Raw genomic sequence first — 143,807 nt, 5'->3', positions numbered from 1 at the left:
TAAGGAACTGGCCAAGAGGAAAACAATCCAGACTCCCAGATTTAAAAGGTCTTATTTTAATGCAACCAAAGCAACTTGAGGAACAAGGAAGCCCTTTGAACTTGAACCATATTAGAAGTGTGTTTACTCTCTTAACTTGGGCTTCCTGGGGAGTCTGTACACCAAGGACCTGGGCCCCAGGGCAAGAAACTAGGAAAGTTGTGGATTCTACCTTCCTCATTTGCACTTCTACAACTTCCACTGGCAATCTCTGGGGGAGGAGTAGTTTCCCCAAAAAGACCCTGGGGACTCGGCTATTGGTCTCCTAAATCTGAGCATTTCAACCTGGATGGGGGGAGGGGCTCTCCTCTTTGCAAAGCCCAAGCATTAATTATTTTTTAAAATACCAACAGGAAATAACCAAGCATTATGTTTTTTAGTGAAAAGGAAGGTGAAATGTTCATTGAGAAAGTTGGTGTCTCAAGAGAAACCATAAGCAGATGCCTTGAGAGTCCACTCTGGTGTTTTTAAAAACCACAGACACCAGAGACTAGAAGAAATTCATAAAAATTTAACCTGTGTCAAAAAAGTGGAACATTCCCTCTACCTCCCTCATTTTAAGGAAGGTACAAAAGCACACTACAGTTAGCAACGGAAAGGAAATGTGGGGTGTGTGTGTGTAGAGGTAGGAGATGAGGGAATGGAAGAGATGCTATATAAGCACAGAACTGTGGTGAAAAAACAGACAACCAAAAGATTGTTTCCTTTGTGACTCCGAGAAATAAAAACACATAAAGGTATCTGGTCTTGAAGTTAAACCCTCAGTAAATAGGTGCCAAAGCACCCATCATGACACCTGAGTTGTGATGCTGTGTGAGGGAAATGAACAACCTGGGTTTTCTCCCTTTATTCTGAACTAAATCTCCGTCCAAATAACCTAGGTACCTACCTGCTGCTTTGACATTTTCCCCAGGACCTTGCTGACATTCCCAAATTATCTTAGGGGGGATTTTCAAAAACAAAACCATCCCTGCTGCCCTGTCCAAACTGTCATTCAAGAATAAGATACCTTGTGTTTTCTGTGGATTTATATCTGAGATTTTCACTAATGAAACCCAGAGCAGTTGGAAATTCCATGAAAAGTTTGTCAACTTCCCCCAAAAGCCCATAGTCCCACTCCTTCCAAGCCTCATTCATCTTACCCTCGTGGCAATCAATCACATCAACCAATCCTCTCACACAGACCCTGGCCCAGAAACTAAAGGAATTTGAATTTCTCTACATCCATCACCTTCCTGTCAGGGATTCATTCCAAGGCATTACAGTGCCATTCAGATTCATTAGTTACCACCCTGCACCCCTTCCCTTTTGGTTCACCCTTAACAAGGGGGCTATCATTAAGGTGACAGAACAGTAAAACCCCAATGTTCAATAGGTTCAGCACCCAAGACAGGGAGATTGGCCACAATCTGCTGAAAAAGGAGTCAATTCAATGAGGGAAACATGCCCATGAGCCTATTCCCGCGTATTTTAGTAAACCCAGACACTGTGCTTCACATTGCCTAGAGAAAAAAGCCTGTGTTTTCTCAGTCTAGATTAAAAAGGAGAATATAATTATGCTTGCCGGGCCCCTACAAATGTTTTCCTTCTTCTCCTCTGCTTTCTTTTCACTTGACTTGCTGTGTGTGGAATTAGGACTCCTTTTCCTAGAGTTTCCGACGGCCCCCTGCAAATCTCTTCAGGGCTTGCTGGCGGGTTATCACACAGGTAAGGGTGGAAAGGAAAGGACTGAACTCCTAAGGGTCATGAACTTAATATATATTATCTCCTTTAATCCTCAAAACAATCTGATTAAAATGTTACAAATATCCCCCTCTTACTGCTATGGAAAGTGGCTCAGAGAAGGTAAGCATCCAACCTAAATTAAACGCAAGAGAGACGGATTTGAATTCAGGCCTGCTACCAAACTCTGTATGCACCACTTACACTAAGGGCACTCTGGGAGCCCGGGGATCTCCAGCCATAATCTTTACAGTACTGACAGCTTTGTAGAGTGACTACCATTCATATGCAGTGAAAGGTGTCCTCTTCCTCCCCCTTCTGTAAATAGGAGAGTCACATTTCTCAGCCCTTCTCTAGAATGAAGAAACCTAACTTTTGACTTGCAAAGGCCTTCCTTAGAATGATAAAGCAGATAGCCTGACTCCTGCTGACTTGGGAGGGCAGAATCCTGGTTCTGGGGGGTGCTCAATGAAAAAGGCTAACCATTATGGTCTATATTAGAGGTCAAAGTTTCAAAAGGAATGACAAAGGAGGGGTGTTTATTTTAGAGGACAAAGGAAGGAAAAACAGGATTCAGAGAAAGACAAATTTCCAGCCCCAGATCACAAAGTACTCACAATTCTTGATCACAAAAGACAGTGACTTAGAGTCTAGATGTTTGTATTGGGAGAAAATGAAATGAAAGCTAGGATCAGAGCAAAGAAGAGGTTAAAAATATTTGGTAGGACTAGAGCTCCAAACCACCTAATCCTGCAGCATTCCCTATACTGGAGGAAAGCTGGCATTAGAGGAGAAAACTATCCCACTCGGGATCGCCAAGCGAGACAGCTAAAGACGTAATACTAGGCTCTAAGGCCTTGAACACTGTCTATGACTGGTGCTCTGCTCACCCTGTCAGGCTGCCCTTTTCATCAGACAAGTGATGCACGATGACCAATTGGAAGCCTTAAGGAAATGAGGCCAGGGCTGTAGGAAGCTTCGGAATGAACTTGGCCAGGGAGGGAATAGGGAAGCTATGAGTAATGAAAATGGGGATATGGATGGATAGGAGGGTGGGTGGGATGTGGGTTAGGGAAAGGCCCAATGGTGCATCAGGTACCCAAATTTATTACCATGTTCTTCTCAGCTCCTCAGGTACCTCTGCAGACCTAAATCGAACTTGGTAATCCTGAGAAGATCCCTTGTTATTTCATCATCAAGAACTTCTTGCAGCCTATACCAGATAGATCACTTGATGCAACCACCTGCTTCTTAACAGGAGATCTCCCAATTCAAAGCTGAAGAAAGAAAAGTACATTGTACAGTGTTCTGAAATACCATTAGGAGAAGGAAGCCAGTCCTTCCCCACCTGGGAGTGCTTATTAGGACATTTGCTGCATGTCTAACCTGAATCAGCGCTGCTATATTTCAAGCCTACCAAATCTTCTAGGGCTTCTCATGGATTCAGGCCTTCAAACACATCTTTTCTCCAAGCTAAGAAACCCTAATTACTCCAGTTTTCCACTAGTTCTCTCTCACACTCTTCTTCAACTGTCTTCAAATGCACCTCCTTTGGGTTTCTATGAGGAATTTGTGGGGTGTGAATCCTTCTCAAGCCTCTCAACTGCCATCACCTCTTTGTCCTCAAGTATCTGAAGAATCTACCCATTCTTAGCTGTCACAGAACTCTGATGGTCCTATCGAGTTCCTCTTGCATTTTCTACTTGTCCAAGTTCATTTCTAACTCCCTCCATTTCAGCCAAGTAGTCTTGATTCTCAGCTTCATCATCTGGGACCTCAATCATCACAGTCCTCCTGTGCTAGGGACTTGTGGTGATGTGGGTGCAAGAATATGAACTTGACAATCAGGACACACTTGTTTCCCTGCTTTCACCTGAGAAAAAGTTACATACTCTAAAGTTCCAGTTTTACCCTGGCCAGGTAGCTCAACTGATCAGATCATCATCTAGTACCCCAAGGTTGTACCCCATTTCTCTGCTGATGACTCCTAAATCCCCATCTTTGTGCAAGCACTAAGCACCATGGCTCTGTTATTTCATGGGCCATTTCTACTTGAGTGACAGAATTGATTTTCTCTTCTGACTTCTCTGTTTCCATCAGTGGTTAATGATATTTTCAGTGCCTGAGGCTTACTTCTGGGTCATCCCTGATGCCTTCCTCTGCTGAACGTGTTGTATTTAGTCATCTTTCTTTGGTTTGTCCTCCTAAACTATTCCCTCCTCTCCATTACCTTTGCCTCCACACTGGGCTATCTACTGTATTTGTACCTGACTGTCACACAAATTCAGTAACTGGTATTTTGCCTCTCAACTCAACACCTAACACAGTGTTACCATATTATCTAACAAACCACATAATTCAATTCATCATGACCTGATTAAAAAAAAAAAAAAGTGCCCTGCCTGGTGTGGCTCAGTGGACTGAGTGCCAGCCTGGGAATCAAAGGGTCGCTCATTCAATTCCTGGTCAGAGCACATGCCTAGGTTGCAGGCCAGGTCCCCAGTACGGGGCGTGCAAGAAGCAACCACACATCAATATTTCTTCCCCTCTCTTTCTCCTTCCTTTCCCCTCTCTCTAAAAATAAATACAATTTTTAAAAAATATATGAAAATTGTTTTAAAAACTGTGCTCTACTGGTGTGGATTGGTAGATTGAGCGCTGGCCTGCAAACCAAAGGGTCACCAGTCTGATTCTCAATAAGGGCACATGCCTGGGTTGCAGGCCCGGGGGCATTTGAGAGGCAATCACACACTGATGTTTTTCTCCCTCTCTTCCTCGCTCTAAAAATTAATTAATTAATTAATTAATTGCAATCCTAGAAAATAAAATCCTAATTCTTTGAGTAGACATTAAAAAAATTATATTGTCTTTTTTAATAGATTTTATTTATGTTTAGAGAGAGAGGAAGGGAGGGAGAAAGAGGGGGAGAGAAACATCAATGTGTAGTTGCCTCTCACCTGCCCCCTATTGAGGACCTGGCCCACAATCTATGCATGTGCCCTGACTGGGAATGGAACCAATGACCCTTTGGTTCACTGGCACTCAATCCATTGAGCCATACTGGCCACGGCTGGCCAGACTCCACCCCACCCCCCCAACAATCAAAACTTTATTGAAAAACTGACACCAAAATAGAAAATCATTGTTGTATACTTACAAAATTAAATGTAATTACATTATCTTGGCAGATTAAGTAGAATTACCAAACTGATAAGGCTTTCTGTGATACAACACAAATTCAGGAAGCTGTGTTGCTTTCTTCTAAATGAACACCCTTCCGTGAGTCTAGCCTTTCCTCCCGTCAGCTGGCACAACACTGTCGAACAACTTACACAGAGAACCACTGTCTGAGCGTAGCTGAAAACTGTGGTGATCTTGTAGCGGCTTGGACATTTTACATCCAAAAAATAAGAATTTGGACTTTGAAATAGTTGTTTCTTTTTGTTTTTCTTTTCCTCTTCCAAGGACGGATGTAGTAAATCTCTAGTCAAAGGCATGTTGATCTGTTCTTGAGGCCAGCTGTCCAGCTCTCTGAGGGGACACCCTTGGCAGGCACCACGCGATCAGACACCGGGCATCCACTTCCAGGGTGGCTAGACATTTTAAGTCTCCTAAAGTTGATACTGTCCTACTGTAACATTAAAAAAAATTTTTTTGGAATGGGAGTAAAAGACAGAAAACTTTACTTGAACAATTAAAAAATAAATTAATTTTTAATGAAAAAAATTTGTTCTATGAATATATTATCATAAAATTTAAACAATTTAGAAACAGGCCAAAAATTAAATAATCATCTTCATTCCCTTCTTCCCCCAGCCCACTATCCTTCCCAGAGATAACTGCTCCTAACTTGCTTTTCCAATTTTACCCCTGGCTTCCTCAGTTCCAGGCAGGCCAGGTTATGACAATTCCTTGCATGTATTGTTCCTATGCAATGTCTGTATCCCAGTTGAGACCATTTCCTTCTCTGAAATATCTTTGCCCTACCTACAGCCTCTCCAACCCCAAACACTTCCTCCTTGAGGTTTATCTGCTCCTTGAGATTGCCTGACTTTTGTTTGATAGAATCCAAATATCACTGCCTTTGATATCTAGGCATTATATATTTTTCTATACCTCAACAATAGGGCTGACAACTCTCTTCAGAAGGAGGGTCATATCACCCCTCTCAGTGCCTCTGCAAGCCTCTTACAACACTCTGCGTGTGGTGGGTGATCAGTGCTCTCCTGACATCTTGCCCAAAGATGTTATGAAATATTAGAGGAAGAACCTGGCTGGTATAGCTCAGTGGATTTAGCACGGACCTGCAAACCAGACGATCACGGTTTGATTCCCAGTCAGGGCACATGCCTGGGTTGCAGGCTAGTTCCCAGCAGGGGACATGTGAGAGGCAACCATACATTGATATTTCTCTCCCTCTCTCCCCCCTTTCCCCTCTAAAAGATAAACAAATAAAATCTTAAAAAAAAAAAAAAGAAAAGGGAACCTTTAATTTAAAAAAAAAAAGAAATATTAGAGGAAGAGGAGGAGACCTTAGAAATAATCCCTTACAATCTTCTCACCTTTCAGAAGAGGGAAAACAATTCACCCAAGGTCATTTGGATACTTAAAGTTTAAGATAGATCTCAGGTCTTCTAATTCCAAGTTCAAGCAACCCCTAGATCCTCTACTTTGGGGGGCTCTATAGTATTCTTAGGACCAATCAAATGGGCAGTAACTCAGACAGGTACCTGATGGGGAAGAGCTTGGATGTGCTATATTTAAAAATGAGAGAGAGAGGGAGAGAGATAAAGAAGAAGGAGGAGGAGGAGGAGGGGGAGGGGAGGAAGAATGGAAGGGGAGGGGGAGGAGAGGGGAAGGGGAGGAAGAAGAAGAAAACAAAGGTAAAGAAGAAGGAGAAAGAGAGGGAGAAAGAGAGGGAGAAAGACATATGAGGTTCCCAAACTCACCATTACCATTTAAGCTCAAGGCAAATGAAAAGGTCAGCCCGTTCCCCCTACTACACTACCCTTCGCTGCATATACCCCTTCTTCCTTTCCTTGGTATTCATCTTAGCTTTGCATCACCTGAATAAAAATGTTGTAGGGTACAAAGTCAGAGTCACTTTGACTTCTGATATTTCTGAAAACCCAGTGCTTCTTCTATTCATGGTATATGCGTATTATCCCAAGTATACTTGTAGTTGTGCCTCCTTCCACTCTGAAAAGTTGATAATAATTATACTGTCCCCTATTTATAGCCCACATCATCTATCCATTTATTTAATAAATATGTATTGAGAACCTACTCAATAAGTAGGCCTAGGCCTACATAGGCACAGATAGAACTAATTCAATGGGTGAGGAAGTTCTTGACACAGACAAAGTCTCTGCCCTCATGAAGGACATATACAATGAACTAAAAAAACAAATTATTACAGACTTAGGTAAGTGTCATGACAAAATTAGTGGGGTTCTTACAATAAGTCAGCAATATCTTTAGAAAAAGTAGTCAGAGAAGGCTCTCTGTAAAGTTGACATTTAAGCTGATATGCAAAGGATTAACAGGAACCAGTTATAAGAGCTGCAGAACACCATATTCCAGAGAGAAGCATTAATGAGCAATAAGGCCCAAAGCAGAAAACAGCTTGGAAAATTCCAGGACATGATCCAAGTTTGGTTTTTTTGTTTGTTTGTTTGTTTTTTGTTTTTAATTTTTTAAGACTTTATTTATCTTTAGAGGGGAAGGGAAGGAGAGAGGGAGAGAATATCAATGTATGGTTGCCTCTCGTGGGTCCCCTGCTGGGAACTGGCCTGAAACCCAGACATGTGCCCTAACTGGGAATCCTCTGGTTCTCAGGCCCTCACTCAATCCACTGAGCTACACTGGCCAGAGCACACAATCCAAGTTTGCTATCACTGGAGCACAGTTTGCATATGGTGGCACGAGAGGAGCTTAGAAAAGTAAGCAGAGGTCAGATCATGCAAGATTCAGCAGGTTACAGTAAAATGTCAGAATTTTGTTGCAGAGAAATGAGAAGTAATTAAAAGATTTTAAGTAGTCCTGGCTGGTGTGGCTCAGTGGTTGATGAAAGGTTTTCTTAGGCTCCGCCAAGGAAGAAATGCCAATCAGCCACAAAGTTAGGCAGTATAGAGCTTTATTGGAGTTTGCAGACCGGGGCGAGGTTCTCCTGTCTGCAGAGTGGGGTCGGAGAAGTCACGCCCAAGCAGGGAATATGGCAGGGTTTTATTTTGGTTGGCTCTCTTCATGGGAGCTGGGGATTGGTCCCCTTTGAACAAAGCAGCAATATATCATTGGTGGTTCCCCTCAGGCTCAGGTTGCTATGCGGATATCCATTTTGGCAAAGCTGGCCCTTTCGGCTCTCTGGTTTGACGTCAGCCATCTTTCTGTGTTCAGCTGCCATTTTGTACTACCCCGCCCATCCTGACAGTTGAGTGCTGGCCTACGAATCAAAGGGAGGCTGGTTTGATTCCCAGTCAGGGCACATGCAGGCCAGTCAGGGCACATGGGTTGCAAGCCAGGTCCCCAGTAGGGGGCACTTGAGAGGCAACCACACACTGAAGTTTCTCTCCCTCTCTTTTCCCTCCTTTCCCCTCTCTACAAATAAATAAATAAAATCTGGCTTGCTGTAAGTGGCTCTTAGGTGGTACACAGGGAATAGGTGGAATAATTGGAGGGGCCGGCTGTGCATTCTCCACACCTCTTCGCCATGCCTTGAAAAACTGAGGAAATCAAGGACCTCCTGCTCACAGCCAGGCGAAAAGATGCCAAATCTGTCAACATCAAGAAAAACAAGGACAACGTGAAGTTTAAAGTTTGTTGCAGCAGGTACCTTTACACCTTGGTCATCACAGGCAAAGAGAAGGCTGAGAAGCTGAAGCAGTCCCTGCCCCCAGGTTTGGCTGTGAAGGAGACCAGACACTCTGATCTGTAATTAAAAGGTTAAAAAAATTTTTTAAATACATAAATAGATAGATAAATAAATAAAATCTTTAAAAAAAAGATTTTAGGCAGATAGGATCCTATTTACTTCATAAGAAAATTCATAGTACCTGCTTTATGGAAAGTGAACTGGAGAAAGGCAAGTGTAGAAGGTCTAAAGGCAAGGATGCAATTGTATTAAGCTGGGCAAGAGCTGATGGGGGCCTGGATTAAGGTAGAGACAGTGAATGGAGAGATGAGGGAAGATGAGCAGTATGTATAAAAGAGGTGGAACCAATAAAATTTGTTGATGGATTGAATGTGGGTAGGTGATATAAGATGATTTCCGGTTGTCTAGCTTTAGTGACTGAGTGGCAGGTGGTGTCATTTATGAACAAAGGCAATAAGAGAGAGAACCAGAGTGGGACTAATGGAAAGATGGGAATCAAGAGATCCATTTTAAGCATATTAACTTTGAAATTTTTCTGAGACACGCAAATAGAAATATTAAGCAGGCACTTACTTGGCTATTAAGTCTGGGAAAGCTGGATAACAAATTAGAGGAGAAATTTGAGATGGAGATGCAAATTTAAGAGTCACCAATATAGAGACAGTTTCTGAAGCCATGGGAATAAATGAAATTTCTTTATTTTTATAAAATATATTTATTTTTTATGTATATATATTTATATTTTTATTGATTATGCACACCCCCTCCCCCACCATTCCCCCTTTAGTTTATGACCACGTGTCTCAAGTTTTTTTTTTATGTATAGATCACAATTATTTTTTTAAATATTTTATTTATTTATTTTTCGAGATAGGGGAAGGGAAGGAGAAAGAGTGGGAGAGAAACATCAATGTATGGTTGCCTCTCATGCGTCCCCTGCTGGGAACTGGCTTGCAACCCAGGCATGTGCCCTGACTGGGAATCGAACCCCGATACTCTGGTTCGCAGGCCCGCGCTCAATCCACTGAGCTATGCCAGCCAAGGAAGTTCTTTAGATTCTGTATTTCCCCTACTATTCTTGCCCTCCCCCTATCTATTTTCTACCTACCATCTATGCTACTTATTTCCTGTAGCTTCTCCCCCCTTCTCCTTCTCCCACTCCCCTGTTGCTAACCCTCCATGAGTTCTTCATTTCTATGGTTCTGCCCCTGATCTAGCTGTCCTCTTAGTTTGCTTTTGTTTTAGGTGTGGTTATTAATAACTGTGAGTTTGCTGTCTTTCACTGTTCATCTTTTTTATCTTCTTTTTCTTAGGTAAATCCCTTTAACATTTCATATAGTAAGGGCTTGGTGATGATGAACTCCTTGAATTTGATCTTATCTGAGAAACACTTTATCTGTCCTTCTATTCTAAATGAAAACTTTGCTGGATAGAACAATCTTGGTTGTAGGTCTTTGGTTTTCATGACTTGGAATACTTCTTTCCAGCCCCTTCTTGCCTGTAAGGTCTCTTTTGAGAAATCAGCTGACAGTCTGATGGGAACTCCTCTGTAGGTGACTGTCCCCTTAGCTCTTGCTGCTTCTAGGATTCTCTCCTTCATTTTAATCCTGGGCAGTGTAATTATGATGTGCCTTGGTGTGTTCCTTCTTGGGTCCAACTTCTTTGGGACTCACTGAGCTTCCTGGATTTCCTGGAAGTCTATTTCCTTTGCCAGAACGAGGAAGTTCTCTTTTATTATTTGTTCAAATAAAGTTTCCACTCGTGGCTGTTCCTCTTCCCCTTCTGGTACCCCTGTAATTCGAATGTTGGAACGTTCAAAGATGCCCTGGAGGTTCCTAAGCCTCTCCTCATTTTTTTGAATTCTTGTTTCTTCATTCTTTTCTGTTTGGTCATTTTTTCCTTCCTTTTGGTCTACTCCCTTGATTTGAGTCCCAGTTTCCTTTCCATTACTATTGGTTTCCTGTGCATTACCGTTCATTTCAATTAGTTTAGCCTTCATATGTTCCTCTAATATGTTACTAAAATCAACCAGTTCTGTGAGGATCCTGATCACCAGTGTTTTGAACTGTGCATCTGAAAATTTGGCTATTTCTTCATCGCTTAGATTTATGGGCTCTGGGGCTCTGAGTTGTTCTTTAGCCATGTTTTTATCTGTTTGTGCTTTTTACGTATGAGGAGCAGAGTTGTTCACCAGGGTAGGGCCCCCAGGTCGCTGGTTTGTGACGCTGTATATGGGGGTGGGGTCAGAGAGGGACAATCGCGCTTCCCTCTGCCACTTCCCGCCACTGAGGCCTGCATGGTCTGTCTCACCACTAGCTCCTTCACCAATTTATCTGCTCGCGAATGTGTGACCGCAGTCAGCCCTCAGTGAGTCCCCTGCCTTGTGCCCTCAGTGGGTCCACCTGCTAGTCCACACCTAGGCTTCGCCCACGGCTGCCTGAGTGCCTGGGTTGCACGCCCAGGTCAGTCCAGTGGATCTTTCCTGACTGACCCCTCTCTGCTGCTGGCTCTGCCCCTCTTACCGGTTTGGCTGAAGGGTTTGTTATTGTCCGACTTCTGTATAGTTCAATTTTCTGTGGTTTGGTTGTGTTTTTGTTGCTAAAACTTTGTTGTTTTTAAACTTGGTTGTGTGAGAAGGTACAGTGCTTCCCCCTACACCTCCATCTTGGCGGAAGTCTAAATGAAATTTCTAAGAAGAGTAGGAAGTAAAAGGAAGAGGGCACAGGTCCAAGTCCTCAGAAATACCGCACCTTTCTTGTTAATATGCACAAGTGCCCAAAGAGGAAGCTGAGTAACTAAACCTCATTTTTATTCTGGAATAGGTAGGTACAGACTTCTGGCAGGTAGGGCAACAGATGAGCTAGCTAATCTTTGTGGGGGGCCTCTATCACTCTATTCATTCAATGAATGCCTGCTATGGGTCAGGGACTATGCTAGGTGCCTGCTGGGGATACAAAGATGAAGGGACATAGTCCCTTCTAATCAAGAAGGAAAGCACACCTGTGCCTCTAATAACGTGGTGTGATAAACATCCTAATGGAAGTGTATACAGGGGCAGTGGGAACACCTGTGTCAAAGCCCAGAACTGAAGCAAAGGAAGTAGTAAGAGGAGCTCTGAAGCCAGAATGGCTCTCCTCCACGTACACTCCTGTTTGTTTGTTTCTGTTTTGTCTTAAAACAAGTCTTGTGCTTCCTAGAATAAATGTAAAACCGTGACAGGTTGGTGAGGGTAAAAATGAAGGCTTTGGTTGACAATAGAGAACTGCCTTTTCCAATAAGCCTTAATCAGGGGTGGGATAGAAATGAGGGTCAGAGGAAAACATGGAAGAAGAGAGTGGTTTATTGGTGTTCACAAAAAAAGCAATAAAATACTTTGCCCTGAGCTGCATAGGGGTCAAAATCCATATGATAAACTACCATTGAACATGAGGAGGAAATTGAAGTTTCATTTCCTTGCTTTTGTGGCACCCCTTGAATTGGGTTGATGACACCATTCAGTCAATCAGCATGAGGTCTGCCTTACCAATTTCGTTTTGCAAAACAAAGACAGTCACGGTCAAACTCAGTTGGTCAACTCCATAGATTAACAGGAAAGCAAGTCAACTGGGAGAGCTCTGGCTGGGAACCGATGAGGTTAATCCCAGGCCAGTTTGGCAGGGAGCTTCATTAGATCTTTCAGGCCTGGCACCATGTCACTCCTCATGAGCTTCCCACACTTTCCAGTTTCCTGAGGTTGACTCTAAATTATTTCCAGGGTTTGAAGCACAGGGCTGGGCTGAGGATATGGATGCATTGCCCCATTGTGTCATATAATCTTCCTTCTCAGCCTGATTTCTTCAGACCCAGTAGTAAGGCATGATAGAAAAGTCTGGCTGGAATCTATAGAAAAACAAACTGGAAAAAACAAATTTTCTTTTAAAAATAACAGTAATTCAGCCTTGGCCAGGTGGCTCAGTTGGTTGGAGCATCAGCTCCTGATACCCCAAAGTTGTGGGTTAGATCACTGGTCAAGGCACAAACAAGAATCAACCAATGAATGCATAGATAAGTGGAACAACAAATCAAGATTGAGGTCTCTCTCTCTCTCTCTCTCTCCTCTTGCTAAAATCAACTTTAAAAAAAAGAAAAAAACATAGTCTGCCTTTAAAAAAAATAATACAAAACTTATTAATTCCTGGGCTCCAGTATGTGTACCTACACAATCTACAACCTAAAGAAAGCAGTGAAGATGAAAATATTGTTAAAATTCTACTGAATAGCCAGGAATTTTTGTTGCCACAATGACTAAGACATTAGAAAATAATTAGAGGATGATCCAAGTCCATTCTGATTCCTCTCCATGTCTGGAAGTTGCTAAAAGAACTGAGGGCACTTTAGAATAGATCAAAATCTGGAGTTTTCAAAGTTTCCATTAGCTAAGAAAATTTCATTTTTCTCTTTCTGAATTATTATGTTTCTGATGAAAAAACAATTCTACCAGTAACACATAAGGATGATCAAAGAGCCAAGAAAATCTGTACATGCAATAAATTTGCCTGAATAATTATGGGGTTCATGTTCCAAGAGAAATTAATGTTTAATTTTAGTTTCCTAAAGGTTGTCTTATATTTCCCCCCAAAAGGCTTTATTCCTGCAGTCTTCTGTGACAATCGACCCAATTTGATTTTTAGGTAATATAGGAAGGCAATTCAGTTTTGTGGGGAAAGTGATGCTGATTTCACTACAAATTTTGTTAAAACACTAGGCAATTACTTCCTGAGCTTCAGTCTCCTTGTTATAAAAAGTAATGGATTGGATTAGATTGCCTTAGATATTCACAAATTTTAAAAGCCTATTCTGAGCCTCTAAATTTCTCTGTCTTGACAGTTCTGGCTTTCAAATATGTCCTGTGCCAATTGCCATACAGAATAAATTAGAACTACTTTTGGTTTCTAGAAATGTGTAGCCTGTAAAGTAGCAACAGTCAGATGTTCCTCATATATATATAGTCGTATGATTAGGTTTCACTAATTTGAACTTTGTGCTGAAGGAAGCTTATTTGTATATTATATTTAAAAAGGGTTTACTATTACATTAGCCCCACAAATAAGACTATATAGTTTGAGGTTCTCAGCCGCTTATGACAACAATGCCTTCAAGTTCTGCTTCTCAAGGGGCTCCCTGATGTAATGAGTGGTGCTCTGAATGTGAGCCAGGAACCTGGACCATCAGCCATCAGCTTCCAGTGTGTCCTTGGGTGGGTCTCAGCTATCCTGAGTTTCATTTGCTTCAAGTATAAACAAAGGGGTTGAATTAGGTGATTTAAAATCAAATGGCCAAGTTTTTTTTTTTAAGCAGATGAGCAAGAGCAAGTAGTAGTTAAGTGTAAATAAAGGCATTAATACCTCTAGTAATATAGAGAATGAAGGGAATTTGGCGGTGCTTTCTAGTGGTGAAGGACAAGAACCTGTGGTTATCAACCATGAAAAAGCAATAGCACAAAGCAAGTAAAGCTCCAAGTTTCACTACCTTGATTTATACACAATAAATCCATGAAGTAAATAAACTTGATTTATACCCAACACTTAGCCCTATGAGGAAAATGAGAAGTTTCCCATGTCTGTGAAATAGCACCATAATGTAATGGAAAGGCTTTAGAAACAAGTATAATTAGTTCAAAACTCTGGCTCTAATAATGCCTAGTTATGGCCTCTACATCAAACCACTTTAACCTCAAGATTGTTTGAGAATTAAGTAAGATAATACAGGTGAAAGTGCCTAACATGGTACTTGGCACATAATAAGAACAGCAGATAGTAAGACTTCTACTAATGATGGGAACATAATCCATGTGCAAAGTTAAAAATACAAGAGGTAAACAATAAAAGCTAACATTGAGTGCTTACTCTCTGCCACCAGGCACTGTCAGTTACTTTTACATATATCATCACACTTAACCCTCCCAACAGCCCATGAGGTCTGCACTCTGACTAGTTATCCCAGCTTACAGAGAAGGAAACAGAAGAGTGAGAGTAAGCAACATTTCCCACAGTCGCAGAGCCAGGAAGTCATGGAGTTGTGATAAAAATTGCTTTGCTGTTTCCATTTCACCATATTGTCCACTATGTTATGTCAAAGGAGTTACTATTAAGCACCAAAGAAGTCAGAAATTAACCATGAGTAGTTCATAAGCACAAGAGATGAGCATGTATTAGAGCAAGAATATAGGATCTTATCTTCTAGGCTAGTGATAGCATAAAAGAGTAGGAAAAGCTGCCCTGGCTGGTGTGGCTCAACGGATCAAGTACCTGTGAACCAAAGGATTGCTAGTTGAATTCCCAGTTAGGGCACATGCCTGGGTTGTGAGTCAGGTCTTCAGTAGGGGGCGCTTGAGAGGCAACCACACATTGATGTTTCCCTCCCTCTCTTTCTCCTTTCCTTCCCCTCTCTCTCTAAAAAAAAAAAAGAGTAGGGCCCTGGTTGGTGTGGCTCAGTGGATTGAGTGCCAACCTGCACATCAAAGGGTTACTGGTTTGATTCCCAGTCAGGGCACATGCCTTGGTTGCAGGCTAGGTCCCCAGGAGGGGGCACACAAGAGGCAACCACACATTGATGTTTCTCTCTTTCTCTTTCCCTTCCCCTCTCTCTAAAAATAAATAAAATCTTTAAAAAACAAAAAAAGAGTAGGGAATGCTGCCAGCGTTTGTGATGTGAGGGAGAAGTAAGAAAAGAGAATGACTTTAGCAAGTATACAGAGGTAGAAATGAGCAAGGGGAGCAAATAGAACACTCTAGCTACAGCAGTGTCCTTAAAGGCAGGTTCTGGGGAGATAAGGTTGGAAAGATAAGCACTGGCCAGTCTGTAAGAACCCTAATTGCCAGGCTAATAAATATAAAATATTTTTTACCATATTAGGTATACACTATATACACTCAATAAGTATCTGTTGATTGTCACAAAATAGAATTAATTTCAAATCTAGCTGCCCAATGGAAATAGCAAACCTGTTTTCAATACAGCCATTATCCACTCAACCTGAGTCTCCTGGCCAACCAGAATAGGAAGAAAGCATGTTAGCACACTGTTTTTAACTCCATCACTCTATGATGTGTTTCATAGTTTCAAAATCGTTATAGTAGCCTATATCAAGGTCAGGAATGCCACACTCACTTGAAACTAACAGAATATTGTATAGGGTGGGGCAAAAGTAGGTTTACAGTTGTGAGTATGCAAAACACAGTTTATTCTTATATTTATTATTTTATTGTTTTCCATATGAACAACTGTAAACCTAACTTTGCCCCACTGTATATGTCAACTATACTTATTTTTATTTTTTAATCCTTACCCATGGATATGTTTTTTTTTAATTTTTTTTGAGAGAGAGAGAAAGGAAAAGGAAAAGAGGAAGAGAAACATCAGGGACTTCTGCCAAGATGGAGGCATAGGTGGAAACATTGTGCCTCTTCACACAACCAAGTTTAGAGACAACAAAGTTTTAGTAACAAAAAGACGCAGCCAAAACAGAAAATTGAACTATATGGAAGTCCAAAACAACGAACCACTCAGCCAGACTGGTAAGAGGAGTGGAGCCAGCAGTGAAGTCGGTATGGCAAAAAAGATCCCCTGACGTAGGCGTGGAGGCAGCCAAGGGCGAATCCCAGGTGTGGGGTAGTGACAGGGCCGATCCATTCAAGGCAGCAGGCTGACCGAGGTCACACATTCGAGAGCAGATAAACCAGTGAAGGAACGAGCAGTGAGACAGACCATGCAGGACCCAGCGTCGGGAAGCAGCAGAGGGGACCACTATTGCCCCTCTTTGACCCCACCCCCACATACAGCGTCACAACCCAGCAACTGAGTTGCCCCGCCCTGGTGAACACCTAGGGCCCCGCTCCTCATAGGTAACAGGTGTGAACAGATCAAAACATGGCTCAAGAAGATACAGAAAATAAGTAGAATAGACGGTAAGCAGAAAATAGATAGGGGGGAGGGCAAGAATAGTAGGGGAAATGTAGAATCTAAAGAACTTGAGACACATGGACATAAACTAAAGGGGGGGAATGGTGGGGGAGGGGGTGTGCAGGGTGGAGGGGAATGAAGGGGGGAAATAGAACAACTGTAATGGCATAATCAATAAAATATTTTTTTAAGACACAAATAAAAAAAGAAAAAGAAACATCAATTGGTTGCCTCCTATACACACCTCCACCAGGGTTTGAACCCACAACTAGGTATGTGCCCTGATCTGGGATTGAACCTACAACCTTTTGGTGCAAGGGACAATGCTCCAACCAACTGAGCCACCTCACCAGGGTTAACTATACTTAATTTTTTTAAAAAATGAATCAATATAGCTTACAATTAATAAATGTAAACAAAAATATAATGGTCTTAGAAAAAAGATAAAGGGAAATGATCAAGAAGAAGGCTGGGAAAAGGATGAAGGGACTTTCAAAATACTAGAACTATAAAGGGGAAGAAAAGTATTTATTATATTACGAAAAGACACAAGGGCTCAGAATCCAGTGAAAAGGATGGCTTCAGAGATAGATAACTACTGAGGAGTCGAGAGAGGAGGGCAGGTGGAAAGTAAAACAGAGGATTTGGCTTCCTACGTACAATGGTGTGTTCAGGCTGAGACCTAGCACATTAGCACCAGAAAGAGGGCTGTAACAATGTGATTTCACCACTGGATAATACCCTGACAATATTACATTTTTGCTTAGTTAGTATATTGTGTCTCACCACAAAGATTACAGTGGTTTCAAATATTACTGTTTCCACAAACTATCCATGAGATGCATGAAGGAATTCATAATGGCTTGCCATTTATGTTTTGAACCTGTATATCTGAAAAGGTGTGAACAAGGTAAAGTGGACTAGAACTTGGGAGTCCTCTTAAATATAGTGTTTTATTTTAGTTGAACTTTGAAAGAATGAAGCTTTAAAGTCAAATGTTTCACTGGGGTGTTTAGTCTGTAGCCAGTCATCAGATGGTTAGAAGTTTGGCATGACCAATTCTTCACAGTCCATTTGCTAAATGACACATTATAAAAACAAGCACCACTGAAAAGGATGTGCTTGTTTCCAAAGCTGCAATCTCATTGTAGGCTGATTGTTTTATATTGGTCCTTGTCTAACCATTTTATGGTGCAAAAGGCTCTAAACAACATATATATGTTAAAGATTCCTTGAAATGTTCTCACATTAGAAAGGACCAGAAACACTAGATAAAGTCCAGAGAGGTTGTCATTCTGGCCCCAACATAAAGGCCACCCAGATGGATCAGGATCTTACAGTCCTGATTAAGATTTATTAGCCTCTAAGATGCTTATTCTTATAAAACAGACTCTCTCCAACCCATAATTAGAAAACTTGTGCCCAGATCCTAGTAGAAGACTTGAGAATGCTACTGAAGCTCAGTAGAGCTGCTCCAAAAAAAAAAAATTAAATAAATAAAGAGTTATACACTAAAAGAGACCCACACTCTGATAACAATTTTAAAGGATCCAGAAATTGCAGTTTAGGTTGACCCATTGTTGGTAGTCTTTCAAGGGCTTTGTCTAGTCCAGCTAATTTGTCGTATTTATTGGCATAAAGTTGTTCATAACATTTCCTTATTATGCTTTTAATATCTGTAAAGTTTGTAATGACTTGACAATATTGGGCTGAATGAACAGAATTAGTTTGAAAAAAAAAAAAAAAGAGTGGGGAGTTTGAGGCTGCTTTGATACACCATATGAAGCCCTAATTTTCCAAAGTGCATTCCCCCTACCTCAGCCAAGAAATGCAGATGAGGCAAGAAAAGAAAGGATTTAAAAAAATTTCTTCTAGTGATGGGGCTTTTGGTCTGATCAGCTGCCCATTTGTCTGCAAGCTGCTTTCTCCCCTCAACCCATGCTCCCTGCCATCACAGTGCAGCTGCTGGCCAGGAAGCCTGAGGACAGGGCTCCCTCTGGAGCTGATGGCAGTGGCACTTTGGAAAGTGCTGGCAGGGGGTAGGCTATAAAAAACAATTTGGTCTGGGAACAAAAGGCATCAATCACAGCTGAGAGTGGGGGAGAGTATTTTCTGGGTCACCTTGGAAGAAGGAAAGAAATAGACAAGCATCATTTTACTTAGTCATCTCCCCTTTCCAATGGACTAAAGGGTCTCCCTAATTTAACAGGAAAGCTACATATGACTGCTTTACAAAGATCTTTTTCTTTAGTCATGTGCTTTGGTGAGGTGGGAGAAAGCCATCTCATTTGTAGTCTCTATGTAAAATTGCCAGAAATCACTGGACTCTACCTTTACTTAGTAAACTCTCTAAGCCTGGGAGTTTCTGGGATTTAATTAACTGTTGGGAAGCAATTATGGATCTTAAATGAAAGGTTCAAATTAGTATGAGGAATATTATTAGTGAGGTGACTAACAAAAATAAAGAACCCAAGGGAAGCACTTAAAGTCACAGAAATAGCAAAGAAGAGTTGAGCCATCTCTGAGTCAAAAACTAAAGGTTGATCTTAATATTTCTTAAAGTTAGCAGCATAAGAGAAATTGCAGTATTTCTGAGCTGAGAAAGTACTTCTCAAAAGTATTCATGACTCTTTCAAATCAAGCTAATATGTGGCACCCTTAGAAAACCAGGTAAATAAACTATTGCCCTGGGTTCTCCAAGTATAATTCTACTCTTCAGTCCTCTCCCCTTTCCCCACACAGAAGCTGAGGTAGGTATGCCCAGGTGAGACATACTCCATATTCCTTGGCTAAGTATAAGAATACTGGCAAGAGGCCTGGGAAGAGTGGGGCTTCACCCCAGATCTAAACTTCTAAAGAAGTGAGGAAAAATCTAAACTTCTACTTAGTTTTGAGTCATAAGACAGCTTGCATGCTTGCTTGCTTGCTTTAAGCTCTTTAAGACCTGGAGAAAGGAACTAAAAGAAGTGATACATCGGGATTAACTAGGATACAACACCGAGTGTGAAAGAAATGCATTAAAGCACCAGCATTTAATGATGACAAATGTGTGTACGGTACAGTTTATACCAGAAAGCAGTCTTCTTCTCTTTGTAGCTACCCAGGAAGTAAATAAGGAGCCTTCTCATTTTCCTATTCACCCTATGCTACACTTTCCAGTTCTTCACCATGAAATGATGACCTCAAATGTGTCCAAAAATAATCGTGTGGCTAAATATATTATTTTTCACTTGCATGTATTTTTGTCTATTATATCTCCAAAATATATCTCAAATTAGTCTTTTCCCCCTGTTTTTCCCTCCATAAAAAAAAAGTGGCAGAGATGACTTCCAGTATGGATTTTTTTTTTGCTATATACAGTGGAGCCTCTTTTTTCCACAAGAGGAGGCTCCTGTGGTGAAAATGATCTCCTGAAGCTGTTGCATGGAAATCTCATTGTAAAAGTGATTTGCTTTTTACTGTATGTTCTTGGTCATCACTCCAAATATAGCAATCTATTATTTATCTCTAAGATTTCAGTGCTGTATGAAAGGAGAGAAGGTTAGCACTCTCTGACAGAATTGGGCCTAACATGCGAACTGTGAAGGCATTGCCACATGCTTCTTGGTAACTAACCAAGCTACCAAGGTTTTGGGGAGGTTAAAATTTTATAGATCTTAAAGATCTATAAAGAGGACTTCACCAAGATGGAGGTGTAGGTGGAAACATTGTGCCTTCTCACACAACCAAGTCTAAAAACAATAAAGTTTTAGCAACAAAAAACACAGCCAAACCACAGAAAAATGAACAATACGGGAGTCCAACAACAACGAACCACTCAGCCAGGCCGGTAAGAGGGGCGGAGCCAGCAGTGAAGCGGGTCAGGCAAAAAATATCCCCTGACCCAGGCACGCAGGCAGCCAAGGGTGAATCCCAAGTGTGGGGTAGCGACGGGAAAGCAGTATGCCAAGTCATGAAAACCAAGGACCTACAACCAAGATTGCTCTATCCAGCAAAGCTTTCACTTAGAATGGAAGGATAGATAAAGTGCTTCTCAGATAAGATCAAATTCAAGGAGTTCATCATCACCAAGCCCTTATTATATGAAATGTTAAAGGGACTTATCTAAGAAAAAGAAGATAAAGAAAGATGAACAGTGAAAGGACAGCAAACTCGCAGTTATTAACAACCACACCTAAACCAAAAGCAAACTAAGAGGACAGCTAGATCAGGAGCAGAACCATAGAAATGAAGATCGCATGAAGGGTTAGCAACAGGGGAGTGGGAGGAGGAGAAGGGGGGAGAAGGTACAGAAAATAAGTAGCATAGATGGTAGATAGAAAATAGATGGGGGGAGAGTAAGAATAGTATGGGAAATATAGAATCTAAAGAACTTGAGACACGAGTTCATAAACTAAAGGGGGGGAATGGTGGGGGAGGGGTGTGCAGGGTGGAGGGAAGTGAAGGGGGGAAATAGAACAACTGTAATGGCATAATCAATAAAATATATATATATATGTATTTTAAATATTTTATTTATTTATCTTTAGAGAGGAAGAGAAGGAGAGAAATATCAATGTGTGGTTGCTTCTGGTGCATCCCCTGCTGGGAACTGGCCCCTGCTGGGAACTGGCCTGCAACCCAGGCATGTGCCCTGACTGGGAATTGAGCCACAATCGTTTGGTTCACAGGCCCGCGCTCAGTCCACTGAGCCACACCAGCCAGGGCAATAAAATATTTATTTTTTAAAAAGATCTATAAAGAGAGAAAGAGAGTGCTCTTTCTCTCTCTGAAACAGGCCTCTGCCTATACACTCCTCCTTCCCCCAGGTAAGTTTTCATTGCCTCTTTCTTTTTTTCTTTTCTTTTCTTTTCTTTTCTTTTCTTTTCTTTTCTTTTCTTTTCTTTTCTTCCTTCTTTTTTCTTTATTTTCTTTCTCTTTCTTTCCTTCCTTCCTCCCTCCTTCCCTCCCTTTCTTCTTTTTTTTTTTTAAATACCACTTTTGTTTTTAAACCCTCACCCAAGGATATGTTTTTATTGATTTTAGAGAGAGAGGAAAAAAGAGAGAGAAACATAAATATGAGAGAGAAATATCAATGTGAGAGAGAAACATCGATTGGCTGCCTCCTGTGCAGGCACCAACCAGGAATCAAACCTACAACCTATGTATGTGTCCAGACCAGGGATCCAACCCACAGCCTTTTGGTGTACTGGACGATGCTCCAACCAAGCCACCTGGCCAGGGCTTCTTTGCCTTTCTTTTTTCTAAGCTCCAATGGCCCTTATTTTGCCTCCGTAACTAGTTTCCTGAGCCAACATGGGCCACTTGGCTCACTTCTTCTAGGGTTTACTTCCAGGGCTCTGTGACTTTCTGAGTAAATTTTTGTCTGTAAAAAGAAAAAAAAATTGCTTTTCTAGCTTTTGGTTTCATTGATTTTTCTCTATGACAGTATTTGTTTTCATTTTTTGTCTTTATTACTTTCTTTCTTTGTCCTTGGCTTTAGGTTTGTTTAGTTTTCTCTTCTTTTTTCTAGTTTATTAAAGTGGATGCTAAGGACGTTTAAAAAAACCCAGACTTTAGTTTGTCTTCCCAGCACTGAAGCTAAAGGTGTTTTGAAATACAGCAGGCAGGCACATCAGTCTCATGAGTAATATATCCAAAAATTCAGATAAATGCCAGCACTGAAAACTCGACAAACATTTTGGTCATATATAGCTTAAAGACAGACTATTAATAAAATGTATATCCATTAAGATGTTTATCTTTTTTAAAAATATTTTATTTATTTATCTTTAGAGGGGAAGAGAAGGAGAGAAGGAGAGAAATATCAGTGTGTGGTTGCTTCTGGTGCATCCCCTACTGGAAACTGGCCCCTGCAGGGAACTGGCCTGCAACCCAGGCATGTGCCCTGACTGGGAATCGAACTGCGATTGTCTGGTTCGCAGGCCTGTGCTCAATCCACTGAGCTACACCAGCCAGGGCTATCTTTTTTAATTCTTAAAAAAAACTACAAAAGCAGTTACCATGAACACTATAGAAAAATTTAAAATACAGCTAAGTAAAAAATAAGAAAAAAAAACATATAAATGCCATCATCCAGAGATTATAGATGATAAGATTGAGTAGGGGTCCTTTTACATCTTATTAACCACCTGTACGCACTACACATATTTTATCAAAGTGAGAACACACTCTAAACATTCTTTGTGACATGCTTTTTTTAGTTAACACTCTTTACCTTCCAAATAAATTTTCATTTCATCTGAATTCAAATCTTCCCAGTTTTCTCAAAATATCCTTTGCAGCTTATCTGCCTAATTCAGGGTCCGATATAGAAACAAGTATTGATTCTCTCATCCAAGTACTAACCAGGCCCTACTCTGCTTAGCTTCCAAGATCAGATGAGATCAGGCATGTTCAGGGTGGTATGGCCATAGACTGATTCTGATTATGTATCTTAAATCTCTTTTAACCAAAACAGTCCCTTTTCTCATGATACAAATTTCTTGAAAAGATCAGGGCAGCTGTCCAAGAAAACATTCATCTTCTGAATTTTTCTGGTTGCTTCTTTATGGTGTCCCTCACATGTGGTCCCTATATCTTCTATGTTAATGTAAACTGTAAGTTTCACCTAAAGGTTTCATAACTGTAAGGTATCCATTTTTGGCTAGAGCACATCATAGATGATTTGTGTATTTCAGTTTGTATCAAATCAAGAGCTCTACAATATCTGAATATCTCCTATCAATGATATAAAAATTTGACCATTTAGTTATGGTAATGACAGTCAAATCTTTACTCTTTTTTCCCAACTTCGTTTATAAATAGTTCTAAAGTACAAGAAAGTTCAATGAAAAGTACAATGAGCCTTGGCTGTTTAGCTCAGTTGGTTGAGTATCATCCAGATACAACAAGGTTGTGGGTTCAATCCCTGGTCAGGGCACATACGAAAATCAACCAAGGAATGCATAAAAAAGTGGAACAACCAATGAGTGCTTCTCTCTCTCTCTTTCTCTCAAATCAATCAATTGTAAAAAAAGGAAGAATGTACAATGAACACTCAAGTACCCTAGAGTAAACAATTGTTGGGACGTCTGCCGAGATGTAGAATTGGTGGAGACGTCGTGCTTTCTCACACAACCAAGTTTAGAGACAACTGAATATGAGCAACAGAAAACAGCCAGAACACAGAAAATTGAATTTTTCGGAAGTCTGTTAACAACAAATTCTTCAGCCTGACTGCTAAGAGGGGCGAAGCCAGCAGCTGGCGGAGCTGGGTAGCACAGGAAAACTCGGTCAGACGGACGCAGGCGCACAGAATCCAGGCACAGTTGGACCTAGTGAGTGACCGAGCAAGCGGACGGGACCCAGCAGTCCCCGCGGCGAGCGGCAGCGGAGGGTGCCGCCATTTCCCCGCTGTGACCACGCCCCCACATACAGCGTCACAAACCAGCGACCTGGGAGTCCAAGGCTCCTCTCCTCATACTTAACAGGCGCGAACAGACAAAAATGGCTCAAGAAGATCTCAAAGCCCCAGAGCCTATAAATCTAAGCGATGAAGAAATAGCAAAACTCTCAGACACACAGTTTAAAACACTGGTGATCAGGATCCTCACAGAACTGGTTGATTATAGCCACAAATTAGAGAAACATATGAAGGCAAAACTAACTGAAATGAATGGAATTGCACAGGAAACCAATAGAGATGAAAAGGAAACTGGGACTCAACTCAATGGAGTGGACCAGAAGAAAGCAAACAATGGCCAAACAGAAAAGAGTCAAGAAGCAAGAATTCAAAGAAATGAGGAGAGTCTTAGGAACCTCCAGGACATCTTTAAACGCTCCAACATCCGAATTATAGGGGTGCCAGAAGGGGGAAAGGAACAGCCACCAGTGGAAAACTTATTTGAACAAATAATAAAGGAGAATTTCCCCAATCTGGCAAAGGAAATAGACTTCCAGGAAATCCAGGAAGCTCAGAGAGTCCCAAAGAAGTTGGACCCAAGAAGGAACACACCAAGGCACATCATCATTACATTAGCCAAGATTAAAATGAAGGAGAGAATCCTAGAAGCAGCAAGAGCTAAGGGGACAGTCACCTACAAAGGAGTCCCCATCAGACTGTCAGCAGATTTCTCAAAAGAGACCTTACAGGCAAGAGGGGCTGGAAAGAAGTATTCCAAGTCATGAAATCCAAAGACCTACATCCAAGATTGCTCTATCCAGCAAAACTTTCATTTAGAATGGAAGGGCAGATAAAGTGCTTCTCAGATAAGATCAAATTCAAGGAGTTCATCATTACCAAGCCCTTATTATATGAAATGTTAAAGGGACTTATCTAAGAAAAAGAAGATAAAAAAGATGAACAGTGAAAGGACAGCAAACTCACAGATATTAACAACCACACCTAAAACAAAAGCAAACTAGGAGGACAGCTAGATCAGGAGCAGAACCATAGAAATGAAGATCTCATGGAGGGTTAGCAACAGGGGAGTGGAAGAAGGAGAAGGGGGAAGAAGGTACAGAAAATAAGTAGCATAGATGATAGGTAGAAAATAGATGGGGGGCAAGAATAGTATGGGAAATATAGAATCTAAAGAACTTGAGACACATGGTCATAAACTAAAGGGGTGGTAATGGTGGGGAAGGGGGGATAGGGTGGAGGGGAATGAAGGGGGGAATAGAACAACTAATGGCATAATCAATTTAAAAAATAAATTTAAAAAACAATTGTTTTTTTTTGTTTTTAATGGTTGCAAAGTATTTTATTAGACAACTGTTTTTTACTATATAATTAACTGCACTAATATACAGTGTTGCATTCGGCATCCTTTTTCTTTTTTTTTAATTTTATTGATTATACTGTTACAGTTGTTCTATTCCCCCTTTCACTCCCCTCCACCCTACCCCCCATCCCCACCATTACCCCCCCCTTTAGTTTATGACCAAGTGTGTCAAGTCCTTTAGATTCTATATTTCCCATGCTATTCTTGCCCCCCCATCTATTTTCTATCTACTGTCTATGCTACTTATTTTCTGTACCTTCTCCCCCTTTCTCCTCCTCCCACTCCCCTGTTGCTAACCCTCCTTGAGATCTTCATTTCTATGTTTCGACTCCTGATCTAGCTATCCTTTTAGTTTGCTTTCATTTTAGGTGTGGTTGTTAATAACTGTGAGTTTGTTGTCCTTTCACTGTTCATGTTTCTTTAACTTCTTTTTCTTAGATAAGTCCCTTTAACATTTCATATAATAAGGGCTTGGTGATGATGAACTCCTTGAATTTGATCTTATCTGAGAAGCACCTTATCTGTCCTTCCATTCTAAATGAAAGTTTTGCTGGATAGAGCAATCTTGGTTGTAGGTCTTTGGATTTCATGACTTGGAATACCTCTTTCCAGCCCCTTCTTGCCTGTAAGGTCTTTTTGGAGAAATCCGCTGACAGTCTGATGGGAACTCCTTTGTAGGTGACTGTCCCCTTAGCTCTTGTTGCTTCTAGGATTCTCTCCTTCATTTTAATCTTGGCTAATGTAATGATCATGTGCCTTGGTGTGTTCCTTCTTGGGTCCAACTTCTTTGGGACTCTCTGAGCTTCCTGGATTTCCTGGAAGTCTATTTCCTTTGCCAGATTGGGGAAATTCTCCTTTATTATTTGTTCAAATAAGTTTTCCACTGGTGGCTGTGCCTTTCCCCCTTCTGGTACCCCTATAATTGGGATGTTGGAGCGTTTAAAGATGTCCTGGAGGTTCCTAAGACTCTCCTCATTTCTTTGAATTCTTACTTCTTGACTCTTTTCTGTTTGGCCATTATTTGCTTTCTTCTGGTCCACTCCATTGAGTTGAGTCCCAGTTTCCTTTTCATTGCTATTGGTGTCCTGTGCAATTCCATTCATTTCAATTAGTTTCGCCTTCATATATTTGTCTAATTTGTGGCTATAATCAACCAGTTCTATGAGGATCCTGATGACCAGTGTTTTAAACTGTGCATCTGAGAGTTTTGCTATTTCTTCATTGCTTAGGTCTATGGGCTCTGGGGCTTTGAGATCTTCTTGTGCCATTTTTGGTCTGTTCGCGCCCTTTAAGTGTGAGAAGCGGCGCCTTGGACTCCCAGGTCGCTGGTTTGTGACGCTGTATGTGGGGGCGTGGTCAGAGCGGGGAAATGGCGACCCCCTCTGCTGTTTCTCACAGCTGGGTGAGGAGCAGCGCCTTATGTGGTTCATCTGGGCTGGGCCACTCAGAGTCGCTGGGTTATGACGCTGTATGTGGAGGTGGGGTCAGAGCAGGGAAATGGTGGCGCCCTCCACTGCTGCTTGCTGCGGGGACCCGCTGGGCCCGGTCCAACCGCCCACTCCCTTGCCTGTCCACCGGCGCACAAATGTGCAACTACAGTCAACACTCAGCACCGCTCCCCTGCTGTCTCCCCCGCGGTCGCTCACCTGGTCGCTCACTAGGTCCAACCCTGCGCCGGGATTCCGCGCGTCTGGCTTCCTCGAGCCTGAGTCCGTCTGACCTAGTCCTCCTGTGCAACCCCGCTTCACCAGCCGCTGGTTTCGCCCCTTACTGCTCAGGCTGAAGAATTTGTTGTTAACGGACTTCCGAAAAGTTCAATTTTCCGTGTTCTGGCTGTTTTCTGTTGCTAATATTTAGTTGTCTCTAAACTTGGTTGTGTGAGAAGGCACGGCACATCCACCTATGCCTCCATCTTGGCGGAAGTCCCAAAAAAACAATTGTTAATATTTGCTAACTTTGCTTTATCTATACATTATAAAAATATTTCTTTCTCCAGCCCTGGCCAGGTAGTTCAGTTGGTTAGAGGATCATCCTGATAAATCAAGGTTGCAGGTTCAATCCTCAGGCAGGGCACATACAAGAATCAACTAAAGAATGCATAATTGAGTGGAACAACAAATCTATGTCTCTCTCTCCCCCCCACTTCCTATCTCTCTAAAATCAATAAATAAACATTTAAAAGTATTTCTTTCTTGTTGAACTATTTAAATATAAGTTGCAAATATCAGCTTTACCTCTAAATAGTGCAGACTGCATCACATTAATATAATGACATTCTCCTTTTATAGTCATATCATTTTGACCCTACAAAATTTAGTAATTATTCCATAATATCATATATTTAATCCATATATAAATTCCCTTAATTGTGCCTCAAAAATCTTTTATAGATTTTAAAAATTTATTTAATTATTGTTCAAGTACAGTTTTCTGTTTTTTACTCCCATCCCAGCCCACCCACCACTTTTATAGATTTTTAAAAACCAAGATCCAATTAAGATCTAAGCATTGCATTTAGTTGTCTCTTTAGTATCTTTCTTTAAAATTATTTAAAATTTTTCATTTACAGCCCTGGCTGGTGTAGCTCAGTGGATTGAGCACAGGCCTGCGAACCAGACAATCGAGGTTCGATTCCCAGTCAGGGCACATGCCTGGGTTGCAGGCCAGTTCTCTGCAGGAGACGCACAAAAAGGCAACCATACATTGATGTTTCTCTCCCTCTCTCCTTCCCTTCCCCTCTAAAGATAAATAAGTAAAATCTTTAAAAAAAATTTTTTTCATTTACAGTTGACATACTTTATCATATTAGTTTCAGGTGTACACCCCATTGATTAGACATTACATAATTTACTAGGTGATCAGCCTGATAAGTCTCGCACCCTTCTGACACTATACAGAATTATTAGAATATGATTGACCATACCCCTGTGTTGTACTTTACATCCCCTTGATGACTATTCTGTCACAACCAGTTTGTACTTATTCCCTTCATTTTTTTCACCTATTCCCCCAACTCTTATCTGGCAACCATCAAAATATTTTCTGTATCTATGAGTTTGTTTCTGTTCTGCTTGTTCATTTACTTTTTAAAAAAGTTTTTACTTATTTATCTTTAGAGGGGAAGGGAAGGAGAGAGGGAGAGACACATCAATGTATGGTTGGTTGCCTCTCGTGCATCCCCTGCTGGGAACTGGCCTGCAACCCAGGCATGTGCCCTGACTGGGAAATGAACTGCAATCCTTTGGTTTGCAGGCCTGTGCTCAATCCACTGAGCTACACCAGCCAGAGCTCATTTACTTTTTTAGATTTTTTGTTGTTATGTATTTTTTGCCATTTTGTTGTTCATATTTTTTAGTTTTATTTTTTCTTCTTCCTAAAGAAGACCCTTTAACAGTTCATATAATACTGGTTTTGGTGTTGAACTCTTTTAGCTTTTTCTTGCCTGGGAAGCTCTTTATCTGCCCATTGATTTTTAAATGATAGCTTTGCTGGGTAGAGTAATATTGGTTGTAGGCCCTTCCTTTTCATCACTTTGAATATTTCTTACCAACCCTTTCTGGCCAGCAAAGTTTCCGTTGAGAAGTCAACTGATAGTTGTATGGGAACTCCGTTGTAGGTAACTAACTGCTTTCTTTTGCTACTTTTAAGATTCTCCATCTTTCACCTTTTGCATTTTAACCACGATATTTTCATGTGGGTCTCTTTGGGTTTATCTTGTTTGGAACTCTCTGCACATCCTGGACTTATATCTCTATTATTTTCATCAAGTTAGGGAAGTTTTCTGTGGTTGTATTTTCAAATAGATTGTCAATTTCTTCCTATCTTCTCCTTCTGGCACCCCATGATGCAAATGTTGATATGCTTGAAGTTGTCCTAGAGGTTCCTTACACTACCCTCCTTTTTGGGGGATTCTTTTTCTTTTTGCTCTTCTGATTTGGTGTTTTTGCTTCCTTATATTCCAATTGCTAATTTTTTTTAGTTAAATTGATGCCCTGACATCAATTGGTTTTATTCATATTATAAAGAAACAATTGGGACAACTGTAATAGAATAACCAATAAATATGAAACCAAATTGCTGATTTGATTCTCAGCTTCGTCTACTCTGATTTTCCTATAAATTATTCATTTGTGATTGATCATTTTTCATGCTGAAGTTCTGAGTTCATTGAGCATCCTTAAAACCAGTGTTTTTAACTCTGCATCTATTTGCTTGTCTTCATTTTGTTTAGTTCTTTTTCTGGAGTTTTGTTCTGTTCCTTCATTTGGACACGTTTCCTTGTCTCCTCACTTGGCAGCCTCCCTGTGTTTGTTTCTGTGTATTAGGTTGAGCTGCTACATCTCCTGGGCTTGGTAAGGCCTAATGTAGTAGGTGTTTTGTAGGGTCCAGTGGCACAGCCTCCCCTGTTACCCAAGCTGGACTCTTGAGATGTGCCCCTTGTCAGCTGTGTACACCCTCCTCTTGTAGTTCAGCTTTGAGTGCTCTTGGCACATCAGTGGGAGAGATTTATGTCCAGGCGGATCAGCTATAGGGACTGGCTGTGACCACTGACCATTGACCTCTGACCACTATGGAGGATCAGCTGTGCAGGGGCCCCCTTAAAGTGCAGTACTTATTTCAACAGGGCTTTGGTGCCCAGTCCACCCCTGAGAGTGTCACTTGTGGAGGTGATTGGATGGTAGTACTTCAATGTGGTCTAAAGCTGTCCACTGGGTGTGCTGGCTCTGAGGCCTCCTAAGAGGTGCAAGCCAAGGTCAGCTGAGAGGGAAAGTGTGCACTAGGTCCTTTGTCTTGAGAGTTTCTAAGGGAGTTCTGAGGAGAAGATCTCAATAGAATGTTCATCAGCTTTATGCTGGTGCACCAAAATGAGATTTATCTCTTTGACTTGGTGTGTGGTTGGCACAAATGGCACTAATTGGATTTCTGTTATCTATCTCCCTGAGTAGACTGATTTAAGCTATTTACCCTTCAGTTGGGGAGGAGAAATATACGGGAGGAGAAGTATAAACCATTTACTCTTAGAAGTCCATAGTTAGGGGAGGTTTATGGCTGTAAACTGCTTGGCAGTTTAACTATGTGTTCAGTTTCCCTGTACCACTTGTTCTGGTTTACTAGCCTCTTTCAAAACCAGTCTTGAGGTAGCTTCTAGAATTCTCTAGTTGTAGGACTTCCATTCAGCCAGATTTTAGGTAGTTCTAAATAATGGTTGTTCTGTAGTTGAGTTATAATTTTGATGTGGTTTTAGGAGGAGGTAAATATCATTTACCTATGTTGCCATCTTGACCAGAAGCCTCTTTGATCTTTTTATCTTACAACAGTTCATTTTTTTTTTAAAGATTTTTATTTATTTATTTTTTAGAGGGGAAGGGAAGGGGAGACAGAGAGAAACATCAATGTATAGTTGCCTCTCGTGCATCCCCTGCTGGGAACTGGCCCGCAACCCAAGCATGTGCCCTGACTGGGAATTGAACTGGGAATTGAACTGCAATCCTTTGGTTCTCAGGCCCTCGCTCAATCCACTGAGCTACACCAGCCAGGGCATCATTTCTATTTGTTTTATAATGACGTCAACTTTTTGAAGAGATGAGGCCAGTTACAACCTGGATTTTTTTAGGGTAAATTATAATTTCTTCAATAAATAATTTTGTAACTTTTAAAAAACTAGTACCTTAGCACAAAAACATAATTGGGAACCACTAATCTAAGGACTATTTGATAGAGTGATCAATCATTCCATATTGCCCAGGACTGAGGTGGCTCCCAGAAAATGAAGGACTTTCAGTGATACAACCAGGAAAGCCCTAGGCAAACTAGGATCACTGACTGGTCACCCTTGGAGTGCTCTCATTAATGCTGAGGAAATAGTTATATATAAATGACTGATTAAAACCATAGCCTGGCTCTGCCCATTTTCATTATATCAAATAATTATTTATATACTTACACTTTTAAACTAAATAGTCTGAACTGTCCATTAATTGTGCACATAGATATAAGATACATTCTTGGGAAAATATTGTGACTAAAATTCCATTTCTTAGTCCTCAAACTTAAAAAAAGTAATAATATAGGAACATTGTGTATAAGCCTTCTATTACTTAATGTTACATAATGGTTAAAATCATACCCTAAACTGACAACCACGGCAGTATATGACTGCATAGAGACAACACCAGGGCAGGTGAGAGTCTGCCAGGCACTGGGTGACTTTGTGCCTCACTGTGGGAAGAAAAACTAAACATGGACAAAGAACACCCTAAGAAGCTGAGAAGCAGAATGTCATTGTATGCACTCTTTTTGCAAATGTGCTGGGATGAACACATTTGTGCTGGGAGGAACAAGGAAAAGTACCCAGATACTTCAGTCACTTTGTCAGAGTTTTCAAAAAAGAGCTGAGTGAAAGACTATGTCTGCTAGAGAAAGGAAGATGTATCAAAGAACATCCAGGTTATCCATTGGTGATGCTGCAAAGAAGCTGGGAGAGATGTGAAATAACACTGCAGCAGACCACAGCAATGTTCATCAGGTTGTTAAACTGAAGGAAAAATTTGAAAAATACATTCTTGCATAAAGCTATGTAGCAACAAAGGGAGTCATCAAGGCAAAAAAAAAAAAAGCAAGAAAAAGGAAAAGAAGATGAAGAGGAAATGAGAGATGATAATAAATAAGTTGGTTCTAGTTTTTTTGTTCTATATAAAGCATTTAACCTCTCTGTATACAACTCAGTCCTTCTAAAGAAAAAAACATGAAATGTAAGACTAAGCAAGACTTGTATTTAAACTGTATTCTTTTTTTTTTTTTTTTTTATAATTAACATACTACCAAATGTGTTAAATGCCAGCTAGTCCTGGTACACTACAGGGGTTGTAAATTGGCATAGAAGTTTAAAGTGAGTTCCCATTGGTACATAGTACAAATTAGTTACCTATATATAAGGTTGATTTTTCACCTTCCTTTGTCTCTGATGTACCATCTGTGAATTAATTGCTATTCTGTTAATTGGATACCACTTTGTAATCCCTCCAAAAAAGTTGCAGTTAGTTTGTTGACATTCTAAATGCCTCTGAATAAATACAATTTTCTTATTAGAAAAAAAAATCAGCCCTGGCAAATGACTCAATTGGTTGAAGCATTATCCTATACACCAAAATGTCATGGGTTTGATTCCAGGTCAGGGTGCATACCCAGTTTGTGGGTTGGAACCCTGGTCGGGTGCATTATGTGAGGCAACCAATCAATGTTTCTCTCTCTCCCTTCTTCTCTCTCTGAAATCAATGGACATATTCGCAGGTGAGAATTAAAAAAAAAAATCTAAACCTGTATTTTACCTTAGTGTTATCTGCTGCAAAAAATGCAATTATTCTTTTAAATATTATGTTTAAAATATAATTTATTTCACATGTAGTTACTTAAGCCCTTAGAAATTGTGATTTTTATTTTATTTTTATTTATTTGTTTGTTTGTTTATTTGGTAGAAGCATGCCTTTTCCAGTGAGATTGTGCATGATTTGTTCTTTGGAGGACTTTAATGAGGTTCTTCTGCAAATGGGTGGTGACAAAGTTTAGGTTTGTTGGGATTATTTTCCAGCAGCCAATTGGCTAGCCAAATCTATGGAAAAAAGAAAAAAAAACCCTTAACTTAATAAACATTTAAATATTTTCTTCAATATATAGTATCTCAATTTAAAACTTAAACAGTTTTCAAAATCACTTTAAGAATAATGAAAAAGTGACCATTAAAAATAGAGACACTAAGTTTTACAGTATATAAGACTGTCAAGTATAGGCCCTTACTGGAAAGCAATAAGTAAAACCATGTCCATTCACAGATGACACGATCCCACATATAAAAAATCCCAAAGAATCCACAAGCTACTAAAGCTAATAAATGAATTTTGCAAAGTTACAGGTTACAAAATCAACACAAAAAAATCAGTTACTTCTATTCATTGGCAATGAATCCAAACTGGAAATTAAGAACACACTTTTACCCTGGCTAGGTAGCTCAGTTGGTTGGAGTATCGTCCTGATATGCCAAGGTTGCAGGTTTGATCCCTGGTCAGGGCACGTAACAGGAATCAACCAATAAATGCAAAAATGAGTGGGACAACAAATCAATGTTTCTCTTGCTCTCTTTCTATAAATCAATGGATCAATTTTAAAAATTAAAAAATTTCAAAACAGAAATCACTTTTAATGGCACTAAAAAACAATTATCTAGGAATAGGCTTAACTAACTTGTATAACTGAAAACTATAAAACATTGCTGAAAGAAATTTAAAGACCGAAATAAATAAAAACATCCTGAGTTAATGTATAGTGAGACTTAGTACTGTTAAGATGTTAAGATATCAATACTACCCAAAGTAATATGCACATTGAACACAATTCCTATCAAATTTCCAACAGTCATTTTTGAAGAAATGAAAAAGTCAACCCTCAAATTAATAAAGAATTTCAAGGGGCTCTCAATAGCCAAAACAATTACAAAAAATAATAAAGTTGGAGGACCTTCTAACTTTTTTCTTCCCAATTTCAAAATTTTCTACAAAGCTATAGCAATCCAAAGAGTGTGGTTCTGGCATATAGACAGACCTACAGATTAATGGAATACAGATATACATATAGACAGACATACAGAACTGAGAGTCCAAAAATAAATGCTGTCAGGTATACAAAAATTAATTCAAAATGGATCAATGGAAATATAAGAGCTAAAACCATTAAAATCTTAAAACACAGGAATAATCCTTATGACCTTGGATTTGGCAATGGATTTTTTTTTTGTAGCCCAAGAAAAATATTTATTTTCCAATTTTTGGGGTCTCTACAAATTCCTTGTTAACAATGTTGAAGCAGTCTGCTTTTGTAATTTAAACAAACAAACAAAAAACCCTCAAAATTCTCTCCTAGGATAAATCTGATGACATAAGGATAATACTAAGTAAATGCACAAATGCCAAAAGATGCGAAATTAACTGAAATGTTCATCCTTCCTGAAATTTCTCTGAAAACAGCAGAGTAGAATCAATGCTGCCACCTAGTGACAAGCCAAACAAATCAGGTAGCATCCTGGAACAAAAAGGGGTCCTCTGGCCCAACATCTGGTTCCCCAACTATTATCAGGCTATTTATTACCTACCTTCCTAAAAAGAAAAAAAAAAAAAGAGAAAAATCACAGCAACATTTCCCAAGCAATCTCTCCTCCAGAGTACCAGTCCAATCATGGAAATACAGAAACCTAACCATGGCCTGTGACACAGACAACTTCACATGAAACTTCCCTCTGACAATTTTTAAGGTCATTTTGCCCAGTCATATAGCCTAGTAGGGATGATACAGGAAAATGCAGACACATCCAAAACGCTCATCTGTTCAGAGTGTATACAAGTGATTCTGATATCTGTTTCGTCAAACACCTCTTCAATTATTGCAGATACATTTTCCCATTTCAGACGATCAAGACCACACCCAATCCTGGGCATGGAAAGATCCGTGACTCCATTCTTCAGACAATGGGACTTCATGGCCTCTAAACTCTTCGGTAAGTTTTCATAAGTTGGCTTGTTGTGTGAAGCCCTTTTCTTTGTAATCAAGTAATATATATATCACCCATCTCTTTCCAGAACAGCCACTTCTCCAGATTTCTTTTGTTGATTTACCAGTTCCTGCACCCCTCCAAATTTCTTCTTAAAGAGTATAGCTATCCCAGCACCCATTCAACAATCCTCACTGATACAGTGGGCCAAAGAGTCTGTTCGTTACTTTACTGTTCATAATTTTGATCTTTTTTCTTAAATAAGTCCCTTTAACATTTGATATAACAAGGGCTTGGTGATGATGAACTCCTTGAACTTGACCTTATCTGAGAAGCACTTTATCTGCCCTTCCATTCTAAATGATAGCTTTGCTGGATACAGTAGTCTTAGATGTAGATCCTTGCCTTTCATGACTTGGAATACTTCTTTTAAGCCCCTTGTTGCCTGTAAGGTTTCTTTTGAGAAATCCACCAATAATCTTAGGGGAACTCCTTTATAGGTAACTGTCTCCTTTTCTCTTGCTACTTTAAGATTCTCTCCTCTTTAATGTTGGGTAATGTAATTATGATGTGCCATGCTGTGTGCTTCCTTGGGTCCAACTTCTTTGGGACTCTCTGAGTTTCCTAGACTTTCTGGAAGTCTATTTCCTTTGCCAAATTGGGGAAGTTCTCCATCATTATTATTTCGAAGAAGTTTTCAATTTCTTACCCTTTTTCTTCTCCTTCTGGCACCCCTATGATTTGGATGTTGGAATGTTTAAAGTTGTCCCAGAGGTTCCTAAGCCTCTCCTTGTTTTTTTGAAATTCTTGTTTCTTCACCCTGTTCTGGTTGAATGTTTATTTCTCCCTTCCACTCCAAATTGTTGATCTGTGTCAGCTTCCTTCCCTTCACTGTTGGTTCCTGGTATATCTTTCTTTATATCACTTCATATAGCCTTCACTTTTTTCCTCTCTTTTGTGGCCATACTCAACCATTTCTGTGAACATCCTGATTACCAGTATTTTGAACTATGCATCTGATAGGTTGACTAGCTCCTTGTCACTTAGTATTTTTCTGGAGTTTTGATTTGTCCTTTCTTTTGGGCCATATTTCTTTGTCTCAGCACACCTGTTACACTGTAAGGGGCGGAGCCTTAGGTATTCTCCAGGGCTGAGCAACCCACCTCCACATTATGGCGCTCTATGTGGAGGAGGGGTCCTACAGCCAAGAATGCTGCTTGTTCAGCTCTCCACCAGCTTTCAGTCACTTCCCCTGCTACCCACAAGCAAATTGGGCCCTTCTGGTGCTGATTCTTAGGTGGGTGGGTTTGTGTACATTCTAGGGCCCTGTAGGTCTCTCCAGCAAACTCTCCTATGAGGCTGGGAGTTTCTCCCACCACTGCAATCCCCACAGGTTTTTAAGCCAGAGGTTTTGAGGCTTTAGTTTCCTATGCTAGAACCCTGAGTTGCATGGTAATTTGAACAGACATTTCTCCAAAGAAAATATACATATAGCCAATAAACACATGAACAGATGCTCTACGTCATTAGTCATTAGAGAAATGCAAACCAAAACCACACTGATGCTCTGGTCAGATGATTTGGTTGGAATGTGGGACCATCCAACTATGGGAGGCAACTGATGATTGTCTCTCCCCATCTCTCTTTCCCACTTCCTCCCTCGCTCCCCCTGACTGGTGTGGCTCAGTGGATTGAGTGCTGGCCTGTGAACTGAGAGGTCATTGGCTCGATTCCCAGTCAGGGCATATGGCTGGGTTGCAGGCTGTTTCCCTAGCTGGGGCCATGCCAGAGGCAACTGATTGATGTATCTGTCACATACTGGATGTTTTTCTCCCTCACTTCCTCCCTCCTTTCCCCTCTCTCTAAAAATAAAGAAATAAAATCTTTAAAAAATTAAATTAGATTAAAAGACATACCCTCAAGTGAAGATTAAAAAAAAACAGGATGTGGAGAAATTGGAACTCTCATACATTGCTAGTAGGAATACAAAAAGCAGTCACTGTACAGAACTGTTTGGTGGTTCCTCGGAAAGCTACCACAGAACATGACCCAACAATTCCACTGTTAGGTATAGCCCACAGAACTGAAAACAGGTATTTATTTTATTTTTATTTATTTATTTTTTAGAGAGAAGGGAAGTAAAGGAGAAGGAGAGAGAGGAAAACATCAATATGTGGTCACCCTCATATGCCCCCAACTGGGGAACCCAGCCTGCAACCCAGGCGTGTGCCCTGACTGGGAATCAAACTGGCAACCCTTTGGTTCTTAGGCCCATGCTCAATCCACTGAGCTACACCAGCTAGGGCTGAAAATAGATTAGTTGTACACCAATGTTCACACAACATAAAGCACAACAGTCAAAAGGCAGAAGCAACACAAGTACCTATCAACAGATTAATGAACAAATATGATATATACATACATGGAATATTATTCAGTCATAAAAGAAATGAAATTCTAATACCTGCTACAACATGAGTGGACTTTGAAAACATTATGCTAAGTGAAATAAGCCAGATATAAAACAACAAATATTCTATAATTTCACTTACATGAAATATACAGCAATTAGATTACTAGGGCCTAGAGGAAGGAGGTAATGGGGAGTTATTGCTTAATGGTTACAGAGATTCTATTTGGGGTATGAAAAAATTCTGAAAATAGGTAGTGATGATGGTTGTACAACACTGTGATTATAATTAATGTCCCTGAACTATAATATACACTTAAAAATGATTAAAATGGCAAATTTTATGTCATATAGATTTCCTACAAAAAAAAAACTAGAAAAAAGATTGAGTATATACAAAAGTATTAAAATAACATTATTTTGCATAGTCAACATACAATTATTTATTGTGATACTGTTGTTAAACACACAGATCCATGTAACAGAATATATGCTCGGGTAGAGAATCTCATATTAGTAAGTAAGGCTTCATAAGTCAATATACAAGGAGAAATGGTCAGAAAAAAATCAATTTAGATCTTCATCTTGCATTATATACAAAAATAAATTCCAGATGCATGGGAATTTAAATATTTTTAAAATTTTTATTTATTTATTTTTAGACAGAGGGGAAGGGAGGGAGAAAGAGAGACACATCAATGTGTGGTTGCCTCTCACGCACCCTCTACTGGGGACCTGGTCTGCAACCCAGGCATGTGCCCTGACTGGGAATCAAACTGTTGACTCTGATTCACAGGCCGGTGCTCAATCCACTGAGCCATACCAGCCAGGGCCAGGGAAGTTAAATATTTTTAAAATCTAGGAAAAAAGTTATATTTAGCAAAACTTTCAATGGGATAGGACTTTCTTAACTTAGATGGTAAATGAAAACCAACAATAAGGAAAAAAAATCGAGGTTTGACTTATAGAATATTATTTAAAAGGCAAAATTAAAAGTTAAACAAAAAAATAATTGCAGCAAATATGATCAAAGGTTGATATAACTAATATATCATTGTTATTTCAATGATATACCATTGTTACAAAACTCCCAAGATAAGTGAACAAAAGATAAACAGATAATTCACAAAGGTGAAAATACAACCAAACATAAGGAAAAATAGTTTAACCTTACCAGTAATATACACGTGGAGGTTAACACTATTAAAATATCATCTTTCTTTGCCTATTTTGCCTGCTACCTAATCAGTCCCACTCCCACTCCAGTGTTTTGTTTTTTTCTTCCAACCAAATTCATAATAAAATTCTATATACAAAGTCAGCTGGACCTATATAGCTACAAAACAGGAACTTTTCTTACTAATATTTTGATAAGTCAGTCCCTAGGATGTCAAAAAAACTTACCCTAAAATTAATACAAAAGTGTCCAAAGCACCTTCAGTGAATACCTAACTATGGAAACTTTAATACTATGTGAGATAATCAACACGGATAAGCCTGAGTCCCTTAGACAGGCTGCTAGAGAACTGGGATGAGATGTCAAAAGGCCATTCTGTGCACTGACACTGATGCTATCATGTTTCCAGATTATAATATTCCTAGTACCTGATTCTAGACACACCATAAGAATATCAGTAGGGTCAATTTTGTTTGTGAGGCTATCTAATAACTTACTATATATTAAGTAAATAAGGTAAAAAATTTTAAATACAGTAGTGTGTTTAGGAGTTAGCATTTGAATAAATAAGTATTGTTGTTTCTTAAAGATTTTATTCATTTATTTTTAGAGAGAGAGGAAGGGAAGGAGGAAAAGGGGGAGAGAAACATCAATCTGTGGTCACCTGTAGCGTACCCCATACTGGGGACATGGCCTGCAACCCAGGCATGTTCCCTGACTGGGAATCAAACCACCAATACTTTGGTTTGCAGGCCCGCACTGAATCCACTGAGCCACACCAGCCAGGGCCTTGAATGTATATGTATTTTTAAGTACATACAGATAATGTGCTCATACAGGGGCCGGCAAAGGTAGGTTTACAGTTGTGAGTAAGTAAAACTTGGAATTTATTCTTGTATTCAATATGATGAATTTTTACATATGAACGACTATAAACCCACTTTTGCCCACCCTGTATATACATAAGGTTTTCTCATACACGTTGTACTAGAGGATGGTCACAGTGATTTATTCCAAAGAGTACAGTTGGGTGAATGGCAGGGAGAGTTGCTTTTCATTATACAGGATCTGGCACAAATAACAGCCCTTATTTATTACAAATAATAAACATGTAATTCTGTAACATAACAATATCACACTCAAGCACAACATATGACATTTTAGGTGAAATGTTCAAATTAAAGCTATAAATTATTACACCCACATTATTACCCTACCAACCACACTCAAGCAGGTATTATTTCTGCTGGACCCTGTATATTCTTTTGTGACTTTTGAATTATACTCTGTTTTGGTAGGGCTGTTACTAAAAGAATTTTCCCTGATTATCTCTGAGTCTTCAAATGGGTAAGAGAACCCGCAAAGAAGGGCCCAGGATAACATTTGGCCCTGGACAACCATCTTAGTTCCCACTACCCGATCATTCTCTCCATGACTAAGCAATGTTGAGGCATCTAGAGGTGCCAATAAATATAAGTTTTCAATTTTTAAAATTTCGGTATCATAAGAAACAAAAATATGAACAAAATTTAACTATATGTATATACACTTTTATCACTTGATTATATAAATTATACATGAAACAATACTAGCAACTGAAAGTATGCGAGTATTTAGGAATGATGTGCTTATAGAGTCAAAACAGCAAGAAAATAAGTAATCAAAAATTATACATACAGGGGACTTCCGCCAAGATGGAGACGTAGGTGGAGGAACCACCTTGCCTCTGTGCACAACCAAATCTAAGAACAACTATTTTTAACAACAATCACAACCAAGCCACACGGAAAATCGACAATACGGAGTCCAAAGACAATGAAATACTCAGCTAAACCGGTAAGAGAAGCGAAGCCAGCAGTGGAGCAGGTTAGCAAGAAAAAATTCCCGGGTGGTGCGCGGTGCCCAAACAGCCGAAGGCGCTGATCGCGAGCTAGCTTCGGGAGCGCACAGGGAAGAGGCGCGGCAGGCTGTCTCGGTTGGTTGCGCATCTGCGCATCTGCGTGGGGAGAAACCAGTGAGAAGGGAAGCCTGCGCGGGGCGGTAGGCTCGCACAATTCCGATTGGATAAACAAGCCCGGCGCGAGTGGTGTGACTGGACGGGCTGGGCTAGCGGAGAGGACCGCCATTGCTCCCTCTCTGACCACGCCCCCACACACAGTCACAAACCAGCGACCCAGGTTGCCCCGTCCTGGTGAACAACTAAGGCTTCGCTCCGCTTACTTAACAGCATGAATAGACCAAAAATGGCTCTAGGACAACTCAGAGCCCCAGAACCGATAGATCTAAGCGATGAAGAAATAGCCAGCCTTTCAGATGCACAGTTCAAAACACTGGTTATCAGGATCCTTACAGAACTGGTTGATTTTAGTCACAAATTAGAGAAACATATGGAAGCTAAACTAATTGAAATGAATGGTAATACAAAGGAAACCAATAGTAATGGAAAGAAAATTGGGACTCAAATCAAGGGAGTGGACCACAAGGAAGAAAAAAATGATCAAACAGAAAAGAATGAAGAAATAAGAATTCAGAAAAATGAGGAGAAGCTTAGGAACCTCCAGGACATCTTTAAACGTTCCAACATCCGAATTATAGGGGTACCAGAAGGGGGAAAGGCACAGCCACCAGTGGAAAACTTATTTGAACAAATAATAAAGGAAAATTTCCCCAATCTGGCAAAGGAAATAGACTTCCAGGAAATCCAGGAAGCTCAGAGAGTCCCAAAGAAGTTGGACCCAAGAAGGAACACACCAAGGCACATCATCATTACATTAGCCAAGATGAAAATGAAGGAGAGAATCCTAGAAGCAGCAAGAGATAAGGGGATAGTCACCTACAAAGGAGTTCCTATCAGACTGTCAGCTGATTTCTCAAAAGAGACCTTACAGGCAAGAAGGGGCTGGAAAGAGGTATTCCAAGTCATGAAATCCAAAGACCTACAACCAAGATTGCTCTACCCAGCAAAGTTTTCATTTAGAGTGGAAGGACAGATAAGGTGCTTCTCAGGTAAGATCAAATTCAAGGAGTTCATCATCACCAAGCCCTTATTATATGAAATGTTAAAGGGACTTACCTAAGAAAAAGAAGATAAAAAAGATGAATAGTGAAAGGACAGCAAACTCACAGTTATCAACAACCACACCTAAAACAAAAGCAAACTAAGAGGACAGCTAGATCAGGAGCAGAACCATAGAAATGAAGATCTCATGGAGGGTTAGCAACAGGGGAGTGGGAGGAGGAGAAGGGGGGAGAAGATACAGAAAATAAGTAGCATAGACAGTAGATAGAAAATAGATAGGGGGAAGGGTAAGAATAGTAGGGGAAATACAGAATCTAAAGAATTTGAGACACGTGTTCATGAACTAAAGGGGGAAATGGTGGGGGAGGGGTATGCAGGGTGGAGGGGAATGGAGGGGGGGAATAGAGCAAATGTAATGGCATAATCAATTTAAAAAATATAAAAATAAAAATGAAAAAAAATTATACATACAGAAGTATCTAAACTGTATATGAAAGTTTTTTTAAATTTTATTTAGTTATTTTTCAAGTACAGTTTTTTGTCTATTTGTATATGAAAGTTTTTAAACATGATTCTTGATACTTACAATGTTTCAAAGCATGCAGTGTTTTAGATATGAAAACTATAGTCAATATTCTTTAGGGTGAATAAAAAGATATCTTACACAAGGATCTGCTGGTTTTTGCTTACAAAGCTCTGTGAGTCCTTTAAGCAGAGTTGGTGTTACATATAAATTTAAATAGTCCTTAGCAGCTTGACCAACCGGAATGGGCTCAACAATCACTGAAAACACAAATGTATTTCCATTAAAGGTAACATAAATTATGAGATACTATACAGTCATTAAAAAAGATACCTTCAAAAAAATTTTAATGACATGAGAAATAATTACAAAGTTTTTTAACGGACCAGAACTAGGTACATAGCATAACAGTTGGTTCGAAAACACACAAGCATATACATAAAAATATAAATAAATAAAACTACATCCTGGCTAGTGTGGCTCAGTAGATTGAGTGCTAGCCTGTGAACCAAAAGGTCACAGTTCAATTCCCTGTCAGGGTACGTACCTGGGTTGTGGGCCAGGTCCCCAGCTGGGGACATGTGAGAAGCAACAGATTGATGTTTTTCTCACACATTAATGTTTCTCTCCTCTTTCTCCCTCCCTTCCCCTCCCTCTGAAAATAATAAAATCTTAGAATAAATTAAACTATACAAGACTGTCAAGAAACATCAAAATGCTAACAGTAATCATTTATAAGATTCTTTTCAAAAATTTAAAAGAACTTAGTGTTTTTTTATTCTCAACTGAAGACATGCTTATTGATTTTAGAGAGAGGGGAAAGGAGAGAGGGAGTGAAACATCAATGTGAGAAAAATCAATTGGTTGCCTTTTTGTATACACCCCAACCAGGGACCAAACTAGCAGCCTAGGCGTGTGCCCTGACAGGGAACTGAAACTGCAACCTTTAGCTTTGCAGAACAATGCCTAACCAACTGAGCCACACTAATCAGGGCTCAACAAATTTGTTCAGGTTTTTAAAAATATATATTTTATTCATTTATTTTTAGAAACAGGGAAGGGAAGGAGAAAGAGAGGGAGAGAAACATCAATGTGTGGTTGCCTCTCACACGCCCCCAACTGGGGACTTTGCCCACAACCCAGGCCTGTGTCCTGACTGAGAATTGAACCAGTGACCCTTTGGTTCGCAGGCCAGCACTCAATTCACTGAGCCACATGAGCCAGTGCAAATTTGTTGAATGAATGGAATATAGCAAGGCTTTACCAGCCATCCTATTAGAAGGGAAATGGAAGAGTACTACCTTTTTGAAGAGATAGAAACATTTTTTAATATCTTTATAATTTGCTTTAGTCATTCATCATATAGACTTGCACACAGTTTTTGAGTGACTGCTAAACAACATGGAGCTCATATCACAAACTCTGAGAACTTACTCCGAAGGACTTCATATTCCCACAGCAAAAGATCTGCTGCTTCCCAAATGACTAACTATCTCTCTTAAATTCATGTCTATAGGATTAATTAATGACTAATAGAAAAGGCAATCTAAAATAAGGGTTTAGGGATGTAACCCTATGAGTAAGAAAAGCTTCCGAATATATCTTCTACTTAAGATAAAGTGAGTTTTTATACTATTTTAGTGAAGAGCTAAAGAGAAAAAGTCTAATTTACAAGTAGGACTAATCCTAAAGTACTACCACATTAAAAAATAAAGTCTCATGTTTTAGACATATTTCAAAATAATACAAAGCAAAAGAAATACAAGCAGGGGTTATAGATGAAGTAAGATGAGCCACAACTGTTGAAATTGGGTGATGGGCCTATTAGAGGCTTATTATATTATTCTACTTTTGCGTATGATTGAAATTTTCCACAATAAACAGTTCTGAGGAAAAAGATAACTTAATGGAATGAATATGTGACAGAAATTACATCAGTAAGAATAAAATATGTAAGTAGGTAAATCCTTTTGTATATAAACATCTATAAAAGTTTTTGTTTAAAAATCACAGCTTTTGCCCTGGCTGGTATAAATTGAGCACTGGCCTGTGAACTTAAAGGTCACAGGTTCGATTCCTGGTTAGGGCACATGCCTGGGTTTTGGGCCAGGTCCCCAGTTGGAGGTTTGGGCCGGTACAAGAGGCAACAGTGTATCTTTTACATCATTGTTTCTCTTTCTCCCTTCCCCTCTCTCTAAAAATAGATAAAACCTTTAAAAATTTTAAAAAAAAATCACGACTTTTAAATAAACAAGACAGTTCTTAGTTTTCTTGTTATAAATCTTCAGTATAAAATACTGAGGAACAAATTTAAATAAGTTAGAAAAAAATAACATGCCAAAAACAAATTCAAAACACCCCGATGCTTTACATTTTTTTCTTCATAATGAAAATCACCAAATTTTCTTCCTGCTCTAACATTATTAAAAACAAACTAAAACCTCAGTGCTGTCTTTATTGTGCCAACTTCTAAAAGATTTATAACCTCCATAAAAAGGATAGAAACAAACAAAAAAAGCCTGACCATTATTAATTTCACAATTGCCTGTTTGTTAGGCACACGGTAAACTGTTAGAGAAAATGGCAAATCAGTCATAATTTACAAAGGAGATTCTTTTTTTCATGTGTAACAAACTTCACTGATGCACTGGGTGTAACTAAAAGGAATTAAAACACAGAAGGAGAAAAGAAACCCTAAATATGTCTAGTCCAAGAGAAAAGAAAGAAAAAAGTAAACTCTTCTCAAAAGATTTCCTAGAAGGCACAGTCTCGTTCTGAGGAAAAATGTTGCGTTTTCCATTATTAGCTTCAAGTTTTAAGCTAATAAAGTTCCAGTTGTAACTACAACTGGAAAATATGACTAAATATATTGAAGAGAAACTGTTATCTTTCTTCCCAGTTATGTCCCAAAATAAAAGAAAAAGCAAACAATAATGAGATCAATTGACTAATTACTCATCGGTAACTCACCTTCAGGAAACATGAATCGAATTTCTCTTTCTGCTGTGGCAAAATCAATACTCCCATGAAGGGCATTCCTTAGGTCATCTGTGCCATAAATTGCCCTTAGGCTGAAAGCAAATTAGAGATGATGACCATCCAATCTGACATCTTTTATCTTATTTTTTACATATGCATTCTACTTAGGTATTTTACAAAAGCTTTGGCCACTTCTTACATATGGAGGTTGTAAGCTTGAATTTAAGCTTCAATCTGTCTAGATGAGAGTCAAATATATTTAAATCTGCAGGAAGGATACACTGGGAAAATAGAAATTTTCTGGATGAAAAAGAGGTGTTTTGTGAAAAGTGAAAAAGCAATATATATTTCAAAGTGTAAGAATTCAATGTCCTCTGGTTTCCAGACATTAGTGAGAATGCCAAAAATCTGGATTTCTGGTCCTGTACTATCAATATTCTTTTTAAATGACACCCCAATTTTCCTATGAGAAATCCTACTTCAGTGGCAGTTTAATCCCAGGATGAGAGAGTAAGGTTAGTCAACCGTAAAGCAGACATTCCCTGAGGCCTTTTGTGGTATTTGGTATTAAGATAGACATTTAAATAGTTAAAGCATAAATTGGACTACTCTGCCACCAAAAAACAAAAAAACAGTTAAATTTAGGAAAATTTTCAAATGAAAGGAAATTCCTATTACAATGAAATCAGATTTATTTTCATTTTCATATTCGTATTGCATTATTCCCCTAGAAAAGTTACCTGTCTGGGTGTGTCTCCTTAGCTACTAAGCTATTACTTGGTCCCAAAAGTTCTTTCCAGTAGGAGATGGCTTTATGTCTAGCTAATATCATGGCAACAAGTGGTCCAGAACTCATGTAAGCCGTTAAATTGGGGAAAAACATTTTCCCATACTGTTCCACATAAAAGTTACTACATTGCTCAGGGCTGAAATGTAGTTTTCTTCTCTATAAGAGAAATAAAGTCAACAAAAACATTTAAAATGACAGTTCAATATCTCATTAAGTCATTAACAATTTGAAATTAATACCAATCTTGTTATACATGAGATTTACTCTTGTCTTATGAAGAAAGGGTGAGGTAAGAAAATTAAATATAGACTATAAATAAAATTGTAAGAATTAATTAATCTACTTAAGAAAAACTTCTCCTGTTTAGCAGCCTCCAACATAGGGTTTGTTAATGACAAATGCATCCTATATCTCCTTCTTAAAGTGAAAACACTCCAATCATCAGTATTTTTTGATGTATACTTTATATACATTAAAGTAATAAAATTGGATGTTAGAATATTGCAATTCATTTTTCTACATTATTTTAGGGAGCTGGCCCACTGTGGTACTTAGAAATAACATGCAGTATAATAATGCAGTAAACAAGTTTTTCACTTGAATGTGAAAGCTGTGTGTTCTTTATTATGTTTCTACCACAAATATGTTGATTCACTGTGACCTTAAGAAAAATTAGTTGTCATTGCTTATTAGTTTGAAAGAATATAAGATGTTTAGGATAATAAACGTTAGTTTCTTTACAAATGAAAGAGCATACAAATGAATCCTTAAATTTAAAAAACCATAGAAGCTGAGTCAGTCATTCTTCCAATTGGAAAGTATCATGGTTTCCCCAAAAGCAAGTATTTGTGAATTTATAAAAAATTATACATTACTGCCCTGGCTGGTGTAGCTCAGTGGATTGAGCACGGGCCTGCGAACCAGACAATCGCGGTTCGATTCCCAGTCAGGGCACATGCCTGGGTTGCAGACCAGTTCCCTGCAGGCCAGTTCCCAGTAGGGGACCCAGGAAGGGCAACCATACATTGATGTTTCTCTCCCTCTCTCCTTCCCTTCCCCTCTAAAGATAAATAAATAAAATCTTTAAAAAAAATCCTATGGCATAATTAATAAAAATATTTTTAAAAAAATTATACATTACTACTGTTTTTCAGTTCCACTAAAGATGGATCATGAGAAAAAAGGATCAAAATATCACAAGGGATTCAAAGAAAGACCTGCCTGGAGTAAGGATGATGACACATAGAGATAAGTCTCAAGATAAAGGCTAAAAATCTCTACGATCAAGATAAAAATCACCCTGGCTAGGTAGCTCAGTTGGTTAGGGCATTGTCCAGATCCATTAAGGTCGCAGGTTCAATTTCTCGTCAGGGCACATACAAGAAGCTAACAATGAATGCATAAACAAGTGGAACAAATACATGTTTCTCTCTCTCAAAAAAAAAAAGGCAGAAGTCCATCTTTATAAAATGGGTTATATTTTGCTGAGAGTACAGTGTGAATGCTACCGAGTGACCTACCTTTTAAAACTCCTTCCAAAACTATCATGTGTCTTCAGGTTTCAGAAACTTGGTAAAACTGCTTGGTTTGCAGCAAGAAACCTAAACTGCCCAGAACCAAAAAGCTTGGGAATATGCTTACTTACATTGGTCAGCACTGCATGAACAGGTTTGACTAGACAAGCATAACATTCTCATCAGTGAAGGACCAGTTACTATAAAAAAAAGTTTCAGCATCTGTTCTCATGTTGAAATTCATATAGTCAAGAAATACCAGAAATTTGAGAAGTTGCAAAAGCACTTGATTTAGTACAATCCTTGATTCTATTATTTAAAATTAAAACATGACAATATTTGTGATTCTTATACATATTGGTGTGGGCTTTTTGTTGTTGTTGCTGGCTTAAAAATTAAAAATCTCTTCTGTTACAATGTAAGTAAGCCCTTAACTGTCACCTGGCACCTTAAACAGAGGATGTTTCCTTCTGAGGTGTGCTAGCTAATGTGGCACAATTATAAAAACTAAAGGCTCTTCTTTTTTTTTTTATAATTTTAGTGGGTTTTTTAAAAAGATTTTATTTATTTATCTTTAGAGGGGAAGGAGAGAGGGAGAGAAATATCAATGTATGGTTGCTTTTCGTTCGTCCCCTGATGGGAACTAGCCTGCAGAGAACCAGCCTGCAACTCAGGCATGTGCCTGACTGGGAATCAAACCACGATCCTCTGGTTTGCAGGCCTGTGCTCAATCCACTGTGCTACACCAGCCAGGGCTAAAGGCTCTTCTTAAACTAATGTTGATACTGAATTAATTATTCCATTTGGTTACTTAAAAGTTAGATCTGGCAAAATTTTTTGGGATTTGGATGAATATTTTCACAAAGAGAAGCAATGATATTAAATGTCACAAAGGAATTATTAGCTTGTAGAAAAGGAAAGACTGCCACCTACTGAAAGGACAGATCATTTTTCAGATTTTCCCTAGATAGGACAATAAAGCCTCTAGTTAAATGAACCCCTAACTTCAATAAAGCCTACTTTGAAAGCCTACAGGTGGGGCAAAATAGGTTACAATCATAAAACTTAGACTTCCGCCAACATGGAGGCATAGGTGGAGATGCCGTGCTTTCTCACACAACCAAGTTGAGAGACAACAAAATATTAGCAACAGAAAACACAGCTGGAACACAGAAAATCGAACTTTTTGGAAGTCTGATAACAACAAATTCTTCAGCCTGACCGGTAAGAGGGGCGAAGCCAGCAGCTGGCAGAGCGGGGTTGCACAGGAAAACTCGGTCAGACGGATTCAGGTGCGCGGATCCCAGGCGTGCAGTTGCAAAGAGCGGACCCAGTGAGTGACTCAGTGAGCGACCAGTGTACCCAGCGATGGTGCAGGGCGGTGGGTTGACTGTGATCCCGCATTTGTGTGCAGATAGACCAACGAGAGAGTGGGTGGTGAGATGACGGGACCGAGCAGGCCCCAGCGGCGAGAGGCAACAGAGGGGGCCGCCATTTCCCCGCTCTGACCCCGCCCCCATATTTGGCGTCACAACCCAGCAACCTGGGCAGCCCCACCCTGGTAAACACCTAAGGCTCCGCTCCTCATAATTTACGGGCGCAAACAGACCAAAAATGGCTCAAGAAGATCTCAAAGCCCCAGAGCCCATAAATCTAAGCGACAAAGAAATAGCAAAACTTTCAGATGCACAGTTCAAAACACTGGTGATCAGGATGCTCACAGAACTGGTTGATTTTAGTCACAAACTAGAGGAACATATGAAGGCTAAACTCATTGAAATGAATGGTAATGCACAGGAAACCAATAGTAATGGAAAGGAAACTGGGATGCAAATCAAGGAAGTAGACCAAAAGGAAGGAAAAAATGACCAAACAGAAAAGAATGAAGAAACAAGAATTCAAAAAAATGAGGAGAGGCTTAGGAACCTCCAGGACATCTTTAAACATTCCAACATTCGAATTACAGGGGTACCAGAAGGGGAAGAGGAACAGCCACAAGTGGAAACCTTATTTGAACATATAATAAAAGAGAACTTCCCCATTCTGGCAAAGGAAATAGACTTCCAGGAAATCCAGGAAGCTCAGAGAGTCCCAAAGAAGTTGGACCCAAGAAGGAACACACCAACGCACATCATCATTATATTAGCCAAGATGAAAATGAAGGAGAGAATCCTAGAAGCAGCAAGAGATAAGGGGACAGTCACCTACAAAGGAGTTCCCATCAGACTGTCAGCGGATTTCTCAAAAGAGATCTTGCAGGCAAGAAGGGGCTGGAAAGAAGTATTCCAAGTCATGAAATCCAAAGACCTACAACCAAGATTGCTCTATCCAGCAAAACTTTCATTTAGAATGGAAGGACAGATAAAGTGCTTCTCAGATAAGATCAAATTCAAGGAGTTCATTATCGCCAAGCCCTTATTATATGAAATGTTAAAGGGACTTACCTAAGAAAAAGAAGATAAAAAAGATGAACACTGAAAGATCAGCAAAGTCACAGTTATCAACAACCACACCTAAAACAAAAGCAAATTAAGAGGACAGCTAGATCAGGAGTGAACCATAGAAATGAAGATCATGTGGAGGATTAGCAACAGGAGAATGGGAGAAGAAGGGGGGAGAAGGTACAGAAAATAAGTAGCATAGACAGTAGATAGAAAATAGATAGGGGGAGGGTAAGAATAGTAGGGGAAATACAGAATCTAAAGAACTTGAGACACGTGTTCATGAACTAAAGGGTGGAATGGTGGAGGAGGGGTATGCAGGGTGGAGGGGAATGGAGGGGGGAATAGAACAAATGTAATGGCATAATCAATTAAAAAAGAGAATGAAATTAAAGGGTAATATACTTACATGGTTAAAAATTCAAAATGGTATTAAAAGGTATATACTAAAATATCTTATTCCCAGCAAGTCCTGTCCTAATGCATGCTGAACTTGCCCTCAACAGGTAATAATTAAAAAAAAATTTTTAAGTGTATTGACTTGAGACACATTGATTTGTTGTTCTATTTATTAATGCATTCACTGGTTGCTTCTTGTATGTGCCCTGACAAGAAATCAAACCTGCAACTTTGGTGTATCAGGATGACACTCTACCTCCAGCCGGAACAACAGGCAACCATTTTTTAAATGTTTATCTCCTAGAGCTTCATTTTGCAAATACTGGCAAACATAAATATATATTACTTCTTCTCTATCACAAAAGGTTGCTTACATATTGTTCTATATTTGCTTTTTTCCACAACAAGACCTACAGAGTTTCCTTATTCTTTTTTTTTTCAAGATTTTATTTATTTATCTTTAGAGGGGAAGGGAAGGAGAAAGGGAGAAATTACAATGTATGGTTGCCTCTCGTGCCTCTCCCATCGGGAACTGGCCCGCAACCCAGGCATGTGCCCTGACTGGGAATTGAACCGTGATCCTCTGGTTTGCAGGCCTGCACTCAATCCACTGAGCTACACCAGCCAGGGCCCTTATTCTCTCTCTTTTTTTTTTTTTTTTTTTTTACAATTAGTTGCATAGTATTCAATTTGGTGGATTTGCCAGGATTTATTAAACCAATCTTCTAAAAGCTTAGTTGTTTTCAATCTTTTGCTGTTAAATAAACAATAATGCAAAAAATAATTGTATAGCCCTGGCTGGTCTGGCTCAGTGGGCTGAGTGCCGGCCTGTGAAGCAAAGGGTCACTGGTTCGATTCCCAGTCAGGGCACATGCCTGGGTTGCAGGCCAGGTCCCGCATTTGGGGGCATGCGAAAAGCAGCCACATGTTGATGTTTCTCTCCTTCTCTTTCTCCCTCCCTTCCATTCTCTAAAAATAAATAAAATCTTAAAAAAAAAAGAAAAATAATAACTGTATATATATCACTTCCTATTAAAGTATGTAGTACATGTACTAATATGACATAGGATTGCTGAGTAAAAGGGTAAATAAACGCATCTGTAATATCAATACTTGCCAGATCCTCTACCACCAGGGTCATGCCATTTACCTTTATATTTTTGCCAGATGCTTTCTCAGTGCTATTTTAATTTGCTTTTTTTTTCTACTTAGAGATCAAGAATTTTTTTCATAAGTTCAAGAAGAATCTGTGTTCTTCTCCTGTGATCATCTACATGTTGTGCCCATTTCAACTGAATTTTTATCTTTTTCTAGGAGCTTTTTATATATTAGGGAGATTAGTCCTTTGTGATATGAGTTGAAAACCCTTTTTTCAAGTTTATCGTTTGTGTTTTGGCTTTGTATATGGTGTTTATTTGGCCATGCAGTTTTTTATGTTTATAGCCCTACCTGTTTTTTCTTTCATGGTTCCTAGACTTTAAGTCATAGTTTTAAAAAAAGAAAGAACAGCCCTGGCTGGTGTAGCTCAGTGGATTGAGCACGAGCCTGTGAAGCAAATGGTTGCCGGTTCGGTTCCCAGTCAGGGCACATGCCTGGGTTGCAGGCCAGGTCCCCAGCAGGGGACACATGAGAGGTGGCCACACATTGATGTTTCTCTCCAGCTCTTTCTCCTTCTCTTCCCCTCTCTCTAAAAATAAATAAAATAGTCTAAAAAAAAAAAGAAAGAAAGAAAAAAAGGCTCTTCCAATCAAAGAATGAAGAGATTCATTCATTTTTTCTTCTAGAATATATATGGTTTATTTCTTAAATATTTAACTTTCGGATCCATTTGCTGTTTATTCTGGTGTATACAGTATAATACTTGAATCCACCTTTTTAAAAAATGGCTACTTGGTTTTCCTAACATTTATTAAAAAGTCCACCTTTACCCGTCTCTTAATTACTATATGAAAGTATACTTCCTTATATTTTCCTATATTATTTCCTTATATTTTCTTCTACCATCCCTACCCTCAGTCTCCACCTATCCTAAATTCGACCCAAATGCCATTTCTTCCCTGAAGATTGAAATTTCCTCTTATTGTTTTAAAAGATTTTATTTAGAGAGAGGAGAAGTGAGGGAGAGAGTGAGAGAAACATCCATTTATCACCTGTCACATGCCCCCAACTGGGGACCTAGTCTGCAGGCCAGGCATGTGCCCTGATCAGAAATTGAACCAGCCAGTTTTCTGTTTGCAGACCGGCACTCAATCCACTGAGCCACACAAGCCAGGGTTCTCATTTTATTTTTTAAAACACTAACTAAATAGGCAGTAAGACACTGCATAAAAGTAAAACTGGGATTTAAAATAAGAATGCTACAAAAAAAGGAAGATTAAATGTATCCAATTCTATTTTATAATCTTTTAAAGAAGATTTTATTTATTTATTTCTAGACAGAGGATAAGGGAGGGGGAGAAAGAGAGGGGGAGAAACATCAATGTGTGGTTGTCTCTCAGGCACTCCCCACTGGGGCCCTGGCCCGCAATCCAGGTATGTGCCTTGACTGGGAATTGAACCTGTGACCCTTTGGTTCACAGGCTGATGCTCAAGCCACTGAGCCACACCAGCCAGGGCTATTTTATAATCTTTAACAACGCTCTTTTTACATTTATTTTCAAACTTGTACTAACTGCAGAGTAAATATAAGGCTTAAAACATTAAATATTTGTAATAATTGAAAAAATACCAACAGTCTCAAAGTCCATCAATAGAAGACCAAGTAAATAAGTTGTGGTTCATCCATGCAGGGGATATTACACCAAAGTTATAAAGAATGAGCTTAGATTCAGATGTAATAATCTGGAATGCTGCCGAGGGACTTTATAAAGATGATCAAGGGAGAGGGACTCACTTATTTTATTTGGGGGTGGGGTGGGAATGCACAAAAAAGTCCTAGAAGAACAGAGAATTTTAAGTGGTTGCCTCTCTCTGGAGACTAGGACTTGGGATGGGAGAGGCAGTAAAAGAATTTTACTTCTCATTTTATATATGTGAAGTATGAAAAAAACTTTTTAAAGCTATCACATATAACTTTCATAGTCAGAAGAATAAACCTAAATTTAATGCTAAATAAATGCTATGGACCTAAATAGATTAACACATTTACATAAACAAAAAGAAAGGAACAGTGAGAGAAAAGAACACCATCATCTTGCCCAGGAATTACCTGAACAATGGTGAATCCAGATCTGATAATAATATCTTGTATCTCCTCCTCTTTGTCAACAATATCTGGTTTGATAATGGCCAGAGTTTTTTCTACATATATCTGAGGTGGGGTCATCGATATTTCCATTCTCGATTTCTGAGGTACAATTGAAGAGATTCTTGACAGGTATCAACTGCAATGACATGACGGTCATCCCCCCACCCCAATTAAGTGTAATTGTGATTAAGAACATCATTTATTAGGCGTTTAACTTTATTAATTCATAAAGTTAGAAAGTACTACCTTTTTCTGTAAGTAGTGTCTCAATACAGATATACTTGGGAGTATTGCAGGTTGTCTCGAGTGTTGCAATAAAGGGAGTAGTAATATTTTTGCTGGTGGAGGGCCTTGCCTTCAGTTTGTAAAACATGCAAAACCTGTGAAGCACGGAAAGCTAAGTGCAATAAAACGAGATATGCCTGTCATATGGTTTCCCCTTGACGTCTGTACCTTGGGATTTCCTAAACACTGTCAACGAGGTGGAGAGGATAGCGGGCTGTCCGATGGCCTGGGACCCACACACTCTCGGAACACCTGCCAAGAGACCAGGCGGGCAACTCTCTGCGGTACTCCGTGGCAGATGGGGCGGCCCCGGCCCACCTGCACTGAGCATAGGGCCAGGTCTGTTTGGAAAAGCAGGATCCCTAGGTCCCCTCAAGCCCTCCTGGGTGCACCGGAAGATTCCAAGTCCAAGGCTGGTCCAGCCACTCACCTTAGCACTCACTCCTCCGGTGCAACAGCAGCTTGTTGCTAGGAAACCCCAAACCCAGCTTAGAGACGGTGGCTGCAGAGGGCCAATCTCAGCAGCGCGCTTCACAGCCCCTGGTAGTCTCCTTGTAAGCGAGAAAAGGAGCCAGCCACAGGCATTATTTTCCTCTTATGAATCTTACTGCACTAGTCATCCTCTTCATCATTTATCTTATTTCATCCTCCTACTCATTTGAAGTACACTTCAAAATTATAATTTTATAAGTGATGAGATAAATCATAAACACTTCATCCCAACCCATCCCCCTTCCATGTCAAATACCTTCCTCATTTCACCAGATGATGCTGTCCCCTCTATTCCCAGCTTCTGCGATCAATAAACACCAATCTTCGACTTGTGAAGTAACATTTATTTATGGAACAGTAATAAGAGGTTTAGTCCAGTTACCTCTAAATTAAGCCTATGGAACAAAGACATGGGCAACATTTATGGCATTATCCCAATCTCGGTTTGCCCCTTTTTCTTTACATTACGTCCACAGGCACCTCTGACTCCTTGGTTGTGAGTCAGGTATTATGATTATCAGAAAACAGAACAGAGAAGTGGTAAACAAATACTGGGATCTTCTCTGGGTCAGAGTCTCAATGAGAGGTCCAAGTTCCAGAAAAGGCCAGGGCAGCAACTCCATGTTAACAAAACAGGCTTTCCACCATGCACTGGGTTGGCTGGTTCTCATTCCAGACTATTTAAGTTTCTTCTTTTGTGAAACCAAATACTCAGCACCTACAGGGTCAAGGCAGATAACAAGCTATGAATCTTAAAAGCTACTGAGGTTTGAATGCATTTTCATTTCTTTTTCCACAGTGATATTTGACTATCCTTTTTTCTTTAAAATACCATGTTACCCAGAAAATAAACCCTCGCATGTTTTCTTCTGGCTACCATATCTTATCCCCTGTAACATACATTACATGAGACAGTTGGCAACATACATTAAAATGTACAGTGACTCCAGCCTCTGGTTTGCATGGAGCCCTCTGGTTCGAGGCTCTGAAAGCAGGAGCCCCCATTACCATCGCAGCTCTCTTGAGAGCTCTTCAGTTCTGTCTGCCTTCCTAGACTACTTTCACCATTAAAACTGGTCCTACTGAGGCTCAGGGTTTTCCAAACCAGCAGGTGAAAAATATCAACCCTTGAATCACCTCTAAACATAAACTTTAGAAACACTTTCACATCACCCTTCTTCTCATAGCCTTTCTAAAATCATATGCCAGAAATTAACATCCCTTTTCTTGCAGCTTTCTACATACAGTACCTGAATCTGCTCCAGGACTTCTCGCTGCATCTCCACAGCCATGTGGTACACATGATGATCAGAGTCATTATACATCACAGCATTCTGAAACATCAGCATCAGGTCCCGCTGGAACTGTGCCACGGTGCAAATCCTTCCCTTAGACAGATTCCTTTTCAGGGTAGTTAAGTCCATGGGTCTACAAGTGGCCAAGAGAAACCAGAGGGAATCTAACCTTCATGTGGAACATGGGATAACATAACATGCTCTCTTGAAGAACTAACTAGCTCTTAATGAAAGTGGTGGTAAAGATAACAATCCCCATCCGATAGTAAAATAGCAACAGCAGTTAATATTTGACTGCCACTACTTAAAACAGGCCAAGACCTGTTAGGTACTTTCTGTATTAACTCAGTTAAATCTCCCAATAAACCTATAAGGTAGGTACCATTATTATCACCAATTGGCAATGAGCAAATTGAAATCTAAAGAGGTTAAGTACTTGCTCAAAGTCACACAGCTTGGATTCCAAATCAGAGGCAGCCTGACTTCTGAACCCACATGCCCAGCCACTATACTATGCATTGTAGGAGGTGTGCTGGCCCCGAGTACCAAAGTTGTAAAGAAGTCCAATGATCTGTTTGTCATATGTAGCTATTGGTTGACTGTTTACAATGTGTAGTCATATACTGGGTATTTAATCTACTTCTATTATTGCATAATCAAAAGCTAAGAATTTTTTTCTCCTTTCATAGAGATGAAAAGAATGAGAGTCAAGTGAATGTTAAAATGAATAAATTATTGAGACACTGAGAGTGGGTATATAAGAGAAGGCACAGCAGTGCAGAAAGAGGACTGAAGTGAGAGGTATAAATCTGGGGTTTAGTTCCAGCTCTGCTATTTACTGCTGACCACAGGCAAGTCAAGACTACCTCTGAGTCTTAGCTTCCTTATCTATAGAATGAAGGAGTTTGTCTCCAAAGGTCCTTTCCTGATCTTTTATTTTTTATACTCTATTAACACATTAGCTTATGACAGCATTTTAGGTGAAACATGCTATAAAAATAAAAAAATACTGCGCCCTGGATGAGTGGTTCAGTTGGTTGGAGCATTGTCCATACACCAAAAGGTTGCAGGTTCAATCCCTGTGGTCAGGGCACATACCTAGGTTACAGGTTAGATCCCTAGTCAGGATGTGAACGAGAGGCAACCGACTGATGTGTTCCCACACTGATGTGTCTCTTTCTCTCTCTCTCTTTTCCTCTCTCTAAAAATCAGTAAAAATATCCCTGGATGAAAACTTAAAAACAATCCAAAATATTGCAATCAACCAATGTGTGTAACATCATCTGGATTATTGTCTTTGCCTTAGTATATTTATACTGTCAGAATTAATACAGTGTTCCTTTTAAACTTTTGCTCCAAAAGAACAATGTAAAAAACTACTAAAGGCTAATGTAAGATCATAATAAATGGATCATATTACCTAAAACCTAACAATGAAAAAAGCCTATTTTATCCTTTTGCTCCCTTTAGTCATCCTCAAATAAAGACTGAGTTTACCATAATTTTACAAACTTGTTCAACTATAAAGTATACTTGAGTTTGTAAGTAAAATAAATGAAATAAATAATCTAACAGATGGGAAAGTATGAAAAGACAGATATAAAAGCAACCAACCTTTCTTGACCCCTTTTCCACTGACCTTTTCACCACATCCTTGTATCCTGGGGCCTGCCTTTCTGACACAGGCTTCAGAAATGGACTGCTGAACCTGTTAGGGGACAAATCCAGAAAGGATGAAGAAACTGTAGAAAGTCACTCTAAATGAGAAGAGTGGCTATGAATACCAAGAGTGGCTTGGAGACCTACCTGTGACTGGCAATCATCTTCCAGACTGGCAGGAGAGTCTTCTTAAATAATAAGTGATCCTGAACAGGGTCATTCTGGCTTAGATCAGACCTATGGTATAAAAAAGAACAGAAAAGAAACAGTAACTTCACAAATGGCATTCTATCTCCCCCAGGTGGTAATGAGATTTTCTCAAGACATAGTGGTCCTAGTTAATATCTGAAGGAATATAACACCGTAAGACTAAAACCATATTTAATGTTTCCATAAGGGACTCCAAACTCTATAAATATTCTCTTACTAATCACTATTAGTATCCCCATGAAGTCATTACCTTCTTATAAAGTATACTACAAACCTACAATTCCCTGTGCCTTTTGGTCTCTTGATGATTTGCTCTTCCGCACCTGTAACTCTAAAAAACTGGTCTCAGAACATAATCTGTTTACTGATGTTTCCCAAGTGCCTGGTACATAGTAAGTACTCAATTAAGAATCTGAGCCCGGCTGGTGTAGCTCAGTGGATTGAGTGCGGGCCTGCGAACCAGATATTCGCGGTTCGATTCCCAGTCAGGGCACATGCCTAGATTGCAGGCTGGTTCCCTGTAGGCCAGTTCCCAGCAGGGGATGCACGAAACGCAACCATACACTGATATTTCTCTCCCTCTCTCCTTCCCTTCCCCTCTAAAAGATAAATAAATAAAATCTTAAAAAAAAAAAAAGAATTTGATAAATGTGACAAATTTATCAAATTTGACCAATTTGATAAATTGGTCCTATTTTTATGTAGAAATATGCCACATTAATAAGTACCTCTCCCATGTTTCCAAAGAATATTTGGTTTCACATCCCAAAGAATTCTCACATTTTATTTGATTGCTATACAATTTAAATGTTTTTCCTTTTTGCTCCCCTCTATATAGTAATCCTTACAATACCTAAGAAAAATTAATTTTTTAGATAAAAATAAAGTTTATTTTTTAAAATAAAATGTATAGGTGAGATAAACTGTATAATTTATTTAGCTTTTCTTCAGAGATACAACTGTTCAATGTTTTATTTTTTTATAATGTTCCCGGTTAGCAAGCTTTCTATTTACTCCAAAGTTAAACATGTTACTCCAAATGAGTTCTCCTTACACCTAAGTTTTCACACCCTCATTTTACTTTATGTACCATATTGTTGTGCATCCATCTGAACCCAACTCATCTCATTTTATCTTTCTCCAATTTGAGCAGCTTCATGTTAACTATTCATTTTCATGATGCAATCAGTATCTCACCTGCATCTAAATTATATACCACAAAAATTAACTTATCCTTAAACAGAGAACCCTATTAGAAGAACAAGGCATTTAAAGCCCTGTAATATAAACCTCTTCCTGTTTCTTTTTTTCAATTTATTTATTTTTTATTGATTATGCCATTACAGTTGTTCTATTCCCCCTTCATTCCCCTCCACCCTACCCCCCCGTCCCCACCATTACCTCCCCTTTAGTTTATGACCATGTGTCTCAAGTTCTTTAGATTCTATATTTCCCATACTATTCTTGCCCCCCATCTATTTTTTATCTACTGTCTATGCTACTGCTTTTCTGTACCTTCTCCCCCCTTCTCCTCCTCTCACTCCCCTGTTGCTAACCCTCCTTGAGATCTTTATTTCTATGTTTCCACTCCTGATCTAGCTGTCCTTTTAGTTTGCTTTTGTTTTAGGTGTGGTTGTATGCTGTCCTTTCACTGTTCATGTTTTTTAAACTTCTTTTTCTTAGATAAGTCCCTTTAACATTTCATATAATAAGGGCTTGGTGATGATGAACTCCTTGAATTGGATCTTATCTGAGAAGCACTTTATCTGTCCTTCCATTCTAAATGAAAGTTTTGCTGGATAGAGTAATCTTGGTTGTAGGTCTTCGGATTTCATGATTTGGAATACCTCTTTCCAGCCCCTTCTTGCCTGTAAGGTCTCTTTTGAGAAATCTGCTGACAGTCTGATGGGAACTCCTTTGTAGGAGACTGTCCCCTTATCTCTTGCTGCTTCTAGGATTCTCTCCTTCATTTTCATCTTGGCTAATGTAATTATGATGTGCCTTGGTGTGTTCCTTCTTGGATCCAACTTCTTTGGGACTCTCTGAGCTTCCTGGATTTCCTGGAAGTCTATTTCCTTTGCCAGATTGGGGAAATTCTCCTTTATTATTTGTTCAAATAAGTTTTCCACTGGTGGCTGTGCCTTTCCCCCTTCTGGTACCCCTATAATTCGGATGTTGGAGCGTTTAAAGATATCCTGGAGGTTCCTAAGACTCTCCTCATTTTTTTGAATTCTTGCTTCTTGACTCTTTTCTGTTTGGCCATTATTTGCTTTCTTCTGGTCCACTCCATTGATTTGAGTCCAAGTTTCCTTTTCATCACTATTGGTTTCCTGTGCAATTCCATTCATTTCAATTAGTTTTACCTTCATATGTTTCTCTAATTTGTGGCTATAATCAACCAGTTCTGTGAGGATCCTAATCACCAGTGTTTTAAACTGTGCATCTGAGAGTTTTGCTATGTCTTCATTGCTTAGATTTATAGGCTCTGGGGCTTTGAGATCTTCTTGAACCATTTTTGGTCTGTTCGCGCCTGTTAAGTATGAGGAGAGGAGCCTTGGACTCCCAGGTCGCTGGGTTGTGACGCTGTTTGTGGGGGCGTGGTCAGAGCGGGGAAATGGCAACCCCCTTTGCTTTTTTCGCTGCTGGGTGAGGAGCAGAGCCTTAGGTGGTTCCCAAGGGCAGGGCTACTCAGGTTGCTGGCTTATGAGGCTGTATGTGGAGGCGGGGTCAGAGCGGGGAAATGGCCATGCCCTCCGCTGTCGCTCGCCACTGGGGCCTGCTGGGTCGCTTGCAATCTCCCACTCCCTCGCTGGTCTATCTGCACACAAATGTGCAACCACAGTCAACTGGCAGCTCTGCTCCCTCGCTGTTTCCCCGAGGTCAGTCGCTCAGTTGCTCACTAGGTCCAACCTTGCACCTGGGTTCCATGTGCCCAAGACCGTCTGACCAAGTTTTCCTGTGCAACCCGCTCCGCCAGCTGCTGACTTCGCCCCTCTTACCGGTCAGGCTGAAGAATTTGTTGTTATCAGACTTCCGAAAAGTTCAATTTTCTGTGCTCTGGCTGTGTTTTCTGTTGCTCATATTTAGTTGTCTCTAAACTTGGTTGTGTGAGAAAGCAAGGCGTATCCACCTATGCCTCCATCTTGGCGGAAGTCCTCACAAATTCCTCTTCCTGTTTCTGATCAGTCAACTAGAATGAATATAACTCCTTGGTACTGGTGTAATTTTGTTCACACATCCATGCAGCAGGTATGTAGTAAGTTTCTATTACATGAAAGGTACCGCACTAGGCACTACAAAATCAATAACCTTTATAATATGTTAAGAAACAACTCCTTGCTTATCTTTATTTCCACCTATTTGGAAATGCATGCCAAGCAACTGTAAATACAAGTGTAGGAGTGGAAAGGAGCTGAAGACTGGGAGTCATGCTCCAAAGGCTCTACTTCTCTTTACTCCTGAGAATCAGTACGGACTAAAGGTAAAGCCAGAAAAGAGGGGCCCGGAGAATGTCCATCCTTCAAAGTACTTTTAAGCTTTCCAATAGTAGCTCAAGAACTCAGCTTTCTAGCTTCCTTTAAGCTACCTGGCCAAATGAACTCAATTACTAATACCACTTTCTAATAAAGATTTCAATTTTAACCTAAATTCTAAGGTAAAGAGTGTGAAGTGTGTCATTCAAGAATTGAAATGTCATGAGATAAAATACCAAATTAGAGTTTTTCGGTTTTTTATTTTAATATTAAATTTTATTTAGTTACTTTTAAAGTACATTTTTTTTTATCTATTTCTCCCATCCCACCCCACCCCCCCCCGCCCGGTCTCCCCCCTCCCTCCCATTTCCCCCCCCCCCAGTCCTCATCTCTGTGTCTTTCATACTTGTTCCTGAGTTTTTCGTTTTTTAGATAGTCATCATATACCATCTGCTCATACTCACAGGGAGTTATAGAAAAGGAAAGGAAGCAATTCTTCAACAACCTAGGTGTTAAGCTACATTCTATTCGTATAACAAAAATCTGAAATCTGCTACTTAAATATATATGTATTGTTCAGTTGTATACATTAAATTTTTAAAAAGCTAAAATAATTATTGGTTTGCCTTTCCACAGATATGCAGGTAAATATGGGATGCAGTAAAAAACAAACACATACAGGAAGAAAAACAGTTCATGTATCTTCTCTTAAAAATTCTCTAAAAGACCAGGCCCATAGAATGAACTATTTATCTATTATCACAAAAAAAGTAACTTAGTCTTTCTGATTTTGAAAGAAATCTACTTTACTAAAAAGAAAAAAAATCCTAAAATATTCCCTTTAGTCCCATAATTATTAATAAAAAGATGATACAATTATATAAACAATTTCCTAAGATTTGTGAAAAAGGAATAAGGAAGATTATAACTTCAAAATAATTTTTCATTTAAAGTTAATAGAAACTGTCCTCGTATTTTTAAAAGAAGTATAGTGTGTATAACATTAGACATGAGGGACAATCTGACTTAGCAATGTTCCCTGAATAAAGGTAGTAATTAACCCTGGCCAGGTGGCTTGATTGGCTGAAGTGTCATCCCCATACACCAAAAGGTTGCAGGTTTGATCCCTGCTCAGGGCACATACTGGAGGCAACCAATGTTTCTCCCTCACACTGACGTTTCTCTTTCTTTCTCTCTCTCTCTCCTTCTCTCTCTCTCCTCCCCACCCCTAAAATCAATAAAAACATATCCTCAGTGAGGATTTTAAAAAGATAGTAATTAGAAGGGTTATTGATGAAAGAGATTGTTAATGTTGATAAAATAGTCTTGTTTTATTTAAGGAAAGCATATAAATTTTATTTATACAATAAAATTATATTTAATTCTGCCCTGGCTGGTGTAGCTCAGTAGATTGAGTGCTAGCCTGCAAACTGAAGGGTCACCAATTTGATTCCAAGTCAGAGCACATGCCTGAGTTGCGGGCCAGGTCCCCGGTGGGGGGCATGAAAGAGGTGACCACATATTGATGATTCCTTCCCTCTATTTCTCCCTCCCTTTCCTACTCTCTAAAATTAATAAATAAAATCTTTTAAAAAATTATACTTAATACTATTTCTAGTGTTTTCCAACTCTAACTTCTTTTTAATTTCCAAAAGTAACCAATGTTCGCCCTAACAAATTCAAATAGGCACAAACAGAAGTAAAAATTTAAATCTTAACAACCTCAGAAAAATATCTATACTTACAGCTTTGAGGAAGTAGCATGGCTAAAAAGGATGTCCACCAAAGGATCCTCCTGAATTCTACAGCCATCATTACACTCGCCTGAGGAGGGCTGGTCTTCCATCTCTGACACATACCCTTTACCCTGGTCCTCCTCTTCTTTGGATTCTTCCTGAACCTCTTCCTGGGAGTACCAGGAAACAAAGGAAACTTTAAAGAGAGATTTACTAACTGCAAGGTAATTTTATATGCATGTAGTAAATGAAAGCTGACCTTAGGTGAGAAGAGGCCAATTATATAGAGCTCTAAAAAATTCAAGAAATGTGACTTTAGATCTAAGTCAGTGAATTTTTGTTCATAATCTTGCTGGACAACTTTGACTCTCTACCCCAAGAAAAAATGAAAAAAGCAATATATTCAATTCTACATGGATGCTGTATCCTTTTGAGATTTTCATTATCATTTGTCACCCTGGAACTAACTAGTCTAGCTGATCAGATATTAATGATAATGACATTCTAAATTTTACTGATTGCTTACTATGAGGTAGGCCCTATGCTAAGTGCTTTACATGAATTCTCATTTAAACCTCACAGCAAAACTGTAAGGTAGACCACTGTTATTCCATTTACAGCACAGAAAACTGAGGTTCTAAAAATGTTTACTAATATGCCTAAGGTTACACAGCTAATTGGTGCTAAAAACCAGGATTATCCAGGTAGTTGGAACTTTCTAGAATTATCCTACATGCTCTAACCACTCTGCTCTACCTCCCTGTGCAGAGGACCAATAAGACAGCTGGTTTATGTTATTCACTTACCCCTTCACTCTCTGTGGGTAGTCCCTGAACTGCACAAATATCTGAGGGAGCCGGAGCCACCTCTGGACTTTTATTTTCTCCCACAGACTTCTCAGCTACCAAGTGTTCTACCTTAGCTGAAAGCTCTTCAGGATCCCCTTCTCCTTCAGTAGCTTCAATTTCCCTTTCTTCTTGTCTGGTATCAGATGAAAGGCAGCAGCCTTCACTTGATTCTTTGCTGCTAATGCACAATGGCTCCATTAAATAAGCTACCTGCAATCATAGTTTATTGTTAGATGCACAGGAACACCAATGGGAAGCATCATTTATGTATCAATAATGCCACATGATTACATTGCCACTGTGACTAAGCTTGAAATGGCTAACAGATTAATTCCTTCAAACATTTATTAAATATTTCATATACACAGGCACTGTACTAGTTACTAGGGACCTAACAGTAAACGATATAGATATTGTTCTTGCTTCTTCAAGCTTATGTTCTAAATTTTCATCTCAAGTGTCAACTCCAATCAACTGGGATTGACTGCAAACTGCTGAAAATTTTGTCTGCTGTAGACAGAAGTGCCATTTGAACTGGATACTTGCTGACCTTTTACCTAGGTTCTCCTGAACATGTGCAGTTGCTGCATAAAAATAAACTGTCCAATTCTTTTTCCTTCTAGTCCTCAGCCCTTAACCAAGGTAGTAAGAACACTGTAAAATATTGCCATGAAGTAGTAACATCACGAGCTTCAAGGAGTTTGGGCAAGTATCACCTCTAATGACTGAAAGAATGAATTGCAAGGATACTATTATAAGGTAGTCCCAAATGCAGAAATTTCACTTCCTTTGATTCAAGGTTCTAATGACTAGGATTTTATTTATTTTTCAATGACTAGGATTCTATTGTCAAAAAGTGCACATTTGAAGCACTTTTTTTGTTGTTGTGGGTCACAACCAATGTTTCGTGTTTTTAGAAAGATTTTATTTGTAGAGAGAGGGGAAGGGAGAGCACGAGAGATACATCAATCAGGTGCCTCTCACATACCCCCAGCTGGGGACCTGGCCTGCAACCCAGGCATGTGCCCTGACTGGGAACTGAATTAGCGACCTTTGGTTCACAGGCCAGCACTCAATTCACTGAGCCACACCAGCCAGGGCTAATGCATATTTTGTTAGCACCAAGTGCTTAAGACACATCAATGAATTTAGTCCCTGCCACTGTGGAGCTTTTATTTTAGTAAACAACATTGAGTGGTAAAAGAAAAAAGTATATAGGTAAGCATTCTCTATGGAGTTGACACTTCCAACTTTGGAAATAATGAATCCCCATTACCTCAGAGAGAAAGTGGAGGAGGTTCTGGTGGCTGACTTGTTCTGCCTCTTCCTGAGATTCCTCACTGCCTCCATCCCCCATAAGCAGCTCACTAGATTCTGTCCCTGGGCTGCTTTCCTCTAGTTCCTCAGCCCCTGGCTGCTCAGTTTCCCTCCAGCTGCCCATATCAAGATCCAGAATGGAGTCCCATGAGCTGAAGAGGGACCTGCAGTTGTTGCTCAACTCAGAGTCATTGGGATAGTCTTGTTCAGTATCCAACCAAACCCACTCACGCCCCATCTGTAAATACACAGAAAAAAATGCATTACATTCATTAAATTCAGTCATATTGATATTCCTAAGGCATCTGCAACTCCCAAGTTTGGTTAAGGGCCAGCAGTTTCTTTCTACTCATCATTAGGAACAGTAAAAGCCAGCGGAAGTGAACACCAGATGAAATGATCTGTCATTAAGAATAAAGGAAAAGCCCCATGTCAAACAGTGTAACAAAAGTATACCCAGTATTTTTTCTTGGACTTCCTCATACCCTACACAGTTCCAAAAGAGAAAAAACTGTAGAGTAAGTACAGCATAGTAAATACAGTCAATAACACTGTAATAACTGTATAACGTGCCAGGTGGATACTGGAAATATCAGGGGGAACACTTTGTCAAGTGATTGTCTAACCAGTATGCTATACACCTGAAACTAATACAAAATTAATATTGAATATAAACTGTAATTTAAAGATATTTTAAAATTTAAAAAACTAGATCATAGTTAGCTAAATAAAATTCCTCTATTCCAAATCTTAAAATCAACTGCAAGGCAATACATTTGAGGGACCAGCAATATCTTCCTGTGTATAGACATTATAATCAACCAACCATTAAATCCTCAAAATATACTTTAAAATTACCTGTGGTATCCTTCTGATCGTATCTAACACTCACTTCTCAGAATGAGAATTTCAATGTTGAGTTTAAAAGATAACTTTCCTTGCTTTCATTACAGTACATTATCCTGGTTTTCTTACCCCTTTGTCCTCTCCCTTTGCAACTTTCAATAAATCCTTGTTATCTATGTTCGTCCTTGGTCCTCTGCTTTCTCATTAATACTTCCTTTAAAAAAATGTATATACTTTGAGGTTTCAACTTTTTTTTTCCAGCTGGCTCCCAAATCACTCCACCTTTACTTCTTTTATTAATCCTAATCTCATTTCTCCATGTACCCAAAGGTCAATTTCCTTTTGGTACCCTACCACCTCCTTCAGCTCAACATTTCAAAAACTATAGTCACTTATCTTCCAGATCATCTTAAAAAATCATTTGATCTCCCCAATATCCTTATCTCCATCAACACTATTTTCTTAATGCTGTTTTGACTTGTATTTGGTAAACAACTCCACTTCCCAATTTTCTTCTGCCATTTTTAATGCCCATCCTTTGTTCCTGAATAAATGTTATAGCCTCCTGATATCTTTAATTTAATCTGCTCTTAACAGTCTCCCTGTTCAATGCTTTACAACAGGCATCTCAACATAAATTTCTCAACCTGCCAAAGTCCTCCACAAATTAAGCTCCATTTTGTTCCCTTGACTTGGTACCTGAACTTCACTATTCCTTAGGTAGATCCCTTTTCTAATTACGAGTCTCTTTAATGCACCCACCATAGATGCCTACACCTTCAACTTGGACTGCTAAACTCCTCCACTACCTCGATACCAAGCCAAATCTATGTTCCTTTTATGGACCTCCTCATCTACATACTTACCAACTTTTCAGGTTTTACTGCTTATCATATTCATGCACTGCTTTGCCAATATACTACAGCTATTTAATTTTCTAATCCCTGGATCAATTAAACTATCACTTCATAAAGACTATTCTTGTTAGCAACTTAACAAGCTTTAAGACATAAAATCATCTTTCTTAAATTCATTTTTCTCATTAAGACTCAAAGTACTAGGCAATAACCTATTGATCTCCATCTCTTTATAATAAAAGGCTCATACCTAGTTCATTTCACTGAGTTTGAGTTAGTTTTTATTAAGTAGAGATAAACCCAGCTGATGAATTTGATAATTCTGAGTTTGGCCTTCAAACAGCAAAGTTATGAATTCTAAAACATGTACAAACCCTACACATAGACATAGATAAGGAAACAGCAATATACTATCCTAGAAATACCATCTGCAAAGACAGCATTAAGTACAGATGTCTGAAATAAGCGTCAGCACTACCTGTGTCCATGCTCTAATCTTAGGGCAATGCCATTAACAAATCTTTGAAAACCTTTAAGTCTTTCCAATCAATAAAAGCTGAGAGTCCCTATTGAACAATTCAACACTTTAAAACATTAAAAATTCAATCTTGGTGATTTACCTTCTGAGCTATATTGAACAATTCATTTTATAAGACCACTTTCCCTAACAAATGACGGAAGTTATTCATGCAGAAGAAATCACGTTTTGTACACGCACACACACACAGAACACAACAAAGACTAGAGTTTTATTTCAGAATTTATTGTATATACACACACACTTCACAGATTCTTTTTTTTAAAAAAAGTCTATACACTTCACAAGACAGTACAAATTAGCTACAATCTGCTAGTTACACATTAGGACATTAACACAGCCCATGATTTTTGCCTTAAAACAGGCAATTGTGCTACTCCAACTCTCTGACAGAGATTTTTCCCAGCTCATGTCACATGGCCCAGGCGCCTCCTCTTCTGGAACTGGGCCCACAAGCCCAAGTTCTATCTTGTTTATTTCTTTTTCAGGTTCAGCTCAATGAGGGTATTCCGAGACTTCACTTTTTCATCTTCATATCAGCTTCAATGGCACAGCGGCGCCCCCTGGTGCCCCCATCCTAAATGACAGGCAGACAAAGAAAAGGAGCATGAGTGAGTCGATTAAAAGGTAAGAGAGGGTACAAAAATACTGGGGATTTGGTTTCTTGGGGGAGAGAGGAATCAGCAGAGAAATCCAGGAAATGAGGGACATATATCTGTCTTCCCATAGAATGTGGTAAAAATCACCTGGTAGTAGTTTGAGAAATAACATACAGTACAGATTATCTTGCTCCTGCCGACCACAGAGGTTGCTGGAGTTCACCTGGGGTCCCACAGAATGACTATTAGTGATCCCACCCAGCTCCCGAACTATGTGCAAAGGAACAGGAAGAGTAAAAAAAGGTGGGAGAATCAGAAAGGGCAGTGACAAGTGGATAGTGAGATTCTTGGCTAACATACCTGTCCAGCTGTTTGTTGGTCCCTATAAGAAAGGCCTTTCCTGCAGACTGACCCTGGCACTAGTTCCCTAGCACCTCCTGACAGTTGTTTTCCATGAGATCAGGATAATCAGAAGGCTTCTTTCCATGTGCTGCTCTCTCCCTGCAGCCCAGATCCTTCCTCTTGTGCAATATTTTGCTGTCTTCAATAGATAAAAGATCCTATTAACCAGCCTTGCAACAGCCAGCCAATTGCTTGGGGATCCAGAGTCACTGTTGCAGGCCAATAAAAAAGAATGAAGATTATAGTGTTCTGTTTGAAGTACAGGCTGAGGCCTGTAGACAAGATGAACTAGTGAACACTTTTATTGGGCCAGGTCATTTTTACATTTCTAACATGCAAGGACTCTAAAATTTTTAGAGCTCATGAACACAAGTTGCCTTTGAGGCAATAGTAAAAACAAATATACCACCTTGCATTTGTATAACACTTTAAATTTTTTTCAAGCCAGTTCCATACCTGTTACCGCATTTTATCCTCACAACATCCCTGTGAGGTAGGCTGGACAGGTACCTCATTATATTAGCTCCATCACACAGATAAGGAAACCAAGGCTCCAAGAAATAATCCAGTCAATTGAAGTTCATGTGGTTTTCTATCTAGCCTGATGCTCTTTCCAATTTTATCATGTCTCGGTGCTCCATAATGAATAACACAGAGTCAGAGAGTTGTTCAGTTCATGGAGGAAGGAATAAAAGTCTTTAGGCTAGCTTTACTAAGCATATCTCTAATTCCACCAACCACTACTGTCTGCAGTGGTCAATGTTATTGAGATCTTTATCTTAACTTTAGTGAGTGTTTCTGTATCAGGCATCAGTTTTAGCTGAGTGTTTCTGTATCAGGCATCAGTTTTGCAACTTAACATTAGGGAAAAAGATTAAAAACTATGTGCTGAGTATCCAGTACAAGGAACACTTTTTAAGAGCCAGCTAGCAGCTGCTGCTTTGAATAATCTTCTATTTGTGAGAAGAGAATTGGCAAAAGGTGGAGTCAAGAAATAGGGAGCAAGTGCATCCTAGGTTCTCACCAATACCTCATTTCAGCCCAGTGAACTCACACAAAGTCCCTAACCAGTCTGCACACACACACATGCAGAAAGACAGGAATGCAGCAGAAGAGACAGTTTCTTATTTAATGACCCAAATACATGAAGTTCAAGACATTGGTACAATCTGCGTGTTGGATTTCCCTCTGCCACCCGCCCCCAGCAGGAGCAGAGAATTTTTGTGGCAACACCATCCCTTGCAGCCATTCAATACTTACAAAGAGAGAGAGAAGGAAGGCAGGAGAGCCCATGGGGACACTGTCCTGTTAGAGGACAAACAAACACTGATCAGGTTCCATGGAAACTCTCAGCCATAAGCACCCCAAACCTCAGGACAAGGACATAAGCACCACACACACAAAGACAAAACTTAAAAACTCAAGAACAAGAGGAAAGAGATCCAAAAGCAATCTGGCCATTATGCCTCTGGAACAGGAATTGATGGTCCCCAACTGCTGCAAGCTAAGTCATTTCCCCCACCTTGCAAGCACTCTCCCTGAAGAATTAGTAATTTGCTCACATCTGACTTGCAATTTCTCCCATGTAACTGAGCCTTCCAGTCACAGCAAGTTTCTTCTATATACCTCTAGAATATCAAAGCTCAGCAATGCCAAATGGTAACATAAGGTTCTTTAGATGCTTCAGACTCCTAACACTGGAACAACAGCACACAAGCCCTTTTCTGGTCTCACCTTCTCTGAAGCATCCTGTTTGCGGGTAGAATCTCTCCCTCGAAGACTTTTAGCACTGATCCCAGACTCAGATGTTTGCATAATCAACTGTGTGGCCAGGAATTGCTGTAGGGAGAAGAAACATAGTTGGCCCCAGAAACCTGATCCAGTAGAGAGGAATTAAAGACACATTATGCTTTGTAAATAGGATTTCATATAGTATACTTTTGCAATTGGCATTCAAATACTTCTTGACTGATTACAAGTTTAGCATACTAAGTTTTAATTTTTGTTGTGCACTCTCAAGAATCTGAAAATGGCAGTTTTGTTTGTTATAACAAAGGATCAAAATTTCTCTGTTCTGAGACTGAGAAGAAGAATAAAACTAGATGAACCAGAGATCATCAAGCAACTTAGATAATTTGGTAGACTCAACAGAGATAGAAAACATCCCTTCAAGTTTAATATCCCTAAGGATGCCTAGTAATGGAAATATAGGATAGAAATCGGTTATCTGTAATGAAATGGAAGAGAGAAGAAACTATTTGTTGATTGTCTACTATGTATATACTTCACACAATAAAAAATATACACTCATCATTTTATAAGAATTTTATTTAAAAACTTCAGGAAATTTGCCCAAGAAAGATAGATGATTCTCTCACAACTCAGTTACCAAACCAACCTGAAAAAACTAACATGAATCTGGCAAGAACAAAAGTTTATGTTCCTGTGTCCCTGATGACTATTCCAAGTAAAAGCCACAGCACCCCTTCCTATCAATATAAATCATCCCCTTGAGTATTTTCATCCTTGCTAAAACACTGAGGATCCTCAAAGTACCTGGATCTGCTCCAGGACATCACGCTGCATCTCTACTGCCATGTGATAGACATCATGATCTGAGCTATTATACATTACAGCATTCTGGAACATCAACATGATGTCACGCTGAAATTCAGCTGTGCTGCGGATCAGTCCATTTTCAATGTTTTTCTTAATAGTTGATAAATCCATTGGCCTGAAAAAAAAAAAAAAAAAGAACAGGGATAAATGGCAGCACAGAGGAAAAGAAGATTCAACTGGATCCCTGAATATATCATTACCGCATAGACCTACTCACACATCCCTTCAGTCCCAGATGCCAGGACTTATATGCCAACCCCTCACCTTTGAAAAATGCACTGAACCCAAAAACCAAACTGTCTGTATAATAAGTGTTGAGGAAGGTAATAAAAGGAGTTAATTCTGTTAAGACTATCATTGGTTAATTCTATTAAGACTATCATTGGTGATATCATTGGTGAAACCATCAGTTTAGTGGTTGGTTACCTTTACTCATATCAAAAACATTTGCTTTAAACTTACTCTCTAAAGCAAAATTCACTGAGACTAGACAATTCACAATCCAGGGAAGTCAGCATGCTGAATGGATTATGGCTTACCTCTGCACAATGCTGTGGTAGCCAGGTGCTATGTCATCTGTAACAGGCTGCAGAAAGACATTGGCGTATCTACCAAAAAGAATAGGTGCAATTACTGGCTTATCCTCCAGAAGCATAGGTAAAAGAACTTAAGTGGCTGAAGGCTGTTGAAGGCAATGCCTCCAGTCCCAAATAAGCCTATTCAAACTTTTTTCTAGTCACCCACAAGGAGAAACAGGAGAAAATGTTCCTACTGATTGGGAAAGCCCCCACTTACCTATGATTGGCTGCAGCTCTCCACACAAGCATGATGGCTTTCTTCCAGATTTTCTGTGCCTGAATAGCTTCCTGATCCTCACTACAGACAGAGCTAAAATAAAAGAAATACAGAAGTTCCACTAGGCTTAAGTTAAAAAAAAACTAAAAAACTTGTCAACTACAGGCATACCTTGTTTTATTGTACTTTGCTTTACTGAGCTTCACAGATGTTACATTTTTTTTTTTTTTTTACAAACTCAAGGCAAAACCCTCCACCAGCAAAAAGATTATGACCCACTTCACTGCGATACTCAGTTTATTGTGGTGGTCTGGCACCAAAACCACAGTATCTCCAAAGTACGCCTGTATTTGTTCCAGGCCAAGAAAGGGAAGATGAAAAAGTAAGATTAAAGAAAAGATCCTCTCCTACTTCTCACCTTTACTTTCTTTTTTTTAAGGTTTTTAAAAATTTATTTATCTTTAGAGGGAAAGGAGAGAGGGAGAGAAACATCAATGTATGGTTGCCTCTAGTGCTTCCCCTGCTGGGAAATAGCCTGCAGGGACTGGCCTGCAACCCTGGCTTGTGCCCTGACTGGGAATCGAACCGCGATCCTCTGGTTCACAGGCCCGCGCTCAATCCACTGAGCTATACCAGCCAGGGCTCACCTTCACTTTCTTGACCTCAAAGAAAGAATCTCAGATACTCACAACTGTGAAGAAGCAGGGCTACTGGGAATGGAGTCTGCCAGTGTATGGGACTGCAGCGTGGCGTTGTGTATACTAAAGCCATCATCACTCTCGCTCACAGGAGGTTCATTATCCATTTCTGACAAATAGCCTTCTCCTTGATCTTCCTCCTTAGGCTCCTCTAGGCTGGCTGCTTCACTGACTCCATCTTCCTCCTCATCCTCACCTGCAGCATCCTTAGATACAGTGTGTTCCAGTTAACAAATGCAAGCAAAGCTATCCAGCAAATCATCATTAAAAATAATCTTTCGGGTTAGATCAGTTCTAGAAAACGACCTCACACTGTTTCCTGTCTAAGCCCTCAATCACTTACACTACCATCTACTTATAGAAACTGACTGATTAAGGAATTTAGAACCTGGACAAAGAATAAGACCCAGGATCATTTTAAAAGGAAGAAACAAAAAAGCTACTTACTTAAGACTAAGCTAAGAGGCGTTCCTTCTTTCCCCTTGCTCTTGAGAGGAACTCTGACCCTGGGTACAAAGTTATCAAAAATAGTTTTATTTTGTGTCTTATCTGATGGAACAAGCTCATATTGCTTTATTTATGTCTGTTTGTTACTACTGCTTTAGCTAAATCTAAAAAGGAAACTGAATGATTTTCTCTGGATAGTGTATTTAATAACCTGTTTTGTTATATGTTCTCCTTGGCTCTGATATTCCTATTCATTTCAAATCACTAGATATATCAAAGTTTCTTTGTGCATTATATGCACAGAAAGGTCTGTGTGATGTTCACAAACTCTTTCAGATGGGAAGCACAGGGTGCCATAGTACTCCCACTATACCTAACTTTCACTGCAGCTTTTCCCCATGCAACTCCCTCACCAGTCTCATCTTAGATAATAAAGATGCAAGTTTACTGAAATTCATTAAAAAGGTAGTGCTATAGGGAAATCTAGTCACACACCAAGAGGAATAAAGAAAAGTCTGAAATACCTTTATCTGGCTTCCAAAAATAGTCCCTGATTCTTCTTTCAATGAGTCTGCAGAGGAGAGAAAGACTACCTGAAGATTTTTTCACCTTAGCCTTCCCCTTCCTATGGACACTACCCTGCAGCTTTCCTTTCCACACTGACCTATTCTACCTCCTCTACTTTCCCACAACCCACAATCCCTCAGAAGCCAAAGCAATTGATTTCAAGTTAGTTACAGAATCAGATTTCCTGGCCTTATTATTTACCTGACATTTCAAATTTGTGCTGAGTCTCTGCCTCTAAAGGATCTTCAATGGGATTTGAGCCATGTGAAGGAGACAACATGCTTTCAGGGGATGCCTGAGGACCAAAAGAAAAACACACACTCTAAGTACTGGTAAATCATATAGCCTACACGATTTTATTCTCCAGTGATAATGGGACTATAGCAGCAATTCTAAGTCCTATCCATACAATTTGATTCTAATATATACCTTAACAGAAATAGGTTAAGTATGTATGTACAGAACTGATCGATCACACCTATACGCTTTACCATCGAACATGTCAGAACTCAGGAATGCAACAAAAAAATCAGAGGCTTGAACTTTCACTTCTTGCCTAAGGTATATAACCCTCCATTCTCCCAGGCCCCGATCTTAAATACCTCTGTCTTCACAGTTGTAAGTGGGGTCTCATCGCATTTCCCACTGGCTACATCTGCTTCAGCAATCTCTCCAGCTGCCATACTTCTGGGTTCCTCATCTGAGTCCTGACTCCTGAGTTCTGGTGGCTCCATACATGTGGCTGAAACAACTCCAGTGACTATTTCAGCCCCTGAAATGCCTTGTTCTGATTCTGTAGGTTCCATTTTGATCTCAACACTGGGTTCCCGCATGTCCACAAGTTCATGGATTCCTTTGTTTTCTGATTCCTCAAAATCCAGCCTCTCTTGCTTGACTGTCAACTCTGGTGCAGAGAGAGAAACTGGCTTGTCCCGCTCCTGCTGAATAGGGTGCTCCCAGGGGCCAGGCAGAGACTGAGGATCATCATTCTCTTCACAGAATGACAGTGCTGCTTCCACTGCTGCCACATCCAGCACTTCAGGATGGTCATCTACCTGTCCCATAACACACACACTGTTGAAATCACAGAAAGAAGCGCAATTACCTCAAATCTGTTAGCACCAAATAAGATGGCCAGAACCTGCAGCTTCTCTCTCCATATTCTCCATGTAGCAGAAGCAACCAATCAACAGGCACCTGTCCTGTGCAAACCAGTAACATAGGGATGGCTGGGAAGGTGACTAGTACATCAGCACCAAAGGGCTTTGGGACTATGGAGATGGGCAGAAGCAGGAAAAGTTGTTTATGTATGTAACTGTTACTGCAAGAAGCAAGGAGAGGCTAAGGAGAGAAGCCTATGTACGACCCATGAAAGATTCTTTTGGGCTTTACTAAATAGTTACCTTGTCCTCAATGATGGCAATGATGTCTCCAACAGTCTCAAAGTCCAGCTCTTCACCTGTGTAAGACACTGCAATATCCATCTTCTCAGCCAAATCTAAATCTTCCTTCCCATCTATGCTGGGAGCCTTTGATCCTCCAGAAGCCTCTGCTACCCCTGAACGAAAACACTCTTCTTTGATAGAATTGATGATCATCGATATTTCACTGCTATCCATGGAAACAGTCACAGTATGTGGATCTCCCACAGCCTCCATGGGAACACAGGTGTCAGGCTGACTCACTAAATAGAAAGAGAAAAGCATCTCAGAAGCTTATTTAGCACCAAGTGACAACCTGCACCACACTGAGGATGTGGATGGATGTCAAGTACCCACACACTAAAGCTCAGAAAGAGTTATCTTACATGGGTCTGTGTTTTCTTCTCCCCAGTTTTATCTAATAGAAAGTGAGGTAAGAACCCATTCTCAAGCCCACTCCTATGTGTACACTTAGCTTTCTTCCCCCTCAACAAATAAATGCCCACCCACCACTTCTCACATCTTTGTTTTTCTAAGGATAGATGGTAAATGTCCATGGATAACAGAACAGAAGCATCTGAATTACAGCTGATGGTCTTGATCAACTTTCTCTAACTGAGGTTCAAGATGAAATTTTGGACCTAGCGGCTGCTCAGGGCATGGGTCAGGGACGCACCTGGAGCTACACTCTCAGGAGTGGAGACAGCCGGAGCAGAGGATGGTGCTGGCAGCGCAGGCATCATGACAATGGTAGCCTGGGACACAGACTCTACAGGGGGTGGCACAAGTTTAACTGGAGGCTCACTGGCAACAGTAGTGAAGGAAGCAAGAGGTGTGGTGAACTGTGTAGGACCAGCTTCTAAAAGCCGGGAAAGAGTGGGAGCACCTAACAAAGAGGTATACAAAATGAGGTAAGAAGGAAGCACCTGAACAAGAAACAACAGCCACTTTAAGACTCAACCAAGAAAATTTCTAGTCTCAAAGAATGAAAGCAACTGCTCTATTGAATAAGCTCATTGCCTATATCCTTACTTTCCCCAACCTTACTTAAAATCTCCTGAGTTAGGAATGACCCAAAACACTAAAACATGCAACACATATGAAAAATGGGTGGCAATTTTTCCTCAGAAAAAATCAAACATAACAAAAAACTGGGATGAATAAATGTCACTTTTGATGAAATTAAGCATGCTGTACACCACCCAAATTCAACAACATTCAAATGCCAATATCTAATATTTGTTTGGTATCTTGTAAAGAGCTTCTTTTTTTTTGGCCTTATATTTTCTACTTCATTTAATTCTTAGTAGACATTTTTGTGAAGTACGTACCTCTTTTGGTACACATGTACCATGTGAAGTACATAAAATAAAAGAGGAACCTGAGGCTCAAGAGTTAAGTTAACCTAGCCAAAGTCACAAAACCAGAGTGTGGCAGACCTGAGACTCAAGCGCAGTTCCCTGGATCTAAATCTCACCCCCTACTCTATAAACGCAGGTCTCTGATTTGCAAGCCCTAGAGAAGTTGCTTCACTGTTACCTTGACTATCCCTCTCATTAATATCTATGCTGTGGTCATTCAGGACTATCAATATTTTGAAGATGAAATGAATTTAAAATCTGGGCACTAGGGTGTGAAATAGCTTCAAGGTTGGGCTTAAATCAAGGATTGACAACTTCTTAGTAACAAAGGCCAGAAACCAAGGATCATCAATGCCAAGTTCAACATCTCTGAAGTAAAATAGGTAATGGAAAAGTGATGACTTACCTGAGGCAGCAGGGGAGGCTGCAACGGTGTTGGGTGTTTGCTGCATCTCCCCACCATGTATCATGGGAAGGACCCCTCCTACCTCCAGGAGGACACCTGTACTGTTCAGGTGGCCAGAAGCCACAGCCATTTCACTTTCATTTACCTACCAGGGAAGAATAGAGGTGAAGGCTACACTCAAGTTTTCCTTTACTACCACTTCCCAAAAAAGCTCCAGCAGTTGACCAAACTTTACAAAACTAAAAGTTAATATCCAAAGAGAATATTTTCAGACCAAAGGGGAACTCTAGTTTTCAAAACTTACTTAACAAGAGTTCTCTGGAGAAGAGAACCAAAATAATTATGGTTTTAAATACCTCAGGACCCAAGGATACTATTAACTTACTGTGCTGGGTTTTTTTGTTTTGTTTTGTTTTCCCTTAAATAATGTTTAACTAGGAAATCTCTTCCTCTTTTGAACTTTTTTTCCATGTCACATTTTAGGTCCCAGGCACTCCCTTCCAAAGTACTAAATCACCACAGCTCTCAAACACCCACAGAAGTCTCCATACCAGTCTGGGGCTAGTAGGCAGGAGGCTGCCCTTCTTCAAGAGCTCTGACAGCAGAGGGGAGGGGGGTGGAGTTGCTTTCTGTCCAAGCATCTTTTTCTGGGGTGAATCATCTGTTACTGGGGTCATGGGGGCTTCTAAGGGTGCAGAGCCTGGAGGAAGGGTGTCAGGAATCCCAGGAAACGAGGTGACTGGGGTACTCGGCAAAGTCCCAGGGGTTACCTAAGAGACAACAGAGAACCTTTATCTGACTTCTCAAACTCTGAAAGGTTCCCTACTAATCTGGATGGGTTAGTGTATCTAACTATTATTTTATTAGTCCTGAGTGGAACTGCCCAGAAACCCTCTACCCTCCTGCTCTCGGCCACAACTTTTTCCCCAATTTTTTTTTCTTACACTTAACTCAAAATCACTAACCCAACCATTCCACCTAACTTACCTTTTATAAACTCCTTACCCACTACCAATATTATATTTACAAGGTAATTTGTCCCTTATTTCAGCATGAATTTCATAGGACTAACACACTTATGAATAATTCCTTAACATAGTCTCTTACCTATCTCTCAAAAGGTCAAAAGTCTCAATTTTTAGGTCCATCCTTATCTTGAAGCACAGAACAAGGTAAATTAAGTCTTTAGCATTAGACTGAGAGAGGAAGATGCCTGTAGGCCAAAAGTGGTTTCCTCATCACTCAGCTCTCTGCTGGCTTATTGCCCCTTTTGCTGACTGATTCCTGCAGATGGTAATACACTCACCCCAGAGGTGTTCTCTTCCATAGTGGTTGCAGTCAAGTCCCCAAGTGGATAATCACTTCCTGGGGAGGCAGAATCTATAGGAGATCGAACCATCACAGTAGGTAACCTCCGAGGTGGTGTTTTTACTGCTTGACGAGCTAGAAAATATTAACAGAAGAATCTCTAAGTTTTCAAGATTGAATAAACAAAACTATACATTACTTGGCTATTATATAATAAAGGACAGATAGGATATTGCAATACTAAAGCAGCATTATGAATTTGGGTTAGAAAGTTTTAACACTTTTGAGACATAGGAAAACTTATGTAAGAGAAATTCTCACATTAAGCAAGTTCATTTAAACCACTTGACTATCCCAAAGGTCCTGGGAGTAGTAAAGTGGTTTGAACACCCCCCCAATATCCTCAACAGCTTATTAAGATTCTGCTTTTAAAGAGGGCAAGACCTCATGGGGTCAAAGAGTTACAAATGTTTAAGTTCCTCCCCTTATCCAGTAACTGGGCTACTCTCCATCATTTTATAAGCCTTTAACTTCTAAACCCTTAATTGTGTTCAATGTCTTTTATTAAGCCTTTGTATCCTAAAAGGACACAAGTTCTAGTGAAATCTGAGTAGGGCTTATTCTCTAAAAGTTTCTTCCTGGATATAAAGAGATGTTTTATTCTGCTAAGAGAAAATGACAGAGAAAAAAGTATGAAAGTAAATTGGAATTAGTGAATTCTATATTATAAAATAGTTTTCAACTGTCATTAGCATGCAATACTGTATAGTCAATTGATAAACAGTCATTAGGCTCAGTTTACCCTGATATGCAGCATCTGTAGCCTTCCTCTTTATTTCAGCCTCCTCTTCCTCCAATTTCTTTTTCCTAAAGAAGAAGTGAAAGGTTAGATCCTAGCCAGCTCTAGCTCCTTTACAGTTTACAGTGCCTTACAAAGGAATTTTTAATCAGGCTAGTAGTTTTTGGAGGAAAGGGCTATATAACCCAAATCAGCAAAACAGGGAATATATTTTAAAGATTTTATTTATTTATTTTTAGAAGAAAAGGGAGGAAAAAAGAGAGGGAGAGAAACATCAACGTGAGAGATAAAAATGCATCAGTTACCTCTCACATGTCCCAACTGAGTACCTGACCTGCAACCCAGGCATGTGCCCTAGCTGGGAATCCAACCTATGACCTTTCAGTTTACGGGATAACACCCAACCCACTGAGCCAGAGCAAAATGGGGAATTTTAAGTGTAGTGTCTAACTACCACTTCTTCACTCACACAAACTGAAGCCACTTGTAAGTTTGAACTAAGTTATGTTCTCAGACTGAAATGTTCCACTACATTATATTCCTAGGACTCACTCCCCCTTCCCAGCTACCAGGACACTCTGCAGCTTTCCCCTTATAGAATCTTTGAAGTCTAAAGGAATGACAGGTGAAGGAAATAAGCAAGATTACTCTAAGGGTGGTAAACAGAGAGGAAGGAGTATGAATATAAGAACAATATAACCCACATCGCAATGTCATTACAAAGCTCATCCAGTCTGCTGTCCATGTGCCCAGCTTGAATTAGTTCTGCATCTCTTTTCAGTCGTCTGTAGGAAGAAAGAAAGGTAGTTAGACTGTTTTTTAAGATTGTTTATTTATTTTACAGAGAGAAGGAAAGGAGGGAGCAAGAGAGGGAGAGAAACATTGATGTGCAAGAGAAACATCGATGGGCTCTCTCTCACACATCCCAAACTGGGGAACTGGCCGGCAACCCAGGCATATGCCCTGACTGGGAATCAGACAAGTAACCTTTCACAGGCCTGCACTCAATTCACTGATCCACACCATTCAGGACTAGACTGGGTCTTTTAATCTGATACTTAAAAAAATTCTGACCGATATTAGAAATCAGTGCCTTTTGTCTCTCCCAACCACCTGACATCTCTGGTAAGTACCTATATTTTTCCTGGGTTTCCTTTATCACTTTCTTTAGTTCCTCAACTCGTTCAGCAGTCAGTTTTCGAACAATGACATCTTCAACAGTTTCCACCACTTCTCCCTTTTCACCCCGTTTCCGTCTGTGGGACATTAAAACACATATATATTTGAATAAGAAAACATATGTTTCCACTCCCACTTCCTTTCTTTTAGCCTTCTCCACCACCAAAACACAGATTACTTCTCCCATACTTTTATCACCCAGTAATATAAGTAAATATAAGCCAGACTTCCTCAATAAACACTCTCTGCTAAAGAGATTTAGCTTAAGTGCCTGGGTTTGTACTCACTTTGGGGTCTCAGTGGTTTCTAGAAGTTCTGAGTACTGTGAAGCACAATGCTATAAAAAAAAAGTGAAAATATGATGAGCAAGCTGGAAAAAAAATAATTTCAAAGTTTCAACATATTAAACTAAGGCTTAGATAGGGGAGAGATGACTGGTTTCTAAGAGAGCAAATTACTTAACATCAACTCAGTTCAAAGTAATCAAAACCAAGAAACAGAAAAGGGAGTCTTTTGGCCTGGAGTTTGAGTATTTCAAAAAAAAGACGACCTAATAGCCAGTATTTATAGCCACTATCTACTGAATAGTTACCATGTGCAAGGCACTATGTTAAATACTTTACAGGTATTACCTCAACTAAATCTTCACAACAATCCTGAAGCAATATTTATCTATTTTTACAAATAAGAAAACTAAGATCACTGTCCAAAGTTTTTAAGTGGAGTTGTAGTAAACCTAGATCTATTTAATTACCAAACTTGGGCTCTATTATGCCACAATGACTATAACAATTTGTAAAATGAGCATACATGGATGGATTAGTGAACAGCAGATAAGGAAAAAGGTGTGTACTACTCTCCCTCTTGATGGTATAAAAGCCTTGTGATTGAAAGGCAGTGAACCCATTTCACATCTCATCTTAAGACTGCTTTAAAAAAAAGCACTTGCTTGAGGACTTACTTTTTGAGAGAACCAGTCTGGAGGGCGGCCAGGTTCTGCAAAGGGTTTGATTGCTCTGCTAACTGATACCCTATAAAATGAGAAAAGCCTTATTACACACCAAATTGGGGGCAGGTAGGAGACAGAAAAAGTATGCCAAGAGTTCAATGTTTGGAGTACAAACCTTGGAATAAAAAACTGCCATTGGGAACTACACTACAGTATGTCATTATAGAAAATGACAAACTTGAAAGTCATTTAGAAACAAAGAGCCATTGCTAAACAGTTTTCCTAGGTAATGTATTTCCTGGGTAAAGGGAAGGTATTAGAACCAAGTTAATAAAATATTTCTGTTCATTTGGGAAAATATTTTTATGTTGATTGTGTTTTTTTAAGAACGGATCTACAGATCTGCCTTTTGAAAAGTAATCTGTAATATATTACACACCAAAAAAGTGGGTCTTTTGATCCACTAACAAAGGTCCTAGTAAGAGAATAATTTAATAAAAGAAAATGCACCCAGAAGAAAGTACCAGATAGACTTGATCAGACTGATGAACACTTAGATTTTTCCTAAATGCCTGCAAGAGTACATTTAACTTACGGCACATCAACTCTATGAAATATAAACAGACCATAAAAATAACTGTGAAATATGTGGTAATATAAATCTATAACATAATATTAACAAAAAAAAAAAAAGAGGACAATTTTCTTTACTGTGATACAATTATACAACCTTTTAAAAAGTTGTAGGTATAAAAACAAAGAAACACCCACAAATAAAAATAGCTGGACTGGAACGGGACCAAGGAAAATGTAAAGGGGCTTCAACTGTGTTTGTTATTTAAGAACACATGACAAAATATTAAGATTTGTTATGTCCAAGTACCAAGTACACGGGCAATCTATATTACTCTCCACACTTCTCTGTGAGATTAAAATATCTCATTACTTTAAACAGTTTTAAAATTTTGTGTAGGGATACTTTTAAAGAAAAAGCTTACTTTAACATAGTTATACCAATAGCTACAACCAAAAAAAATAAAGTTTGAGCCATAATTTACAACTTATACTGAGAAAAGTCCCAAACAGACCAAAAATTTAAATGTTAAAAAATTTTAACCACAAAAGGACTAGAAGAAATCATAAAACAATTACTTTATATCTCAGGTTAGAGAAAAACTTTCTGTGTATGACACAAAATCCTGAAAATGTAAAAGAGAATTATTAATACACTACATTTCGAAACCTTTTGAGTAAAAAGATCACCATTAGAAAGCCAAATGGCACACTGGCTTCAAAAACTGCATCTCATGCCTCAACTAGCTAATCTCCCCAATGTAAGGAGCCCCTAAAATTTAAAGGACTGATAATCAAATAGAAAAAGAAGTTTATAGAAAAAGAAATACAAGTGACTCTTTACCACATGAAAATATTCAACCTGAATCACTATAGAATGCAAATGAAAAATCAGAATTATTCTCACCTTTTATAATACTATCAAAGACCAAAAACACCTCACACAATCTACAAATCAGGGCACAGAGAAGATACTGAGATATTATCAATGGGAGTATAATCAAAACAATCTGAGTAGGGGCAACTTGAAATATGTATCATATTTTATAAATTCATATATTCTTTGATCCAATCATTCTACTTTTGGTTTATCTTGGCTATAATTTATAGATAACTATGCAAGATTTTATTAGTGTTTATCAAGAGAGTATCAGTTTAATGTATATCCAAAAACAATACAACAGCTGTTAAAAAGGAATGAGAGATCCTCATATACAGATATACAATGACTTGTAAGATATAATACTAAAATAATTTAGAGGTTTAAAAAAACCCACAATGTATAATAAATAACTGTATGTGTTTAAAAAGAATGGGGAAAACTCCTTTAGTTTTTTCTTGTCTGGGAAGCTCTTTATCTGTCCTTCAATTCTAAATGATAGCTTTGTTGGGTAATCTTAGTTGTATGTCCTTCTTTGTCATCACTTTGAATATTTCTTGCCAATCTCTTTTAGCCTGCAAAGTTTGAGAAATCGTCTGAGAGTCTTATGGGAGCTCCCTTGTAGGTAACTATCTGCTTTTCTCTTGCTGCTTTTAAGACTCTCTTTGTCTTGAACCTTTTGCATTTTAATTATGATGTGTCTTGGTGGGCCCTCTTTGGGTTCACCTTCTTTGGTACTCTCCATGCTTTGTGAACTAGTATGTCTACTTCCTTCACCAAGTTAGAGAAGTTTTCTGTCATCATTTTTTCAAATAGATTTCCAATTTCTCGCTCTCTTTCTTCTCCATCCAGCACCCCTATGATATGAACGTTAGGATGCTTGACGTTGTTCCAGAGTCTCCTTACACTCTCCTCATTTTGCTTCCTAATATTCTAAATTGCTGATTTGATTCCCAGTTTCATCTCAACTAAACCAGTATTATATGAAATGTTAAAAGGTATTCTTTAAGATCAAAAGTATAAATAAAATGGCAATACATATTTATCAACAAATGACTCCAAAAAAACAAATGAACAAACAGAACTGAAACAAAATCAGATATAGAGAATGTTTTGATGATTGACAGATGGGAGGAGGTTTGGGGGGATGCGCAAAAAAGGTGAAGGGATTAAGAAGCACAAATTGGTAGTTAAAGAAATCATGGTGAGGTAAAGTACAACATAAGGAACAGAGTAGCCAAAGAACGTATATTTGTGACCCATGAACACAGACAATGGTGTGGGAATTGCCTGAGGGAGTAGGGGACACTAGTTGTGGGGGAGGGACAAACTGGGACAACTGTGAAGGTATAAACAATAAAATGTAACTAAGAAAATATTTAGAAGGGAGGAGAAAAATATGTTTGCTCATATACATAAAATTCATGCTGGAGAAACACAAGAAACTGCTAACAATGGGAGATGAGGTACAGTGATGGGAAAAAGGCACTGTACCATTGTGAATTTTGAACTTTATGTATTAGTACTTCCTCAAAGAATACATACATTTAAAATTTCCAAGTGTTTTAATACTTTCTAATAAAAACATGAGAAAATATACAGATTGGATTGTATTCCAAACCACTTTACTTGGTGGTTTGTCTAAAATGAGACCTGGCCCAGGGCTTAGTTGGAGCATCTTCCCATACATCAAAAAGGTCATGGGGGTTCCATCCCTTAGTAATTTTCTCTTCCTCCCCACCAAAATCAATAAACATATCCTCATATCAGGATTTTAAAAAATAAGTTAAATTTATATTTAAGTTACTTTACACTTAGTGATTTTATTTATTTTTAGAGAGGGGGAGGAGAGGGAGAAACAGAGAGAAACATTGATGTGTGAGAGAAACATCAATCAGATGCCTCTCACATGTCCCTAATGGAGACCTGGCTTATAACCCAGGCATGTGCCCTCATCAGGAATCAAACTGGGGGACCTTTTGGTTTGCAGGATGACACGCAACCCATTGACCTACACCAGTCAGGGCTGAATTATATGTAAATTCAATATGACATTTATCAAATTAATGTGGCTCATTCTGCCTTGGGGTTTACCATATTTTGCTGAGTTTACTGCATACTTGTAGCCCAAATTATTGAGGGAAAAATGAAGATGCATATTATACACAGGTACACCCATTACCCAAAATACCTTGTTTCTGATCTTGTGGGTTTTCTTAAAAAAAAAAAAAAAAAAAAATTTTTTTTTTTTAACACAGAGGGGAAGAAAAGGAGAAAGGAGAGAAACATCAATGTATGACTGCCTCTTGTGAGTCCCCTACTGGGGACCTGGACCACAACTCAGGCATGTGCTACTACTGGGAATGAAACCAGCAACCCTTTGGTTTGTAGGCTGGTACTCAATCCACTGAGTCACACCAGCCAGGCTGTTCTTGTGTTTTTTAATTATTTGTTACATAAAATTTCTTGTACCATAACATGTCCAAAAATAAATGCTAAAGTTTCTTTATAACACAAAAGCAAATGCCTAAATATAAGTGAATAAAAAATTAAATTAAAAAATTAAAACGAAAGATTTTTTCCCCTGAAAGTTTGGGCCAAAGATGTGGGTGCACATTATATACAGCAAAATATGGGATTTGGTGCAAGAACAGCTGCTACACAGAATATCCCTTTGAAAAGTTATTTTCATATATAGCCTGGACAAATCAGTACCACGAGAGAGCACGTCATATATTCTAGTACAGCTATAATAAAAAAGACACTGCCCTGGCTAATGTGGCTCAGTGGATTGAGCACCAGCCTGCAAACTGAAAGGTCACAGGTTTCTTTCCCCATCAGGGCACATGCCTGGGTTGCAGGCCAGTGTTTCTCTCCCTCTATTTCCCCCTTTCTCTAGAAAAAAAGACAGCAAGTGTTACTGAACAAGCAGAGAAATTTGGGCTCATTTATTGCTGGTAGGATTATAAAATGGAGGGGTGACTGTTTAAAAATCATTTTGCAGTTCTTCAAAAAGTTAAAATAGTTACCATATGACCCAGCAATTTCACTCTTTGAAGAGAACTGAAAACAAATGTCAACACAAAACTCTGACTTCTGCCAAGATGGAGGCACAGGTGGAAACACTTTACCTTCTCGCACAACCAAATCTAAAAACAACAAAGTTTTAGAAACAATAAACACAGCCAAACCACAGAAAACTGAACAACAAGGGAGTCTGACAACAATGAACCACTCAGCTAGAAGGTAAGAGGGGCGGAGCCAGAAGCAGAGCCGGTAGGGCAAAAAAGATCCCCTGACCCAGGCAACCAAGGGTAAATCCCAGGTGTGAGATAGCGACAGGCAGACCCAGTGAGGGCGCAAGGCAGCTGGCTGACTGCAGCCACCCATTTGTGCGCAGATAAACCAGCGAAGGAGCGAGCAGTGAGACAGACTGCACAGGCCCCAGCCGCGGGAAGGAGTAGAGGGGACCGCCATTGCTCCCTCTCTGACCCCGCCCCCACATACAGCATCACAAACCAGCAACTGGGGTGACCCCACCCTGGTGAACAACTAAGGCTCCTCTCCTCATACATAATGGGCACGAACAGATCAAAATATGGCTCAAGAAGAACTCAACCCCCTGGGGCCGGTAACTCTAGGTGACCAAGAAATTGCCAACCTATCATATGCACAGTTCAAAACGCTGATGATCACGATGCTCACAGAACTCGTTGATTTTAGTCACAAATTAGAGGAACACATGAAGGCTAACCTAATTGAAATGAAGGGAAATACACAGGAAACCAATAGTGATGGAAACAAAACTGGGACTCAAATCAATGGAGTGGACCAGAAGGAAGAAAAAATGACCAAACAGGAAAATATGAAAAAACAAGAATTCCAAAAAAAAAAAAAAAAAAAAAACCATGAGGAGAGGCTCAGGAACCTCCAAGACATCTTTAAACATCCCAACATCTGAATTATAGGGGTACCAGAAGGGGAAGAGGAACAGCCACAAGTGGAAAATTTATTTGAACAAATAATAAAGGAGAACTTCCCCATTCTGGAGAAGGAAATAGACTTCTAGGAAATCCAGGAAGCTCAGAGAGTCCCAAAGAAGTTGGACCCAAGAAGGAACACACCAAGGCACATCATAATTACAGTGCCCAGGATTAAAATGAAGGAGAGAATCTTAGAAGCAGCAAGAGATAAGGAGACAGTCACCTACAAAGGAGTTCCCATCAGACTGTCAGTGGATTTCTCAAAAAGAGACCTCACAGGCAAGAAGGGGCTGGAAAGTATTCCAAGTCATGAAAACCAAAGACCTACAACCAAGATTGCTCTATGCAGCAAAACTTTCATTTAGAATGGAAGGACAGATAGTGCTTCTCAGATAAGATCAAGTTCAAGGAGTTCATCATCACCAAGCCATTATTATATGAAATGTTAAAGGAGCTTATCTAAGAAAAAGACAAAAAAGATGAATAGTGAGAGGACAGCAAACTCGAGGACAGCTAGATCAGGAGCAGAACCATAGAAATGAAGATCACATGGAGGGTTAGCAACAGGGGAGTGGGAGGAGGAGAAGGGGGGAGAAGCTACAGGAAATAAGTAGCATAGACCGTAGATAGGAAATAGGGGGGAGGGTAAGAATAGTATGGGAAATATAGAATCTAAAGAACTTGAGACACGTGGTCATAAACTAAAGGGCAGGGGAATGGTGGGAGAGGGTTGTGCAGAGTGGAGGGGAATGAAGGGGGGGAAATAGAACAACTGTAATGGCATAATCAATAAAATATATTTTAAAAACTCTGTACACAAATGGTCATAGAAGCATTAGTTACAGTAGTCCAAAAAAGTGGAAATGACCCAAATGTTTATCAGTTAATGAATAAACAAAATGTGGCATACCCATACATACTGTTAATCACAAAAAGGAATAAAGTACTGACACATGATACATTATGAACTTTAAAACTATGCTAAGTGACAAAACCCAGTCACAGAAAACCGTAAGTTAATATTATTTAATTTACATGAAATGTCGAGAAGAGAAACAAAGTAGAGGAGTTCTGGGGTGAGGTGGAGAGAAAAATCATAGAATAACTGATAGATGCACAGCTCTGTGAATATACTGAATTCTGTGAACACACTGCGTTAATTTAATGGTATATAAATTATATTTCAATAAAGCTTATTTAAAAAGAAATACCACATAGGTCACTATATTCCTATAATTAATTATAGGAATCACTAAAGTAAAAAAAAAGTTTCAAAGAACCAAGAAATCAGACATCCTAGATACCTTACCAATTTTGATCTCCACTCCTCATGACAGAAGACGCTAAACACAGTTTCTCTCTGATGGACCATGGTTCTGTGGGGCCAGTACTCAACAGCTTATGTTCTGAAATGAATGAAAGTTTAGAGCAACCAACCACTGAGTCACTAGTTCTAAGCCCCAAAAGGAGCTTTGTACTAAAAGCCTAATACAAAACATTCCAAATTGTAAGGACAAATTGAGCTCCTATCGCCAAATATTGATTTTCATCTAGACCGTAAAATACCACCTTTGGGTGGTTGGTTGGTATCTATTTACTGCGTGCAAATTGCACTGAGTATCCGGCAAAATATATTATTTCTCATAACTACTGCTTTATAAAATAAATAAATAAAAATGTCAGATTAAGATAAAGCAGTTCCCTTGAAAAGTCCAGTTACAAAAATACACACTTTCTCCCAATTTGAACTCCCGGGCTAATTTCCCAGGATTCCGAGCAGCAACCGCCCCCTACTGCCCCGCCTCCTCCTTAGCATAAACTTGTTTACTGCTTTCAGTAACCCCCTCCCCCCTTGAGTTGTCGGGCCTAAAACTTTTTCAGTCCAGGAAACAGAGATAAATGGCTGAGATGCAAGAAACGCAATTCCCCAGTGGCAAAAAAAAAAAAAAAAAGCTCCCGGTTAAAATACCCCATTTCTCTGTGAGAGGGAGTACGGGCCCACAAACGCTGGTCACAACGCGAATGGCATGAGAAGCGGGCTACTCGGCACGGCTCACAACAGGTCTTCGTCTGCATGCCGGAGTCTCTAAACCACCTTAATAGCTCACCCTACCCAGCTCTCAAACATACAAGGATTCGCTGAATGCCTTCTCTCAAATCTCCGTGGCCTCCCTGGGATACGAGACCCTACACTTCACGACCCGCACACGCTGGCCTTCAACAACTCCGTTGAGTGAAAGTCCCTCCTGACCCTGGGCTTTCAGTCAAATCATTGGTCCAACTCCCTAAACGTGTGGCAGAAATCTGGTGCTGCCACACGTTTAGGGTCTACAAAGACTTCCCACGCAAAGCAAACGCAAACACTTACTGCCAGTCCCGGTCGCCATCTTGCCCCCGGAGTCTTCAACCCGCCAGGAAAGACCGCTTGGTGGGGCCGAAACCCGGGGAACTCTGGGAAGTTGTCTGGTAGTTTGGACACGATGCCTGCTGGGAAATGTAGTGTTCCACCCCAAGACAAACAAGCGCCCTAAACCAGTTCTCTTTTCTGCTCTTGGAAAGGAACGTGCTAAAGGATAAGGATGGCCGCGGACGCCTAAGTATTTCCTTTAGGGTTCCTTGAAAAGAAAGGTTTAGGGTTCAAGAAAAAGGGATAAGCGGGGAAAATACCACAAAACTCAACTCTAAACTCGACAGTTGGTAACCCGGACCCACATTAGAGTGGGGAGGTCAAACCGGAACTAACCGTCTCCCCTTCTCCTTTCCTTGTGCTGATTGGTAACTGCAGGCTTCTCTATCTGATTGGCGGAACGAATGCAGCGCGTAGTTTAAAACATTGTATCAGTAAAAAGAAGTGCTCCTCGCGGGCGGAGTTGTGCTCTGTAAAAAGCCCGAGTCGGGGTTTGCCCGGGGGAATCTGAGTCGACCAGTACCAGAGGAGAAATAAGTGTCTCGTCTTCGGGTGAGTATATGGCTGTGCTGGAGCCCACTGGGGTACCAGCTCTTTCTTTCGCGGAATAGGCTGTCGGAAAGCGGAGCTTGCTGCCATCGCTTTTTCCTTAATACCTCTCTCCTCACTGTGGGCCTGGGGGTGAAGTTGGAGAAGGTTCCTAGGGCTATTGACACCACCTGTGGTGAGGCACCTTACTTCCAGCGATACCTTCTGGTTCGTTTGTTTGTTTGTTTGTTTGTTTGTTTGTTTTAAGTTGGATATCTGTTCATTCTAGTTAGCAGTCGGAAATGCCTCAAATTGATTTCAATGATTAACTCCTCTAAACCCCTTCCCCTCTGCTGGCCGTTGAAGGGAAAAGGGGAGTAGGAATTCAGGCAGCGAGCCCAGAGTGTCTTGGGATAAGGAAATTGTTTCTTACCTAGAATCTGCAGCCCATTCTGTCGTTAAGGTTCTCCTCCCTCCCCACTTTTGTGTCTTTTTTAGACCTAAGCTGCTTCGGCTGTTATGTCGCAAGGTATCCTTTCTCCACCAGCCGGTTTGCTGTCTGATGAGGAGGTTGTAGTCTCCCCCATGTTTGAGTCCACAGCTGCAGATTTGGGATCTGTGGTTCGTAAGGACCTGCTGTCAGATTGCTCTGTCATCTCCACTTCCCTGGAGGACAAGCAGCAGGTAAAGGAGTTGGAGAGTGGTGGGAGCGGAAAGTTGGTATCCTCAGCCTGCAGAGTAACAGGTCAGAGACCAGCAATCCTCAGATTCTAATAAATCAATTCAAAATTAAGTGCATGACAAGTGAAAAAAAAAACTGTAGAGCTGTGTGTTCATAAGACCTATAGTTTGTGTTGCATTAATGAAATATTGAGTGGTATGCATACTATCAGTTAATCCTATGAAGGAAGGATAATAGTTATCTCTCCTTCAGCTTGAGGCCCAGAGGCCTTAAAGAATTTGCACAAGATTATACTGCCATTAAGTAGGTCTAATGTACATTCAAGTTTTAATATCAACAGTAACTTCCATTTATGGAGCCTTTCTTCCTCTGAGGCTGGAATTTCTCATTGACATTTGGGACCAGACAATTCTTTGTTGTATGGGTCCATCCTGTGCATTATAAGGTGTTTAGCAGCATTTCTGGCCTTTACCCACTAAGGGTTAGTAGCACCTTCCCACTCGTGACAACCTAGAAACCTTTCCTGACACTGCTAACTGTTCCTTGGGAGGGCAGTGGTCCTGGCTGAGAACGACTCTACTCAGAAGTCTCTCTCTCTCTCTTTTTTTTTGAGAGTACATTTATTCAAGCTGGGGACAGTGAAACAAGGAAGGGCCTATGAAAGAAGAAGCAACACGAGAGACTAGGCAGGGCTGTCTGCTCACTGGAGAGTCAAGAAAAAAGGCGGCCTTGGAGACAGGTTCAGGGGATTAGCCCGAGATGAGCTGATGCCGCCCACTGCTCCCCTGGTTGCAAGTCACATGGGGTCCCTTAGAGTTTAGGAGATGTATGCCTGTGAGGGAAGTAGAGGGTGTAGGGAAAGGCACAGGTGTGCTTCCAGGAGGGATAGTGTGCCAGAAGTCTCCTCTTTTATACAGAAAATTTTATCAGAGCAGGAGGCTTGATAATTCCTTTTAGAGTTCTTGGGCCATAATAGGGAGACCTATAAATATCTGTTGAAAGAATGAGATGAGGAAAGTGAGGCAAAGAGAATTTAAAGAACTTGTTCAAGGTCTCATAGTTACTAAATGATGGAATTAGGACTCAGATTCAGGTGTGTCTGCCTCCAAGGTGCTTAACTAATGTGCTTTACTATAATATCACATGCTAATTTTTATATCAGTCAACCAGATCTAACCATGGGTCTGGCAAGCCAGGTTTACAGGATGCTGAAGAGACAGGGAAGGTGATAAAATATTGAAAAAGTCCATGTGGGTTGAAATGGTTACGGAACCAAAGAGTAGCTGCAGGGAGACATTTGAGGTAGAATGAGGGTATTGTTAGCATGATCCCCTGGAACTGTGTTATGCTTGCCCATCTGCTCAGATAACTGCTGAGATTAATCTTTATTACGGCCTGGAATTCCACCACAGGTTCCATCTGAGGATAGTACTGAGAAGGTGAAAGTATACCTGAGGGTTAGGCCCTTGTTGCCTTCAGAGTCGGAACGGCAGGAGGACCAGGTGAGTTTCTGAGGAAGGAGGATTCAAGGTGGGAATGATGCAGTACAGGAGAGGTTTTCAAGAATGTTTCTTCTGTGTCAACTGTTTTCCTCCCTCTCAGGGTTGTATCCGTATTGAGAATGTGGAGACGCTTGTTCTACAGGCACCCAAAGACTCCTTTGCCCAGAAGAGCAATGAGCGGGGAATTGGCCAAGCCACTCACAGGTTCACCTTTTCCCAGGTATGGAGGTACTTAACTGGTCTGTGAACAAGAGACCAATGTGTAGGGGCGACTTTATTTTCTCTTTAGAGGGAAAGCTTTTTACTTGACGGTGAGTTTCTTATACAGATGGGCAAAAGTACTTGCAGTTGTGAAGTACTTTTCAGTACATTTCAGTTGTGAGTAATGAAACACAGAGTTTACTCTTGTATTATTATTAATTAGTTAGTGTATTATTTTCCATATGAACAACTGGAAACCTACTTTTCCCCTCACCCTGTATGTGCATGTCTACAACTTTGGGTCCCTTATTATGAGCTAGTCAATGTGTCAAGTAGCTTATGTACATTAATTACCAGTAACTCTATTATAATTATCATAAATGTCTTCCTGTTTTCCTGATAAGGATACTGTGGCTCAGTGAAGCTATTATTCAGTGGTAGAGGTAGGATGACTCTAGACCCATCCATTTCCAAAGACCATGCTTGAGACCATTATGTTGCCCCACTGTGTGTGCAGCATTGGACTTAATGGATAGCATTCCTTAGAGATTTGTTAATCTGGATGAAAGATGGCCTGGCAGGGAGTGGCTGAGTCCTCAATGTTTAGGGAGCAGCTGGTAGCACTGAAGGAAGAAGTCGCTTTAATATTGTTCGTAGCCAACCACCCAGAGAGATGCATTGGCTAGCTCTGCACAGAAAGCAAGTGGGATCTCTGACAACTGGATCTGTCTCTAGATCTTTGGGCCAGAAGTGGGACAAGCATCCTTCTTCAATCTGACAGTGAAGGACATGGTAAAAGACGTACTCAAAGGACAGAACTGGCTTATCTATACATATGGAGTCACCAATTCAGGGAAAACCCACACGATTCAAGGTAAGCAGTAGGCCTCACAGGATTGCTGATGGGCCTGTAATGGTAGTATCTTTGCCTTTTGATGCTCTGGATTGGAGGAGAAAGGCACTTGCGTCAGGTATCCATCTTTCACATTCTTCCAGGTACTATCAAAGATGGAGGGATCCTGCCCCGGTCCCTAGCTCTGATCTTCAATAGCCTCCAAGGCCAACTTCATCCCTTACCTGATCTGAAGCCCTTACTCTCTAACGAGGTAATCTGGCTTGACAGCAAGCAGATCAGGCAGGAGGGAATGAAGAAACTGGCCCTGCTGAATGGAAGCCTCCAAGAGGTGAAGTGTTGGTGTCCACAGAGGTGGGGATAGAGGGACAAATCTCTGGGAAGTTTAATACTTATTTTCTCCCTGGGCCCCTCCAGGAGGAGCTGTCTACCTCCTTGAAGAGGAGTGTCTACATTGAAAATCGGATTGGTACCAGCACCAGCTTTGACAGTGGCATTGCTGGGCTCTCCTCCACCAGTCAGTTTACCAGCAGTAGCCAGCTAGATGGTGAGTATGATTGAGCTTAGTGTCAAGTAATAAATAGTAAGAACTCACTCTCTACTCCCAACAACTGCCAGGGGTAGAGACCAGAGGTTGTAAGCTGAGCTTTGACTTCCAAGGACCCCATAGGCCAAAGGGGAGATGGACTGCTCTAGGACTGATGCCCTGTACATTTGTTTCTTCCCCAGAAACAAATCACCGCTGGGCACAGCCAGACACTGCCCCCATCAGTGTCCCTGCGGACATTCGCTTCTCCATCTGGGTCTCCTTCTTTGAGATCTACAATGAACTGCTTTATGACCTGTTAGAACCACCTAGCCAGCAGCGCAAGAGGCAGGTTCTGCGACTGTGTGAGGATCAGAACGGCAATCCCTATGTGAAAGGTATGGGGAAGCGAGGAGGCTGACATGAAACCTAGAAGACTCGGGGAGAGACCGGGAAAAGTTAGGTATTCCCATCTTACGTATGCCCTTTTCTCGGCCTCAGATCTCAATTGGATTCATGTTCAGGATGCTGAGGAAGCCTGGAAACTCCTGAAAGTGGGTCGTAAAAACCAGAGCTTTGCTAGCACACACCTGAACCAGAACTCCAGCCGCAGGTGAGTGGATTGTGGGTTGCATTCTGGGAAATGTTAGTCCTCCATCTGGTCATGGAAGATGTACAATGACTCTTTTTTTTAACTTCTAGTCACAGCATCTTCTCCATTCGGATCCTCCACCTTCAAGGAGAAGGGGATATGGTCCCCAAGATCAGCGAGTAAGATTATCCATTTAGAAATCCAAACTTCTTGGCCATATATTGTAGTAAGGGGAGGGGAGTGAGGGAGGTCCTCAGACAAATAACTTGTTAGATTCTTATTCTCCTTCCTTGTGTAGATTCTTGATAGGCCTTGCTTTCCTCAAAACTATATGAAGAGCTGTAAGGTTCATAACATGTGGGATCCTTATGTCCAATCCTGTCCATCTTTCAAGGTTGTCACTCTGTGATCTGGCTGGCTCAGAACGCTGCAAAGATCAGAAGAGTGGTGAGCGGTTGAAGGAAGCCGGAAATATTAACACTTCTTTGCATGCCTTGGGCCGCTGTATTGCTGCCCTACGCCAAAACCAGCAGAACCGGTGAGCATTTGGCTGCAAGTCATGGGCTAGGATGACCTGGAGCTCTGCAATTTACTAAAAAACTTCAGGTCACCACTGGGGATTGTGCTACAACAGCCCAAGGGCTGGAGTTCTGCCCAAAGCTCTACTCTTCTGATTCCCTGGCAGGTCAAAGCAGAACCTGGTTCCATTCCGCGACAGCAAGTTGACTCGAGTATTCCAAGGCTTCTTCACAGGCCGAGGCCGCTCCTGCATGATTGTCAATGTGAATCCCTGTGCATCTACCTATGATGAAACCCTTCATGTGGCCAAATTCTCAGCTATTGCCAGCCAGGTGAGAAGCTGGTACCTTTGGAATGGTACCTAATTTAAGAAAGTTACTAGACTACTAATGGATTCCATTAAGATTTTTTTTCCCCTGCTAGCTTGTGCATGCACCACCTGTACAACTAGGGTTCCCATCACTACATTCATTCATCAAGGAACACAGTCGGCAGGCATCTCCCAGCTTAGAGACAGAAACTAAGACAGACCCAGGCCTTGATGATGACATTGAAAATGAAGTTGACATCTCCATGTATGGCAAAGAGGTGAGAATACAAGAAAGTTTTGATGCAAGAGCCTGATGGCTAACACATTTTCCATGCTGCCTTTTAGGGAGGCCTGTGCCTTTTAGGGGGCATAGCCATCTGATGACCTCTGACCTGTGTGTCCCCCGTAGGAGCTCCTACAGGTGGTAGAAGCCATGAAAGCTTTGCTTTTGAAAGAACGGCAGGAAAAGTTGCAGCTGGAGATGCAGCTCCGTGATGAAATTTGTAGTGAGATGGTGGAACAGATGCAACAGCGTGAACAGTGGTGCAGGTATCACCTCTTTGTCACCTGGACAAGTGGTGGGAAGTAGGGACTAGCAGAGCGTTATACCTCAAGATATCCTCCATGCTCACTACTCAGAATCTTCACTCCTTTTTTCTCCCCTTTCTGACAGTGAACATTTGGATACCCAAAAGGAACTATTAGAGGAAATGTATGAGGAGAAACTAAAGATCCTCCAGGACTCACTGACAAGTTTTTACCAAGAAGAGCTTCAGGTGAATTGCCCTGAACCAGCCACAACTGGTAGGGGCGGGAATACGTAACTCTTTTCTCTAATATCCTTAGTGCTATCCCAGCCTGATGAACTGATTAAAGATCTAGTTGGTCAGGAAATGGTATACATGCCAACAAACAGGCTTTTGAGGTTTAAGCATCAGGGAAGGTTTCGTTCATTATTCAGCTGTCTGTTCCTGAAGTATTTGTCTGACTGTGGATGGAACTGTGCTCTGCTTTCCTCTAAGGAGCGGGATGAGAAGATTCAAGAGCTAGAAGCTCTCTTGCAGGAAGCCAGACAACAGCCAATGGCCCATCAACCAGGGTCTGAATTGTCCTTACGGCGGTCCCAAAGGTTGGCAGCTTCTGCCTCCACCCAGCAGCTCCAGGAGGTTAAAGCTAAACTAGACCAGTGCAGAGCAGAGCTAAATGCCACCACTGAAGGTAAGGAAGGAGAGAGTACAAGACGCCTAACAGTGGCTCAAGGAAGAACTTTTCGAACTTCAACCTTCTGGTGCCAACTTGGAGCTGTCCCCCAGTCTTTCACTCTAAGATGCACAGGGACTTTTTATATTTGCTACGAGCTACTGTTAACTCAGAGATAAGTCCAAGATTAGAAAAGCTATGTATTGAAGTTTATTGTTTCTTTCCCTCAGAGCTGCACAAGTATCAGAAAATGTTAGAACCGCCACCCTCAGCCAAGCCCTTCACCACTGATGTGGACAGGAAGTTAGAGGAGGGCCAGAAGGTAATTACCTTTCTCTATTACCAAAGTTCTTACCTAAGGCAATTTCCAACATTATATCCCTGGTGCATGTAAGGATGAGATGTTTTGGGGTACTGAGCTGGAGAATGGCTCCTTTATTCAGCTGACTAGCCTTTCTAATTTTACTTCTCTTCAAATGGCTATCTCTCTCCTCCAGATCATTATCCTGGTAGATCTTGGCCACAATTTGTTACTGTTCCTCCTTTTTCAGAATATAAGGTTGCTAAGGACAGAGCTTCAGAAACTTGGCGAATCTCTCCAGTCAGCAGAAAGAGCCTGTTGCCACAGCACTGGGGCAGGAAAACTTCGCCAAGCCTTGACTGCTTGTGATGACATCTTAATCAAACAGGTTAGGACAGCCTAAATATCCCCTTTTCTCCCATCAGCCCACTCCAGAGTTAGGTGAGAAGAGAAATGAGGAGCCAAGGAGAAAGGTAAAGAATGTAAAGATTTTTAGGTTATTCTTATGGTGAGGAGAATTTCTTTTCCTTGCAAAATAAAAAGAACCAATCACTAAGTACAAATACTGTACTAATTTATGGAATTTTCTGAGTTGTAACAACCCTAAGGAGATAGATAGTACCACATTTCATCCAAGATGCTTAGATTGTAAGAAACCATTATTTTATGTACCACTAAGACAAAACAGTAATAATTAAGCTGACATTTGTCTTCAGAAAATGCATCCTGATTGTAATTAAAATATTTTTAAAAAATCTTAAACTAAACACAGCACTTAATTTTAATACCTAGGAACTGAAGAGGTGAAGGAACCTTATTCAAGCTTCTATCATCTTACGTGTTAGAAAATGGCCTTATATCCAGTGCTGTTTGAGTCTTAAAGAAAATACCTTCATTCACTTATAAGGTCTGACTCTAAAGGGATGATCTTTATAAGAACAATTGTAACTAGTAGTAGATGGCACATACTGCCTTGTCTTCTTGTTTCTCTAATATACATAACTGTAACTTTACTGATCTTCCTTAGGATCAGACCCTGGCTGAGCTGCAAAATAACATGATGTTAGTAAAACTGGATCTTCGGAAGAAGGCAGCATGCATCGCAGAGCAGTATCACACTGTTCTGAAACTCCAAGGCCAGGCTTCTACCAAAAAGCGTGTTGGGGCCAACCAGGAAAACCAGCAACCAAACCAGCAGCCCCCAGGAAAGAAACCATTTCTTCGAAACTTACTTCCCAGAACACCCACCTACCAAAGTTCAACAGACTGTAGCCCTTATGCTCGGATCCTGCGCTCCCGGCGCTCCCCTTTACTCAAATCTGGGCCTTTTGGCAAAAAATACTGAGGTGGTGAGACAGAAAGCAGCCTGTGTCCTGAATGGGTCAGCTGCTTAGCTTAAGAAATAGGTCTCTTTTAAGCTTCACCATATACCTGGAACTTGATACAAAGTGCAGTATTCTGACACTAGTTGGGTCCCCCTCCTTTTGTAATATAATCACCTATGTAATCTCATACTTTTTTACTTATATGGTTTCTATGCATACACAAAAACTGTATTAAATATATCGTTCACATTTGTTTTACATTTTTTAATTTGAATGCCAAATTTAGCAAAATCATTTAAATTACAAAAAGGCAGGAAAATTGAAAACCATCATTCGGGGCCATGGAAACCTTGCACAGAAATGGCAGCAGATACCTAAGAAAGCTTGGTAAGAAATGAATCCATGGGATATTAGATACTCTAAGCCTTCCTTAATATAAATGAAGTGTCGCGTGATAGAAGGTGAATGGGTAACAAACTTGTTATAAAAACATGAACATAGAAAGGTTGGGTCCTGAACTCTACCTATCACCTACTATACGAATTCATTACAGCATACATAGTCATGGCATATTACCCCTACTGAACACACATGCACAGGCTGGAAACCCTCTAGGAGCACACTAACAGTGCTTTCCCTCACCTTGTCTAATTATTGAAGTCTGAAAAAAAATTTGTTGTAGAGGGGGGAAAATGATAATTACATCAAAAATATTAAAACAGACCAGCTTGAAATGAGTTTATTCCCCAATGTCCACGAAATTATCTGTAATCTTGTCTCCTTACTTTGCTTTAGTTAAAGATATAGATAACTCTATAAGACTTCTTTTGTCCCTTCTTTTATTCAACTCTAAGTTCCTTCCAATTTGAAAGCTTCTAGGAGACTTCAAAAATTGTTTTGGAAGAATCACTCTAGAATAAGAACAAATGTACAGCTATATTCCATTTAGACCTAACATCTGACACCAGAATAGTCATGCTCAACAAATCCAAGGACCACAAGCTCATGTCTATTCGGTGCCCTGACCTTGCTAGGATATCCAGTGACCCTACTGTCAGCAGAGGGTAGAATCACAGACTTTTCTCCTTTCCTTACCTCTCACGAAACCATCCACTCCCAGCAGCATTAAAACTTTGTTCCTGTAGCCTTGCAGGGGCTAAAGTGCTATTAGAGAATTTGGGGGGTTGGGGTGGGATAAACTGGGAAGAAGGCCAAGATCTGTAGCTACTCTCTGAACATAAGGAAGATAGAAGTGCTTCTAACTGGCAAAAGACAACATCTTTTCCTGCCAGGATTCTTCTGTCTACTCTGAAGGTGATTCTGTAAACTCTGCCCAAGGAGTTTCCATCTGTACACATCAAAAGAACTAAGGTCCTTAGAAGAACAGACATGGATGTTTTTTACATGAAGGTAAGGCTTAATTTGAGTCTTTGCAATGTGCTAGCTTGAAAGTAGCCAACTACGGTGTGACTGAAGACAGGTTGAGTGGAGAAACTCTGCGCGTAGGAGTGTTGTTAGCCGAGAGTGAAGCAGGCAGGAAAAAGGGAGCAGGCATCTCGGTGGAAGGCGTCTCTCCCTGGTTGCGAAGCTGCAGGATTTGCCGGAGCAAGGCCTTACCTTCTTCCCGTGTCTGAAACAAAGTCAGGCAACTATTTCAAAATATGTCCAAGGATGCTGAAAAATGGGTTCTAAAATACATATATATATTCTACAAATCGAGATAGCCTTTATTCCTCTTAACTAATTTCCACCCCCAGATCATGGTAAAGATCGCATGTTCGAGCCTAAAATCCATTCTTTATTAAAGAACTAATACTCACATCATTGAATGCACAGCACTTTTGGGCACAAGTTGAAGCTTCATCCCACAGCTTGCACTTAAAATAGTACTGGGCCAGATAGCGGAAAGCCGTGCTCTCCTCCAAGTGTTCCACTATTTCCTAGATAGGGAAAACAGGAATGACTGAGGTCAGAGCCCTGGCCCTGTAGCTCAGCCAGTAGAGAGCTGACCCGATACACCAAGGTTGCAGGTTCAATTTCCAGTCAGGGCACATATAATAATCAACTAATGAGTGCAGAAGTAAGTGGAACAACAAATCGATCGATTAAAAATACTGATACACCCTGGCTGGTGTAGTTCAGTGCGTTGAGCACGGGCCTGTGAAGCAACAAGTTGCCGGTTCAATTCCTAGTCAGGGCACATGCCTGGGTTGCAGGCCAGGTCCCCAGTAGGGGACACATGAGAGGCAACCACACATTGATGTTTCTCTCCCACTCTTCCTCCTTCCCATCCCCTCTCTCTAAAAATAAATAAAATATTTTTTTAAATACTGATAAAAAGAATAAATAAGATCAGCAACTGAGCTGTCATGCTCATGACACATACCCCGCAGGAATAGATATCTTGGATATATTTGATGTAACATTGGGCAGCTTGTTCTGACTCAGTCAACTGTTCATGAAGCCTATGAAAGAAATCAGTCTTTAAGTACGAATCATATCTCAAAGCCAAATTAGTGATAAAAAGTAAAAGTACATGATTAAGACCAAAAAAAATAACAATACATAGACAAGTACAAATTTTAACATAAATAAAAAACTGAGACCCAGAATAGTTTTAGTGCCCACATGTGATGGTTATTTTAGCAAAGCTGAAAATCGTTACTCTGCTACTGGTAATGGAGGGAGAGTTAGTAAATACTTAAGCTGGGTAAGACACCTTTGCAAAACTTGCTGTTAATACCCTGAGTAAGATTTTAAAAAGATACCAAGTGATTCAGATTTTTTCCCCCTAAGAAACCAGAAAAGAATTGGCAGGAATAAAACTGCATTTAAGAACCTGTTTGTCTATCATTTCTGAGTTATTTCTTATTTTCCTAGTCCTTATTAGGAAATCAGTACTTAGTTTTCCTAGATTGCTCTGATGTGGAAATTTCATTTCATTTTAATTCATTCTCAATCCCTTGCCTAATAAAAAAGCAATTCCCCCTTCAAAGAGTAATGGCATTCTCTCAAGTCAAGATGGCTAAATTTCCAAACAAGTACTCATACAGCATGCTACATCACCACACTTACGCAGAATGAAGAATAGGAGGCTCTAGAGCATACAAGACCCACCATAGAAGAGAAGTCAACAGAAATATCAATAGCGGCCCTCACTAGTGGGGCTTAGTGGATTGAGTGCTGGACAGTGAACCAAAGGGTGGCCAGTTTGATTCCCAGTCAGGGCACATGCCTGGGTTATGGGCCAGGTCCCCAAGTAGTGGAGGCACTTGAGAGGTAACCACACATTGGTGTTTTTCTCCCTCTCTTCCCCCTCCTTTTCCCTCTCTCTGAAGATAAATAAATAAAATCTTGAAAAAAATATCAGTAGCATTTTACTCCATTCACTCACTTTGCCAGTTTCACCAGGGCCATTTTCTCCACATCTCCCACAGCATAAGCTCTCCAATAACACTGTCAAAAAAATAAACCAGTCAATCTGATGATTGCCACCTGTGCCAAGTCTAATCACCTAAAGGCTCAGGTTCTACGAACCTCCCAAAACTTCAGATTTGCAGGATACAAGGCATTTTAATTAAATCTGATAGGTCCAGGCTACATAACGCCACTCCCACTGATGATGTCACCCCAGCTTTGCTTTTAAGCCTATGTACTTTTTAAGACTTCCCTACATAGAGATATCAGAATGAAGAAAAGTTAAAGAGCACAGATAGCCCAATTCTTCATCCAAACAGCAAATTTCCATTCAAATTCTCTAGGAGTCAATTTCAGATACCTTTTTGGCTTCCACGAGTTGATTGAGTTTCTCATAACATTCTCCTAAAGCAACCAGCATACGAGAATCGTTAGGCCTGAGAGAAAACAGGAATAGCAGTCTGAGCAAAGACTATAGAGAGCTAAAAGTCCTCCCTTGAGGAACCACCACCACTACTACAGTGGTCCCCTCCACTTATTCACGGTTTCACTTTCCACAGTTTCAGTTACTGTAGTCTTAAATATTTCGTGGAAAATTCCAGAAATGAACAATTCATAAGTTTTAAATTGCACACCATTCTTAGTGGCATGATGAAATCTCAGGCCATTTTGCTTTCTCCCATCTGGGACATGAATCATCCCTTTGTCCAGTACATCTGCACTCCATACACCACCCGCCAGCTAGTCACTTAGTAGCCATCAAAAGAAAAGTAGCAGCCCTTCCTACAACAAACACATTGTCAAGTAGCCAGACTTACCGAAGCTGGTGGGCCCGTCTGTAATAATAAAGGCAGTAAAATGGCATCTTTAGGATTTCATAGGTCTGCCCAAGGCCATACCAGGCTCTGTAGTCCCGTTTATTAACCTCAATGGCATGTCTAAGAAATGGAAGATAGACCAGTAAAAGGGCAGAATCAAGATTAGCAACCTGCAGGCTCAACAGAGGCTCCTAGTATCATGGCAATCTGTTCCACCAGCCCTGCAACTAGGAGCTCACCTGTAAGCCTGAATAGCAGCAGATGTGTTCTTCATTTCCATGTACTCATGTCCCATCAGTGTCCAGGCCCCAAGATACCGGGGATTCAATTTCAAGGCTCTCTGGAAATACAAGGCTGCTTTTTCATGCTGAGAACGCAAACTATAATAATTGCCTGATTGAAAAACAAACAAAAATATGAATAATTAGAAAGGTAAAAACAAAAGTCCTCTAAAATAGACAGCATTCCACAGAGTGAGCATGAAAGCATAACGCACTCCCCTCAAGGTCCTTGTAGAAAAGCCAAATTGTACACAAGAGGAATATCATCATTCCCTTAGGAAACGTATACGTATCATCTATCACACATTCTGGTTATAAAAAAAAGTGTTCCCTAACACTCCAAGTTTTTTTCTTCATTTTATTTCATCTGGATATAGTTTTTATACACATATTTTCTTATAGGGTAGGAAATTTCTAGAGTAAGCTTTAGATTGGTGGTTTTCCAACTATATTCTTAGGGTTCTAAGGAGATAGGTATCTCAAGGGTGAAAAATGTAGAGCTCTGAGCTCCCTCTCCCTTAGGAATCAAAGCAGTTATATTATCATTGGTCTTTAAAAAAGCAAGTCAAAGATATTAGGATTCTGTGAAAGATTTTATCTGAAGAAAGGGTACAAAAGCCATTTGTCTTATGTCAACTAGTAAATGGACACACAAAATCTGTTACATATCCAAACAATGGAATACTAGTCAGCAATAAAAACGAAGTAACTACTGATACATGCTACAACATGGATGAACCTCAAAACCTGCTAGGTGAGAGATGCCAGACAATAAGGCTAAATACTGCGAGACTTCATTTATATGACACTTCTACAAAAGGTAAAACTATAGACACTCAGAAAGCAGACTGTGCCTGCTAGGCAATGGAAGTGAGACTGACTGCAAATAGACCCAAAGAAACTTTTTGGGGTGACAGAGTATCCAAAAGTGGATTATGGCTATGGTTACACAACTGTATAAATTTATAAAAACTCATGAACTATAAAGATAAAGTGGATGAATTTTACGATATGTAAATTATACCTCAATAAAGCTATTTTTTAAAAAACAGGATGAATTACAGCTATACCAACAATTGGAGGAAATTTTACGAGATCTTGTTGAATGAAAAAAAGGAAATACAGAGAAATGTATATTTCTGTACATTTTTTAAAGATTTTATTTATTTATTTTTAGAGAAAGGGGAAGGGAGGCAGAAAGAGAGGGAAACATCAATAGCTGCCTCTTGTGCACCCCCCGCTGGGGATCTGGACTGCGACCCAGGCATGTGCCCTGACCAGGAATCAAGCAGGTAACCTTTCAGGTTACAGGATGATGCTTCACCCAACTGAGCCACACCATCCAGAGCTAATGTGATCTATTTTTGTAAAGCAAATAGCCCATTAAACCCTACATATGTGTACATACATTTTTATGTGGTATGGAATATCCTAACACATGTATCTTAAAGGGGAAAGGGAGCAGCAAGCAAAATAAAAAACACCACCAAAAAAACCCTGCACTTCAAAAAATCTCTTTTATGTATAAATTGTATATGCACAAATAAACTAAATAAAAAGAGAGGTTTTGGGACATGTGTGTATGTGTGTATATATATATATATACACACACACTTGAAGAGATTATGATATACTGTCAAGTGGAAAAAGCAAATTGCAGAGAAATTATAGAATATTATTTAATTTTGACAAAAAACAAAAAAAAACTTCCAGACTTCCGCCAAGATGGAGGCATAGGTGGATGTGCCATGCCTTCTCACACAACCAAGATTAGAGAAAACTAAATATTAGCAACAGAAAACACAGCCAGAACACAGAAAATTGAACTTTTCGGGAGTCCGTTAACAACAAATTCTTCAGCCTGACTGGTAAGGGGCGAAACCAGCGGCTGGCGGAGCAGGGTTACACAGGAGGACTCGGCCAGACACACTCAGGCCGGTGGAATCCAGGCGCAGGGTCAGACCTAGTGAGCGACCCAGCGAGCAACCAGGCGAGGAACGAGGGGGAGACAGCGGGGCAGCGGGGCTGTGTGTTGACTGAGGTCGCGCATTTGTGCGAGGGTAGACAGGCGAGGGGGTGGGCGGTTGGACCGGGCTGGCAGGTCCCCACGGCAAGCGGCAGTGGAGGGCGCCGCCATTTCCCTGCTCTGACCCCACCTCCACATACAGCGTCATAACCCAGCGACTCTGAGCGGCCCGGCCCAGGTGAACCACCTAAGGCACTGCTCCTCCGCACCCAGCTGTGAGAAGCGGCAGAGGGGGTCGCCATTTCCCCGCTCAGGCCACGCCCCCACATACAGCATCACAACCCAGCGACCTGGGAGTCCAAGGCGCCGATTCTCACACTTAAAGGGCCCGAACAGACCAAGAATGGCGCAGGAGGATCTCAGAGCCCCAGAGCCAATAAATCTAAGCGATGAAGAAATAGCAAAACTCTCAGACGCACAGTTTAAAACATTGGTGATCAGGATCCTCACAGAACTGGTTGATTATACCGACAAATTAGACAAATATATGAAGGCGAAACTAATTGAAATGAATGGAATTGCACAGGACACCAATAGCAATGAAAAGGAAACTGGGACTCAACTCAATGGAGTGGACCAGAAGAAAGCAAATAATGGCCAAAGAGAAAAGAGTCAAGAAGCAAGAATTCAAAGAAATGAGGAGAGTCTTAGGAACCTCCAGGACATCTTGAAACGCTCCAACATCCGAATTATAGGGGGTACCAGAAGGGGGAAAGGCACAGCCACCAGTGGAAAACTTATTTGAACAAATAATAAAGGAGAATTTCCCCAATCTGGCAAAGGAAATAGACTTCCAGGAAATCCAGGAAGCTCAGAGAGTCCCAAAGAAGTTGGACCCAAGAAGGAACACACCAAGGCACATCATCATTACATTAGCCAAGATGAAAATGAAGGAGAGAATCCTAGAAGCAGCAAGAGATAAGGGGACAGTCACCTACAAAGGAGTCCCCATCAGACTGTCTGCGGATTTCTCAAAAGAGACCTTACAGGCAAGAAGGGGCTGGAAAGAGGTATTCCAAGTCATGAAATCCAAAGACCTACAACCAAGATTGCTCTATCCAGCAAAACTTTCATTTAAAATGGAAGGACAGATAAGGTGCTTCTCAGATAAGATCATATTCAAGGAGTTCATCATCACCAAGCCCTTATTATATGAAATGTTAAAGGGACTTATCTAAGAAAAAGAAGTTAAAGAAACATGAACAGTGAAAGGACAACAAACTCACAGTTATTAACAACCACACCTAAAACGAAAGCAAACTAAAAGGACAGCTAGATCAGAAGTGGAAACATAGAAATGAAGATCTCAAGGAGGGTTAGCAACAGGGGAGTGGAAGGAGGAGAAGGGGGGAGAAGGTACAGAAAACAAGTAGCATAGACAGTAGATAGAAAATAGATGGGGGGGCAAGAATAGCATGGGAAATATAGAATCTAAAGGACTTGAGACACATGGTCATAAACTAAAGGGGGGGTGATGGTGGGTAGGGTGGAGGGGAATAAAGGGGGAATAGAACAACTGTAACAGCATAATCAATAAAAAAATAAAAATAAAAATAAAATAAAAAAAAAAACTTCCACATTATTTTAAAATCTTTATAGACCCAGCTGTTAGTTCGATTCAGGAGAAATTATTTATAACAATTGTCTGTACCCCAAACCTGATTGTTTAAGCACAAATTCAAGTTCATATTCACCTGGAAAAAAAGCAAAATGGAGAATTTTATGTCTTGCACAAAGATATCTTCGCTTCTGCCCCTGACTCAGAAACAGAGACCCTAGGCAGAGTGTCCAAAGGTTAACTTTTGCAACAGAACAGAAAAAAATGGGGTAGTAGTGGTAGCAAGGGTATAACCCTAGCTGCTAACGAAGGACAAAGGAGATGTTAAGAAGTTAGAATCGTTAAGTTCTAGACAAAGATTAAGTAGATGAGATTTTTTTGACCAGTTGGAACAGCTAAAAAGTACTGAATGATTACAATGTGCTGAGCAACTTACATTGTTTTTTAAAGGATTTTATTTACTCATTTCTAGAGAGAAGGGAAGGGAAGGAGAAAGAGAGGGACAGAAACACTGGTGTATGAGAGAAACATCTATTGATTGCTTCTCACATGCCCCCCAACAGGGGACATGGCCCGCAACCCAGGCATGTGCTCTGACTGGGACTCAAACCAGCAACCCTTTGCTTTGCAGGCCGGCACTCAATCCACTGAACCACACCAGCTAGGGCTAATGTTCCTTACTCTTAAATTTTAAGGGTAATTCAACAAACATTTATTAACCAAATCTCAGGAACTTTGCTGGGCATTACAGACATGCTGAGGAAAAAAAAAAAAAACAGTCCATTGAAGAGTTCACCTGAAGTGATTAATAAAAAAACAGGAAACTCCTAAATCATTCCTCTTCATATGTATGTTGCCTTTTCTTTTAATTGGCTTTAAGCCAATAGGTTTAGAAAAAAGAACTGTTCGTTAATCTTTCCTACTCCTATTTCCTAATCTTTTCTACTTTCTTCATGTAAAGGGCACCGTTATCGGTCCGGCTGCCCAGTTACCAATTCCTGTTTGCTCTAGTTCCTAAATTCCTCTCTCCATTCCTCCTGCCAACACATCCTCCTCTTAGGTTCTCATCATCCTTAGACTGGATTATTGCAAAAGCTTCCTAGCTGGTCTCCGCGCCTCTAGTCTTGGCCTTTTTCTAATCCTCCCAGCACAGTCTCCAATGATCATTTCAAAATGAAAACCTGACAACTTTCATCACTCTGGTTTAAAATCCTTCAGAAGACTCCTACTGCCTTAAGAAGAAAATCTAAACTTTAAGCAAGACAAAAAAAGCTCTTCAAGATCTAGCCCTTTTTGGTACATTCTTACCTCCCACACCATGCTTCAGGATGTTGAACTATTTCCAGCACAACATCTGTCCCACACTTAAATACCTCTGCACTGTGATACCCTTCCCCAGTCCATCCTTCTCCCTTACTGAACTCTTCCACTCCTGCCTGTTCTTCAAGTATCACGTTCCCTAATCTCACACTGGATGTGATGCCTTTACTATGTACTATCTTAGCACCCTATGTTTGCCTCAATCATAACACTCAGCTCACAGTATTATGATTGTTTTATTATTGCCTTCCTAAATAGGCAATCAGGGTAGGTACTACAATACAAAGCACAGTGCCTGGTACTCAGAAGATGCATGTTTTCTGAATAAATTGAGAATTCCACCCTCACCTTAATGGACTTGATTCATAATGTTCTGATATTGAAAAGATTACTTATTCCTACTCTTATCTATGTTCCCATAGGACCCATTATGCTTTTTTTTAAAATACTTATTTCCCATGCCAGACTACAATTTCCGCAAGGGCTGGAAATACTTATTGAATAGTTAATGTATTGAAATCCTATTGGTTTATTAACAACATCTTGAGCTTGAGAGATACAAACGCATGATCTCAATGCAGTGTCACTAAAGACTCAGGGACACATATATCTCTTTCATCTCCAGGGAACCTATGCTTTCAATCACAATCAACCAAACTTACTTTTATCCAGGAACGGCCATTCAGCTCTTTCTATCAACTGACTATCAGGCCACACTAGCATGGCCAAGTACATAGGACCATAGTTCTTAAACAGGGATTATTCTGACCCCAAGAGGTTATTTGGCGATACCTGTAAACATATATGATCATCATAACTGGGGGAAGGGAGCACTGGGTATAGGTTAGGGATACTGCTAACACCCTACAATGCACAGAACAGCCCCACACACAAAAAGGCTGTTAGCCCAGAATGTCATTAGTGCCAAAACTGAGACAACCTAATACAGAGAAATAGGTAACAGGTACTTTCATCTCTTTTCATAGGCCTGGAGATTCTTACAAACTTTTCAGTAATACTAAAGGTTAAAATATACACACTTTTTATTCAGTCTTTCACTGCTTATTACACAGAAATAATTGCATAAACATGCAAAAATAGATGTACACATACAAAGATGTTTCCTGAAGCAATTTTTGTATTAACAAACACTGGTCATAACTTATATAATAGAAAATGATTAAATAAAAATGATGGCACATCTATATAACAGAATACTAAATAGCCATAAAAACATAATAAAAATCTAGATGTAGTAAAATTAAAAAATGGAAATATAAAGTTTTAAAAAAAGGAGTTACAAAGCAGCGTGTATAATGATTTTATTTTTATAAGCAAACTGTACACACACAAGTGCATGCACACACATTCTTAGTGTTCACACAGAGAAACATTCTGGAACTATGTTCGCCAAACAACCTTGGGGACAGGGTTACAGTGAGCTTTCACATTCTACTGTATATAATTCTGTTACCTTTGGCATTTTTACATTGTTGTTATTTTTACATTTGAATTACTTACGATAAAAATAAAACTTAAAAGAAAAAGAATGATGAGTCTTACCAATTACACAGCATGTTTCTACACGATATTTATCAATCTCACAGAGGTTGTGAGCCAAGTAACTCAACTCAGATTTCATGCTCTGGAAGAAAAGAAAAGGATGGTCTAAGCATGAAAAAGGAACCCCTTAAATTATTTTTCTTGTAGCTAATGCAACTGAGTGGCAATCCAACCCAGATGAAAACACAAAAGAGCTAATGAAGTCCAAGTAAACGAAGCAGCTCACCCTGACATAAAGAAGGTTGGAGAATGTGTCCATATTCTCAATCCTATAAGGGTCTTGTTTCCTTAGCTCATTAAAAATAGAGAGGGCTTTGTCAATATCTGCAGAAAGAAGATAGTTCAGAAAACAACACAATGCTACTTTCAGGGTTTGATGGATTTCATTGTCCTTATTCACTTACCTCTGATATTGTGATAGGCAACTGCAATTTGGGAAACAATGTATGAGCTCTTAGAGAAGCCTACATCAATGAGATTCTGATACTTTTGCAGCGCCTCCTCTATCAACTGCAACTCTGTGTATATGTGAGCCAGAAAAAACTCCTTCATCCAGGTGTCAGGCAAAGACAGGAACTTCAGCTGGCAGCAGGAGAGAGGGGGACATACTTAGTATACTTTGACCTCTCTCCAAATGAATATCAAGGAACTATTTTTACTGTCTACAGCAGCAATTTTCAACCAGTGTGCCACAAGGATTTTTAAAACATACAATACCTATTTAGTCAGGGGCACTGACCTCTTTTCCCTTAGATTGTCAATTTTTTTTTAAATTTTAAAAATGACAACAGCTGATACAATAGCCACCTGGTGTGAACAAAGCAAAATTATACTTACTTTTCTTGTCGTATTGGTAAAAAACATATTTTTGGTGTCAAAATCCCATACTAAAAATCCCTGAATTTTAGAAATTAGTTTATGTGTGCCATAGGATGAAAAACATCGAAAATCACTAGCCTAAAGGACTTTATCACCAAAAGTTTATCACAACACTTAATAATGAACACAGGGCAGTTCAATTCTAATAAGACTTACAAGCATAGTACAGAGAAAGGGGCCTAGATGGAAAAGGCTTCACAAAATAGATAGGATCTGAGGTGTCTTGGAGGATGAGTAAATTTGAATATAAAAAAGGGAGTGGAGGAAAAAAAGACAATGTTCTATGAGAGGGCAACATAAATAGAGGGAAAACAGACATGATGAGTGTGGGTAAAGAAGTTGAGCAAACAAGGTGGTTTGTGTAAGACTGAACTGGTAGGATGGGCCCCATGGTGCAACAAGAAATGGGATGCAAATAGGAAACCAAGTTTTTTTTGCAAGAGAATGACATGATGACATGGATGTTTTAAGAAAAAGTTTGGAAACAATATGCAGGATGGCTTGGAAACGGAAATGTAAAGATGGGAAAGCTAGATAAAAGTATCTATTGCTTATAAGAAATCCAAATTGGAGATGAAAACCAAGATGGCAAAGGAAGCTGAGAGAAAGGTGTATACAAGAAGCAAACCATGGGAATATCTGGTGACTGAATAGGTAAAGGAAATAAAAGAAAGGGAAGAGAGTAATATAATTGAGACATTAAGAATGGGCGTCTTGAGAAACAGTGCCACTAATGAGAGTCTGTTGAGTTGGGAGAAAGAATTTGGCAGATAAGATGTGAAATTTGGTTTTGTGTATTTTGAAATAAAGTCTAGTAGGCAGTTAGAGATAGATGAATACAAGTAAACCAAGGTTAAGATTTCAGACACAGATTTAGTAGCATATATCATTATTGGGGGAAATCTATCAGCCTTTGGCTCTTTAGAACAAGCAAATGGAAAAGTGTTGTCATTTCCATTAACTACTGAAGGGCAGCACAATAAACTCTGTAGACAATATCCTCTAATGATAACTAATGAAATGATTACAGTGTATAAAGCAATTTCATATACATTATTTCATTAATTAACAAATCTCTATGTCTTCAGAGTCCTGTAAGCTCAGCAAACTTAACATATTTTAAATATAATCCTTGATATCAGATGACCTTTTCCTGCAGCATCTTTGGAATCAGGAGAAACGCTGTAACAGCATTTAGTCTATAAAACTAGTTACAGTAAAATTTGAATGTGAAAACATGAACATGAAAAGATATCCTAATACGACTGAATGCAAATCCAACAGCAACTACCGAACAAGAGCTAGACATCTGTCTTTCAAATGAAGACCTTAAGACCAAAATCCCAACAGTGAAACAGACCAGAGAAGGAGCAAAGAGCTAGCTATAGTCAAAGGCTTAGCAAACCTCTCTCCCTCCACTCCATTATTACAGAATTACGTAAGACTTGAAGCACAGGGTTTTTCACATATCTCATCTCAATTTACCATCTCTTTGTCTGTAATCAAGTTACAGAGTTCTAGCCAGGCTCCCCAGTGCAAAGGCAAAACATGAGTAGCCTCCACAAATACATCAATGGCCTCTTTCACCAAATCCAGTTTTCGAAGCACAACACCATACCTAGCAAAGAAGAGAACAATCACAAACGTTAATGCTCTGTAACATCTCTTCTACTCAGGAGAATGTTATAGGAAGTTCAAAGTTACTCTAACACTTACAGATAGAGGCCAAATCCATCAAGTTCCCGAGCCTGGTGCTTTTTGCTAAGCTCTACTCTCAGTTCTCTGAGAGCCTCATTTTTCACTTGTCCTTTTTCCAGAGGACCTAGGAAAGAAACAAAGTCTCTGATCTAAGAGAACACACTGGTCTTCATGTACAGACCTAGATATTCCCTTTGGCATCAAGCAGCTATACCTGAAACTTCCAGCAAGCACTCACAAGTGGCCGATGATATCTTATACAACTTGTTTACTTTCTTCCAAAAATTACAACTGATAGTGGTCTTAAGTCATAGTTTTTTAAAAATATATTATACCATTACAGTTGTTCTATTTCCCCCCTTCATTCCCCTCCACTCTGCACACCCCCTCCCCCACCAATCCCCCCTTTAGTTTATGACCACGTCTCAAGTTCTTTAGATTCTTTATTTCCCATACTATTCTTGCCCTCCCCCTATCTATTTTCTATCTACCATCTATGCTACTTATTTTCTGTACCTTCTCCCCCCTTCTCCTTCTCCCACTCCCCTGTTGCTAACCCTCCATGTGATCTTCATTTCTATGGTTCTGCTCCTGATCTAGCTGTCCTCTTAGTTTGCTTTTGTTTTAGGTGTGGTTCTTACTAACTGTGTTTGCTGTCCTTTCACTGTTCATGTTTTTTATCTTCTTTTTCTTAGGTAAGTCCCTTTAACATTTCATATGATAAGGGTATGGTGATGATGAACTCCTTGAATTTGATCTTATCTGAGAAGCACTTTATCTGCCCTTCCATTCTAAATGAAAGCTTTGCTGGATAGATCAATCTTGGATGTAGGTCTTTGGAGTTCATGACTTGGAATACTTCTTTCCAGCTCCTTCTTGCCTGTAAGGTCTCTTTTGAGAAATCAGCTGACAGTCTGATGGGAACTCCTTTGTAGGTGACTGTCCCCTTATCTCTTGCTGCTTCTAGGATTCTCTCCTTCATTTTCATCTTGGCTAATGTAATGATGATGTGCCTTGGTGTGTTCCTTCTTGGGTCCAACTTCTTTGGGACTCTCTGAGCTTCCTGGATTTCTTGGAAGTCTATTTCCTTTGCCAGATTGGGGAATTTCTCCTTTATTATTTGTTCAAGTAAGTTTTCCACTTGTGGCTGTTCCTCTTCCCCTTCTGGTACCCCTATAATTCGCATGCTGGAACGTTTAAAGATGTCCTGAAGGTTCCTAAGCCTCTCATTTTTTTTGAATTCTTGTTTCTTCATATTTTTCTGTTTGGTCATTTTTTTTCCTCCTTCTGGTCCACTCCATTGATTTGAGTCCCAGTTTTGTTTCCATTACTATTGGTTTCCTGTGCATTTCCCTTCATTTCAATTAGTTTAGCCTTCATATGTTCCTCTAATTTGTGACCAAAATCAACCAGTTTTGTGAGCATCCTGATCACTGGTGTTTTGAACTGTGCATCTGAAAGTTTGGCTATCTTTTGGTCACTTAGAATTATTGGCTCTGGGGCTCTGAGTTGTTCTTGAGCCATGTTTTGATCTCTTGTGCCTGTTATGTATGAGGAACGGAGTCTTAGTTGTTCACCAGGGCGGGACCACCCAGGTCGCTGGTTTGTGACGCTGTAAGTGGGGGCAGAGTCTGAGAAGGACAATGGCAGTTCCCTCTGCCGCTTCCTGCCACTGGGGCCTGTGCGGTCCATCTCACTGCTAGCTCCTTCACTGGTTTATCTGCGTGTGAATGTGTGACCTCGATCAGCCCTCAGTGGATCCACCCACGGCTGCTGGCGCACCTGGGTCACGCGCCCGAATTGGTCCAGAGGATTTTTCCTGCCCGACCCCACTCTGCTGCTGGCTCTGCCCCTCTTACCAGTTTGGCTGAAGGGTTCGTTGTTGTCAGACTTCCGTGTAGTTCAATTTTCTGTGGTTTTGGCTGCATTTTTGTTGCTAAAACTTTATTGTTTTTAAACTTGGTTGTACGAGAAGGCCCAGTGCTTCCACCTACGCCTCCATCTTGGCGGAAGTCCTCTGCAGTCATAGTTTTTTAGGACCAAAAAAGTGTTTAAGTTTTTGAACTAGTAACATTTAAAAATCAGAAGCCTCAACTAAAAATCTGAATTTCTGGCTGCAGGTTGCAGTGATGGGGTAGGGCCTAGGAAAGAAAGCCCTGACAACTCCAGGCCACAAAGCAGCCCTCAGCTGGAGCTGGGTGACAATCAGCCAGTTAGTCGATCTAATTCGCAACAGCTCTCCCTAGATTACTTCACACACGTGTATTATTTGCTTGGTTCCTATAGGCATTTGCGTGTGCAACCCCTCTGCCTTATCTAAAAGGTAAAAAAAAAAGAAAATTCATACCTAGGCTATCAACTGTTTCATCATCCTTCTTCTTTTCTCCAGACTGTAAGAGAAAATCCACACTGAGGTCTTTTTACCAATTTATTCTGAACCTGTTCTAAAATGAGTAGACTGATTCTAATATCTCAAGGGCTCAAGACCAAACAAAATGGTGTCGACGACTGATCACTAATTTTAAGTAAATATTTAGGGGCTACCGCTGCTCAAATCTGGAGTAATGTGAGTACCAAAATAATTAAGTACAGTATTGAATTGTAAATAATTAAAAATAAAAGAATTCTTGAGCCCACAGTGATAATAGAGAGATTAATCAATGGAAATGGGAGGAAAGGCTCTCCCCTTGCTTAGAGTGGAATGCCAAGTGGTGAGTAGTACATGTGGAAACTGATGGAAGCGAAAATCATCATTTTGCAACATCAAAGTAAAAAATACTTTAGGCAAGAAATAACGGTGAATTCCTTGACAAATGGATATTTAGGTTGTTGACATTTTTGGAGTATTACAAAAAATACCTCAGTGAACAGCCCTGTACATATAATCTTGTACACATATTGAGGTATCTGCATTGGACAAGTTACTTAAAGTAGAATTGTTTGGTCATAGTATTTCAAATTAACATACTCAGCCACAACTGACTGCCAATATGGCTGTATGAATTTTTAACTCCTAAAACGGGGTCTACTGGCCCACACCTTCATCAATAATTAATATTATCAATATTTTAAATATTTTACTTCATATCATTTTTACTTTATTTATGTCAATAATAACTCCTTTATTATTGTCAAGTTCTTATAAAGTATATTCACCAAGTAGACTACTGATAAGCTATTTAAAAGATTTAACTCTTTCCACTTGGTTCTAAATATGGATGCTTCACTGAAGGTAGAATGACATGTTAAAATGGCCCTCACCAGATATCTAGAATACATGTACAGGAAATAGGCTTTCTTGCTATTGCAGCCATGCAGGAAATGTGCTGCCCGATCATACTCTTTAACATCAAAGTAGGCCTTGGCCAAGGTGTAAGCATCCATATCCTGGGCATCCTCCTAGAAAAGAGACAAGTTTTTGTAAGTGGTTGGGAATAGGACAATAAAAGTTCAAATCCATGATGTATATTCATTGATTTCAAGACATAAAAAAAGTAATTTTTCCTCCTCCCAAAAAACCTGAAATACATGTAAAATATATATATTTTTTTATTATGGAACGAGGTCAGAGAACTCCACCCCCCCAAATAAAACATTGGGGGAAAAATAAATTTCTTAAAAGATTTTATTTATTTTAAGAAAGAGGGGAAGGGAGGGAGAAAGAGAGGGAGGGAAACATCAATGTGTGCTTCACCCTCACACACCGCCTACTGAGGACCTGGCCCTCAACCGAGGCATGTGCCCTGACTGGGAACTGAACCAGTGACCTTTTGCTTTGCAGTCCAGCACTCCATCCACTGAGCCACACCAGCCAGGGCGAAAAAATAAAAATTAAAAAAAAAACTAAACCAACACACTCAGAAATTTGTATTGTTTCTGCAAATGTAGTGGAGGTTGCATATAAACTTTAGTATTAGGGGCCTGTATTCAAATTTTAACTCTTTGATTTCTTGGTTTCATGACATTAGTAGGCAAACCACATAGCTTCTTTTGAGTATTCAGGTCTTCATCTGTAAAATGGTGCCAATAATATAGATTTGATATGAGGAAAAAGTAAAAAAGTCATGGAAAATGTCTGGCATTAATATTTGACATTCCCTTCCTTCTCCAGGCTTTTAAATCCCTACATAAATACAACAACTGTGCAATTACTTATACTTCAAGAGCATTTTGAAAAGCCCTGGCTGGGTAGCTCAGCTGGTTACAGCATTGTTGGATATACCTAGGTTGGCCAAGGTTGTGCATTCAATTCCCAGTCAGGGCATATATGAGAATCATCCAATGAATGCAGAAACAACTGGAGCAGCAAATCAATGTTTCTCTCTCTCCCCTTCTCTTTCTAAAAATTGGTAAAGTAAAATAAGGTTTTGACATGTTAGTATTGCAAAAAGTATAGAAGACTGCTATAATTCTCTATGTAAAAAAAATGAAATGATGGATATTTAAGTTAAAAACAAACAACCCTCCTAACCAAATTCTAGGAATAAGTTGATTAAAACTTTAATAATTTAATTCTCCTCATTCTTCTTGTTCCAAAACAGGAACCAAAACATATTTGGCGTGTCCTTCACTAGTAAAAATGTCTTAAATGTGGCTATTCAGCTTAGCATTCTGGTGGTCTTTTCACATCCACTTGCCATTTGCTTATTTCTTCCCCTACCCCCACTCACTTGCTCCAAACCTTTTGGAGTAAAGAACAGTCACTGTTTTTAAGTGGGGAGAGGAGGAGTTGGAATCAAGTAACAAATGGATTATGATAAAAGCATTCAGATTACACAAACTATATAAACATATGTACTATAGATGACACCTGAAATATATTTATATCTCATTTAATTATCTCAATATTCCATAAAATAAATACAAGTATCTGCATTTCACAGATGAGGAAACTATGTTTCAAGAGGTTAAGCTGCCAAAAGTCACTAGTGTGGCTGAGATTTGAACCTATAGCTGTTTGAATCCAAAACCAGTTCCGTACTGTTGTAAAAACTTTTAATTCTTCTCATCGTTATAAGTATTGACTAGGCTGGGCTACAAAATCTAAAGGGCTGAAATCTTAGGAGTGTTTACTTACTCTCTCCAGCTTAAGTAAAAGCACCACCAGATCTTTCAAAGCTCAACACAACCACCCTGCTATTTAAATGCTTGAATTCCCTCTACAAACATTCCTGCTAAGTAGTCTGCTCCCCTCCAGGGACAGATCACTCGGTACCTCTTCGGTTGATGGGGAGCGCGGGCTGCGAAGTCCTTACCTCTGTAATAGGCGGAGGCGGCTGAAGCTCGGCCAGAGGCAACGCCGGAAGAGAGAAGGCTAACTCGGCGGACCTGGAACACCCCGGCAAACCGAATCAGCTTCGCAAGCCCCCCAAGGCCAAGGATTAAGCCGGGTCCCTTCCCACCCCGACATCTTACCATTTGCTACTGTGCAGTAGGCCCCGCTCCCGAGTGAGGCTGGCGATAAGTAGCAGCTGCTTTTTAATTTCCCGCAAATTTGAGAAATCGCCACTCGCTGACAAGACAGGCACCACCGGAGCCGTCAGGGCCACAGGGACAACAGAGGGACTCACAGCCATTTTTCTGTCTCAGCCACTCCAGCCAATCACCAGCGACAATACTAGCTGAGCGCCTGAACCAAAAAAGTTTGCCTGTTATTGGTGAACTCTTGCTCCGGAAAAGCCAATCATGGATCTCATATTTCGTTACGTCACCAAGAGGCCGGGAAAGAAGAAACAATTACTTTTCTGATTGGCCAAGAGCTACTGGGGCGGGAAAGTTAGAAACAGGAAAGGAAGGGGATAAAAGCCACTATCTTTGGGCGTGACAGAGGAATAAGTGAAATGTGCCCTGGGAAGCTAGGGGTGGGAGTAGGAGCGAGAAAGACTGCAGGGAGGGAGTGTCCCGCGCCTTTGGGGTGATGTGATTGGACGAAAAATAGAGTGTAGTTTGTGGGCGCATCCTGTGCCACTGGATAACCAAGTGATGCCTATGTCTAGTGAATCCTTTCAGAACAAATTACATCTTTCTGCCCTTACCTGGTGAAAGAAAAGGCTTGCAAAATTCTGGGATGACATGTCGTCTTTCCTACCTAGTCAAGCTGCTGAATTGAGATGGCATGCTCCAAGACCGGTCTTCTTTTTGTTGTTGTTGTTGTTGTTAGACATGGCCTAATAAACCCTTTATTTTGATCAACGCTTTCAGTCGTGGAAATTAAAACATTTTATTTAACAATGGCATTATAGGCAGTGAAATGATGCTTTTATGATTTTACTTAGTTAGTTAGTTAGTTAGTTAGTTAGTTATAGAGAGGCTTAGAGAGAGGGAAAGGGAGGGAGAGAGAAAGGGACAGAAAAACCCATGGAAGAGAGAAACCTCCACCCGGTTGCCTCTCATTCCCACCGACCAGGGACCGAACCTGCAACCCAGGCATGTGCCTGACTGGGAATCTCTAGCTGGTGACTTTCGGGTTTGTGGGAGGATGTGCAACCAACTGAGGCACACACAATAATGCTTTTATGACTTGTTTAGAATTCTTACATTTTGCCTTTTATCAAATTGTTGGTTTTTATAGTTGTATATAATTTTTGTTGTTTTTCAATAACAAGAAAATAGAGATGATTTCAAGATGCTTTTGGCAATTACTACTCTACAAACAACACATTTTTGGTGTAGCCAGTCTTTTCCCCCAAGGAATAAAAAGCTAAATTAGATATAATTGTCACACAAAATTTTTTTAGAATTTAAAAAATCATAGCTGTTCTAATAGTATCACTACTTTGTATTATGTTTTTCTTAATCTAATGGTATACAATATTTTTCCTTCACCATCCCTTCCACTCCCTGCTATTACATGGACTTTATAGCTTTCTATTTTATAATACATTTTTTCTATCACAAAATAATGTATGGTCAATACAAAAAACTTGAATACAGTAACCAAGAAGAAAAATAAATATACCACTATACACTAATTAGAATGGCCAAAATCCAGAACACTGACAACATCAACTGGCAAGGCTGTGGGAAAACAAGAACTCTCATTCATCCCTGGCCTGTGTGGCTAGGTTGGTGGGGAGGCATCCCACAAACCGAAAGTTCACAGGTTCAATTCCAGTCAGGGCACGTGCTTAGGTTTCAGGTTCGGTTCTCAGTAGAGGCATGCACAAAAGCAGCCAACTGATGTTTTTCACACCAATATTTCTCTCTCTCTCCTTCTTCCTTTCTCCCCTTCCTCCCCTCTCTAAAAACAAACAAACAAAAAAACCTTGTCATTCATTGCTGGTGGGAATGCAAAATGTACAACCACTTTGGAAGATAGTTTGAGTTTCTTACAAAACTAAATAGTCCCTTACCATATCATCCAGCAACTGTGCTCCTTGGTACTTACCCAAGGGACTTGAACGTGAAAAAAAAAAGGCACACAGATGTTTACAGCAGCTTCATTCACAATTGCCAAAACATGGAAATAAGATGTCCTTTAATAGGTGAATAGATAAATAAACTGGTATATTCAAAGAATAGAATATTATTTAGCACTAAAACCAAATGAGCTATTAAGCCATCAAAAGACATGGAGCAAACTCCAATGCATTTTACTCAGTGAAAGAAGCCAATATGAAAAGATTACATACTGTATGATTCCAACTATGTGACATTCTGGAAAAGTAGAAAGATCAGTGATTTCCAGAGATAAGGGGGGAAGACGGGATGAGTGACAGAGCACAGAGCATTTCTAAGATAGTGAAATGACTGTATGATCCTAGTATCATCACCTTCATTTTATAGTTTTATAGATGAAACATTTAGTGACTTGCATTAAGCTACTGGTGGTACATAATAGAGCCACAATTTGTATGCACATGTCCAAAGTTCATGCTTATTTCCATTATACCACAGAATTCTTCTGTTAGAGAAGAAATGATTTAAAAATAACAGTAAATGGATAACAGTAAATGAGGGAGTGGTAGGTGGAGGTGAAAGAGAGTATGGGGGGATAAATGGTAATGGAGACCCTGGCCCATGTGGCTCTGTTGGTTGCAGCATCAAGCCCTCAGTTGGCTGCGGGCTCATTTCCTGGTCAGGGAACATGCCTGGATTTCAGGTCTTGTCAGGGCAAGTATAGGAGGGAAACAGTCAATGCTTTTCTCTCACATTAGTGTTTCTTTCTCTCCCTTCCTCTTTCTAAAAGCAATGAAAAATTGGCCTTGGTTGAGGACTTTTTTTAAAGGAAATTAAATAAATAGGAATATAAAAAGGAAAAAAGGAATTAAATAAGTAAATAAATTTAATTCTAGAAAAAAATAAAAATAATAAAAACCACAAACGGTCCCTATTTATTGATGTGCAACTATATGCCAAAGGTTTGTACTAAACTTTTACATGAATTATCTCACTTTAACTCTTACACAAACATTATCTCATTAAATCTCACAACAAGCCAGCAAGGTAGATATCGTTCTTACGGTAACTGAAAGCAGATATAGCTGCCTGCCACTACAAAAGCCAACACTCTAGAGGTGGGTGCTGATGTAAAGGAAAGTGGTTTATTTCCAGGTGCCAACCACCTGGAAGATGAGGGACTTAGGTCTCAAAGCCCATCTCCACCTCTCACTGGAGGCAGAGGTTTTTGTAAGGAGGGAGAGGGGAATAGAACAAAGAGATCAAGGGAGAGGGTTGCAAAATTCCCTACGTTAAGACCAGCACAGTCCATTCTGATAAAACAAGTGATGATCTGGTGTGCATCATCCGGGTTTAGTCACCCTGGCTTCATGGATGTAGGTCAGCAAAATCTCTGGAAATTGGGATGTTTGAAGGTGGAGTCTCTATGTTTTGAAACTAGTTTCTAGGATTCTTATACACACATGTTGTTCATCTACAAGCCACATATTAGTCAGAGTCAGCACTTACAGCAACAATGTCAGAAGAATGGTGGGTGGGTTACAATTTCCCACTCTTACATTATTATTGACATTTTACAGATAAGGTTGCTAAAGAATTAAGTATCTTGCTCTAGGTTGCACAGTTATAAAATGGTGGAGTGCGGAAAGAAAAAAAAGAAATTCTTTAAAAGGAACAGAATGGAAGAAAGAATGTAAAAAAAGAGGAAAGGAGAAAAAGGAGGGGGAAGGAGGAAGCAGAGAATGTGTGTCTCATGGGGGCTTCTAAAGAGCTGGTAGTGATCTATTTCCTAATCTGCATAGTGGGTCATGGGTTTTCTTTTAATATTATTGTTTAAAAGGTACTTAGATACTATATGGCAGTGGTCCTCAATATTTTTGGCACCAGGGACCCCATTCCATGAAGGAGGGAGGTGGGGGAGAAACAGGAGAAGGAGCTCTGGCAGTAGAGCTTTGCTCACTTGCCTGCTGCTCACCTCAAGACCAGTACCAGCCCACAGCCCAGGGGTTGGGGACCCCTGCTGTATGCTATGTATAAGTACACTTATATAGTGTATCCTATATTTCACAATTTATTTTATTTATTTATTTTTAGAAATGGGGGAGGGAGAAAGAGAGGGAGAGAAACATGGATGTGTGAGAGAAACATTGATCGGTTGCCTCTTGCAGGCCCCCAAATGTGGACTTGGCTTGCAAGCCAAGCATGTGCCGTGACTGGGAATCCAACTGGTGACTTTTCAGTTATGGAACGACACTCCAATCAACCGAGCCATACCCACCAGGGCTGTTGCAAGAAAATAAAAAATAATAATAATAGAAAGCAAGAAGAAAAGCATTCCAAGAAGAATTAGAAATTGCTAAATACAACTCTAGGCCCTAACCCCAAGCTTATTATGCACAACCGCTTTGGCAACAGCTTTATCCAGGCACGTCCTATCTCACCTAACATTTTCCAGCTGCCCTCAGGGTGTGTAGCATAGTTAACATACCTGAGGCCTTTCTTGGAAAAAAATTTCATTGCCTTCTGCTGTGATCCTGCTCTGGCCAACAGATAGAGTCATTTCCTCCCTCCCTACTCTTCAAACCGTTTAAGCAGAAAAGCTGTTGCTTAAAAGCCTATGTGGGCCACAGATGGGAAGACTGTGGCCACTACCACACTAGAGGCCAAAGAAGGGTGAGGACTGACTACTACCAGGAAGAGTTTATTACATGTAAACGCAGTGAGGACTGAAAGAACAGTCAGTTCCCAGCAGGGTTTTGGCATTTTCAGTGTTTTGGGCTGGTTAATTCTTTGTTGGGGCTGGCGGGAGGATGTTTAGCATCCCTGACCTCTACCCACTAGATGTCAGTAGCATGCCCCTTCCCTAAGCTGACAACAGAAAATGTTCCAGATGTTGCCAAGTGTCTGGGAAAGGGGTGGAGAGCAGAATCACTCCTTTTTGAGAACCACTGATTGGCAGCCACTAATGGTGTTAAGGCAGTGGCCTACACACAGTGTCCAGCAGAAGTAACACCTGCTTGAGTGTGGCTGGTAGGCTAATAATATGAGTGTAATGATTTATAGTTTTAATTTGAACATTTCACCTAACGTGTCATATGGTGTTCTTGAGAGTGATATGATATTACCAAATTACATGCTTATGATTTTGTAATAAAAGATTTTGTAATAAAAGATTTTGTAATTAAAAAGGGGGCATTATTTGTGCTGGACCCAATAGAATAGGGAGTGTACTCTGAGGGCCACTTGCCCCATTTCCAGCACTTGGGAGTTGTGGGAAGACCCTTAAAACAAGGAAACTAGCTCCCTTCACCTGATAGAAAAAGCTAAGAGGGTCACAAAGAAAAGGGGAGAGAGCACATGTGGAGTTGAAACCCTCACAGTTAGGAACTTACCTAAGGTCAAACAGCTAGAAAATAATAGAATTAGGATTTCAGGATTATCACCAAAGCCTTACGCTGCAATGTGGGGGTTCCTGGAACCTTATCTTTCACTTATTCATTCATTCATCCATCCATCCATTTATTTAACAACTACTTACTTGGCTCCCACTAAGTGTCAAACTCTAGGAACAGAGTGATGAATAAGATAGTCAATTCCTACATTCATGGGCTTTGTTGACTGTTTAGTAGGGGGTAAAAACAATAACCGAACGATTACACAAGGAATTATTTAATAACAGTTACGAGAAAGAGCAGTGAAGAAAAGGCTTAGGGAACTACATGTGCTAGGATGTGGGCAGAATTAAAAAGTTGAAAATACGGATGGACATTAACCTGCCTCCCTGAAGCTTGGGAAAGGTTGAGTCATATTCTTCTGGGGATGAACATTGTGAAGATGATAGGTAGCCTGAGCACAGGGAAAAATGTATTTTTAATAGCTGTGATGACCATCTCAGCTATTATGGCCCCATCTTCACTGATCTAAGCTCATACTTAAATGGAAATTTACTTGAAAAGCCCTTTCTTTGCATAATGGAAAGGCAGGCTTGTCCAATTCCTTCTCCCCAAGGTAATAGCTCCAGGATGTAATGGGAGGCCTTGCTACCAGGATTGCTCATCAGGGGCTTGCAGCCTGGGTACCCCCCTTCTCGGTGTCCTTCATCTCTATTACTCAGTGAGGTCCCCCTAAGGATGCCTCACCTCCAAGGTCACTGTTGAGAACTGTTAGGAAGAAGAATTGATCAGGCTGACATCATTGTGTTGCTCAGCCTCTTTGTCTCAGGAAGATGAGCCAGAAGGTCTCCCTCTGCAGGGGCGGCAGGCTGAGCCTGATCGCAGCAGGCTTCCCATCAGGCAGGCCAGATCGGTGGCTTCCCCCAGAACCGCCACAGGACCCCACCCACACAAGGCTGCCCATGGTTCCAAGCGGGGTGTGGCTCCATCCTTATCCAACCTAGCAACTTCTGCTTGCTCTCCTGGCATAAAAGTTTTCAACTTCTAAAGTGAATATTTACTTAGATAATAAAAGAAGTCACATCAGTGACACATTTAAGAAAACTGACAAATGCCACAAGCATTATGAAATCCAGGAGGAAGGAAACCCTATTTTTTATTAATTAACTGCCTGTCACACATCAATAATACATTTTCTCCTATGTTCTAGGCTACAGACTTTTTTCTTTAAGTTGAACATTTTCACTTTGCCAATGTTGACTGACAAAAACTTTCTTTTGTTCTTGTTTTTTGGTTAATGCATATAATAAAATGAGAAAAGTACACTGATCTTAAGCGTACAGTTCGATGATTTTGTTATATATTCATATACTCATATAACCACAGCTCACATCAAGATATACTTTTTTGCCACGTCCACTGCCGCGTCCACTGTTGGATCCCTCTCTCCGTGACAAGGTCCTCAGAGGGGGTGTAAGACTTCAAGGAAGCATTTTCCAACCTGGTGGACGTGGCATGGAAGGCCCTGCAATACCTATTGTGATTGTGCTTGCTTTGGGGATCATGACCTTTTCTGCTTTAATCATTATGAATACCCTTGCAGTGATTCAGACAGTGCGCTTAGACCTTTCCCTGCTCAATGAACAGAATAATGATACCATACTAGAAACCTCAGGGAATGTAGGTACAAAGAAACAACCAGAACAGTCTGAGAATTCAAGCTTAATCAGTAACAGATCATTGGAAAAACACTCAAGATAAGTTAGAAAACTCTGGGAAATCAGATGATCTCACTGCTTTCTTAGAGGGAATCAAAGTACAAAACATATCTATAGAAGAACTCCTACAGAAACTTGAAAGAAGTACCCTTGAAAGCCCCCTGCAACGTAGGAATAGCCCTATGGGGCAAAAGCCCCTCCAAAACCTAAGAATAGACCCAGGAATATTCCACCAACCGTAAAAACTCCATGGGGACCAGCATATCTCCTTAAGGGAAGGCCGTACCCACCTAAGGGAGCTAAGGGCCTTCAAGTAGTCCCTACATACCCCAGACCCACACTTCCGTACTATGGGGTCTAGGATAAAAATAGGGTAAAGTAGGTTTCAAAGAATAGGAAAAATATAACAGTAAAAAGCCTACCCTGGGCAGAAAGACTAGCAAGATCAGACAACACCCCAGAAAAATGTATGACTGCTCAAAGAAAAATAGAAGTAAGAAAAGTCTCTTAAGATACTACTCTAAAATATAGCCAACTAGATATAAAGAGATTTTAGAATAACTCAAAGAATTACAGCCCTTAGCAGCAGAAGAAATAAGAATAGGCATAGACAAGTATACAGGTCAACCTGGAGAGCATAATTACCCACCAACCCATTTCTAATATTAACCAAGACACGGAACAAAGAATAGGATACCTGCGTCAACAAGCTTAGATCAGACAGCCAAGTTCCTGTTTCAGGAACTTTGAGAAACCACAAAACCCATGAAACTAGAACTGCTAGCCAAGTAGAAAAATATAAAAACCCTGCTTGATTCTCAATAAACGTCTTCAGAGCATCATCTGCCTTGAGCTGTGTAGTTGCCTGATTTCCGCGCCGACTCCTACCTTCATTCACCTCGAGGGGACCCTTTGACCCGCTGCAGCCGGACCGCGGCACTTTTTTATTATTATATTTTACAGAAAGGGGATGTATACAAGAAACATGAATCAGTTGCCTCTCACAGGCCCCCATATGAGGACCTGGCTTGAAACCCTGGCATGTGCCCTGACTGGGAATAGAACCTGCAACCTCTTGGTTCACAGGCCAGCACTCAACCCACTGAGCCATACGAGCCAGGGCAAAAGAGGTTTGTTTGTTTTTTTAAAGATTTAATCTATTTATTTTTAGAAAGAGGGGAAGAGAGGGAGAAAAAGAGGCAGAGAAACATGGATGCATAAGAGAAACATAGATTAGTTGCCTTTTGCACACCCCCAAATGGGGACCTGGCTTGCAACCCAGGCATGTGCCTTGACTGGGAATAGAACCAGCAACCGTTTGGTTTGAAGACCAGCACTCAATCCACTAAGCCACACCAGCCAGGGCAAGAAATAGGTATTTTTATCTGTAGTGGGGACTACATGTATGTAGACAGCTGACCTAAGTTGTAGGTAGATTTCTGGTTTCACGGTGGATCAGTGCCCCTAACCCTCCAACCCCTTTGTTCCAGGATCAACTGTAGAACATTTCTGACAAGTGTTTACTCTTAGCCCAGTTTTATTACTAATAATACCATTTTAACCATTAATTCAGGTCCAGGCACTAGGCCAAGTGCTTTATTTGCATGCTATCATTTGATCCTTGCAACAAAAAAACTACGACCATCTTAATTTTATAGAGAAAGAAAGAGTCTTAAGAACTTTAATGCCTTGCCAAAGTTCACACAGAGAAGCAGGTGCCAGTGTGGCACTGAAACCCAGATCTGCCAGACTCCAAGGCCCACATGCCTAACCACTGCCATGGAATGAGGAACCTATGGGTACCTACTGCCTCCCCCATTTTTGTTTTATTTTGCTTGTGTTCTCCAGAAACTTCTGGGATCCCCTTTAAAGCTAGGACGGAATCATCTCCACTCTCCTGCAACTTCAGGGCCTGGTTCCTGCTCTTGAGGAAGACTTCAGAGGACCTTGTAGCAGCCCACATTTCTGGAGGCCACAGTGGCCTCTGTAGTGGGCTCGTGAGCCCTCCCTGAGAAAACAGTAGAGCCCTCATTCTTGCCCAGGGTCCATGGGAGTAGGAAGTGCAGCTCAGCCCTGAGAATGCTCTTTATTTGGAGTCAGAGTGTAGAGGTCATGGCTTTGGAGCCAGACAGTCTTTGATTCGAGTCCTGCTTCAGCCACTTCCTAGCCAAGTGACCATGAGCAGTTAATCTCTTAGAATGAGAGAGTTCCCTCAAATGGAATAGGAGGATATTAAGAAAAGTTTGCACCCTGGCTGGTGTGGCTCAGTGGACTGAGTGTTGGCCTATGAACCAAAACATCACTGGTTTGATTCCCAGTCAGGGCATATACCTGGGTTGCAGGCCAGGTCCCCATTTGGGGGTGTGCAAGAGACAACCAATAGGTGTTACCTCTCCCTCTCTTTCTCCTCCTCTCCTCTCTCTCTAAAACAAAATAAATAAATAGAATCTTTTCAAAAAATTTTTTTTCCATTTTTTTGTAATTTTTAAAAATATATTTTATTAATTATGCCATTACAATTGTCCTATTTCCCTCCACCCTGCACACCCCTCCCCTGCCATTCCCCCCTTTAGTTCATGAACATCTGTCTCAAGTTCTTTAGCTTCTATATTTCCCATACTATTCTTGCCCTTTCCCCCATCTATTTTCTACCTACCATCTATGCTACTTATTTTCTGTACCTTCTCCCCCCTTCTTCTTCTCCCACTCCCCTGTTGCTAATCCTCCATGTGATCTTCATTTCTATGGTTCTGCTCCTGGTCTAGCTGTCCTCTTAGTTTGCTTTTGCTTTAGGCATGGTTCTTAATAACTGTGAGTTTGCTGTCCTTTCACTGTTCATCTTTTTTATCTTCTTTTTCTCAGAGAAGTCCCTTTAACATTTCATATAATAAGGGCTTGGTGATGATGTCTCCTTGAATTTGATCTTATCTGAGAAGCACTTTATCTGCCCTTCCATTCTAAATGAAAGCTTTGCTGGATAGATCAATCTTGGATGTAGGTCTTTGGAGTTCATGACTTGGAATACTTCTTTCCAGCTCCTTCTTGCCTGTAAGGTCTCTTTTGAGAAATCAGCTGACAGTCTGATGGGAACTCCTTTGTAGGTGACTGTCCCCTTAGCTCTTGCTGCTTCTAGGATTCTCTCCTTCATTTTCATCTTGGCTAATGTAATGATGATGTGCCTTGGTGTGTTCCTTCTTGGGTCCAACTTCTTTGGGACTCTCTGAGCTTCCTGGATTTCTTGGAAGTCTATTTCCTTTGCCAGATTGGGGAATTTCTCCTTTATTATTTGTTCAAGTAAGTTTTCCACTTGTGGCTGTTCCTCTTCCCCTTCTGGTACCCCTATAATTCGATGTTGGAACGTTTAAAGATGTCCTGAAGGTTCCTAAGCCTCTCATTTTTTTTGAATTCTTGTTTCTTCGTATTTTTCTGTTTGGTCATTTTTTTTCCTTCTTCTGGTCCACTCCCTTGATTTGAGTCCCAGTATCCTTTCCATTACTATTGATTTCCTGTGCATTACCATTCATTTCAATGAGTTTAGCCTTCATATGTTCCTCTAATATGTGACTAAAATCAGTTCTGTGAGCATCCTGATCACCGGTGTTTTGAACTGTGGATCTGAAAGTTTTGCTATTTCTTCGTCGCTTAGATTTATGGGCTCTGGGGCTCTGAGTTGTTCTTGAGCCGTGTTTTTATCTGTTTGTGCTGGTTACATATGAGGAGAGGAGCCTTAAGTGTTCACCAGGGCAGGGCCACCCAGGTCGCTGGTTTGTGACGCTGTATGTGGGGGCAGGGTCAGAGAGGGAGCAATGGTGGTCCCCTCTACTCCTTCCCAGCACTGGGGCCTGCACGGTCTGTCTCATTGCTAGCTCCTTCACTGGTTTTTCTGCACTCGAATGTGTGACCGTGGTCAGCCCTCAGTGGGTCCACTGCCTTGCGCCCTCAGTGGATCCGCCCACGGCAGCTGGTGTGCCTGGGTTGCGTGCCCCGGTCGGTCTGGTGGATCTTTCCTGCCCGACCCCGCTCTCCTGCTGGCTCTGCCCCTCTTACCAGTTTGGCTGAAGGGTTCGTTATTGTCAGACTTTCATATAGTTCAATTTTCTGTGGTTTTGGCTGCGTTTTTGTTGCTAAAACTTTGTTGTTTTTAAACTTGGTTGTGTGAGGAGGCCCAGTGCTTCTACCTATGCCTCCATCTTGGCGGAAGTCCCTCACCCAAAAAAGGTTTTTTAAAAAGAAAAGGTTGCTCATAGGGTTGTTTTGAGGATGAGATGAAATTGTGCTGCACATACAGTAGGTACACAGACTGTTGTGTTTCCAACAGCCACAGTGGACGGTGTCCTTCCACATTGGCCAGATTACCAGCTGGGTCCAGGTCAGAAGAGAATCAACCACAATAAATTTAGGGTCAGTGGCAAATAAAAACAAGGGTAAAAGAGAGGAAAGGAACCAGGAAGATGAAACAACTGAGCAGAGAGAGACTGAAGTACAAGCTGGGAGTCCTGAGCAGGCACCGCAGGCTCAGGACCCAGTCTTTGCTGGGGCATCCTGCCTGCTGAGCGTTTAGGCCACGAGCGTTCAGACAGCTCGTGGCTAGCTCCTGTCTACTCCAAGTTTTCCCTGCTTGTTGAAGGCTAATGAAATCCCCCTTTCTCCCTCCCCCAACTTGGCTCTGCCCTCCAAACCAAGGCTGGTCCAAAGCTGATCCAAGTCCAGTAAACATGTCTCCACGTTAGTGACCTCATGCTGAGGTGGCATGTGGCTCAGTCCAGGCTCCTTCTGCTCCTTTGTGGGGACACACAAAGATATGCACCCCACCCACCAGCCCCACTCCCAACCCTCAAGTCCCGAGCAAGAAAAAGTGCATTTTTTCTCCTGCCTCTCTGACTGGGGAGGCTGACAAGGAGGCTAAACCAAATCCCCATCCATACTGACCTAAGATGAAGAAAACTCATATGTTCCCATGTATTGAGCCACCCTTGGGGGTGGGGGTGAGGGTGTGCAGTGAATAAGTGCTAACTGCTTTACCTAGTCTTCCCAACGAACCTGGGAAAGCAGCGTTACTTCCTCCTTTTCACAAGTGATGAGACAGAGGCTCTGAGGATTTAACAGCCATGGCTGTTAAAAGCAAGTGCCTGGCCAGGCAGAATCCAAATCCAGGTTCATACCTGAAAACGTTGTTTTAACTAGTACCTTCCCGTTGAAATTAACCTTTAACTCAGAGACAAGGAAGCCAAGGCTCAGAGAAATTCGGCAATTTACTTGGGATCACACAACTATTCCTTTGCCTCGTTAAGCCTGCTAATCTCCCACATCCCTGTGGACTGCCCTCATGGAGCCTGTCATCTGGTGCCTTGGCTTGGAGCTGGTTGGGTAAGTGTCCCACCTCCCTGTTTGCTCCTTCCCATAGTGCTTAGTCTGTGCCTGGCCGTTGGCTGCCATGAATAGTCAGTGCTTATTGATTGAAACTAGCGATTCCAAATGGCTGCCAGAGCCTCTCCTCAGCCCCTGCCTCAGCAGGTCCCTTGGGCCCAAGGAAGTGTGATGACCTCAGATTGGGCCAAAGGCAATAACCAAAAGCTACAGGCATCCAGCCTCCAGGAAGCAGCCAGAAGGCCCCAAAGCAAGTCTGATTTAATCCCATAATAGAATGTGACTCAGATAAGGCTTTTATCAATCCTTCCTCGGCTGTGAAAGAAAAGACCTTCCCAGTGCCTAGATTAGTGGTCCCCAACCTTTTTGAAATCAGGGACAGATTTTTCCACGAACGGTGGAAGAACGGGTGGGGAGAACAGCGGACAGAGCTCAGGTGAGCTCCCCTTGCAGCCTGGTTCCTAACAGGCCATGGACTGGTACCGTTTCGGAAAAAGTCACTCACACTCCGTTAGGATGGCGGGGCTCAGAGGAGGCAGTCTCCAAATGCTGAGCCCCGTTCTGCGGGTTAGTTTTACTTTTAAAGGGCGAGAAGCAGGTTACAGAAGCAGAATGCAGTTAGATAGTTGCTTATCTGGGGTGCACACAGTTTGGGGCGGGGCAAGTACACTCTGTTATACTAAAATGTTACAAAAACAACTTCAAAATGATTATTTCCTTGGCCCTCTATCCTGCTTCAGTGCTGGCCTGTGGCCTGGGGGCTGGGGACCCCTGTCATAGAGGGATGCTTTGCACTGTCCTGGAGCTGCCCAAGGGTCTCCAAAGGAAGATCTCACCCCCTGGGAGGCCTAGGGCAAAGCAGAGGTATCAAGGGCACTCAGGGGTATTTGACTCCAATTTTCATTACCAGGGGAACAGGAGGGAAATCCATATGTTCAGGCACAGAGAACATAAATTTCTTAATAACACTTAACAGTATAACAATAAAAATAATAACAACTATTATTCATTAGGCACTGTACTATGCTTTTTAGTGCATTAAACCCCCACAAAACGCCGGTACAGTCAGTACCAGTATCATCGGTATTACAGAAGCGACCCTCAGACTCAGGCAGGTAAGTTGCCTGCCCAAGGTCTCACAGTTGCTGAGAAGGAAGAGCTGGGATCTGCATCCGAATTGTCCTGATTCCAATGCCCAGACTCCTCTTCGGCCTGCTGATTGCCCGTAGTGCTCACACGCAGTCATTCTTCCTCACATACTCCTTCACCCCCCACCACCTTTGTTTGCCAGCACCTCATTTGCTTCCCCTCTTCCTGGAAGATTTCCAGGAAGCTTTATGTAACCACAAGCTGCAGCCTCCCCATCGCCCCAAAAGGGAAGAAATAAAGGATACAACAAGGTGAGCTGACCAATCAGGAGCAGAAGGGCTATACACCACCCTCCCAAACCCTAGGGGCAGCCACGGCCAAAGGCAAAGTGAAGTCTGGCCTTCAGCCAACTGTTCTCTCTGTCCCTCCCCTACTCCCCAGCCCCAGCCTTCCCACCCTCACTTTTCATTTTTTTCTAGATCAACTTTACTTTCCAGGCCCTACCCCACTGATCTTGTCATCCAAGAACACTTCTAAGTACCCACTGTTAGCAATAGACTAGGGATTTACCTCCATTGCCAGAGAGGAACATGTACAATGCAATATTAATAAGCAGGCCAGATAACACTGAGCACTTACCATGTGCCAGACACTTTTCTGTCATTTTGAGCTTGAATATGCAAGCAGAACACATAGTAGCTTTTATGTCAATTACAATGAGACTAAATCAAACAAGGGGAGGGATTCCTCTGAGCAAGCTCCCCCAAAACGTGCATATGTGACGTGCAGATTATTTTGAGTTAAAGGCAACCAAGACCCTGTGGGCTCAAGAGAAACTTTTCCTCCCCACTTAACTATGTAGAAGAATTTAAATTAGAACATAAGAGTTAAAACCAGAAATGACTTTTTCCCTTACCTAGGTGGCAGGGCAAACTACTAATTTCTGAACACGTGCTCTCCCTGCAGTTACCTTGGGAAGCCCCTCATACCTGCCTCAGATAGTCGTTTTTTATCTTATTTTCTTTTTAAAATATTTTATTTATTTATATATTTTTCAAAGACTTGTTTGTTTATTTGTTTGTTTTCAGAGAGAAGGGAGGGGAAGGAGTAAGGGAGGAAGAGAAAAATCAATGTGTAAGGCATGCTCCCCAGTTGGGGATATAGCCCACAACCCAGGCGTGTGCCCTGACAGGGAATCGAACCAGCAACCTTTCAGTTCACAGGCTGGCACTCAATCCAGTGAGCCACACCTGCCAGGGCTTATTTATTTATTTTTAGAGGAAGGGGAAGGGAGGGAGGAAGAGAGAGAGAGAAGCATCAATGTGTGGTTGCCTCTCGCAGGCTCCCAACTGGGAGCACATGCCTTGACTGGGAATTGAACCGGTGACCTCTCAGTTGACAGGTTGGCACTCAATCCAGTGAGCCACACCTGACAGGGCTCAGAAGGTCTTATATACCCATTTTCCCTGTCTGTCTCTGAACTTCTCATGCATGTGGGGCCTCTGACTCTCTCTGGTATAAGAGGCTCCCCTACATGTGTATGTATCAAATTTGATTATTTTCTCTCATTAATCTGTCTTGTGTGTATTTGACTATTAAACCAGCAGGAAGAACCTTGAAGGTAGGGGAAATGTTCTTCCCCTACATAATATTCTACAAGCTTCTCTATGTACTAGGCCCAGTACTCTTTCAGGAGACAGAGGAGTGTGGGACCAAAGAATGTGGACTCTGGACTCAGGCCAATTCGCATCTGAGGTCAGCTCCATTACTGACTAGCTGTACATTTGTAGAGAATCTAATTCTGAGTCTTAGGTTGTTCATTGTTGGGAATTGCCGTGCCTGGTTTTAGAAGTTGTAATCCCCCGTGGCTAAAGCTGAGTACAGGACCTTGGGACCCTAAGCCACTTAGGAGACAAAGCTTATCTTCCTTGTAGAGGCACCACCTCTGCCCCCTTTCTTTTCACCCTGCTTAGGCCCAGGTGGATGACTCGTTAGCCAATGACAGGTAAGATTCCTCAAAGGAGGGATGATGTAAGACAGGCATAGTCATGAAGGGGCCTTCAGGGAAGAACTTGGGGGGGGGCTATAGAAAAAGGGGGTGAGGACCCTCACCCCTCGGCTTTGACATAGCCTAAGTCCTCATTTTGTCTGCAAGAAGTCTCCTAATCTGTTGGCTGCCTTACTTCCCCTGCCTGACTTAAGCCTGAAACAATGCTGGAGGTGGGTGCGGCCTTGTGCTGGAAAGGGTGGGTTCCCTAGGGCAATCAGGCCTAAGAAAGAATGCATAAAATCCTGTGAAACCTGCTTTGCTAATACCCTCATTTTAAATGATAAAGGTCTAAGCAGAAAGTGAATTTGTTCCCCAAATTTTATGGCCCTTTAACTATCTGACCCTGACTCAGAATAAGCCCTCAGAGTTCTTTGAATGTTATCTATTGTTTAATCATTTCTGCCTGACAACAATTGATGAGCTTTACATATACACCCTGTATTCCTGTGCAAATGGAACCCAATAAAAGCTTGTCAAGGCAGGGGTTGAGGTGCTCTCCCCTGGAGAGAGAAGCTTTTCCTCCACAGGACTCGGTAGTCTGTGAATTTGTCTTATCTCACCAATAACACCAAAGCCCCCAGGACCCGGGATCCGAGTCAGTTCATCTGTAAAAAGTATATAATAGCAGTTCTTATCTATGAAGTTTCTTGAGAGGAGTAAAGAAATTATTAAAGTGGCCCTGGCTGGTGTAGTTCAGTGGATTGAGTGCGGGCCTGCGAATCAAAGGATCGTGGTTCGATTCCCAGTCAGGGCACATACCTGGGTTGCAGGCCAGTTCCCAGCAGGGGACACATGAGAAGCAACCATACATTGATATTTCTCTCCTTCCCTTCCCTTCCTCTCCAAAGATAAATAAGTAAAATCCTAAAGTTAAAAAAAAAAGAAATTATTAAAGTGCTTAGCAAACTCCCTCACCCCTAATGATCAATCAAAGTATCAATCAGTAGGGTTGTTTCCTTCACAGGGCTGAGAGGGAGATCTGTTCTAGGCCTCTCCTCTGGCTGGTGGTTTATTGGCAATCTTTGGCCTTCCTTGGCTTGTGGAAGCTCTGTCTTGATCACTGCCTTCATCCTTACATGACATTCTCTGTGTGCTCCTCTATATCCAATTATCCCCTTTTTATAAGGATACCCGATGTATTGGATTAGCAACCCACCTTACTCCCGTATGAACTCACTTTAACTAACTGTATCTGAACTGACCCTATTCCAGATACAATCACATTTTCAGGTAATGGGGGTTAGGACATCAACATATGAGTTTGGGGGGGACACAATTCATGTTAACACTTCTTGACTAAACTCATGTTTGTATATTTAAGAATTTGTCACTTTCTTCCTATGGCCATGCTAAGCTTCTAAGTCCATGGACCCTTACTTTCCACTCTTCTCATCTACCTGCTTTTCAATATTTCTACACCATTAGCAACCTCTTAAAAATTACCATTTTACTTTCCAAAGTTTCAAACTGTTTTTCAGCCCTGGGATTGTTGCATCCGCCGTCACGAGAAACAGAGGTTCGGAGACTTCCAGAATTTTCAAGATGTTACTTTATTGGCCAAGTTTTACCTGCACAGAGGCGAGCTCTCTGAGTGTCCGAGGACACTTTGCTCAGGAGAGCTGCAGATGAGAGCCGCGCCCCAGCGCTTACAGCTGTGTCCTTATATAGGGGTATGCAAGCAAGCTTTGAACAGAAGCAGATGTGGCTGTTAGCTATTGGCTAGCTCTAAACAGCTGATTGCCATTGGCTTATTAGGGAAATTGGCAGTTAGCCCTTTTAGGAAGTAAAAATTTCCCTACTCCTGGTCAGCCTAACTTTAGTTCCTGGTCAGCCTAACTTTATCCGGGGCTCGTTCGGGATTGTCCCTTTTCAACATCTGTTTTGGACCTCAACAGGATAATCATACTGAAGGCTCAATGTTTATTCAAAAACTTGAATAGGCACTAGGCTCTGAGAAAACCACAACAACCAAGACCCAGTCCCTACTAGGACGAAGTGGATACCAGAGCATTTACTTTAATTTTAATTTAATTTTAGAGCATTTCCCTTTAAAATCTGACTCCAGCAACAAGCCTTGTCATATCTTTATGATCACAGCTACCAATAAAACACAGATTTTTAACCTGCATACATTCCAGGCACCAGATAAAGATTTTCATATGCACTATTTTATTTAATATTCAGATCAATGATATGAAGTGGGTACATTGTTACACCCATTTTACTGATGGGAATAATAGACACTTAGAAACATACACTCTCAGATGGCCTTGCCCCCTTTATACTGCTCCTTTATCTCAGTGTAAGTCCTCTAACACCACCCATCCTCAGGTTCTCAAAATCCTTTTAAAAATTGTGTGATCATGCGATGCAATTTTTGAGAACCTCCAGGTGCTGTCAGTATAATGACAAAATATCCAAGGTACGTGGGTAAAAAATGTATTCTCACCTTGGCTGGTATGGCTTACTGGATTGAATGCTGGCCTGTGAACCAAAAGGTTGCTGGTTCGACTCTGGTCAGGGCACATGCCTGGGTTGTGGGCCAGGTCCCCAGTTAAAGGTGTGGGAGAGGCAACCTGTTGGTGTATTACACTGATGTTTCCTTTCCTTCCCCTCTCTCTAAAAATAATAAATCTTTTAAAAAGTGTTTCTCAACTAGTTTGTGGTTAAGACTGTTTAATAACTGGTCTGACTGATTTATTCTTAATAAATTACTGAGGTAAGGATGTGTTTTGAGTACATAAACTCATTTCTAAGAAGACTGTGTTTTAAAAACGTTTTTATTTATTGATTTGAGAGAAACAGAAGGAGAGAAGCACTGATTTGTTGTTCTACTTATTTATGCACTCACTGGGTGATTCTTGTATGTTCCCTAACGGGGGATCAAATCCACAACCTTGGTTTATTGGGAGCACGCTCTAACCAACTGAGCTACTAGCCAGGGCTTCCTTTGAGGTTTTTTTATGGCAGTACTAGTTCTGGAATCTGCCATGATTTCCCACAATTGATTGGTTCAGTTCCCAGGAGAAGAATCTGATTTGCCAGCTTATGTTGAATGTTCACCCCTGGTCCCCAAGTGGCCAAGGGGACAGGACCACATGGTACATACTTGGCTGTCCATGTCGAGCTTTTGGCAGGAACTATGTATGAGTGGGAACAATTCCTGGGATGACAAAACAAAGCATGTGTACTCAGCAATTCTGCAGACTATAATGATCTACTTGACCAGACTCCTTATATTGTTCCAACACATTGCTGCAGATAAATTTGTGAACAGTTTTAATAATGGCTACCATTTCTTAAGTTTTCATTCTAGTATCTAATTTAATCTCCATAGCCCTTCCTGATAGGCATTATCATTCCTGTTTTACAGATGAAGAGCCTGCGGATTAGAAAGGTTAAATAAGTAGGCAAGTCACAATGAGCTAAGATTGAAACCTGCGTCTGTTCAACTCCGTCTTGTGCTCCTAATGTCCAGGGGGAGGAGGCTTATCCTATCATAGTGAAAAGCAAATTTCAGCTGCTGGTCTCTAGCAGCAATCTAAAATACAGGTTCTGGCACAAATAACACTCCTTAATTTTTTATTACAAAGTCGTAAGCATGTAATTCAGTAACATAACAATATTTCACTCAAGCACACCATATGACATTTTAGGTGAAATGTTCAAATTAAAACTATAAAGTATTAACCCATATTATTACCCTACCAACCACACTCAAGAAGGCCTTACTTTTGCCACACCCAGTATATTCATAAGGTCTACAAACTTCCTCAAATTGCATTTACATCAATGGCTCGTATGAGCCTCCAGCCACCTCTGCAGTAATCAAGGCAGGTTCAAATGAAGGGCATTGTCCACAGGTGGGACTCCCATCCTCAGCTTCCAGGCTCTGGTGGCTGAAGACCTGATCTGCAATGTGCAACTGTTCAGTCATCAGGGGCAGTGTCTGTCTGGCCTCCCAGTTCTCCAGAATCACAGGAGACTGTGTAAGTTAAGCAGCTCCTCTCTCCAACTCCCACCCCCACTATAAAGCACCCACCCCCAGTAAATTTTGGCCTCTGTAGCCCCTTTGCAAGTAATACAAGGTGGTACCCACCCTCCACCCCCACCTCTCTTCCATCAAGTTCAGAAAGGAAAGCACAACAAGGATTTCTGGTTCAGGGAGGAAGCTACCTCCTTTACACGTGGCTTCTTTTCCATTAAGATTGAAAGTTGCAAATCAATCAGGAGAAAATTGCCCTCGGGACTGTTGAGCAGACATCTTCGTTCAAATCAGACCCTGTATGCATGTGTCAAAAGCACCTCACACTCTCATTCATTGCCAGCCAAGTCTCTGGGGCAGTGCAATTGATTTAGGAGCATTCACTCAGATCTAACATTCACTGCACACATCTTCTGTGTATTGTAGCTGCCAAGCAAGCCATCTGATTACTACTTCTCACTCACTTACTGGTCCGATGGACAAGGTGAATCTATATTGTGATAAGGAGAATACTAGAGAATGAAAGACAAAGCTGCTGCCCCCCACATTCCAGGATTTCCAAGCTGAGAAAGCAGAGGTACTAACAATTCTCCAGATTTGAAAAGATTGAGGGACGGAGCTGTCACTGAATTCCTATCACATGCCAGGTATTTGGCATACATTAGTGCATTTAATCTTCACAACTCTAGTAGGTTGATGCTATTAATACATTTACAGGTATAAACAGTATTTTAATTATCAAAAGTAGAGTTTCTTAAACATAATAATAAATTATGAATAAGTTTTATGAGTGGAACATAATCTTTAAAACTAATTTCTCTCACAGAAGAAGGGACCTGGGAAGAGCTTCCTGAGCAGAGTGGTTAAATGGTCATCACTCTATTACTGCTTTGCCTCACTGTCATCTTCTATAAGAAACTTAAAGTGCACTTCTGTGGTCAGGGGCAGATCTGGATTTCAATCATGGCTCTTCTGGTAATCAGGAAAATGAATTCCCTGTCAGTATTCCAACAGAAGGAATTCAACACAGGGAATTTAACACCATGGTCACTTAGGTGATGGAAGAACTGAGAAGCCAAACAGGGGAAAGCGAGGTAGCCCAGAGATTAGCAAGAGTAGGAAACCACCACCGTTCCTGGTCTGCAGGCCAAAGGAAGGAGCTGCTGCTGCAAGGGTTTGGAACAAGGCACCTCCAATGTGCCTCTGTGGTGTGCAGATTGTTTTGAGCTAAAGGCAACCAAGACCCTATAGGCTCCAGAGAAACTCACCCACCCCTTAACTATCTAGAAGAATTTAAATTAGAAGCCTGGCCAATGATAAGAGCTATCACCAGAAATAACTTTTTATGACTTCTGTATATGGCATGGGAAACTACTAATTACTGAACATGTGCTCTCCCGGAAATTACCTTCTGAAGCCCCAAGATGTCTTACCTCATAGACGTCTTGTGTATATGGGGTCTCTGACTCTCTCATGTACGTGGGGTTCCCATACATATGCAATTAAATTTGGTCATTTTCTGTTACCAATCTATTTCATGTCCATTTGATTATTAGACCAGTGAAAAGAATTTTTTTTAAAAAGAAAGTATGGTTATTTTCAGGTCTTTATTTGAAGATTCTTTTTTTTTTTTTTTTTTTTAAAGAGAGAGGGAGAGAGAGGAAGGGCGGGGGAAAGAGAAGAAGAGAAACATCGATGTGCAGGAGAAACATAGACCAGCTGCCTCTCACACACCCACAACCAGAGGCCTGGTTGTAACCCAGGCACATGCCCTGACTGGGAATCAAACTGAGAGAACTTTCAGTTTGCAGGACAATGCTCAACCTACTGAGCCACACCAGTCAGGGTTCGGAAAGAACATTGACAGTCCAGGAAAGTTTCTTTCTCCCCACAGTGCCAAGGCTGGGGATATCCTGGCTCCTCCTGTCCTCAGCCCTCCGATCTTGTGCCAGTGGCTCCCAATGACCAAATTCAGAGAAAACCCAGGAGACAAGGAAGTTGGGAAACGCAGCCTGCTGGGAGGTGGGATGGGGTGGAGGAGTGGGGGCAGCCCACCTGCGACACAGTATCTGAAGGGGAGCAATGGATCTGAGGCCAAGCAGGCAAATGATGGGCCCGGGTCTTGCTAACTGCGAATTTCTTCTTTATAAAATAGTTCTATTTCACAGGGTTGTTGTGAGAATTAAAGGGGCAAATCTAAATAAATATTAGCACAGTCCCCAGCGTGTACTATGAAGGCACCTAAAAGTAATTTTTCCTCTAGATGGGAAAACCAAGATTCAGAGAGATTAGGTGATTTGCTCATCTTGGGTAGGCCACTTCATTTCTCTGAGCCTCAGTTTCCTCACTCTACCAACTCACTGGGCCGCTGAGGGACTTCCTTCTTCCTGTAAATATTTACTGAGCACCTGTCATGTTTGGGGCTCTGTGGGCGCTGGGCAGGCTTACCCAGCCTTTGCTCTCCTGGAGTTTACAGCCTGCTCAGGAGAAAGACATTGACCAGAGAGCTGTATAGATGACACTGTGAGTAAGGCCATGAAGGGGAAGTAAGTACTGGAAGGGTAGGTTACACCGTGGCCTGGTCTCATCTGGGAAGGTCAGGGAGGCTTTCCTGTGCCAAAGTCACTGTACGCAAAGGATGAGTGGGAGGGGGCTTCCGGAGGAGCCAGATCAGAGTGTGCTAGGGAAACAGCACAAGGAGCAGTTTGGAACGTTTCACATCGCCCCTGGCCTTTTCAGGGTCAGGCTGCGATGCTGGCCCAGGAGGACCTCCTTCACTCCACCCTGCATCTCACCCCCGCAGGGCCTCCGGGCGGCTCCGGCAGGATTGCTTTCTTCCGCACCTGCCCTGCCTGGCGGTGCACCGTGTCCCTCCGGAGCCGCCAGACCCAGGCTCAGCTCGCGCGCTTTGCAGCTTCGCTGCCCCGAGCCCTGGGCGGCAGTTGATAGTCCGCTAATGCGTATCGAATTTTTGTTGAATTCGGCTCAAGGCTCGTGCAGAAAGCACAGCGGCGGCGCTGCCAGATCCTCTTAATTCCCTTTGCATCGATCCCGCCGTTAATGACATAACCTTCTACTCTAATTAACGGATAACTGCATTAGGCGGCGCGCCTCCTCCACACGTGCCTCGTGGCTTCCCCACCACGCGTGCCAGGTGTGGGGCGCTGCCGTCACCGCCCCAGCTACACCCAGGATGCTACTCCGGGACAGGAGAGGGGGATAGTGTTTCAGGGTTTGGGTGCCCCTGCCATCCATATCAGTCAAAAAACGTCTGCCGTCATGTTGTTGCTCACTGTGTACCAGCACTGGGCAAAGCACTTAATACACTTCAGCTCACAGATTCATTACCGAGACTCAAGGGGCAGAGAGGAAACTGGGGCTTGCAGGTGCAGAAACACACCACAGCCAAGGACATGCAGCAAGCTGCTGAGGGAGGCGGACTCCCACCTGTCCTACCCTAGATGCTGCCCTTAACTCCTAGGCTACCTATCCTCTGTCATATAACTGAGACTATACTACATAGGAAATATATTCTAAGTGTGAAGTCTTAGTGGATTAGCTGGCGCATAAAACACACTATAAATTTTTGTGTGGCAGGATAACTTATTGAAATATTAATGTAGGTTTACTCTCCTTTGGCTCCCCTCTCTTTGCTGCCTGTGACTTCTAGCCAAACAGAAACACAGGCATCCTAAATTTTGTATAATTTACAAAGTTCTCCCTCTCCACACACACACACACACACACACACACACACACACAAACGCACACACACAAATACACATTGTATACTGGAATCAGCACAGGGCTTACCCCCAGTTTTATTTATAAAATAGAAATATTACCTTTAGTTCTGTTTAAGATAAATTTTCTAACCCCTACTCCCCGCAAGCACAATATACTAGGGATTTCGTGGGAATGATACTAATCTGGGCAGGACCTTTCCACGTGCGTTTACAGATTCCTAAAATGATTTGGCTGTTCACTCTAATTCTCCTCATCTTGGTTTGTGTGCCTTTATTTTCATTTTGTTATATTGTGTATTTTTTTATAAGACACTTCAAATCTCTTCTGGGTAAGGCAAAATATAAAAAATACATTTCAAAGTAAAACAGATGAGCCCTGGCTGGTGTGGCCCAGTGGACTGAGTGCCAGCCTGAGAACTAAAAGGTGGCCAGGTCAATTCCCAGTCAGAGCACATGCCTGGGTTGCAGGTCAGGTCCCCACCATGGGGGTGTGAGTGGCAATCACACACTGACGTTTCTCTTCCTTTCTTTCTCCTTCCCTTCCCATCTCTAAAGATAAATAAATAAATGAAATATTTTAAAAATTAGATGAAATAGCAAGTCAAGTGACTGGTCCATTGATACCAAGTTGAAACGGCATTTGATGGTGAGGAAACTGAGGCTGGGAGAGGTTCGTGGACTTGTTCCAGCATGGCAACGAGACTTCAGGACTGGGCACACTCTGTCCATGCTTTGTCTACACCTCCTGCCTTCCCTTCTGCTCTCTGGGACTCATCTTCCCACCCAAGTCCTAAGACCTCATACTGTCCACTTCCTGCAGGAGAAACCCAGATTTGACAAGTCGCTAATGCCTAACACTAAAGTTAGGTCAACAAATCCCCAGCCAACATTTCCTCCACTTCTACAAACCTATCAGATGACACTTTTTAACAATAGGGACCATCATTTTCTAGATCGAGACTGAAGCCTGACAAGATTAATCAATTTACTTGAATTCACCCAGCTGATGAGGCACAGTTGACCCTTGAATAACACAGGTTTGAACTGCATTGGGTCCACTTATGCATGTTTTTTTTTTCTTTTTTTCAATAAATACCCATTGGAGTTGCAGATGTTAAGGAGAAGCAGCATGCATTCATTTACACCATTTACATAGGGGATTTGAGCAGCTGCTGATTTGGGTATGGGGAGGGGTCTTAGAACCAATTCTCCTGTGGATACGGACAACTTAAGTTTATGGGAAGTCAAAAGTTATATCTGAATTTTCTTCTGCGTGGGGATGGGGAGGGGGTGTCAGCTTCCCTTACCTCCACATCATTCAAGGGTCAACTGTGGTTTTGCTGAGATTCACACCCAGCTCAAGTTGGATTCACTTTCCATTCTGGTCTTCTAACAACATGCTTTCACTGAACCACAGAGCTGCATTCCCTAGGACGTGACATGTAATTCCTGAGGAATTAAGAGTATTTGATTTGGCTGAGGAAGGGGTCCATTTCTGGGCTCCTTCACCACATAGTTCCCCCATAGGGAAGGGGGTTGGATGAGGAGCCAGCCTGAATCAGATTGTCTCTTTCAGAAGACACAAGGAGGCATTGTGGCAGAGGCTGTTTAAAGGGCAGGCAGAGTCTGCCTGGGGCAATTGGGGAATGAGGCAGACCTTCTAAATGCCACTGAGAGGGAGGAAAGAGATGGCCTCCCTTCTGACATCGCACTGTAGGGTATGATCATCTCTCAGGCTTCCTTCCCTTCCTAAGAAACACTTCTGTGCTGATCTCCATCAGCTGAGTTTCTCTGTCCTTTCAGATCTTACTCACATGTTGCCTCCTCCTGACACCCCCACCCTGGATTAACTGCGGCCCTCCCCCCCCACTCAGGAGTCTCACAGGCCTTGGGTTACAGGCACTTTCACAGCTTGCACAGATCCACTGCTTCAAATCCACTTGCCAGGGATTAGCTCTGTGAATTTAGGCCACTTTACCTTCTAGACCGCTGTTTCTCCATCTGTAAAATGGAAATAGCACCTTCCCTCAGAGGGCCATGAAGAAGTTTTAACTGAAATATGCATGCAGGATGAAAAAATATTACTTATGTATATTCATGGCCTAATTCTCTCCTCTGAGGAGCATGGAGAGAGGGAGGAGTCTGGCCAGGTGGCTGCTTGTGTATATGATAAAGACAGACAGATAGGGAAAGAGAATTTTGTCTTGCTATGCTGAGCAAAAAGGAAAAGACTCATGGGCATGGACAACAGTGTGGTGATTGGGGGGAGAGTAGGGTATAAGAGGACTAAATAGTAATGGGGAAAAAATACAGCCAAAAATTTTTTTAAAAAAGGACTGAGTCAGTGCCTCCCAAAGGCCCTTCTTCACCTTCACCTCCACTATACTAGCCCAGAAACCTGAGAATAAGTCCTCCAAACTCCAACCCCCACTCTCACCAATTTAGGAGTAAGCTTACATCAACATGTACAATAGAGCAAAAATATTAAGATTATGGGCTCTGGAGTGATACAAAATGAAGTTCAGATCCAAGGTGGATGACCTTGGATAAGTGATTTAAATTCTCTAAAATGCAGTTACCTCATGAAGTGGACACCATAGCACACTGCAGATCCCTCTTCAAGAATAGATTTTGTGCCCCAGACTTTGGGAGTGGTATTGGCAGCAAGCCTTCCTCTCTCCACCCCTTCTCGTGGGCCTTTCTGCAGAGGATCACCTGGTCTGAGACACTCCCCTTCCCACAACAGCCCTTATCAACTAATTGACTCAGGAATACAAAAGCTTGGCTATCTTTGCCCAGCTTGGAATAACTCTGAAGGGCTCCTCTCCAGTCAGAGTCCCTGTGGGGGGACAGTTCTTGGATCTGCATTATAGCTCAAATTCCACCTCTGCTCATTCTATCATCTCCCTTCCACACGTGTTGATCCTGAAGGCACTCCTTAATAAACATCGAGCACATCAAAAAAAAGTTTTGGCCCTGGCTGCTGTGGGTCAGTGGATTGAACACAGGCCTCCAAACCAAAGTGTTGCCAGTTGGATTCCTAGTCAGGGCACATGCCTGGGTTGTGGGCCAGGTTCACAGTTGGGGGCATGTGAGAGGCAACCACACATTGATGTTTCTCTCCCTCTCTTTACCCTTCCTTCCCCCTCTAAAAATAAAGAAATAAAGTCTTTTAAAAAGTTTTGCTGTATTTTTAAAAAGACTGTGCAAAATTATTTAAATTTTTTACAAATATTGTGGATGCAAGATTGATATCATGTGGAGATGAGACCATGAGGCAGCTGAGCTTTTAAAAGGGTACACAAGTAAAGCTCTTAGTGCATGTTTGACACATACCAAATACTCCAATAATGATGTCTCTCATTATTATTTGTCTATCTCTCTCCACCATGAAACTTCTTATCTCTCTGCCAACCTACCGTCTGCCCTACCCAGTCCACGGTGAGCGCTTAGCAGGGAGAAGCCTCCATGGGAAACTGAAAGCCAACCAAAGACTGGGAAGATCAGACTCTTGGAACAAATGTCCAGACACTTTGGCTGACCACGGCAACTGGGACAGGGGTCAGCACCCGGAAGGGGCTATTTGCTGGTATTCCTCTGTGGGGGATGGGCTTGCCCTTTCTGCTGGTTACTCTTTCCAAGCCAGACACAGGCTTGCTTTATCTTCTCACCCACACACACTGACCTCTGTGCCCTGGGATGTCATCAGGGGGTGAGGGGTCATGTTGCTCCCCGTGGTCAGAGATATCAAGCATTCAAGGCCAGATTTCTGCATACCAGTTCCCCAAGATTTCACCGTGGCAGCTCTGTAATTCAGTGTGTGCTCAGAGGAGAACCTCTGCCCCCAAACTGTGGAGAGATGAGTGAAAGGAAGACCTGGGAGCACCTTCTCTCATACAACTTCAATCGGAGAAAACTGCTCATTATCCCCCACAACACTGTCTGCCTTTTTCAGTCTTTGCATGTGCTCACACTGATCTCTAGGGTGCTCTTCCCCCATCTCTGCATAATAAACCCTACTCATTCTTCCACGCCCAACCCGAAGAGCTCCTCTTCCAGGAAACCATCTCTGCAGCCTAAAAGAGCTCCCTCTGACCCCTCATCATAGCCTCTGCTGTAATGTAGGAAGTGGAGTCTCACCCCAACATTGGAGAAATGTGGTGTGGATCAAAGATGGTGGCTGAGAGTCAGGAAGGCTGCAGTTCAATTTCTGCATCAGCTACTTGTTAGTCCTATAACCTTGGACAAGTAGTCTGCCTCCCTAAGACCCCTTGTAAAACAATGAAAATAAAATAGGGTAGTTCTGAAAAGTAAATGAGATAACGTTCATTAGGCCATTAGCATGGTGCTTTGCACACATTAAGCTCTTACTGTTAGCTATCGATTGTCTCTGTCTCTCTTTCACCCTCACACCCACCCATGGTATGTCAGATAAGGCTGTGACCAGCTCAATAATTGAAGTGGAATTTTATTGTAAGGAGTCTCCCAGGTTCCAGATGTGGATAGGCTTCCTCCCAAGAGAAGCTGAGATGTTGAAAAGAGACTGGAATTTCCAAGGATAAAAGATTCCAGAATGAGGGTAAGAGCCTATGACTGTAGGTCAGAAGGGATATAGAGGCAAAGACGAAGGGTTATCAGA

General features: G+C 40.8%; 5 protein-coding genes and 3 pseudogenes across 9 annotated transcripts; 3 read left to right on the top strand and 5 right to left on the bottom strand.

The window, feature by feature from the left end:
• Positions 1-4,937: 4,937 nt before the first annotated feature.
• On the bottom strand, positions 4,938-5,258 carry LOC119051104 (40S ribosomal protein S27-like). The gene has a single exon (XM_037147715.2). It carries the CDS (start codon positions 5,256-5,258, stop codon positions 4,938-4,940), a length of 321 nt encoding a protein of 106 aa, XP_037003610.2.
• Positions 5,259-8,470: 3,212 nt separating this feature from the next.
• LOC119051105 (60S ribosomal protein L38-like) lies at positions 8,471-8,695 on the top strand (annotated as a pseudogene).
• An 11,396-nt stretch (positions 8,696-20,091) lies between these two features.
• On the top strand, positions 20,092-20,207 carry LOC119051134 (uncharacterized; annotated as a pseudogene).
• Positions 20,208-32,760: 12,553 nt separating this feature from the next.
• On the bottom strand, positions 32,761-54,127 carry NME5 (NME/NM23 family member 5). 2 transcript variants are annotated; one of them, XM_037147674.2, is made up of 7 exons: positions 54,091-54,127; positions 53,622-53,755; positions 53,337-53,511; positions 45,725-45,930; positions 44,976-45,076; positions 42,147-42,265; positions 32,761-32,947 (listed from the first exon to the last, which is right to left on the bottom strand). In XM_037147674.2, the coding sequence occupies exons 3-7, from the start codon at positions 53,463-53,465 to the stop codon at positions 32,864-32,866; spliced, it is 639 nt and encodes a 212-aa protein (XP_037003569.1). In that variant the 5' UTR covers positions 53,466-53,511; positions 53,622-53,755; positions 54,091-54,127; the 3' UTR covers positions 32,761-32,863. The 2 variants fall into 2 exon arrangements, with proteins under 2 accessions (XP_037003569.1, XP_037003570.1); XM_037147675.2 differs by lacking the exon at positions 54,091-54,127 and having other exon boundaries at positions 53,337-53,474; positions 53,622-53,851.
• Positions 34,641-35,057, bottom strand: LOC119051072 (ADP-ribose glycohydrolase OARD1-like; annotated as a pseudogene).
• Positions 54,128-67,135: 13,008 nt separating the features above from the next.
• BRD8 (bromodomain containing 8) lies at positions 67,136-88,391 on the bottom strand. Of its 3 annotated transcripts, XM_037147645.2 has the most exons (22): positions 88,286-88,391; positions 87,227-87,323; positions 80,494-80,563; positions 79,820-79,869; positions 79,487-79,609; positions 79,058-79,138; positions 78,357-78,421; positions 77,553-77,689; positions 76,798-77,016; positions 76,247-76,391; positions 75,156-75,365; positions 74,462-74,742; positions 73,661-74,113; positions 73,260-73,353; positions 73,016-73,062; positions 72,036-72,250; positions 71,347-71,439; positions 71,091-71,159; positions 70,489-70,666; positions 69,667-69,771; positions 69,193-69,237; positions 67,136-67,508 (listed from the first exon to the last, which is right to left on the bottom strand). In XM_037147645.2, exons 1-22 carry the CDS (start codon positions 88,302-88,304, stop codon positions 67,449-67,451), a joined length of 2,856 nt encoding a protein of 951 aa, XP_037003540.2. In that variant the 5' UTR covers positions 88,305-88,391; the 3' UTR covers positions 67,136-67,448. The 3 variants fall into 3 exon arrangements, with proteins under 3 accessions (XP_037003540.2, XP_037003541.2, XP_037003542.2); XM_037147646.2 differs by lacking the exon at positions 76,798-77,016; XM_037147647.2 differs by lacking the exons at positions 69,193-69,237; positions 75,156-75,365.
• A 373-nt stretch (positions 88,392-88,764) lies between these two features.
• On the top strand, positions 88,765-97,474 carry KIF20A (kinesin family member 20A). The gene is made up of 19 exons (XM_037147666.2): positions 88,765-88,876; positions 89,351-89,536; positions 90,947-91,036; positions 91,137-91,256; positions 91,973-92,111; positions 92,234-92,421; positions 92,508-92,637; positions 92,820-93,014; positions 93,118-93,229; positions 93,319-93,387; positions 93,603-93,746; positions 93,894-94,059; positions 94,151-94,315; positions 94,447-94,586; positions 94,711-94,813; positions 95,060-95,255; positions 95,468-95,559; positions 95,789-95,926; positions 96,566-97,474. Exons 2-19 carry the CDS (start codon positions 89,372-89,374, stop codon positions 96,881-96,883), a joined length of 2,670 nt encoding a protein of 889 aa, XP_037003561.2. The 5' UTR covers positions 88,765-88,876; positions 89,351-89,371; the 3' UTR covers positions 96,884-97,474.
• Positions 97,475-97,574: 100 nt separating this feature from the next.
• On the bottom strand, positions 97,575-116,006 carry CDC23 (cell division cycle 23). 2 transcript variants are annotated; one of them, XM_037147667.2, is made up of 16 exons: positions 115,839-116,006; positions 115,679-115,751; positions 113,685-113,822; positions 112,771-112,813; positions 110,442-110,547; positions 110,211-110,343; positions 108,251-108,428; positions 108,073-108,170; positions 107,847-107,928; positions 101,338-101,491; positions 101,099-101,218; positions 100,642-100,717; positions 100,258-100,319; positions 99,250-99,328; positions 98,684-98,803; positions 97,575-98,493 (listed from the first exon to the last, which is right to left on the bottom strand). In XM_037147667.2, the coding sequence occupies exons 1-16, from the start codon at positions 115,997-115,999 to the stop codon at positions 98,323-98,325; spliced, it is 1,794 nt and encodes a 597-aa protein (XP_037003562.2). In that variant the 5' UTR covers positions 116,000-116,006; the 3' UTR covers positions 97,575-98,322. The 2 variants fall into 2 exon arrangements, with proteins under 2 accessions (XP_037003562.2, XP_037003563.2); XM_037147668.2 differs by lacking the exon at positions 115,679-115,751 and having other exon boundaries at positions 115,839-115,926.
• Positions 116,007-143,807: the final 27,801 nt, after the last annotated feature.

Source organism: Artibeus jamaicensis, unplaced genomic scaffold, assembly GCF_021234435.1.
Source record: "Artibeus jamaicensis isolate MK-2021 breed Jamaican fruit bat unplaced genomic scaffold, CSHL_Jam_final contig_456, whole genome shotgun sequence".
Classification (NCBI taxonomy): domain Eukaryota; kingdom Metazoa; phylum Chordata; class Mammalia; order Chiroptera; family Phyllostomidae; genus Artibeus; species Artibeus jamaicensis.
This window is presented reverse-complemented; position numbering and strand designations above follow the sequence as displayed.

Coding starts and splice junctions, on each gene's coding strand:
- BRD8 (XM_037147645.2), bottom strand. Junction 75,366..76,246: donor AGCCTCCCCTGCTGCCTCAG/GTAAGTCATCAC, acceptor CCTCTTTGTTAG/GTGCTCCCACTCTTTCCCGG. Junction 73,063..73,259: donor GCACAAATTTGAAATGTCAG/GTAAATAATAAG, acceptor TCTCCTCTGCAG/ACTCATTGAAAGAAGAATCA.
- LOC119051104 (XM_037147715.2), bottom strand. CDS start 5,258: ATGCCTTTGACTAGAGATTTACTACATCCGTCCTTGGAAGAGGAAAAG.
- NME5 (XM_037147674.2), bottom strand. CDS start 53,465: ATGGAAATATCGATGACCCCACCTCAGATATATGTAGAAAAAACTCTG. Junction 45,077..45,724: donor AAGGAGACACACCCAGACAG/GTAACTTTTCTA, acceptor ATTTGCTTTCAG/CCTAAGGGCAATTTATGGCA. Junction 32,948..42,146: donor AAAAACCAGCAGATCCTTGT/GTAAGATATCTT, acceptor TTTTTTCCATAG/ATTTGGCTAGCCAATTGGCT.
- KIF20A (XM_037147666.2), top strand. CDS start 89,372: ATGTCGCAAGGTATCCTTTCTCCACCAGCCGGTTTGCTGTCTGATGAG. Junction 91,257..91,972: donor ACAGGTTCACCTTTTCCCAG/GTATGGAGGTAC, acceptor ATCTGTCTCTAG/ATCTTTGGGCCAGAAGTGGG. Junction 93,747..93,893: donor CGCCAAAACCAGCAGAACCG/GTGAGCATTTGG, acceptor ATTCCCTGGCAG/GTCAAAGCAGAACCTGGTTC.
- CDC23 (XM_037147667.2), bottom strand. CDS start 115,999: ATGGCTGTGAGTCCCTCTGTTGTCCCTGTGGCCCTGACGGCTCCGGTG. Junction 98,804..99,249: donor AAGATATCTATTCCTGCGGG/GTATGTGTCATG, acceptor TTCCCTATCTAG/GAAATAGTGGAACACTTGGA. Junction 98,494..98,683: donor AGTGCTGTGCATTCAATGAT/GTGAGTATTAGT, acceptor ACTTTGTTTCAG/ACACGGGAAGAAGGTAAGGC.